Source organism: Pseudopipra pipra, chromosome 5 (assembly GCF_036250125.1).
Source record: "Pseudopipra pipra isolate bDixPip1 chromosome 5, bDixPip1.hap1, whole genome shotgun sequence".
NCBI classification, from domain to species: domain Eukaryota; kingdom Metazoa; phylum Chordata; class Aves; order Passeriformes; family Pipridae; genus Pseudopipra; species Pseudopipra pipra.
The window spans coordinates 45,928,123-46,050,018 of record NC_087553.1 but is presented as its reverse complement, the minus strand read 5'-3'; the positions used below and the strand labels follow the sequence as shown (position 1 = coordinate 46,050,018).

Sequence of the window (121,896 nt, the reverse complement as noted above, 5' to 3'; positions counted from 1 at the left end):
GGGAAGGTATTAAGAAGTCAACATCTCTCCTCATGCCTTGTAACTCCTGGCAGTCTGGTGGCTGTAAAGCATGTGGTGCCTGAGCCAGGGCAGAGCCTGCCAGCTGGAACCATCCCACAAGGATCCCATGCAACAGAACAGCGTATTGCTTTGATCAGCTTTCACATACACAAGACTTGTTTGTACTAGAAAAGTGACTTACACGGTGAGTACCACTTCTGGGAGTAAAGGATCTGTTACTTATTTTACCCTGAAAAATACAAGCAAGTAACTGCTAGTCCAATTTAGCCTTCGCAATAGCTTCATTTTCTTTGCTGCCCATGTATCCATTCCTTACTTTTAGCTGCTTTTATTTACAACTTCTATATCCTCAAGAAGGGCAAAAATTTGTGGCAGTTTGAGCCACATTAGAAATCTAAAATCCAATTTTTAGGCTTCCCCCACCCCTTCTCAACAATTTATCCTAACACCGGAGAGAAACTTTCAGGCCAGAAGCTTCTGTAGGGGAAGGGGGAAGTTTGATTTGACAGGTTTTTCTGGTAAGAAGCATCTACTATTTAATTCATTTCCTTTCTTCAGATGGTCAGAAAGCCAATGACTTTAGCATTTACTATCTTAATTAGTGGATGTCACTGTTAACAAATTTCTGCCCTTTATTTAAAACAGTGGAAGAAGTTTATTATAACTTAAAGTAGCTCCTGCTCCACATCTCAGTTCAAGGGAACTTTTGAGATCACCTACAAGGTTATAGTTTTTGCCAGCTTGCCTTCTCTAACCACCCAGTATGTCTCTTCCTTTATGTAGGTGAACTTCAGAAATTATTTTTGGGAAAGGAGGGGGAACAATAATAATAAAATCCACATCCACAGGAGTTGCATACTGGTTGTACTGATATATTCCAGGCTTGTGTGGTTTTTACATTTATATAGTTTACATTTTGCTTGACCCATAAATAACACTTGCAAGATTAAGAGGGCCATAGAGAGTATTTACATAGCCCCACCATGCATACAGAGCTTTTAATACCTAGTAGACAAAATTAAGCTGTTTTGCACTGAACATTTTTCAATATTTTTCAGCTTAAACCCCCTGACTAAAATACAAGCAATATTTCATCCATAATGCTGCTGTTAAACCCTTAACAAATCTAGTTTGATCTTGTAACAAACTTCTTCAAATTCAGGGATATAAAAATATTCAGATTTTAAAATTTTAACTGTACAATATGTACATTAGTATTTGCACTGTTAAATTATGAATACATTTAAGCCTATGAAATACTACATTATAAATATCAATGTTTTTGACTTAGAATTGCAGCTAATACATTTTAAAACCTGGATAATGCATGTGAAAAGACACAATTCTGGAGCCTAATCCTTTAAGCCCTTATGAAAATATTTGTTACGTAAGTAGATTCATTGACTTAAAAGGGGTTACATGCCTGAGCAAAGGACTCCAGCAGTTTTACCTCTCTCACTGCTGAGGGGGGGCGCGACAGAAGAAACATCACCACTCATTGGCAGCTAAGTCCAGTTCCAGCAGCTGAATTAATACCTTCCTTTAAGCAGGCACAAAAAAACCCCCAAATCCAAAACAACCACCTTACACTTTCTCAAAAAATTGTGGAGGAAAACCCATGACAGTTAAGTGTATAAACCACTTACTGTTGCTCTAGGATACATCAAGGCTTCAAGCATTTCAGCTCCCACATTCTGATTTTTGTCTCTTTAAGGAGCATTTTCCCAAATTAAAAAAAAAATAAAATTCCAGTTTTTGTGCGGAAACTTGAAAGAGGAAGAGTGAGCTTTATCTGTGAAGAAAAGACACAGCACAGAGCCTTTTCTTCTTCTTTTTCTTGGCAGCAAGAGGAAAAAGTCAAAGATCACCTATGTGGATATAGCTACAGCACAGGACTGACATTTTTATTTACTTATCTTTGTTGAATCCTCTCTCAGATAATTCAGTGTAGGTGAATAGCGAGCATAAAATAAAATGCCTACAAAAAGTCTCTATCAAGAACTGCAGTAACAGTATTTTGACAGCTGAAACACAGTATGTAAACCTAGCAGTATCTGAGCAGATCATTTGGTGTGGGGACATTTCTGAATATTACTTGTACAATGTAAACTCTGGCAGGGTTATCATTTACAATGGCAAAGCATTAAGAACTTTAGCAACTTGCCTAAGTACAATTATTAATATAAAAAGATGTGGTTCATACTGTAGCTACAGAGTTGACTGGTCTTCCCAATTAAGAAATATTAAGAATTAATTAAGAAATAATGCAATTTTTTCCTTTGTGTCCCCTCTTCTTCTTTGATTTGGTTGTCCTTTGTCCAAACTGAGAAGTAGATAACGCAGTAGTTGGACCAGAAAGATCATCTGTATAGTATGGATATCTCAGTGACCGTGGTTGTGGAATTGGCTGTCCTAGAAAATATCCTTCCTCTTCAGAATCGGATGATGAGGATGAAGTTGAACACCAGGAGTCATCTTCATCACCATATAGTCCAAAAAACTTATCAACCACCTGGTTCCTCAGTGCATAGTCAGACCTAGTATGGGCATATTGTCCATACAGCTCTGCATTTTGAATAAATGCCCGAAGCTCACGTGAGCTCCTATTCTGAATAAATTTTTCATGATCCTGAGGGGAGTAATAACGAAATCTCTCTCTCGGAGAGCTTCTTCTTTCTGTGGCCAAGTTAAGTGCGTTATCTGAACGAGACTTCCTACTTCTTCTGCGATGGTGAGAAGGCCGATTTCCACGTTCTTCAAAATGGTAAACACGCCTACGAGTCCTTTCACTCATCGGAGGCTGACGTATTTCAAGATTCTCATAACTTCCATTATCAATGACATCATCTGAAAACTTCACTTGCTGTGGTCTAGACTGGGATTTAGATCTTCTCAGTACAGGCATATGGACTGGCTTTTCCTCTGGCAAGACTTTTTCCTGACACAACTCTGAGCTCAGACTCTTCAAGGACTCTGTGCTCCGGTGGAGCATTGAAGAATTTAGAGTTCCCATGTTGCTCATCTTCTCACAGTCCTCCACATCCAGCTCTTGGAAAGTTTGCAAAGAGTAGAGAGATGGCCGTGGTTTGCCTTCTCCGTCCATTGAAGCCCCTGTGGGGAAAAAGGAGGAAAAGGAAATGAGAGAAGCATGATGGAGACAAGTATTATAACAAAATATAAAATGTTTCTTGTCAGCAAAGCAGACCTTTCGGAACTATTCAGAACTAAAGGACTAGCTTCACAGAAGATTAAACTTTGTTTTGACTTAAAACATTTAAGTATTAGCTCTGATTACCAAAGAATTAGTTCATGAGGACATCAAGAGCAGAAATTCTATTAGTTTAAAATTTTGAAACATGAATACAGCTAGGCCTTTAAGAAAAAAGGATTATTTAAAATTATTCTGCAGTCTATGCTTGCCATTTTTAGGGCTAAAATAATTCATGTTTCTGGTACTGCCAAATTCATGTTCCAGCTGTTGCTACAGGAAAGCCAAGCTTTACTGCCTTGCAAAGAAGGATCCTTACCCTCCAAAAAGCATCAACAATAAGCTGGCCTGGTGTACTCCACATTTGTGTCTACTGACCCTTCATTCCCACAGCAGTGTCATGTGCCCTGTGATGGTCCCAGGTGCAACACCTCTAGTTCATTCTCCTCCTGTGCTCCCTGAAACAACCTCCCCTTCTCAGTTCCTTCATTACTGCTTGGCAAATGCAGCCAGCCTGTGGTTGGGCCTGAGCTACACGAGTAGTTGCAGTAATTCAGGTTACAGGAGGAAAAGAATGGAGAAGATGACTGAACTTTTAAAATGGGTCTCTAAATCCCAGGTTTGGGGGTTTTGTAGGGAAATAGGAAAGGAAGGTTAACACGCACTTTATCCCTTTGGGTAACTTTTGACAATCACGTTTGACAAGGAGATTCACAAAAGCGGATTACCAGTTTCCTTTTAGTCAATGGAGAAAGATAATCTCATAAACCTAATTTCCTAAGGCTAAGAAATTTACCATCCTTTCAGACTTCCTACATATTTTTACAAGCAAATCAGGAAATTATCTAAAGTGTTTTGCAGATTATCTTTAATGTTATCCTAATATATAATGCAACTTCTTGTACTTAAGGTATGGCAAAAATAAATTGTCATTTGCTTAAAGTGGTGATTCGTATATAACAAATGCACAGTTTAAGACCATTCTTACTCTGACAAAGAAAAGAGAATTCAAAAGGAAAGGAGAAGAGTCTAATAGAATTTAAGTAGCAGAAACATATCTCACTAAAGATTATGTGCTTGATTAAAGCTGTTGCCTACTTTACATGCATCTCCTACTACTAAAGCTTTTTAGAAATCACAGAAATGAAAAATCTTTGTTGAAAATACTCTAACACTCATACTTTGGTTGACCTCTCCATCAAAACCATTCATTTATTTCCCCATTACCTGTTATGTTAGACAAAGCCAAGGAATCCATTGAGTCTCGAACACTTTGTTCTTGCTGTTTCAAGTCAGACAAACATTCGAGTGAACCTCCATACCACGGTGTTTGGTCGTGTTTGTATCCTGATGCCCCATGTTCCATGTCTAGCTCCTGGATTTTCCTGCTGCTGGCAGGGCCTGGGTGGCTGCCATATGCAGAGTCTCCCAAACCATCTTGTGACTGGGCCCAGTACATGTCTGATTGATACTTCTTACTTGCTAGGCTTGGATTATTTTTTTTCAAGTCCAACTTGCTCTTGACCATGCTATCAGAAATCCAGTGTTCACTTGATCTAATGTCTACTTCAGCAGGCTGCTGGAAAAGGCTTTTATCACCAAACTTCAGAAGAAGTTGAGTCATGTAATCTTCATGTTCTGCCCATTCTTCAGGGTCTTCAGGCATTTCTTGCTCTACTCTTCCTTTCCAGAAATCTTCATTAACGAAGCTTGCCTCTTCCCTTGAAAGGCTTAAATCATCCAACTTACGAGAGAGAGTATCATCAGCATTGTCTGAAAGGCCAGGAAATTTGTAATTGACAGCTGGTGACAGGAGGAGAGACTGACGGCACTGGTCAGCTGACCGGCTGCTTTTTCCCATGCGGACACTCCTCCTGGAATCTCTGGATCGAGCTGACTGAAACGCAGAATCAGAAGAGTCGGAGGCATGAACATCCTCTCCCAAGCTGCAGGTTTTTGAACAATAAATCTGCCCTTGCTTTGGAAGGAAAGGGCAGCCAAGCAAAGAGGTCTTGCACTGAGCACAAGAAAAGCAAGCTTCTGTGGCGTGCCAGTGCTGTCCATCATAGGTCATCTGAGCATGGTCAACACCTAGAAAGGGAGAAAAAGCAGTGCTTTGGGTTTCTCTAAAAAATTACTTGCAGAATTCATGCTTCTGGAACATGAAATCAGTTCATAAATTGGCTTTCCCTTTCCCTTAATTTGTAACTTTAATGCTTATAAAGGACTTACCAATATGTTCCCCACAGGTCTCACAGTATTCTGCATAGAGAGATTCAAAACAGTTACAGCAGAATGGTCGCCCATCCTTCATGATGTATCTCTGTCCACCCAGGATTGTTTCACACTCAAGGCAACAGAAGTGCTTCATGTGCCAGTGGCGACCTTCAGCTTCTGTACACTCATCAGCAAAAATTATCTGTTCAGAAATAAAATGTATGCTTTTAGTTAAGTGGCCAAAACCTGACCTTTGGAGTTAGAGCATGTAAAATATCCTAGCTCTGCAGTTCATACACTAAGTTTATTTTTATTTAGCTGCCTTTTGCATACAAAGATAGAAACAACGACCTCCCACAGCAATTGTGGCATTCCAACCTTTTCTATAACAAAAAAAAAAAAAAAAAAGAAAACCAGCACATTTTAAAGCAAAAAAAAAAAAAAAAGGAACCTAAGAATTCAACCATTAAAGAGGCCTCTATAAGGACGATATTTTGGAATATTTGTACAGATACTTATTCGATCTACAAGGTTCAACTCTAAACACAAACAGGTTTGTGCCTTCTAAAGACCATCATATTGCTTGTAATATTGCCAATTTGACAAGAAATTAAATGCCCCTCAGCCTCCAGACACATCTATGCAGCAGAGTCCTGACTTCTTAAGTGACTGCATTTGAAGTTAGGAATTTCCCAACTGCAGTTTCTTAACTGAACAACAGGAGTGTAGATTGGCTGTAAAATGTGAATTATTTACCTCATCACAGGCTGAACATCGAGGTTTGAGAAGTTCAGCATGGTGTCTGCCACAGTGAATTTTTCCATCTTGGTAGAAGTAGATAAGGTCAACAAGCAGCTCATTGCACGTGAAGCACACAAAACACGAGGGATGCCAGCACACACCAGGCCCGGCTCTCGAGGCAAAAACTGCAACTTCACCGCCATTTATTTTTGTACCACACTAGGAACAAACGCAGAAAGTGAACACAGTTCCCATCCCAAACTACTAGCTTCCTGCGTTTAAACTAAGTTAAAAATTCTGACAAGAGGGAAAAATTGTTATCAATTTTGGTCTAGACAAACTGTGTCTCAATGAACCTTTTGTGAATATAAGTTTATTTTATACAAAATAACATTTTAAAGCATATGTCTGTTTTTCATTTGTCATTACTTTAGTATGAGTCAGCATTAGGGGTTTTTTTTGAGTAGGAAATACATCAAAGACTCAGTTCATTCCCAGTATCAAAGGTTGTGTTTTGCTTAAGCAAGCACTACCTTCTTTCTTCTTCCATGCAGCTTCCAAAAATCCTTTTTTTTGGTTTTGTTGTTGTTTTCAGATATAGACAGAGATAAGCTTAAATTTTAATACTGAGATACTGTAGTTTTAGATTATTCAGCCTGGTAGTCAGCTTGTGGCACTAGGAGTATTACCTGTTCACAAACTGCATGCATCACTGCTCTAGAGAGTAGTTTAATAGTGCCTCGGCCAAGTGCCTCCTTTTTGCGCTGAGAACTGAATATCTGCAGTTCCTTCTTTTCTTCTTCACTTAAAGACTGGCAGTATCTCACCTTCCAGTGAAAACACAAGAGAACTTATTTTATACACTGAGCCTTTAAAGTAACACATTAATAAGTAAGTGCATATATGCAAGGAATTCATCAGGCCTGCTGCCACTCATCATTAAACTTTTCCAACTTGCCTTCTCTGCCATCTTAATATTTAGGTAATATGGCATAACACAAAAGGAGTATGGAGAGAGATTTTGCATTAGAGATAAAAAAACCCACCATGCTAAACTAAGGAGTTGTTTAGGAAAGAAAAAAGATTTTTAAAAGCCAACCCAAAATCTGCTGCTATCCTAAAACAATGGAATGAACCCAAATCAGCCGTAACATTGTCTTTTAGATTTATGGTTAAGTGCCCACAACTAAGTATTGCAGTAGACACAAGATCTTAAGTATTGACATCCACGCCCCTTTCCTTACAAAGAGCTTGTTTGTTATTTCCACTTCTACTCCAAATTACGCTGCATAACTGAGATGCAAACCTTTTACTATCACAAAGCATCCTTTTTGTGCGCTACAAAGCAATTTCAGGAATTTGTAGGTTCCTGGTAATTGGTGGGTGGCTGCAAACACTATAAAACCAACTTGTGTTAAGTTTATTGCAGTGACACCAACCTCCCTAACAAGCAGAAGCAGTGTCCTTCCAGACAGCTCTTATCTGCACACAGGCCAAGCGGACAGCTGAACAATGGACTCAGTGTACACACCATGCTGCTTTAAAACTCAGATGCCACTGCAGGCCACGGTTTAGTCTTGTAATAAATACACAGGCAGGTAATTCTCCATGTAAAAGCTGGCAAGGAGACCCCAAACCCTGATGGTTCATCCTAAATTCTGTATTTACCTCATTATCATGGGGTGGCAGCTGATAGAGAAGTTGTTTAATCCGGTGTTTCTCTCCAGGACTGTTAACGTAAGGGACCTTCTCCTCTGGCAAGCAGGCAAAATACAGCTGGACCTGACCAGGAGAAACACAGAGTTCAGTCCAAGGGAGATGCATCACCCAAGCACTGCCAGCATCTTTTACCTACTGTTTTATCTCAGGTCTCATTTATGAAGGAAGGAGGTCACGCTATGTTAGACCTATGACAGGGTTTTTGCTGAAAATACGAGACCCAAATAAACCAGCTCAGCAAACCTGAATTGTCTCTGATAAAACTAGCACCCAGCTGCTGAATTGCTTTTCTGGAATGCAATTTGCAGTGACAATTAGGGGGGTATAATAAATTATGCACATTTAATGTTCTCATTATTCCCACCCCCTTTAGGGCTGGTCAACAACTCTGTGGAAATTCCAAGTTTCCCTCTGTAATTTACCACACAAGGCATGAAGCTTTCCAGAAAACAGCCACTATATAAACAAATTTAATTTGCTCTCTGCATTTTACACATTGTTGAGACAAAAGCTGTTTTGTAGTCTCCTGCTGACCAGGTTCACCCAAAGCATCGGCTTTCATTGCTTCCATGTGGGCTTTGGTAAGAAGGTGGAAACATCCTTCCCTTGGGAGGAGGCTGGATCCAGCCACATTTCAATCAAGTGCAAGTTAACCATGGAATTTTCATGGGATGAATGTTTTTGTATCAATCTTCACTCTTTTTTTTTTTTTTCAGAAGAATATTATGACAGGAAAGCTGTAATGAACACTATGACAAAGCCCAATGGCAAAAAATATTTTTGTGGAACAGCTACAGATTTATTGTTTTTCCTATGCAGCTTCCAGCTTGTCATGAGACCTGGAGCTGTAAGTTTTGCTATTGGGAAAAATATTACTTGCCATCCAGATTTAGATAATGCTCAGGTCAACAGCTTATTACTGTTCAAGACAGATGAAAAAGAAGCAGTAATCTGTCACTTAAGCCAGGAAGTAATCAAAACTATTAGAGACAGGCTGTACAAAACATGACTTAGTCTTCATTTAACCAAAACTTAAACCAACTGAAGTTTACTGTAAGCCCACTTGCTACTAACTGTATTTCAAAAAGCTCTGGAAAAAGATAACATGCAGCAAGAAGTGAAGCTTTAAAGATACTTTCTGCCCTTTCCTCAAGTTTATTGCACTGTTCTCAAAGTAAGTAATTTGTCTTGGAAAAAAAAATCTTCAGGGAGTTTGAGCTAGCTGAGATTATGAGGATATTTTAGGGCATTTAATTGTTCTGGCAGAATGTTAGCTTGCTGTTTGCCTTAAGGTCTGATTCATCAGGATTCTTATAGATGCTTAAATAAGTGATAAAAAGAGTTGCCCTAAAAATAGCCCATTATTTGCCATTCCTGCTGACTTGTTACTTTACTCACTATTAAGAAAATCTCTGCATTGCAAAAAGGAGACATCTTCTGCACTTTTTTTAACTACGAACTGTGTAAGCTTGCCAGGATTGCTCTGCCTCCTTTAGCAGATGTTGCAAAGCCACCCTGGCCATTTAATACTAAAGTCTGAGTTCTGGATATTAGCAAGCACACAGCTTAAGCACAGTACAATATCATCAAGTAAATGAAAACCATGAGAGGCTCATTTTGATCTCCCACAGAAACTTGCTCATAAATAATTTCACTTTTATTTCCATTACTGTGATGTTAAACAAAAAAAAAGGGTAATGAGGAGAGGGGAAGGAACAGCCCAGCCAACCCATGAATGTCAGCTCCAGACACCATGCAAGAGGAATCCTAGCAGGGACAAATGACAGCCATACAACTATTTAAACAAGTGTAAAATATGTTATTATTTGTCACAGTGATAGAACACTTGCATTTACGTGTGCCGTAGTATCATCCACGTTCTAGATGTCAAATGCCTAATTTGCCAAGTGCAATGAAGTACTTGGCCAAAGAGCACAATGCCATGAGGTATGCCATAAGCTTTAATTTAACCTAATAACTACTTTCAAAGAAAAAGCACATTTCTGTGCTACTTTTAGACTTGATAATACATATCTCTGCAGCACATACTTAGTGAAAAACCTTGACTGGGAACTGTTCTTTGGAACATAAAACTCCTCAGGGTTGAGGATTTTAAGCTCCCTACACACAGCCTCATTGGAACAGGAAACAAACAAAAAAAGAAGTGAAAAGTTCTATATGAATTAAAGTTTTATACATTATAATAATTTCATTACACTTGTAGAGGCAGCACATCACTCCCTCAGACAGTCCTTATGAGGCTTATTTTTAAAATGCAGAAGTATAGTTGGTACCTGCTCTGGTCTGAGGCCTGGGGGAACCCAAGCATATTCCTCCAAGGCACAGCCAGAGTCATCATCAGAGGTTGAGCTTCGCTGACACCCAAAAACGAGGTTATTGGCTTTGGGCTCCATCTCCAGTGGCATGAGTGTGAGGCGTTAAATATTTCAGCTGCAGCTCATCAAGAAATTGATCTAGAGAAAGAGATTAATAGACCTTTAATAAATTTGAACATGCAACAACTAATTATCAGTGTAAATGACCTTAAAACAGTTCAGTATTCCTTTTGTTGTCCAGAATAATAAATTATTGAAGCTTCATTACAACTTGCTATAAGCAATTCAAAAGTTCTTGAAAGAGTTATAAAAATAAAACTACTCAAGGAAAAAAACAAAACAAACCCTAGACACACACTACCACAATTGGCAACCACAATGTATTTCAATATTAACACTTGTCACCTTTTACAGTTCTGCCTGTTTCACATCACAGGTTGTACATAGGTATATCTAGGAAAGACTCATTGAGCAGATATTAACTAACAACATGAATGACACAAGCTCTTCCTGAAGCCATTACTACCACTAATCTAGTAAAACAAAAGACATGACAACCACATGTTAAAAACTAAAGAAATTACTGGGAAAAGATAGTTGTGCAAGTAGCATCCTGTTGTTCACAAGGTAGGCACAGAGCAGCAAGCATCTGCTGGATTCCTCTGAGAACTTTGTTTTAGCTGTATGGGAGCGGAAGGGCGTTGGTCCTGCTAAATATCTGAAATTCAATTATGCCAGATTAGTCTCTGTAAAATACATCATGATTGTTCTGTCAATTTAAAACCCTACAGGGTGATGCTTCTGTTGATTCATGAAGCCTGCAAAGATTAATATCACTGGGATCATTTTGAGTAACAACTGGCAAAGGCTCTCACCAAGATCCATAGCAGTCTGCAGTAAAAAGCTTAAGATAAATATCTTACATTAGAATGTCTAGCAGTTCTTAGGAAATTCAGGTGAGGAATTTCAATGAATATATATATATACATAAAAATACAGATAACCAAACCCACAGAGGATGTGTCCTAACATGGCAGACACATCCTGACCACTCAGGGTAGGAACAAGCTTGCTGTAACAGTACCACATTACACATGACCTATGTCTTCCCCATTTTAGGACATTCTTTCACCTATTTATCTAAACAGAGATCCAATTTTGTGAGTGCTAGATCTGAGCAGCAGAAAATTCTAATCTCCTTGCCATATAACCTTGCTGGTGCGTCTAATGTGGAGAGCAATCTAAAAACTTCTGGTGAGTTCCACGTTATTACATATCCAGTATATCACCACCATATTAGAGAAAGTAAGTTGCTGATAGATCACAGATGGAAGATTTAAGACTGTGTACCCAACTATTTTGCTGGTTACTCAACAGAGTTTCTCCTTCAAGCATCAGGCACTGGTTAGTGCCAAGTTCTGATGATTCAGCATATAAACTAAACCTGTTCCATAAAAAGTGTCCACATGCATCCAGAGCAACAAACTCACAGAAATTACAATACCCAGTAGTATACGGTCTTATCTACTCCTATTTTCTATACATCTATACATTCCCACACCCAATAAAAAGAGATGGCATTACTTTACTCTTCCACTGGGCTAGTGCTCATAGAAATTAAGTTATTTAACTTTACTCTAAAACCTTCTGGTTCAAAAACACAGGCATTATTTTTGGTGCATGGCTGAGATGCCAACACACTTCATAGCTGCACTGTAATAAGAGATTAATTTAATATTTGATGGGGCAAGCAAACCTGCCAACTTCCCTTCTGAGAACAGGCTATTTCTGGAAAGCTGGTGAGCTGTCAGGCACATGCCTGAAATCTTACTCAAGTTGAACAACTGAAGGTTAGCAAAACAGCTTCTGAGTTTAACATTGCCATATCACCATCCTTCTCAAGGAAGGTGAGTATAACCAAACTCAATCACATGTATTTCAAATAGAAAACAGACTTCCTGGTACTTACTATATCCCTTGAATTAGTTACCTTCAGAAACAAATGACAAGACAAGAGACTGTTTCCCTTTTCAACTTAATAGTGGAAGTAAACTTAAGCATGAGGTATGTTTTTGTTATTGCTTGCATAAAACTGGGGTTTGAGAAAGGAGGGATAGAGGAATACTGTGATGCAGTTAGGAAATCACTAGCAAAAAGAGGCAACAGTGCTCACTGTTGCTGAGGGATGGGGATGCTCAGATTGGCAGCTTGTGTCCTGCATCATCTATATCCAAATAACTCTTAAGTAAAAAGTCACTCTGAGGATCATTGAGAAGCCCAATTCCTTCCAATATTATCTCAGCAGCAGATGAACTGTTTTACCATCTCCCCTTAGAAAGAGGCAGATATCTAATTTACAATACTGTGTCACTCACTGACATCTAAGCTGGTATTTCCAATTCTTATGGCATCGCAACACAAGAACTTGTGGTGGTCAAACAGTCAGTTTTCAAGAACTGACTCCTGCACAATAACCCAGGAATAAAAGGAGTCAGTAGGTGAAATGTTTTTGCCAATATTTCATTAGGCAGCCTGACCTCAACCGCACACCACACAAAGCAGATTTGAAACATAATTTAGGCAAAGAGACAGGTTAAGCTCTGGCAGTGCCTCGGCACTTGAGCAGAGTGTACCCCTGCCTCATTCACACAATGCCAAACACTCACAAGCCCACCAGTAACTGAGTAATCGCTTCATATTAATTGTGCAAAACCCTTTCTCTGCAAGATCAGAGATTAACTTCTCTGACTTACTTCTCTTGAAAGGCAAGGAAACAATCCAAAATCTGAATGCATGGTGATGTGTTAACTTTGCTGAGTATTTTGAACACTAAGGCTAAATACTACTTCCACACTGCAAAAAGCAGGGCTGGGAAACATCAGGATTACAACTAGCAAAGGTATGTAAGTGTAGGAGTGCTGCCTAATTCCTAAGGAAGACAAGGCACTGGTAAGAGACCAGACTGCTTTTCTGCAGAAACTGGTCCTGCCTGGGCATCCTCTAACCAATCCATTTAAGAGAGCTTGCACACCAACAAGAGGAAACCACAGACCCACAGGTCCAGTTTCCAATCATACGGGACAGTTGAAAGTTTGGCTGATAGAGAATAAAGGAAAAATACTCCTTAACTCCAACTCTAAAATGCAACTTTATGAACTGAGATTACTCAAAACGACATCATTCACTTTCAAAGAAAAATGCTCCCATAGAGCAAACGCAAAGCTGGCTATAAAATGACTGACAGTACATCACGTATCAATATGGCCATGTCACAAATACCGCGGTGTTGCTGAGAGCAAGGTTTCTAATCCAGCCTAGTTTAACAGCAGGCTGTCTGCAGAACTATTTTAGTAATTGCTTGTTTAGGAGTTCCTCTTCCTCTCCTGCTCAAGTGTGATTTGGTTTGCATTTTAAAACTACAGGGTTTTTCCTCCCTGCCTTCCAACCACACTCATCCTTCAAAGTGATCTGTTTAAAATGATTACATCCTAAGGAGGATTCAAATGAATATAAACAACAGCTGAAAAAATAAGTGCTTTCCAAGGGATGAGTAGAAAGGTGTATTTTCTACTCCTGCCATGACACCTACAGAACACAGCAAGGATGTTTTGTTTTGCTTTGCTTTCTTGAAGTCTGTGGAACATTTTGAGGTTTCAGCTCTGTTCAAATACTACCTCTTAAAAAAGGCTTTATAGTCTACAAGGAGGTATTCACTGGCAGGTTGACAACTATGAATAACATAATTGAACTACACAGCTAAATTGGATTTAAAAAGAAAAGCAATTAATGTGTTTTTTCCACTGATGAATTAAAACAACCATAATATGAGAAATTCCTTAGAAGCAAAGACAAACTACACTCCTAATTACAAACCTATGGGTACAAAAAATATTGGGATATCAAACTTAGAACAAAGTTGTTGCTGAAGCTCATTTGAAGGTTATCCCTGTGCTAGGATTTCCAGCTCACTGATTATGTTCCCCCCTGACCAGATAGAAAGGTCATGATTTGTGAGCACAGTTAGACAAACATCTCCTTGCCCATCCCCTGCTGTTTTACTCTGTCCTGCAGGGTAAATTGTTTTAACAACTTTTTTTGTTAGAAGGCTTGTTAACAAGGCTGTAGGGGATACAAGATGCATATCACATGCATCCATTCACAATGAAGGCTCAACGAGTTAAGATTAGCGTGGCCAGCTCATTCACCTGCGTATTTAATCCCTGGTGCAAGATAACTACATTAGAAGAGGAAGGGTGTAATACAGCAGCAATAAACAACCATAAAGTAACCTATTAATAATTCAAAGACTATTTCCAATATGTATTACGCACATCATCAGGAAGTCCCATTCCCTAGCTACAGAACAAGTAACATATTTACAGTGACCTCTATAGCTCTGTGCTGGGAAAATCTGGATCCAACTGATGATCAGAATCTGTATCAGTACCAGCGACTTCTTCATCTGTTGACTCCTTTGACTAACGAACTACCCAGAGCAGTGGGGGAAAGAACGGAGCCTGTCTACTTATCCGTTCAACGGACCTCTAGATGGACCCTAAAAGTAAGAACTTTTTTCCCTTTCATTAGCCAGCGAACAAGGACCGACAGATGAGTTAACTGCTTTCCTCCTCTAGCATTCCAGCGCAAAGATTACTTTTCCAACTGAAAAACAGACTATCCTTCTCAGAGTATTTTCTTTTGACGAGCCACACTGCAAAGACAGGCTACCTCCATTAACAAAAGGAGGAAGCCCCATGACAAAGCATCGCCCCACGCCAACACATCTGATTTGGCCGTGTTATCCTTGGCACTTTCCAGCGCTGATGGAAACTCAAGCGCACACTGCAGTAAGGCAAGACCCAAACTTCCAGCCGAGGAAGCCGTATTCTCACGGATGCTTCCCCCCTCTCTCCTTAGGAGGGTGTACAGATTTAGAAAGAAAGAAATCTTGCCTTTTACAGTCTCCCATTGATTTTTTTAAATTCTATTTTAAACAGCAGCCAGACTTTACTCCAATGTACACATATACTCAGGTTTCACCCCGTCACCTGTTGGCTCTCGAACAACACCCTTCTTTGTTAGGGCTCACAGCCCTCATTTGAGACAAGTTTCCAGTGAAAACACTTGAAGAAAGTGTTCAATAAGTCACAAGGCTGGAATTGTAAAGAATAGAAAAATAAAAACTTCTGCGCCTAGCCTTGTGTATCGACAGCCCCGCCGCGAGCGCTTATCCCGGAGGAGCCGGGACGGTGCCGTTCTCAGTAGGCAGAGCTCCCTGAAGGACAGGTGGGGTTCTATCTATCCTGACCAAGTTCCAAAGACGTTACGGTGGGGCAGAGGCGCCTCCAGTCCCTCGGCTCCCCACGCTCTGCAGCCGGATGGGCGAAGGCACCGGCATCCACTGGCACCCACCCACTCACCCTGCCCCTCCGGCCGAGCTGCCTCCAAGGAGAGCGGATACAAGTAACCGCAAATTACCTCTGTACGGCACCAAAACAGCGGCCAGGCTGCCGCTGAGCCGGGGCAGGCGGCGCAGGAGAGGCGATGCCGGCTGCAGACCCGACCCGCGCCCCGTCGCGGCAGTTTCACACCGAGACCCGGGGCTGCACAGACCCGCGCACCCGGCCAGGCGCCGGCAGCTCCCCGCGGCTCCCTCCCGTGCCCGGCAGGTCCCGAGGAGGGGCCAGCGCCAGGCACGACTCTTACGAGGGCAGGGGCGGCGGGGAGCTCCTCCAGCCTTGCCCCTGCCGGGAGGCGCCACCACTTCCCTTCCCCGTCCCGCCTGGTGGGAGCGCAGCGGGAGAGATACCTGCACCGCCCTCCGTCCCCCTCCCCCGGGGCGGCAAGCCAGGGAGGAAGCAGCCTCCCGAGCGCTCCTCCCCAGACTCGCCCCGGAGCGGCAGCACCTCCCGCCTCCCCCCGGGGGGCTCCCCCGACCCCGCCGTACCCCAGCGCCGGGCACTCTCACCGCTCCTCGTCAGGCGGCGGGAAGAATCTCTCCCACCAACGATCTTCGTTCAAAGTGCTGCCCGAGGCGGGGGAGGGAGCGAGGGAAGGGGGAGCGGCTCCTGCCACCGGTCCCGAGGCAGGAAGGGTCGTCGGCCCCGCCGCCTGCCCACCCGAGGGACCGAGTGCCTGCAGAAGCAATAAATTCTGCGCTCAGGACACGATGGACAGCGCTTTTGTTCGTGTTTACTCCTGAAATAGATTTCCCACCCCACCCTGGCCACGCTCCGGCCGCCCCGGGCTGACCCTGCCCGGCCCAGCCACTGCCGCCCCGCGCACTGGACGGGAAGGGCTCGGGTCAGGACGGGAAATCATTTGTTCTAGATCGCTGTGCACGAATAATAAAAATAATAAACCCAGTTTGAAGCCGACGACCACAGCGAGCAGCCGTTCATCGCTGTCTCTTCTGGCACATCTTAAGTAGGGAAAGAGGTGTCCGAGCCCCAGCACATGTACAGAGAAGTAGCACCGGGACTACCAGTGTATATCCTAAGCGGCTGCCAGCCGCCGCTTTTACCACTTCCCCCACCCCCGTAGGCATAAAAAGCACCGAGAGGTAGCTGTTTCGGCTTCAAAGGCAGGCGGCCACCTTCCCCCCGGCACCGCCAATGTAACCGTGAACACTGCGGTCAAATTTCCTCTTCCCTCCCGCTCTTTTGTCTCCCTGGGGAAGTCATTATCAAAGGGAATTTATTCGCGCTGCATCTCGGGGTCAAAGCGGCAACACACACCCCCCACACCCACCCCCGCTTCCGCTGCGAGGGGCAGCGGTGACCTAGCCCCGTGTCGTGTCGTGTCGTGTCCCGTCTCGCCCCGAGGTCCCGCGGCCGGGGGCGGCTTCATCTGCCAGGACCCGCCGCGCGGGACTGAGACGGGGCACTTCACAGACACTTATCGCGTCCCCCAGGAACCGAATTTGCATGGATTCAAATTCACTCCTCTAAATTTGAATGGCTTTGTCCGCGGGGCGCTGAGGGAAGCCAGCCCTGATGGGTACAGGCACGGCGGCTGCCGCGGGCTGAGGCGCTCAGAGCAGCGTCCGTGTCCCCAGCCCTATCCCCCCGTCCCCACGGGCTCCCCTAACCCTCGGCCAGGCACACGCGAGTTCTCACGGAGAAGCCCACACCCCCTCCTCCCGTGGGCTGATTCCCCACGGCCAGAAGCAGGCAGACAGACCGGCCGGCCGATGGATCAGGACCAACGCCGGGCTATCTGATCTCACGTGGCACAGCCCATCCCGGGCTCACGACGCTACAAGCACCCGATCCCGACCCGATCCCCACCACCGACCGACTAGATGTGCCCAGAGACCATTACACCTGTAACCGTGGGTGAATTCAGGAGGCCCCGCGCGGATCCAACCTCAGGGAATCAAAGCCACACTCTGTGGCTCCTGCGACTGAAAAAAACCTGCTGAAACTCCAGCAAACTAACCAGCTCCCATCCTTCCACACCCCATTTTGCTTCCATAAGCAGTTTCGCTGGTTGTACTACCTCCATTCTGAAGCGGCTAAGTAATTTTGAGGTCAAAATTGGCATATCACCTGGACAAACTTTACGAGACCCAGACTGTTCCTGTTGTTTGTTGGACTGAGCAGACCCCATGTGGCGGCCAGCTGAAAATCTGCCAACTCCGTTCATCGTTAATCAAAAATGGAAATGTCAGGAATAATGTTTATTCTTTCCCACTACGTGACTGAATAAATACCAACAATTTGCATATATCACCTACTCCTTTTCCAGAGGTGCTTGACCTTTTCTCAGCACCTCCCCACACCAGGGGCTCAACACCTCTGCACAGCACATTGCAAAAATGAGAATCACCTTTGGAAACTTCTGCACCACAACCAACACAATGGCTGCAGATAAGTTTGTGAAGTTTCCTGACCGTGAGCCTACTGAAGCCAACAAAGAGATGTTCACTTACACTCCTGGTCAGTCAAACTGTCCCCCATTTTACTAAAGCTTTCCCTGACACTGAAGTGTCGGAGGATATACAGAGATAGTTGGCTGCATGGCTCTTTTTTCCCTGGATTTTTCTGGCTTGAGCACAGAAACTACTATATTGTTCTGGACAGTGCACTTATAGAGTATCAGACCAAAACCAACCATTGTGATCTTCTAGTCTGAACTAATGTGCTCATAAGATTTTCCTACCATTACTGTCTGCATGAACAAAACATCTGATCTTGATTCAAAAGTACCAGCAATGAATAACCCACTACAACTCCTGTTAAATCCACTTGTTAAATTATTTCAAGTAGTCAATTATTTTACACTACTTTTTTCTTTTCTTTTTTTTTTTTTTAAATCTCAATTTGCTGTGTTTCAGTGTTCAAACACTTGATTGTATGGTACCCTTGAACGTTAGGCTAAAGAACCAGCTATCATAACTCCCCTTAGGCATTTGCAAATTGTGAAATTCATTCCTGAACCACCTCCTTTGATTCAGGCTGCTTCCACAAGAACAAATGTGTTGCTATGATTTTTTTCTCTATTTTTACACAACAAATACTACAGCATACATACTTGTTATGTGAAGCATAAACTATGCTACAGAAGTTGCCTAAAAAAAAAAAAGACACTGAAAAGACAGGCACAAAACAACTCACCCTTTACAGCACGTACCACATTCTTAACTGTGTTTGGGTAGAGTTGATCCTTCAAACAACCGAATGCTTCAAGGGACCTGTAATGGATATGGAACCTTTTGCCCTAAGGTATTAGCACAAATTTAGCCTGGGTAACAACTTTCTTTTACTACTGACCAGGCCAAGGGTGTTCTCTGGCCTGTAAGAAATTTGCTGAGTTGTCAGTGTAGTTTCCCAGTTCCAAGTTATCCGCATCAGGGACCATCCCCTGACATAACCTGGTAATTGCTACCTTTGTTGGCAATCACAGAAGAGAGACCAAGGAGCAGAAAACTAATTAACCGCTTGTGCTTCAGAGGCAGGACAGAGGCTTGTGCTTCTCCAGGTAGGACAGTGGCTTAACACCCACCTCTCAAGCCCGATTAGTTCTGTGGATAAACAGAAGAGTTCACCCTCTGCATCATCACCCTGTAATGATCACCACCTCCATCCCAAGAATTTTAATTAAGCATCATCTCCCCTGTTCATTTAAAATAAAAAGTTGTGAGTCAGCTATGAAAGGTAAAGCATGCAGTAAGGTGGATGGAAGCTAGAACAAAAAAAAAATCTCAGTAATAATTCTTTCAGAGAAGTCAGTGAGAAAACTCTTCAGAATAAACCAGGTTTTGTGTTTTGAAATAAAACAAACCACGAAAGGTTTTCTATATACTTGACAGCACAGGAGGAGTCCATGGAGCCAGAATTACAACCCAAGGGGTGGTTAAGCACAAATCAAAGCCAATCTCTGATGCAGGCAGGCAGATATGCCTTTCAGGAACTTTAGAGACAATGACTTGACCATGTATGGTCCTGCCTGTAGGTTACAGCACAGGGAGCTCTAGGACACATTTACAGCACCAAAGTCCTTTCCACCTTCAGTGATCCCTGGTGTATGCTCCAAGGGAGTGAAGAGACCAGAATAAGGGAAGCAGTTTCATCATGATCTGAGATGATCTACTGCAAAACCCAATCCAGTGAAAAATGTTGGTTTAATTTCCTTGACCTGCCAGTGTTAGCACAAGGAAAACCATGATGGACTCCCGTGAGGCTGGACTGCTGTGGAGCTGCAGGCTCAGTTCCCGGCCTTGCTTCCTCTGTCTTCTGGGAAAACTGGCTGTTTATACACACTTGCTTAGGTGGTATATAAACAGCCTGACCTCCAAGACCACTTTACATTTACTATGTTTCCCTTGGTGTGTTCAGAAACCCCTGTGGACATCCACTTGCATTTTCTAGATACTTGGAATGTCTTGTCAAACCCAGCCTTAGGTTTCCTCTCACAGGTTAAGGATATGAGCGGGTGGAAGTATGCCTTCATAGGTGGGAAAAGTTTGCACTATTTTATCACTATATACAATCACTAGGAGACACCTGACACACTGGGTGTCCTTGAAGCAAAGCTCAAGCCTTGAAGGACCCCAATGGGCCACCAGCCCCTGTCTGAGCCGCTTCACGCCTATAGCCATAGGTGAAACCTCTCCCTGTTCAACACTGCTTCCTCCTGCCCACCCAAATGGGAGAGTTTGGTGCCAACAGTGGATCACCATGTGCTGCTGGGAGCAGAGGCAAACCAGTGCTGTTACCAACATATTGAGGCCTCTCGACTGTGCTGCTGACTGGTGTCTTTCTGTATTTTCTTTCTTGAGGCTGCAGAGAAAGGGCATGAAGGCAGCATCTTATGAGTTCGGATGGCTCCAAAGTCTGAACCTTTGCCAATTTTTAAATAATGTTTAAAAATAACATTTAAATAACACTTAAAATACAGAGAAAACCAGCTCTGTAGTAGTAAAACACAAGAGATGATTTGGAATAGAGGAGAGATACAGGAATTAAAAGGAAGAATGCATGTTAAATGCAACAAGTTAAAAAAAAACAAGAGTAAGATTACTTTTGCCCAGCAAGGGTCTGTGATTAAATGAGGGTGCTTAGTTTCCACTCTCCTCTTTGCTGCATTCCCTGTGATCCAAAAGCTTGCCTTTTGCCTGCCTCAGTGTCGATGCAGAGGGGACACTGCCACAAACGACTTTAGAAAGTAAGTCAATACATCCAGTGGAAATAATAACATCAGATAACAAAATGAGACAATGAAGTAGCACTAGGCAAATAAATAACAATAATACAAAAACTCGCTTTTATTTTCACCAACCAATAGTACATAGATCCGCTGAGGCATCAAGCAATCAAGCATCAAGGAGAGAACCAGTGCTTACACCAGCTACAGATGGACTGAGAACTGGCTGGCATCAGCTACTGTGTTGGGAATGCTTGACTAAGAGAGGTTTATTTTATTTCCTTTCCTTAATGCTCTCAGAGTTGAAGACCAACACACCTTCTAAAACCACAATCCTACTTCGCTTCAGCAGCAAAGAATTAAAATTTCATTAAAATGCCCTTCCTTGTCAGATCGGGCTAGGACTTGCTACTGAACCAACAGGTCTCTTGCTGTATCTGGAAACTCTTAACCCCACAGGCTCATCTGAAGACAGTAATCTTGATTTTATCGTAATTGGCTCTGCGCAGCCCACAGTTACACAGGGCAGAGGTAACTGCCCCACAACACCACCACAACCACCAGTTGATGGGCATGAGTGGGGCTTCCCTGCCCATGCTGACACCCACGGTTCATCAGTGCCCTGTTCCCAGGCTGGACAAGGCACAACAAAGTGCGTTGCAACAACATGTGCCTGCAACATTTTGCCAGTAGCAGAGGCTGAGGCAGGGTGGAATCGCTGCCTGGGGTTTTAATAACACCCCAGCACAAACACCATTATGCAACGGGGAAGGTGTTGCAGAGCCAGGGCTAATGCACTGTTTGCTTATTGAGGGAATTTCAGTCAAGTATTGTGCCAAAGCCTGTGTGGATGGTGCATGATGACACTCTTATTCACTTCTCACAATTTATCTAAATTGGTTTGGAAATTGATTTAGATTAAAAAAGGAAATGGTGTGGATCTTCTACTGTGGTCAACATTCATACACAGACACAACGGGACATTGACCCTAGGAGTGGAGCATCCATGTAAAGAAAATAATAACAACAACAAAGTAATATTATAAACTAATAATTCAAACAAATATTTGACTAGTATTTAAAACCAAATTTCAAACCCTTTGTGAGTATGGTTTTGTTGCACAAGTGATGCTCCAGTTACACTCAGTCTTCCCTGTCACTGGCAATACTTTTCAAAAACCTGAACTCAGGAAAAAACCCAAGTGACTGAGTTTAAGTGAAGGCAGTTTGACATGGAGGATTACAACTGCTCCTGCAGCATTATATCCAGGAAAAACAGAACTCAGTTTTAAGCCAAAGATGAGAAATGCAAAGGTTTGTGGTAACTTCCTCTTGCTTAAAATCTGCAGGAGGGAAATCCAGCAGCCAGTGAAACAGGTACCCTGCACAGTTCTGTGTGACCATTTTCCACAAGCTACATGCACAGCACACTACAAATACAGGGGAGAGAACAATGCTTAGATTAACTATTAGTTTATTTTACCAAATTAATCTCACAGGTCAACCTCAGGGCAGAAAGTGATGCAAGAAGGATGCACAAATGTCAGGTGAATAACAAGATGCATTACACCTTTATTAGTTTTCCTTAGCACAGCGCTTGCAAGAGACACCACCTGATATCAGCTGTCAAGGCTGAAGGCCATGAAGCTCTACCAAAAGGCATCACCAAAACATGGTAAGTATTTTAGTATTTTGCATAGAAAGATCAATGGCTAAATAATTATCTGAGCCAGGTGAGCCTAGGAACAGTGCTCTCACTTCTTGCTCAGCAAACAAAAAACCCTGTCTCAAAGCTGAGCGAGTTTCTACTTCACCAGAGGTTCACTGCTCATCTATCCAGCCAGCTCATGCTCTCTGCCACTACTGTTACTGTAGCTTTCTTGATTTGTATAAGGTTTCTTTTTCTTCATGCTTTAGAAAGCTTGTCATGGGTTAGTCAGCATCCAAATGACACACTGACTCCAGACACTTAACACATGGTTTTGCAATGTGTTCCCATGCTTTGTTGCTGCCCTAAAACAAAAATGATACTCAAATCTCCTCCTCCCCCTTCTTATTCTTTCCAACTCTGAAACAAAATTCAAAAATAGAAAGAAAAAAAAAAGAAAGAGGAATAAGAAAAAGTCCTCCACCTAACTGAAGTTCCTTCAGTGAGAGCCATGAAAGTTTCCCCCTCACTCCCGTGTCTTTCTTAAATGCACTGTAAACTTCCATATGCTGGCATATGTGTCTTGTTTCCCAATGGAAGTACCGTTAATGTAACCCATTACTCCAAAAGGGGCACCAAACCAGCCCACGTTTACATGCCTGGGCAAATAAAAATCAGTGTTAAGGGGGTTTTGCCCTTAGTACAAACTTCACCTCACCAACATTACTCTGTGTATGACCAATAAGACACGGGGTAAACTTGCATGGCTGAAGTTTGCTGTTTCTTCTCCTAGGAGGGGGATGATTCAGCACATTTTCTGGAAAACCCAAAGAGGCTTTCTGCTTAACAGAGTGAGGAATGCTGATCTGGAGGTTACTTCCTCCCACCTCCCCACCCCCACCTTTTGCTTCTTTGTTTTTTTATTTTTGGGGGAGTTGGTTCATTTGGTTGGTTTTGGGTTTGTTTATTTGTTTTTGCGGTTTTTTTTTTCTCTAAGCATGATTAGTTTTTCTCTGCTGGTTTAGCTCACAGAACTGGTTTATTGCAGGATGAGTTGAGCACAACTGTCAGTATTAGGAATGGGATGGGAGGAAAGCTGAGAGACATGGTCCCACTCCTAGTAAGAAGCTATCTATCATAACTACACTGACACATGAAAACCACATCAAAAGGCAGTCAGGAAGATGGCTTCAACAGCACTTCTCTGAGTTGCATGCCAAGTACTCTTGGGATTACAGACACTGAAGTACAAACTGAGGAGAAAGATTAGGCAAGAAGTGCTAGATCAATAAAACCCTCAGGCCTAGTAGAGTCACCATCCACAGGCATTTGAAAGGATAAGGGATTGGCTGGATGGTGGCACTCAAAGACCTGCAGTCAGTGCCCCGATATGCCCCTGGAAGTGTTCAAGGCCAGGTCGGATGGGGCTTTGAGCAACCAGTTCCAGTGGAAAGTGTCCCTGCCCGTAGCAGGGGGGCTCGAATTAGATGATCTTTAAGGCTCCTTCCAACCCAAACCATTCTATGATTCAGTGGTGATACTACGAAAGAGTATTCCCTTCACTACAGAACTAAGCATCTAGTGGTTGGACATATAAAAGTGCTCCTTTCCTTCTCTTCATCTCCACTGCACTTGAACTGAAAGGCCAAGTGGGCAAGCAGTGTCTGTTCAAGATGCGAGTTATGTCTGTTTGTTCAGGAGCATAATATTGAAGATCTTAGTTAAACAAATATTCAAATAGAAATCCAGTTAATTATGTTTCTTAGCTAGCAGTCATTATCCTTTCCACACCAATTGGTAAGATAATTAATTGTAACTACAATAGGGAAAATCAGTTTAAATCCCCTACATATCACGCTTCATCTCAACATCAACATGACATTACTACAGAAAATTCTGGAGTCTCCAATGCATATGTATATTCTTAACTGTATTTATAGAAATGTTTGCAGATTCTTAAGAATATATAAGGATAATTTAGGAGGAAAATATTTTTGATTATTGATAGTACTGCAAATCCATATGTATGAAGCAAACAGTACAAATGAGATTGTTTTAAGAACACTCAACTGGTACCCTTGACATGAGTGACCTTTGTAGCAGCATCCATTGATCCTGAAGTCCTCATGGTAGTGTCAGCTGCTGAAACAGCAGCTGCTTGACAATACTTGACACCTGATACTCAGCTGGCAGCCTCTGAGCTTTAAGCTACACCCACCTGGGCTTGCCAGCACATCCCAGCTTTTCTTAGCAGCTTGCTCAGGAGGCTGGATTCCTTGAAGTAGTAATGCCTAGCTTTGAAAGAGTACCAGAATTTAATGGAAGTGAACAAGTGCTAATGCAAGCTATGGCCATAGACAACATATGCTTCTAGAACAGACAACTTCCACCCCCATTTTCTTAGAATATATTTACATTCAGCCACCATGAAGTGAACCATTTTACCATTGCTATGACTTCCAACGTCAGAGGCTGAGCTAATCTACTTAAGTGTCAAGCCACTTGCACAAAGATAGCTCAAGACTAATTTCTAGAATTCTGCAGTTTCTAAGGAAAAAAGTTCAATCACTTTCAGCATAAGGCAGCAGAAAAACATTCAAACCTTTCCAATACATGATGTTTCATTATCTTTTAAACAGTTTTGAAAGCATATACTTGAGATAGCAACGTGAACTCAAGGCAAAACCCTAAATTTTGACAAATCAGGTTTTGTTAAGTAAAACCTGTGAATATCAGAGCTGCTCAATATGACTTTAGATATGTCTGACAGGTGATTTGTCAAGACGTGGCGTTTTTAGAGGCCTGAAAAATGGCAAGTCACATATAGAGTCTATAAAAAAGTCCTGAGAATACTCATGTACGCTTAGTATTAGTTCCAATTTTCAATTATTTAGTCCCTTTAAACTTGCGTATTTTCCTGACTTGCTTTCTTGTCTACAACAAATATTGCTAGGACAAGATTAACTCTCAGATAATCAGTAAGCAGGGGAAAGAATAAATGTTTCACAACAGCCATATACACCTGACTCTCCAGCTTAATGTAATATTTGAATTTTTCTGTTACACACGCATCCCTCCCTCCTCAGTCATCATCTACTTTCTCTTCACTGGTACTCTTTCACAATACTCCTTTTCTGATAGGCAGAAGTAATGAGTCAGTGATAATTATGTTGTTTTTGTAAATGCAATTGATTAACAGCTGGTCTGGACTTTCCTTCCACGTGATAACAAGAACTCAAGTCTTTTGAAGGTACTCTGAACCTTCCACTGTCCAAGTTTTAAAGCAAGAACCACTTTTTCCAACAAGAGCAAGGTGGGGATTTGGGCAAGAACCACTTTTTAGGTTTGGATGATTTGCTTTCATCAGCAAATATCCCACACACATCTCCAGACTGCTGTGTAAGCTCCATGCAGAAAGAGGACCTTAAGAGATTACTAATGGGCACATCAAAGAAGAGAAAAAAGATAAAAGGTTTGAAAACATCATCTAGTTAAATTAGCTACAATTTCATTAGGAAATGGATGAATTAAGAATGGAGAATCCTGACCTTGTTTTGAGCACTGCTACTGCTTTCTCAACCAACTCGATGCCATTATGGCAAGTTAGATTAGAACGTTCTTTCGCAATCAATTCTTGGTGTACATGTCAGATAATACCTAAAATTTTGCAAGACTTAAGTTACCATGCAAAGATCCAGAAAGGGGCCCACTCAGCTGCAGTAAAACCCGCTCTCACAGAATTTTATGTAGCTAGTTTGCACAACATTAAACTACAGAAAATAAGGAATGCCTGTATAAACCCAGACTGGCTCTATGTTGGGACAACAAAGCTTCAAGGGTTACTCAGCTTCCAATTCTAAGTTAGATAAAGGCTGGATATACTTCTTCCCTACTCATCACAGTAGTGGGAAGACCACTTTTGGAGAAATCTGCATAGTCGAAGCCAGCATGTAGAGTAGGGTGAGAAGCATGCACTTGGCACTGCATAGCAAACCCAAGTAGATGATGACTTGTTAAAATTTCAGGTTGATCAACTTCTGCTTGATACCATTGTACTATGTCACTGTGGCTGACTGATTCTTCAAGACATGAATGATCAAATGGCATCAGCTGTGCCATTGGGACAACACACCTGCGAGGGGAACAACAGACTTCAGGAAGGAGGAAGAGGAAGAAAGCCAGGGGAAATGGAAGAGGGCAGTTTGTACTCTACAGCTTAGATGCTAGAGTAAAGACCTTTGTACCTAATTATGACTTTATTACTCAGCTGCCATAACTGCAATGGACAGGTTGCCTCTTGATTTCTCTAATCTACAGAAGACAGTGGAGCTAATGGAAAAAGGTCAAAAAATTGAAGCAATAAACTGATCCTCTCAGCAGTGGATTTACAATAGAGATCCGTTACCACACAGTGAAAATGACTGAGGTAAGTTTAAGAGATGCAATTATCCGTAGCTTTCCCCCATTAAGCCTTGTAACTCTCTCAATGAGAATTTAAGAGCATACATATTTCAACTTCTGTGTGAAGTTAATAACTTCGCAAGAGACGAACAGTGGAACAAGCCATTCACATTTTGTACTATCAACAAATAAATGCTGGAGAGCAAGTTTTTGGATCGAGCTATTACCTCTAATTACACCTATCTGTATGAATAAATGAGAACTAGTTTGCATTTTTTCCCTGATCATTAGCCTCATTTACAGGAGTGTTACGAGGCCAGTTCTTTATCCATTAGCGTGAATTAAGTGATACCCTGCTGGGTGCAGGACTGTTCAGACATGCTGACTGCGGAGCAGCTGCTCTCCTCCTTTGGTATTGAATGTTGATTAGCATCATAGCACATGACACACTGCAGGGCATATTGTGTGTCACACTACGGCACATAACACCGAATGAGAACCCAAAGCAAATCCCATCCTTTAGAAAGCCAGTCTCTGCTCTGAACACCCAGACAATAATTAAGTACATGGTCTGTCTTGAGAAAGACTGAATCCCTCGAACAGTGGGCTTTTTTGGGGGACAATGCTGACTACCTGAGGCAGAGCTGTACATTTTCTTAGTTATCCTAAGCAGTAGCAAGCATACCCCCTGCCAAATAATATCGTGTCACATTTCCCAGGAAGATACTTGTGTATTACCCTTGAATTTTGATCTATGAGACCAAATGAAGCTTCTGTATCATTAGACCCATGCAGAACATCTAAAGAAAGATACTGCAGCTATGAAAACAAGTGCCCCATACAAACTAAACTCTCCAAATATGGATCAAGGTATAGTATCACCTTCCTGTGACTACTAACACATCACCAGCATTCTTTGTCAGCTTTCCTCATCTGAAACATGGGCTGATACCACCTTTTTCTTGCAAAGATTTATTACTTATTTGAATGCTACTTTGACAATAGTGTAAAATAGTGCATCATTGTATTATCAACATTTTGCTACTTTGGTGCTATTAAAGGGAGGTAAAGGAAAGCTTTTCACAACAGTAGAGAAATTAATGTCACACTGTTCAAATTTATGGAGAAAGTCTAGTTATTTTACAAGAAAACATGCCTCATGAAATACTGACAACAATAAGGTTGGTTTGTTCTGAATGACTGGAACTTGATTAGTAAACTGTTTCATCATGCACATCTTTTCTCTTGAAGACCAATGCAGCAACAGAATTCACTTTTCTGGCTAACTAACATGTTTTGCTCTGCATGGTGCTCTTGGGCGCTGATGTAAGCAAAACAGGAGAATCCCTCTGGGAAGTGCACGCCAAGTTCAGTCACTGGAGTTTATCTAATTACTGTCATAGCTGTACATCTGTTTTAAAGAGCAGAGCTAGAACCCTCATGTGAGAGGTGTTAGAAGAAACCAGACATTATTAATCAGAATTATGAAGAAGCATAAAACAACCCACTGCTTGTTCTGTGCTGTTCACAATACAGCGATTTTGTAGCAGAACATCATAGCATTAACAACAAAGGGTTAAAAAAATTTTACATGTACAACTTGGTCCATGGAAAAAGATAAGAAGGGACAGATCACCTCTCTACTTTAAAAGAAATAGGAAAAAAAATTACAGAAGGTCTCCAAATTGCATGCTCTCCTCTTTTTTTTCCTCCCACAACTCAAGGGCACAAAGACATTTTTCAGATCTGGTGGAGAGATGTCATTTCAGAGGCTGGGTTTTGTATTAAGAAGGGTCTTATATGTTAAACTGAGAATAGACTTAGGTTATGCCAGAGATCTTTATAAACTAGTTCCTGTTTTTGATGGCCTCAGCCTCCGTTCCCATGAGCTCAATGAGACTCTCTGCTAGAATGCTTCAGTAGAGTTAGAGATGATGATACCTCTGCAACAGTATTGTGAGGCAGCAGTGCCAAACTTTTTTCTGGACAGATCACTGATCTCAGTTTGGTCTCAGAAAGAGTACTCATCATAGCACCTCCTCAACCCAGCTCTTCTTTTTACACCTTAAATTAACTTCTCATGTACTGCCTATGCAGAATAATAATCTAACCGCATATATGTCTTGTAGCTGCAGAGTGGTGTTCTGGGGCCTCCCAGCCCACTGTCCCCTTGGAAACAGGCAGTCACCAAAAAGGAAGCCCCCAGAGCAGACTGGCTGAGCAGGTCACACTGAGCACTTCTGCCAGAAGACAGTCCTGAGAACCTCCAGCCCCCAGCCCAGGAGGCACTGGAGAGCATTCACATCAGAGCATGGGTTGGGAGGACCAGCCATGACACATGAGCCACGAGCTTTCACTGCAGTTGCAGCCTGCTCAGTTCCAAATACCCACAGTGCCCCAAATACTGGCACTTAGAGCACCTTGACCCTCCTTTAACGGAAAGGACACTCCAACCATCTCTGCACTGATAAGTTAAACAGGAACAGGGCATAAGTGCAAGCACCAGCCTGCAGCCACTCACATCCTTTCACTGGTGGTACAGTCCATGGCGTGGTTTTGAGTAATCAGCACTACTGGACAGTGAGAGGGATACAAGAAAGGCCATGAACCGTTCCTACCAGGTGGGCCAGGAAAGGATTGGGCTTGAGTATTTCCATCCTCTCTCCACAGTCCTCCAGTACTAGCTCAAAGAGTCTTTGAATAGTCAGTCATGCTTTCATGTAGTACCCCAACATATGCAACACATATGTTGCAACACAGACTCTCAGCACCATGATGAATATTTCAAGCATGTTGAATGTAAAAAAAGACAATCCACCAAAGATTAATGGCTCTGAGAAGGGCATGTATGTGTTGCAGTGTACAGTGCAGGGCAACTATGCCCAAAGGCAATGGTTTTGGGCAGTCCGGTCTCAGGGTCAGGGCACCAGTTACTGCCCAGATAGATATAGTCTTGGGCTTCTGAGAAGTCTCCCACTGACTTTAATAAGATAAACATGGTTAAAATGGGAAATAGCAGAATAACTGCTGCCTTCCCTGAATTTTTAGGTTTTCATAACTTTCCTTAGAATAACAGAATCATTTAGATTGGAAAATACCTTTAAAATTATCAACTCTAACCGTTAATTTAACACTGCCAAGCCCATCACTAAACCATGTCCCCAAGTGCCGCATCTACATGTCTTTTAAACACCTCCTTATTAAAAAAAAAATTTGGAACTAGGATTTACTCCAGCCTGAGTGCTGGATGTAGTTACAAACTTCAATGCAAAACATCTATGTTATAAAATACTTTCAGAAACTCTTTTATCATTTGGAAACTTTTTGATAGCATCCAATCTTTAATAAAAATAACTTTTAGTTTTATACGTATTTGAGAAGCAAATGCAGAGAGACCATTTTTACCAGACTGAAAACAAAATAGAGAAATTTGAAACTTTTTGAGTTTGGATGATTTTTTAATACATCTTATAAGTGAACTCTAGTTTAGAGTAAATGCAAAGAAGCAAAGGGACTATCAATGCCATTCACACAGACATTAATTTCAGAAGATACTGCTGTTTCCAATCATGTTTAACACTGTTAATTTTTTCTCATTATCAGCAAAACAAAATAAGTACATGCTGAGGATAAGGAAACAGCTTTGTTTACCTTCAAAATCATGAGCGTACCAGAACTAAAGCATGTATTTGCCATATGTCAGCCCCTGCCACCCTTCTTTAAATTACAAATTCATTAATATAGCACAGCAGTGCTATATCATTAGCAAGGAATAAAGCACACTTTAAAGAGCAATGAAACTATTTAGAGAGAAAGCTTTTCCACTGCAGCAGTGTCTCAGGGAGACCAAAGGGGAAACCTGACACGAAGGAATGTCAGCCTGAACTTGATTAATCTGTACTCAGAGAAACATATCCTGTCCCCCACTGCAATGGCAGCAGCTTCCCACATCATTTTGCTGTACTCTCCTTTACAGCTTTCTTCTGATCTGCAGGTTGTCCACCAGACAAATTTGTTCAAATCAACATATTTAATAGAGCCATCTCTTCTCTGTTTTTGTCTCAGACTTCACTAATCAAACCATCTGTATTGGATGTGTAGCCTGCCAGAGACGGCTGCTTTGCCAAACAGATTGCACTGGCTGAATATACAAGGTCCTGGTTCAAAACATGCAAATCCAACTCAAACACTCCCATAGGCGACAGCAGCCCTCCCACAAGACCCACACTGTGCTTTCCTGGGATGGTCATGCTGGAAATATCAACAGTATCCAGGACAGGGACACAACAAGGCTCAAACCCAGGTCAAGTCTGAATTTTTGTTTCCTTCTCTTTGCTTTCTTGATACTGAGATTTGAAGTAAATCTAACGGTTCAATTTTAGGGCTCAGAAAGAAAAGCCTTGAAAAGCTTGATCCCTGATTTAAATGAAAGCAGATTCTCACCCACACAGAAGAAGTCTGGTGCTTAACAGTCCTTTGCTTGCAAACATTGTTATGTTGTTGAGACAAATGTTATCTGTTTAGAGACAAATGTATCTATGAAGTTTAATGTAGAAGAGAGCATTTATTTCTATAGTGAAATGAAAACAGAAGTTTGTTAAATAAACTTCCTGGCTTATTGGTTTGGTTTGGGTTTTTTGTGGTTTGTTTGTTTGTTTGTTTTGTTTTGTTTTAGAAAAAAGGGAACAGTGAAAAAAACTTTATATCTTTATATCTACAAAGAGCTAAGAGTATCCTCAAATCTCCTTTCCTTTGGGACTTAGGACGCTCAGAAAGTTTGGCTCTTAAATCAACATACGTTTGTTATTTAAGTTATATTGTCATTGCTTTCTTTCCGTTCTGTGAGCTCGAGACATGGTTATCCCGTTCAAGCCTGGAAGCAGCATCTTTAGATTGTGACTATTACATTGCCCACACGCCTACTAGGCTAGAGAGAAAACACTTTTGCAACTTAGAAAGCCTGACAACTCTAAACGTGCTACAATAAAAAGCAAGACCTGATAAAAATTCCATTACTTGCTTATCTGCAGAGATTCTTCCCAGTTCAAAGGGTCAATTTCCCAGCAGGGCACCAGTGCTTATCAGCTAGCTCTGCTGAGCCTTTCAGTTGCAAAGAGAAGTGTTTCCTCCAGCTGGCATGACAATGGCACTATTAAACAGGCACTTCAAAGATACAGATGTTGTAAATGCTTTGGTTTTGCCAAGTTCTCTATGCCATCCAACAGACTTTTTCATGCAGAGGTATTTATCTTCACTAGACAAATGAAAAGCAGATAATAAAAAAAGTCGTGTGAAATGCAGCAAATCCATCACGTGCCTCTACTTCCAAAGCAGGTCCCCTTGTTTTCCTAGGTTCAGACAAGCCCATACCTGGCCAAGAGAGAAACAAGGTTACTACAGTATAAGGTTTGACAAACCTGCTGTAGCAGGAAGCCAGGCCCAGTAGGACTTGCTCTTATCCCACAAACCTGTAACCCTCCTTTGGACAGGAGAAAACACACAGACAGTAGTACTACTGAGGAAAACTTACAGGAGTGGACATTTGGAAGAGCAGATCTATTGATTAGCTGCTTGTCTGACACACCAGCCTGGATTAATTTTAAGCTGGCTGCATAGGCAGGAACTCCCTTGGAGCTGGCACTCCCTTGGATGATCAAAGAGACAAGGGGTTTGTTTGTTAGTTTGCTATATGGAATCAAGGTGAGGAGACTGGGCGCAGTCAGCATGGACCGACTGGCCATTCTCCAGTTATTACAGGATCATATGATATAGATCATGCATGTTAAGGTGTAGATGTGGTCATCCCACATCTGCCAGTTTGCATTAGCGCTGGATGCATGTACCTTTATCTAGATCTAAGATGACTTGCCTCAGATCTTTCCCAGTATTTGATCTGTGACCTCCCTTCACACATAAACCATATGTTTTAAGTAAAGATCTCCTAAACTGAGCATAATAAGTTTGCATGTCATTCATCTTTTAAAATTCCTTTTCACTTAGCTCTCTCCCCAGTTTCTTTGGAGCGACAGCCCAGAGTCCCAGCCGTGTTTTTTTGGGCCAACCATCTGCTTGGATAGAGCAGCATCCTTTGGAAAGAGCACTGTAATGTCTTTGGAACGTCTGCAGTGCAGTTCCTTCGATCTGTTAGCTTGGGACACCGGTAACAAGATGTGCCAGAAAGGATTATAACAGCAAGAAGCTTCATTTTCACATGAATGAGGACATGACAGGAAGCTTTTCAAACCAAAACGTTTCCTGTCTGATCAACAAGCCACAGTTTACACATAGGAGTAAACATGTGACCCACAGCAAACCAAGGTCATCTACTCTAAAACATGTCTGTTGAAAGCACAAACAGACCACAATTAAATTAAGTTTTAATTCTAGAAATTAGTTTAAACTCAGATAGGGGTTACATTCAATCTTCACTGAAGGAATTATCCTTTTTCTAGTTACTCTAGTTCCCTTCAGATGGGAAAAAGAAACTTTCAATTGGACCTCCCGTGATCAATTTCTGCAAGCACGACTACAAAGAGCACAGGCTGCAAACGAAAGCTATTATACTGTAACATCCCAGCAAGTTACACTGTACCAGCAGAGCCCCACATACTTCCCACCTGTCTCAGCAGCAAAGCTGCAAGAGCAGTTCACTCCAATGTATGACACCTCGCAGTGCACATCCATAACACAGCGCACATTGTAGTTTTAATAAAACTGACCAAGGCAAAATAAAACCCTAATCTCCACTGGTGACAGGCTGATGTGTGATAACACTCAAGTTATAAGCAGTTTTGTCTTAGGGCTGTATTCCATCTCAGCTAACACACATTTTATATGCCCTCGCCTTCCATGCCCTGGGCAGTAAAGCAGTACAGCTTGTGATTGTGACTTGTACACAGGTAGTCTCTCTCTTCCTCTCTTTTGTCCTCTCCCTCCCACCTCCCTTCTACTGCGTTATCTTTCAATTAGTCACAGGAGTACAGCAAAACACACAGTTTTCTGATGTCTTGGGTGATCTTTCATCATTTATATATTTAGTACCTGCCTTGTCTCTAGGAGGAGCAATCTTTTCAGAAAGAACCTGCTTTTCAGAGAAGACTAAATTGGAGGAATTAAGTAGGAGATGTTTTAAATAGCAAATCCTAATAAAAACATTGTTTGTTTCTATCAAATACATTCAGGAAGGATTCTCTCAAAACTTAAAAGCAAGCAGTTGTGCCTGAGACTTCCAGGTGACTACTGCTATGCTTACACAACCAGCACGTACACCATGTACAGCATTCCCTTCCTTGGAGCTGCCCAGTTTCTTTAGACCTCAAAACTTGAGCATCAGAGGCAACTGTAGAGATAAGTCTTTGTGCCTCTGTAAACATGTTGCTTTAGGTGTATACACTTGAAATAGAAAGCATTTCAATATCAAGTCATGTACCTTGACCCCATGAGCCATACTTGCATGACATTACTCTGACAGAGGATGCTCTAAACGTGTGCCCAAGGAAGGGTTTTATTACTCCTGTGGTTGCCAGGGACCATCTAGCCATTTCTCTCCATTAGCATTTAGATGCAGCATATTAATTTTTCCCTTTAGAAGAAATTTGAAGCCAGTATTACTGAAAAATTATCCATGATCTTCAGGTATCTAACAATATTTAGCAGGCTTTACAGGAAGGAAAAAGTTATTAGAGTTAAGATTTCAAGTTTAGCAAGTACTACATGCATGCCAGAGGCATGAGTTTCTACCTATATTACACACATTTGTTTAAAACAAGTAATTTACAGTGGATTTAATCATACCATTCTGCACTGCTTTTCACAAATTTTGAAGCAGAAAACTATGGAACAGCATATGTAATTTTTAACTCAAGGAGAACAGTTAATTTAATTCCACTCTTCCAATGCATAAATAAGCAGGGACCTGACTGCCCAAACAGCTCTACCATGAAAAGCTTAGTTAAGACCTCACCAGTTCATATCTAGATGCTTTCCTAGAGAACACTGCTTCAGCTGCTGTGCAGCCTGTCATTTTGTACATTACTTGAGGAAAAAGAGACAAAATGCTGAAATAAGGTTTTGCAATGTTCTGGTTATTCTGAAGCATCTCTTCACTGGACCAAGATACAGGAATAAGCATTTATGAAAAATACCACATGCTTAACTTTATAGCGTAAGGTACAAGCAAGCCAGGACAACCCTGGGAGCCAAACAAAGCAAGACTCAATACGGTAATGTTTATCAGGAACTGATGGATTAGTTTTTTTAAAATATTTATGACTGTTCTAGAAGAGCTGATCTCTTCATTAATGCTATTATCTTGAGTCACTCCATCATCACCCATTTGGGTTTGCTTATGTTGCTTATCACATTCCAAGCACGGCTCCCTGAGAAAAGTTGCTCTGGAGAGTTCATTTCACGGTGCTAGTAAGAAAAAGGTTTTACGTTCTCCTTTGTAGTTAAAGGATCACAGTTGCCCACTTGTTTCCTGAGAGAATGCTTCAAAGTGGAAGACCAGGCTAGTCCATCCAAAAGTTCGGAGGGTTCAAGGCTTAGATATGACTTCAAATGGAGTCAGTGAAGAGAATACAGCATTGGGCAGCATGCCCTTCGCCATATGGCTGCTGGGCTCCTTGCCAGTCACAGCTCAAGAGCCAGTACTTGAAATGGTAAGATAAAGAATTACAACCATCTCGGACTGAACCCTTGAGTGCACACATCTGCAAAGATGTGCGTGCCTACACCAAGAAACAGATCAGAAACAGAGACTCATGAGCTAGTAGCGATGCAGGCTCATAAAGCCACATGATGCAGTGCAGCTGGATATTCAGCTTGGGCCAGCAACAATATAGCTGCATTTACATAGCTCTTGTGCCGCTAAAATTGGATGTCTATATTGCATTCCCCCACAGCTTGTGCTGTGGAGCCAAGGAAGTAGAGCCAATCTAGGAGTGCTCAGAACACACATCTGGGGTCTAGAAATATTCCAAGTGAAAGCTGACAGGATGAATCACCATCTTCCTGCCAGTGAAAGGAGGAAGAGATTTAACAACCAGCCTCCTTCCCCATCCCCAGGCCCCATCCTAACAAGCAGCTGTGATACCCAGAAGCAGAAGGGGTGATTCAGGTGAACAGGAGAGCTAACACCAACAGTCTGGATCTGGAAACAGATGCTCATCGAAGGAAAAAAGATACCAAAGAAAAAAAAATGTTCAAAGTGCAAAGCTGTTTAAATGTAGGTTTTAAATAGGACTTCAGTACTTGACAGAACTCAGGAAAGATTGCTGCTTTCAGTTAAACCTCTGAATATCAGTGAGACTACAACAGCTTAGGTAGAAACAGCACTGATCCACTGAATAGCCTAAAAATTACACCGAAACTTTATTTTAACGATGTCCAATGGGATAAATAAACAGCACAGTCAGCACTGGCAATGTTGGGAAACAGCCAACACCAATGCAGCAGATTGAGCCGGGACTCAGAGGAGGAAAAGCTTCTCAGGGAGGCCCAGAGCCCTTGGCCAAAACACAAGGCACTGCTGTGCAGAGCACAGAAGGGAAGTGAAAGGTAACAGAAGACAACTGCCATTAAGCCACATAAATCACTGGAACTGCTTATAGGGAGGGAAAAGTACTGGGATGAGAGTTCTGGCCATGCACTGGAGGCTGTTTGAGATTGGACTCTGATCTACCAGGCTCCAGCAGTGCCAGGAGATCCCAGGGAAGGGAAAAGTGACAGCAGTAGCAGGCACAGTAACAGCATCTGCACTTCCAGAGGCTGCCCTTGCAGTGAGACACTGCTGGTGCAGAGAGACCTTCCATCAAAAGGCACAGCTTTCAGAAGAGCAAGCCAGACAGCCATGGTATACCATGGTTAGAGAGGATAAGCTGCTCAGTGGAGAATGTACTCTGCTTTACATGAAGCCCAGCACCTGGGCTTCACTCCTGTGCCCAGGAATTATGGATGCCCAGCACTACCACTGGATTTTGCATCAGATTTCTTTCTGTTTAAGATCTTAATGGTGCTTCAGGTCCCAACTGTTTTGTGATGGCAAAAGTATCCCTGGCAGTCTGCTTGGCAAAAGGAAGACCTGCCCCATCATCTGTCTTACTATCTGAAGTGACACATACAGGCCTTGGGATTTCTCTCCCCAAGGCCATCTCACTTTTTACAACTTCCTTGCAGTACTGATCCAGACACACTGCCTCTCTCCCAACAGTCTGGTTGCTATTCTCAGGACAGGACTCTGAAGTGCAGGGAGGGAAAGATGTTGAACCAAGGCAACAGGGAAGCAGAGCACACAGACTATAAGCTACAATGCAGACACGCTTGGCTGCAGGTTTTTGCTCTATGTACATACAAGATACACGTTTCATGTGTGTATATGTATGTATACACACACACATAGGTAAGACTATAAGCAAGCGAGATTATTGCAGAGCACTTAAGGACACAACACTAGACAGGTTGAGACAAGTGAATAATAGTACAATTTAAAAGAGCACACTGACAGTTAAAAGATGCAAAGTAGTTTATTCTAAGAAGTAGCTCCATCTATTTTATGCTGGAATAATTCATTTTGTATTCAGTAAAATCTGTTTCCAGAGTAACTAACGCAAACTGACTTCAGAAGTTTCTTAATTATTTGTGCGGGAACAAGTGGCATTTAACCTGAAATAAGTTAACTTGAAATCCTCAAGCTTAACAAGCCTGAAATTGCTAGTTTTTTTTTTCCTCTTCATCTCATTCTATGGTTAGAGCTGGAATAGCTATAGTTATAGTTGTGTAAAGCCATGACCGCTTTTCTAAAAGTGCTACTTTTCTAGTAGCCAGGTGACACACGTGTTCCACCTGCCTGATTTGTTACACTCTGCAGCCCTGAGCCAGACATGGACTGTCGAAGGAGAAAGAAATCCACTAGGACCAAGAACCACCCACAGAACGTACATTTCACAAGGCTTCACCAACAGAGAAGAAATAGATTAATCTCTCTCATTGCCTGTCCCAAAACAGGCTCACACGTGTTCTGGTGAGTGGCATGAAAATCTGGTTAGTTTGCACCACAACTCTTCCAGTCACTGGAAGGCCTGAATGCAAGTACATATCTGTGACCACATTTTCCTTCACTAGGGCAAACAAATCATGGATATCCCTCTCCCCAGCAAGACAGAGGTTTTTGGAGCCAATCTTTGGAGCTTTGTCTGTGCTGCATTTCCAGTGCATAGTGTTAAGCACATACAAGTTAAATTGTCAAGAAAGACTGCCTCCCCCACCTCTCAAAAAAAACCCCCAAGAAATTCTGCATCTCAACCACATCCTTATTAAAAAAATTAATAAGTACATAGTCAGAAGGGTGTGTGCAAACCACTAAACCAAAATTCCTAAACTCTAATCCTTTCTAACAATAAAACTTTCTGCTTCTGCCAAACCACTTGGTCCATCTGTTTCACTTTCTTTACTGTAAAGAGAACTTGGCTTCCTTCACTTCACAAAAGCAGTCTGTGGACTCAACCTTTATAGTGTCCTTTTCTGAGTAAGTTTTTCTTACTTTCAAATCATTTTCACACCAAAGCTTCAGGTCTTGTCTAACAGAAAGCTCAGGTGATTGTACAAGCACTAGTTCTTGTGCCACTGTCATACACATAGGATTATCTGCTTTTTGTTGCTGCTGTTGACAAAACAGCTGGAAAAATAGAGGTTTTGGTTTGGATTTTCTTGAGGGTTGAGGGATAGAGAAAAGAGCATCTTCCCATATAAAATGCCCCTTTCTTGAAAAGTATAAAATCTGAAGAACCAGAAAAGCATTTCAGCCAATCTGTTTCCAGGTTCCAACATTTAATTTGAAAGATCAACATCTTTCCTAAGAATCCAGGACTTGGAGAAAGTCTAAGTATGTATTTACTCTAGTGTCTTCTTATCATGAAGAAAAATCTCGGTGTTAAATGGAGTATTTCTTTTTATTAGTCACTAAAGAACTAATTAAGACCTTCTAATACTTCACTGATGTGAATTTTGAAGAAATTCCAATTGCTGTCCTGTACCTTGCAAACCTTCGAAAACATGCTTTGGAGAACCTGACCACCACTCCATCAAGATCTAGGTAACTAATCCAACACACTTTGTACCTAAGACAAGAAACAATTATTTAAAGAATATACACCACTTAACTGCAACCATTTCCAGGCCTTCTACTTCAAAGTATGAAGTGGCTTGAGAGCACCTTGAAAAATGTCTTCTGGAGGCTACCTTTAGAGGAATTGCTCTTGTGGGTGGATATATGTAAATAAGAGTTTCTGCTCCTTAGGGTTTCATATGGAAACATTTACTAAGTTATACCAGCATAAATGGCTGTAAAATCTCAGAACAAACCTTCTCCTTCAATATTAGATGCTTCACCTCAGATTTTATTTGTAATTAAAATGTTCCACAGGAAATAATAACCATAGCCTTAATTAGGTAATTAAACCTGTTCTTGGAGACTTATGTAATGCAAAAGAACAATCATACAGATGGAAAAGTTTAAACCTACTAATTACATGCATGCACAAGTTACAAGAAAAAGCTTCTTTCTTAAATCGCTTATTTTAACTTTGGTAAAATTACATGTTTAGCAACCAGCTGTTGTGCATGGTAAGAGCTTTCTAATGCAAACTTCTATTTCATAGTACTCCACCAAAAGTCACCCATTAATTCTCATAGAGTTAGAAGACTCAGACGAAGTAAAGGTAAAGTCTGATTTCTAGATTCTCTGTTATTGTAAAGGAAATGTTCCCCACCTGCCTGTCCCACCCTTCTCTTAGATGAGCAGTAATAAGGATGTCTCAGCTGCTCTTGAGGCAGCTGTTAAGCCATCCTGCTTTAGAGCCATGAAAAGTACAAGGATTAATGAGGGTGGGGGAAAAAATCAAGTACATTAACTTTTCTTAGTGGGTATTTATACAGTTGTAAATGAGCTCTGAAAATTTAAGACAAAGATGTCCCTTGTACTGATGAGCCTCACAGATATTAAAGAGATTTTCAAATGGGTGCTTTTCATTCTCTTTTACAACTTTTTGCTCAAAACATGTACAGCCCAAGTTGGGATCTGCATCTCAAAATTAACTTTTCTTTGATCAGTCTATGATTTCATGAACATCTGAAAAAGGATAATTGCAGTTATACCTATTTGTATAGAAATGCATTTCCCTAAAGGATTTAGATCGGTTTACACCAGTGCTTTAAGTAAACAGCCAGTGGTATTTTATAGCAAGTCAGCCAGTTTTCAAAACTTTTTTAAATGGTCTTGTCTTGCCTTGCAGAACTTGGACCACAGAAAGGAAGAAACCACTGGTCTTGCACACAGCTCCCTCTACTGATTAGATCTTTATACCTTGTCACACTGCAAAATATTTATAGAAGATCCTTGAGCCATATAGATTTTATAACTGGTCAGAAATACTTGAATGTTATAATATAAAGATTTAAGTGTCAGGTAAAAAAAAAAAAAAAAACACCAAAAAACAAACTACATCCAAACAAGTCAGCTTTGGGTGCCCAAAAGCTACTCAGTTCCACAAAACCACTGGGAAAAAACCCAACCAACTAAATTCACATTTCTCCCAAAACAAAACCAACGACAGTGCAAACTCACAGAGAAGTCCAGCTTTTCAGAAGCCAGGAAAATAATAATGTCAAATTTACTAATATTTACTAGCCAGGGTTTTCCAGAAGTGTTGAATTAATTTGAAATTCTTACCTCAAGATCAGACAGGCATCTTAGTATCAAGAAAAATGCAAATTAACTTGTATATAAAGGAAGCAGAAAATAAAAATCCTCAAAACATTCCATAATCAACTTCCTTAAGTCCTAAATTGAGTCCTATCTCCAGAAAATAGATGCTACCTGTCACATCGCCAACATTATTCCAATTTTAAAAAGCTTATATTTTCCTTTTTTCAGTAGAAATTTTCCTGCGTTTAAATGTCTAGGTTTTTTTTTCAGATTGAAGGCTGATCTCTCAGCATTAAATGCTGATGAAAATGTCACCAAATATGAACTAAACCAACATTTATGGGCCATTTTAAGGCAATCTTACAACAATACTTTTAAATGTGGCATTTTTGTGCCTGGAATATCCTGACAAAGACTTCACTTGAAGCCTTCAGGGCTGGAAATTGCAGTTTCCTCCTTTTTCAGTAATGTTTGCTTATGTAGAGTCTTAGCAACATTTGTCACCAGTGAAGTGTACAATTAGACTGAAATCTTCTACTTAAAGAGGCCAATGTTTGGTGAATACTCTATAGATCTATCAATGTGGGTCTAAATTTAGCAAGTCATCTGTAATGCAACAGAGAAGACAACACAAGAACAAGAAGAAGTTTTATACTATCCAAGTACCTGATTTTAATTTGATTTTAGAAAAAAGCAGCAGTTAATCTACTGCTTATCAGAAAAACATGACTGTTTTCTTTGACCTAAGAAGCTATGATGGTAGACAAGATATTCAGTAATCATTTCACTTGATCTAATCATCAAGGATTCGCTTGTGCATATTTAGATGACACAAGAGTATGAATTGCAAGAACTGTGATCACCACCTGCATTAATAGGTGAAAAATACAATTCACAGTCAGACTGTAACTGTTATTTCATCTGAGTCCTTTAACTATAAAATCTATGTACACATAACACTTTCTTCACATGATAGTTCACTCTGTGCAGCACATAGACTCTCAACATGTGCTCTCCTCACTTTTTGCAGAATATTAAGCTGACGGGTCAATTGCTCTTTATGGGTTTTCTCAAGTATTTGTCTTGGTGCTTCAACTTAGTAAAATAGTCTGCGTTTATTTCTACTCTTGGGTCCCCTAGTCTTGCAGTAGACCACTAAGTACCAAGCAGTGGATCAGTAGCCCTCCTTTCTCTGATCCCGTGTCAGTCACAGGAAGAAATATCAGTGGCTTAACAGCATGAGGCCACTCAGCATGTACCATTGTTATTTTATTTTAAGATCAGTGGAAGTAGATACTAGGTGTAACAACACTTGTAGAGAAATAAAAAAACATGCTTTGCAGCTGCTTATGCTTCAGCTCAAAGGCTGTGTTTTCAGCAGCAAGACAACTCTTTGAGAGCTTGCCAGGCTTTTTTAGCCAGGTTCTGGTTATTGTAAGGTCTTTACCTTGACCTTCTACAAACAGATCTCCAATTACAGGCAATCATGTCCATATGCATCCATTTTTCTTACTGTAATTCTGTTAAGAATTCCTTCCCATTCAAGCTTCTCCCTACAGGTATCCCGAAATTCATGAAACAGATGCATAAAACACCAAATTTAGATCTCCCAAAGAATACCAATTATCTCTAGTTTCAGAAATCTTGATGTCCTTTGGGAATGGCTAGACAGAGCCATCTCCTGGTTAGACAGGAAACAGAACTTCTGTAAATACACACCTCAACATCTGTGACCAAGTTATTCATCCATTGCGAGAGAAACTCTGTGTGCGGATTGTCCTAGTTAGGACAGCTGAGACCAGTTCATCATGGTATGGGTGTAACCTAAAACTGTGTATTCTATAGCCTTCCATGCCATTTCCCAGAAATTGTTAGCAGTAGAGGCCTGTAGATGTTCCTGTCCTCACACCCTTTTATGGAATTCCCCGCTCTGAGGGAAGGACTGTACCTCAGAGAAATGAGAGCCTTTTAGATCCTGGTTTTAATTACAGCTGAGCAACTATCCTGTTCCCTTCTTAGAGGCAGATGAAGCTCAGAAGTCTCTTAAAATACACTTCTCAGCAACCACCACGACAATCTACTGTCCATATGATCACTTTCAAAAGATCTGTATTTTAACCCTTGAAATGAAAATTCAGCTTTCTCTGTGAAATTCTTATGAGTCAACCTTGACACATAAGCTCTTTAAGAAAAGCAACACAGACATTATTCATAGCCAGTCCCTGCTTACTATCTACAGACCAGATTGGAAACAAGGTTGGCTAAAGAGAAAGGAAAAAAGAGCCAGACAATCTGTTTTCTCAGAGCTCTAGCCACTCCTGGACGCAGAAAGTGGGAAAGACTCCGACAGCCAGGACCCACACTTCAGCACAATAGCTGCTCAAAGTCAAGAATACAGTAAGATAATGCATTATTAGCCAAGTGCTGTAGAAACCTCAGCAACTAGAATTTGAGTTTGCTTTTTACTGCAGCTGGAGAATCTGACAACTTTATTTTCCAGTCCTTGCCTGCTCTCTTTTTTCTAATAATTTTTTTTTAAAATATCCAGTCTTTCTGCACGGTGTAACAGTAGAAGATATCACGTTGCAGTCCAATGGGCTATGTGAAGATGCATGGCCTGTTTTGCATATTTTTAGCTGCGTTAATAAATCTGATGCCTTTTTTTTTCTTCTTAAGATCTGTATTTACAAGAATACACAGGAAAATTTAAACACAGTAAGAACAGCACAGATTGCTGGCAATAAAGAGTTTCAACATCAGTTCATCACATAACTATAGGTATCACCTCAAATGAACTTATTTCTATACATTATATTCTTGGCTTCTTTGCTAAAGCATGGTGTGGCCTACTTATTACACAGCTGCAATTGGGATCTCCCTTCCCTAGGAGCAGGATATAATGAAGTAACAATTTTGGCAACTACTTCACAGCCACAACTTGCCTAAATCAAGCTTAATCACTCTTTAGTTCAAACATTTATGAAGTTTATCATAACCAGTTTTTGAGACTCACAATAATGTACTTCAATCAAGAAATCTTTGGATAGCCTGGTTTCATCCCCTTCCCCCTTCAAACCTAGTTTAAAGCCCTCTCAGTCAGCCCTGCCAACTCATGGGCTACAAGCCTTTTGCCCTTGCTAGACAGATGAAGCCCATCTGACTCTAGCAGGCCTGGTGCCGTAAAAATTGCCGTATGATCAAATAAAGCAAAATTCCACTGATGGCACCAGTCCTTAAGCCACTTATTGGTAACATGGGTTTTCCTGTTCCTTCCATCATTAATCCCTGCTACTGAAGGAATTGAACAGAGCAGCACTTGCTCTCCTGCCCCATCAACAATCGACCCAGAGCCTTGAAGTCCTTTTTAATTACACTGGTACCCCTCTTGTCAACCTCACCACTGCCAACCTGGACAACCAGCAGTTGGTAATAATCAGAGGGCTGAATTAGTTCTGAGAGTCTCCTGGTAATATCCCTTACTCAGGCCCCAGGAAGGCAGCAAAGTTCCCTGTGGCATGGGTCTGGGCAGCAGACAGGGCACTCAATTCCTCTCAGAAGGGAGTCACCTACTACAACTACCCTTGTTTTCTTCTTAATACCTGAGGTCATAATCTGTCTGACAGACAGAGGGCAACTGGGAGACCCTCCAGATTTTTTTCTCTAGTGTCATCTACCTACCATCTAGATCCAGGGTCTCACACCTATTCCATGACGGCACCTGGGAAGGGGATGGGGCTTGGGAGGGGACTCTTCTACCTCCCTGAGCAGGGACTCACTTCCATTCCCCCCCATCCACTAGATTCTTCTCCTTTTGCCTGATGGCAAGAGGGGCAGGGCATCTCTGACGCCTGCTGAGCTTCTCTTAGGCTTGGAAGGGTGAAACTCCACCAGTCTATTTTTCTTTGCTTTCCCTAATACTCCTTAGCCTTTTCACTTTTTCCTTAAGCTCTGCCACTAGACAGAGGAGATCATTCACCTGTTCACACCACTCACAGGTGTCTTTTGCACTATCCTGCAGTACTAACACTAGACTCAGACACAGCTGCATCCTTCTTGGGTGTGTTCTGTCTGGGTCACCACACTCCATCACTGGCAGCAGCAGCAGCAGCGATGGCTTTTGATCATTTGTAAATCATTGCTGGATCTAGTCAAGTTGGAGAGGAAAAAGAAAACCAACAAAAAACCCCAAAACAAAACCCACCATACCCACACCTAACACACAACCAGAGACAGGAAGGTGGCTGTGTCCTTCCTGCACGAACTGCCGCACCACACTCCCCTTTACCCTCTCCGTGTCGTTCACGCTTCCTGGAGCCCTTTAAATCTCCCGCAGATGGTCCTGGCAACGCCCCTTGCTCGCCTAATTGGCTGCCAAGACCTGCCGGGTCCGGGCGGGGCTGCTGCTCAAGTGTCCTTGGGCTCGGGAACCTCCCTGCGCTCCTTGAATCTACAGCTCTAAACCCCGGACTTACCTTGGTTGCCGCTACCACCTCTGCTGCTGCTGCCGTCGACTGACTGTCAGAGCACCATCTTTTAAATAACCTTTAATATTGTGTAGAATTTCCCTTCCTCAAGGAACTAATCTCTGACAACGCCAAAACCCAGTACTTAGTAAAGCTTAATGAGGAAGCAACAGACAATTTGGCACAGCACTTCTCTACAAGCCCTTAGATGTGGGACTTCTGAAGTCCTCATTAAGAGCACAGTGGTGAACAGTATGAATGCATTAAACAGATTTTTTTTGTTCTTGTTTTTCTGCTTTTGTATACCTGACGTATACAAGCAACTGTTTATAAACACCAGACCTGACAATGCAGATCAAACAATCAAACTAAGAACAGAAAACACAGGAGATATTTACAAAATTATATAGCACGATTACAGTGAAGAGAGTTAGCATTCAAGATCTAGCAAGTTCCAGAAATTTTGAGAGGTTGACAATTATTGTAAAGCATTCTTAAATCTCTTACCACTACTGTCCTTATCTGCAACAAGATCATTATGGCACAAGTGAGACACAGAAAACCCTTTGTTGGAAAAACGTGAACTCAGGTTTTGGAGTCTTTTCCTGGCATTTAAAACCAAAACTAAACCACACCAAACCAAATCAAACAAAGCAAAACCAACCCCACATCAAAACATCAACCAAAAAAACACAAACCAAAATAAGTTATAGTAACCTAGAAAAAGACCCAGAAGATTGGGTGGTAAACTAAAAACCAAACACATACAAATGTTTGTTTGTTTGTTTTTATTTGGAATTAATTCCATCTCACAGCCTATCACACAACAACAAAAAAAAGGCACTAGGGACAAACCTTCTCATATTTTATCTACAGGAAAAATGTTTTTTAAAAGTCTGTCATATATGAAACCTGAGCTTTTGTAATTACTTCTCCCATCCTAGATCTAGGGATACACTTTTTTTCTCCAGTTTGGATTTAGACCTATGATTCTATCCCTGGTTTAGACTGAAACCTCGTCAACCCACCCTACACTCCATCACCTCTGCTAGGGAGGGACAACAAGTTTTGGCAAAGAAGCCAAAGAAGCCATGCTGATGAAGAAATGGCAGGCAAAGGGTTCCAATCCCTAATAATCTTTGCACCACCAAGAGCAGTAATCACAGGCAATAGCATTCCCAACTATTTTAGTGGGTGCCACCATTTCTGTGGAACATTTCACTATTAGTGAAGTCATAAAAGTGAGCCATGTAAATAGACCTGAAGGAGAGAAGTAGGTGTAACTGAAGAACAAGACAAAGCAAGATGCACAAGAACTGCATAACTGGGGACTTCAAAGACACAACTGAAACCCATTTATGTTTGGGATACTGCATGGACTCTGTATTCTTCCTCCATGCAGACAACAGGCACTGTGCCAGCACTGGCACTCAGCTTATTGCATGGTGGGACTGCAGATGAATTTAAACAAGCAAAAAGCTAACTCTGCCAAAAGAAAAAAAGAAGTGAAATTTCCTGTTGATTTGATTTTTTTAAACCAGTTCACCATGAGCTTAGACAAGCAGGAATGCCACTACAAGGGGAGAGGCAGATCACAGCAGCATTTATCTAAACAGTGCTCTAAGCCAGTGGCTCTAAGCCACAGGCCCTGTGACCACTTTTCCCTTTGCTATTCTCAAACTATTATTGCTGTATCCATGTTGAGTGATTCCACTTTCACATTCAGAGTGGTACCCTGAACCTCTCTGTTCTTTTGCATTTGAACATTGGGGTAGGCGAGGAAGAACATGAGATAGATTTACTGTGGGTAGGAATTAGCTGTTTGTATTAGTAATAAGTAAGGAGGCTTAAAGTATAACATATGAACTTCTATGGCTGAAGTATCTGAATACTTACTCTATACAAACAGAATTAAAAAGCAATTAACAACTTACAGAAAGAGTAAAAAAGTTTTACTTACCTGTATAGAACACTTTAAACTGATGAAACAGTAATAGACTCTGACATGCTAGACAGTAACACAAAAAACCAAACCAAAACAAGGCAACACAAAAACCTCAAACCCAATCAAAAAAAGCATCAGTGCAGAACAGTGGAATTCCTTGGAAAGACATGCTTTCTCTGCATGGCCAACTTACCTACCAGTGCCACCAGCACTCACTGGCAATAGATAGGCCTGTTATGCTCACATAAGCAGTTCCCTAACCATCTTCAGATGCCCGGAAAAGCAATAGGAATCAAATGACAGTCTCCACGATAATCCCCACTCAAATCCAATTTCTACTAAATTGCTGTAGCTATTTTTGGACATCCAAAACTTTGTTCTTTAAAGCATAACTATGACTTAATCAAACTTCCCCTTTACAACCAAATTACCTGGAAGGAATCCACACTCATAAAAATTTTGTCTGAAAGGTACAAACATGCAACTTCAGCTACTTGCAAGGGAGCATAATAAAAATATGTTGAATATGAAAACCAAACCAAACTCAGAGGTTCAAGCTGAGCTGCAAGATTGCTACTCATCCAGAATGACCAGTTTCTCAACCTTATTTCATACCATGTAGATTTAGAAGATGACAATCTTTATTGCCTTTTATTTATGTATTCCTCTGGAAGTATTCTACTCGGTACTCACAAGCAGTTGTTTCTGAAGAATTTCCTGATCTTGCAAACATTTTGAGAACAAAGCCCTGACCATTCATGGGTTGTGAATGATTGGGTCTGCTGTCCTACCTAATGACTAAGTCGCTTTAGCGTGACAAAACTCAATTGACAATCACTTACAGTACATCTCTAAACTGCAACATGAAGCCTGTATTTCATGAATACAGCCTCTAAATTAATATTTTAGAAGCTACTTTCAAAAGAAAAGCAACTTAGAGCCTACTTAAATCTTAATCCCCTTCTAACAGCACTGGAAGATATCGTTACTCAAGTGCCACTTAGTCAACCATGCAGCCAGCTACTTTAGCAACCAGGCATCCATGAACGAAGGAAGTCAGACAAACAGGTCAACATGTTCATGATGCCATACTGCACCCGCAAAGAGTAACTGTGCACACAAGGAAAGAAACTGGGATTTTTCTATTATCCCCATTCTTCCAGTGGGAACACATGATTTACTAAAGGCCTTCTAATTTATGAAGACACAGTTCATAGAAACACTGGCTTATTTATTAAGAGACCTGCTGCATGCTCCACAAATCGAAACACTGCATCGATACAGCGTGGTCTGAATTCAGTTGATCCTGCTCTGAGAGAAGGTTAGACCAACTGTGCTCCAGAGATTGTTTCCAAGCTCACAAACTAGGTCCATCAAATGGATTCAGTCCTACCCCCCCAAAAAAATAAAAAAAGACAGCTAGTGGCACCAGAGCTACAGGTTCTACAGAAAGGGACAGGAGATATTTTAGGTTTTAATTTTAAAAATGGTTTTATGATGCAAAAAGGTGACGTGTGAAGACAGCAATCAGCAGTAGTCATGGATGTAATGTCAGCCCTTCAGTGAACTTAGTTGAACTTCCAGAACAAACAAAATCACCCTGTTCTTGTTTTCCAATGCATTTTGTATTATTTCAAGAAATGTCTTCAATATTTAGTTCAAGCTTCAGTGAGGGGCAAGAGATGTCTACATTTAAAAGATACTTTTTAAGATTGAAGCAACACTGACAGTTTTATTTACTTCAGTAGGCTTTCCTTGAGCTAACAATCCTGCCAAATCTTAGCTTGCTCTAGTCACAGAACAAACATTGAACTATGGAATATCAACTTCAAACTGTTGCGGGTGATGTCAATGTTTTGTATTCCTGTACGAGTCTTTGCATGCCAGAGTACAGACAGCATGCTATTGACAAGTTGAAAGTGTTACCTACTCAATAGAAGCTTCCTAAAACTAATGCTAGAAGACTGAAATAAAAATCCCACAGGACCACAGCCTGTCATCCCCTAAAGGCCTGTGTCATGATCCTAGATATAATAAGAATGTGATAAGAAAAGAATTTTAAAAACACTAAAGATCACGTACAGGAAGCAGCTTCAGGGTTATGCCTTATCAACCCAATCTACTTCTAGCTTTGTAATTAATAAGAAATGGTCAGTCAGACAAAACATTCAGTTAGTACTTGCAGTAAGACTTACACATTCCAAGTTCCATGTAAAAGTATTTCCACTTTTAAATGCAAAGCATATTGGTTAAGAAACCTTAGTCATTACAAGAAAAAATTTTTTTTAAAAAGTAAGGGCCAGTTCCATTTCTCCCTTGTTCTAAAGGTCTTTATTGACAGATAAATAATCATTGAAGGGTAAATTTCCAGCTATTTGTTATTCACACTTTTCTGTGTAAGATATGGATAACTTTGAACCTTGAAGTCAATTTCTTGCACAGGTTGCTGAAGATCAAGATGATTACAGGCATTACACACTGAATCCTGAAGTGCTTCAACTGCGGCTGATATTCAAAGGATTGGAATGCAGATGCAACTACGCTGTTTCTATTACCTTATCACACTTGAAAAAGTTGTTTTTTGTAAACTTATCATTCAGGCTGTGCATTATCTGATGCAAAATGGAAGCTAATGCAACAACATTGAAAAATTTGGGGCTTGATTTCCTTTTTAAAAGTAGTACTGCAGCACTGAGCACTTTCATATAGCAATTTTCATGCCTCATGACTGCACAATAAAACTAGCACCAGGGCTGAGCGACGCTTCACTCAAAGAAAGCTGTTGTTTAGGAGACCTTCCACTGTCTGGACACACATAGGAGTCAACCATTTTTACTTTTCAGTTGGCTAAGAAGGAGTTCCCAAACTGTGCTCATTTGTACATATTCCACACCAGTAAGTCCTGTGATCCAGAAAAGTACTTTTAAGAGTTTCTCATTAGATGTTGATTTTCAATTCATTTTAACACCTTATATAAGAGGTTCTGCACCACAGGTCTAACTCCCTGTCACCCAATGGCCAAGCTACATAATAGTAGGAGATGTACTTAAAATGTATGAGTTCTTGCTTCCATGTCCCGGTATTGTGCTTTTGACCAGTCAAGAGGCAACTAATAATGTACTCGGTTCAAACGCAGAAGAGGATGAGGACAGCAATAAAAGAAACCTCACAGAAGGTGCAGGAACCACTTCATTTTTTTGCAGTATGAGAGTGGAACATCATGTTCCCATCAGCAGCTTATTGCTATAACAAACTAAAAAGCAGGTGTGAACATTAGATAGGGACTACTAGATATATGCCATTAAAAACTGACATTTTTGTGCAATTATAGCTTCATAGGGGAGAGAAGACAGTAGCATCACACAGAAATAGCTGTATTTAGAATCTGCATATAAATGGAATAAATCAGCAACAAACAGCTGCAAGGAAGGGACACAGAAGAGAAAGACAGAAGGACTACAGAAAAATTCCTTGAGGAGGTTAAACTGCTGCCACACACAAATACACTATTAAACCCAAGTGCTTGTGTACCATGTGGGAAAATGATAATTGTTTACAGGTATCAGAGCTGAAGGTCTTGGATGAATACTAGGATGCACTGTTGAGAAAGTCCATTGTACAATTAAGAAGGGAGAGGAGTTGCTGAACAAGGCACTTTCATTTAAGCCCATCCTGCTAGATCCTTACCCACTAGATTTACCACTGAGGGTTTCCTTTCCCAAGACTGAAATCAAGGAACATCACCTCTCCCCCCAAAAAAACCCCAAACAAACAAACAAACAAACAAAACAAAAAAGCCCTCCTGAAAGAATGTTTTCTTTCTCCTATAGGAAGAAGGGTACAAAAGGAGACAAGTCTTATTTGGTGTAGGACTAATCAGTATTTGTAAAATAATAAAGAAAAAAAGAAAGCCTTCGGGTCTATTAGAGAATGGTTACAACACTTGCCACTGGTTACAACACTTGCCACTCAGGTGATTCATTATTAGCACCTCTGTCTCACAGCCCTATCAGAAAGTCTATAAAACTGCTAACATTTTTCATGTTAACAGGATAATGCTTACAAGGATTTAACCAAAAACCCTCAAACCACATGCCTAAAATTCTGAGAAATCACCATCTTATTTTTAAACAATATTTTGGTCAAGTTGGCCAGATGCCCAAGTTCTGCAGGGCCAGTAATTCCTCCCCATTTCTTTTCTGCAGAAAATTTTCTGAATACTGAGTATTCCGTTCATTTTGTTAGACTAGTTTAATGCATGTGAGGAGCTCACCATGCAGCTCAGGGTGCAGCGCTTGAAGGCTTTGATCTACAAATCTGGCTGCAGGCTGCTCAGGCTGTCACCCTTTTCTGTTTGCCAGGTGAGTCACATTTCTCCCTATTTGACAGTCACCCTGTATCCATCAAAAGATATAGACACTGCTGTTTGAAGGCACAATCTGCCTGAAATCTCAGTAACCTCCTGAGGTGCCCCTTCTTCCAAGGCCATTAGAGGGAAGCAGTAGCAGTCACAGCTTGCATCCCAAGCAGAATTACTCTGTGGGCCTGAATTTAGCACCCACCTATCCCTCCTTGAAAAGGAGAGCCAACAGTTACTGATCCTAGATGGCCTCCTCGCAATTATTAACAAAACATGTTTCTCCTTCAGTCTCAGGCAGGACTATCTCGCTCCTGTATCTTCAGGACAAGCTCAGTTCTGGGCAAAAGCTCCCTAGGAATGAGGGTGATAAGGAAGCGCTCCTTTGGCTATTCAGCAGAGCCCATTTCTTCCTCACTCTGCTGCCTCTGGGCCTGGTTAAACTAGTTTGGGCAGCTTACCAGGGCCTTAGAGAACCACATCAAAGTGCATAGACTTCTTGTGTTGTCTTCCGTGTTTGTGGAGTGGCTGTGAGAAGGCTCCTGCCTCCGCCTACATACTCAGACCACTTGCACCCTCATGGAGCTGCCACCACAACAGGCAACACACACACTTGCCTGTCCAGAGGGTCTTCTGGGGTGCAGAAGAGCTTAGTCTCCAACATGGAATGCCACAGCCTGCCAGGCTCCTGCCATACCCTCTGGCCAGCTGGGGCAACCAGAGGCCAAGGGCTACGTTCTACTTCACTTCTCCAGCTCTACCTGCAAAGGCATGTCCATCCTCTCCTGACAGAAAAAGTGAAGCAAGATGTCACTCCAAAAGATGAACACCTACACAGATCTTTGAATAGATGGGCTGGGACCTTTAAGCTTGTTCCCTTTTCCTTTGGGTTTCAATATAATTTGGAACAGTGGTAAATTAACAGAGACCAAGCATGCAGAGGAACAGAAAAAATAGCCAGTCCTCTGTTGGGGTTTTTTGTTTGTTTTTGTTTGCATTGCAGGTTTTCATCTGTCCCTGAAATCCATCTAATTTCACTCATTTCAAGCAGGATGATGGCAAATTGAGGGGAATGAAAAAAAGCCCACTTGGCTTTTGCTCTTAGTGCCACTGCAAACCCGTCCCTGAAATAACTTTAGCCTTGAAAACACAGCCAGGCAGAAGTGTTCTGAGTGCCACAAGCGCACTGCGAAAAGCACGAGCGTTGTCCTTCCCTCCGTTTAACATCACCTCTCCCATGGCTGAGCCCGATCCCGGCCTCGGCAGGAGCAGGAGCCGGCGCGCGCGCTCAGCGCACGGGCGCCACCTGGCGGTGGCGGAGCAGCGGCCGCCGGTGCCGTGAGCGGGGAGGCGGCGACAGGGCCGGGACCGCCCGCCCGCCCCCCGCCCTCCCAGGCTGAGGCGACGGGCGGAACGAGCTCTCTATCGAGTGGCGTTCGGCTGGGGTCAGTACTGGGGCCGGCGCTGTTTAAGATCTTTGTCGGCGACACGGACAGTGCCATCGAGAGTGCACCCTCAGCAAGGTCGCCGACGCCAAGCTGTGTGGTGTGGCTGACACGCTGGAGGGAAGGGATGCAATCCAGAGGCATCTGGACAGGCTTGAGAGGTGGGTCTGTGCGAACCTCATGAAGTTCAACAAGGCCAAGTGCCAGGTTCTGCACCGGGGTCAGGGTAATCCCAAGCACAGGTACAGACTCGGAGGAGAATGGATTGAGAGCGGTCCTGAGGAGAAGGACTTGGGGGTGTTGGTGGACAAGAAGCTCAACATAACCCGTCAAGGTGCACTTGCAACCCAGAAAGCCAAATGTGTCCCAGGCTGCAGGGAAAGCAGTGTGGCCAGCAGGGCAAGAGAGGTGATTCTGCCCTTCTGCTCTCATTAGACCCACCCTGAATACTGCATCCAGCTCTGGGGCCCGTAACACAACAAGCACGTGAACATGCTGGATGGAGCAAGTCCAGAGGAGAGCTAGGAAGAAGATGAGAGGGCTGGAGCACCTCTTTTATGAAGGCAGGCTGAGAGAGCTGGGGTTGTTCAGCCTGGAGAAGAGAAAGCTCCAAGGAGACTTTTAGAGCAGCCTTCCAGCACCTACAAAAAGCTAGAGAGGGACTTACCTCAAGGGCATGTAGTGATAGGACAACGGGTATTGGCTATGAACTGAAACAAGGTACATTTAGATTAGATATTAGGAAGAAATCCTTTATTGTGAAGGTGGTGAGGCACCAGAACAGGCTGCCCAGAGAAGCTGTGGATTCCTCATCCATGGAAGTGCTCAAGGCCAGGCTGGATGGGGCTTTGAGCAACCTGGTCCAGAGGAAAGTGTCCATGCTTACACCAGGGTGGTTGGAACTAGATTATCTTTAAGGTCCCTTCCAACCCAAATCATTCTATGACAATTCATCAACCTTTTGTTTACCTATACATTAAGCCACCATCACGAGTCACACTGACTCCACGGTTGCAGCTCCATTGCACCTTTCCTCAGTGAAGAGATTAGTATATTGCCATTTTCCACCAGGATTGCGAGGCCTGCACTGGACAGTAGCAGCCAGAGCCCTAACACCACAGGCTGTGAGCTTTCCATACCCCACCACTTAGCTACTACATTTGTCATCTTTGAGTCTGTGCTTGGTGTTTACCTGATCAGATTTGGCTGTTAACCCTCCTTGTTGCAAGACCCTACCCTTCAGCCCTTCCCTGAAGTCACCAGCTACAAAAAAGCTGAGCCAGGCCCTATCACAGTAGTCTGGTTTACTTTGCAAACCCAGAAGTGTAGCTGGAGCTCAAGTCACATATTTCAGTATTTTAGTGGAAGTGTCAAGGACTATCATTGATTCTGCATATTTTTCATCTATGCAGCTTCAAGGAGACTATTCTCTAGCATTTCTTCTGTAGATAGCTGTCACAGCACAGACTTGATAAGCATCTACACCTTCTCAGGCCAGTACGCTCTGCCCTCCATGCTGGTAGTGCACCTTACAGTGTTGGCCTAACAGCTACAGAGACACTTCAGCTTTAGAGGAGAGGATCCCAGGCTTCCTTACAGAAGTGTGCTTGGCGTGCATCTATTGTTGCACAGGCACAGCATGCGCACACATGATCAGGTGTCTTCCAAAATGTTTTTCTTAAAGGGCCAAATTCATAGCTATAGCAAACTATGTGCATACTTTGGTCAGAAATTTAGGCATAAATGTTTTGCAGTGTGTCCTGATATTTATTTTATTCCATATGGTATCACAGAGCAAGCTAATTTGTAAGTGAGGGCTGGAACTGTTCTATGGAAAAGAAAACTGAGGCTACCAGAATGCTGTTAGACACCAACATTACAAAATTGTCTCTAAATAGTAATTCTGGAAGGATGCCAAGAAATATATATTTTCTATGCACCCTTCCATAGCATACCAATTTTTAATCATTTTTACCTTCCTTAAACAGGACAGTCAGATAAAACCTTAGAGCCTGCTGGTGTTATGTAAAACATTGCTTTACTTTCCCACCACACACACTTTTGTCCTTAACACATGCATCTTTTAAAAGAGTTTTAAACACTTTCTTACAGTGTATGCCGTGACACAGACCTGTAACTGAATAGAAGGATTATTCAGGAGTAATCTATTCATACTTCTGATCCCATACGTTTTTGCTTTCTGCCACAAAAGACACGAGCGCCAAGCACCTGTCTGAGGTCTCTTGTCAGAAAGCATCTATGCGAGAAAAGGTAGCTTTTAAAGACAGCTGCAATAGGTACACAGTGAACTGTTCAGTAGTCAGAGCTTTCAGGATGCCTACATACAAATCAAGACGGAAAGCAAATGGCTCTGGAATTATTTACTAGAAAGACTGCTTTCTGAAATTTACATTGGCCTTATTGCTACTTCCAAAACAGATTTGTGTTTTGCAGAAGCATGGCACCATCAGCTCTGTATTTTGTGGTGACAACTCCCCAAAATTAACTATAAACAAGCTCAAGCTCTGGATCTCCAAACCCGTCTCCATTTTCTGAGATCAAGTCTTACATCATGAAATTTCACAAACAGGCAGAAAGTTACTTAAGTTTGTTCAGAGCCTTTAAGTCACCAACCTTATTACACGCTATTATCTTTGATTTGTTCTTAACCACTACAACTAATAAAGAGCCAGAAGCATGCTCTTCTATTCCCATATCTTTTTCATAGGAGGCTCCTTCATCCATGAAAATTATAAGGTGCTTCATATTGCTTGGCAAAGATTTCAGTCTTTCTTCAGGCTTGCTGTATGTACCAATTTGCATTAGAGACTAATTTTCTCATAGATTCTGATACTCTATCCACAGAACCTTTTGTTTCTCTTGTACCCAAAAATGACTTGCACACCAGACCTCATGCTTTAAAGATACTACCAAAAGTAGTTTCTGTTCCAGACACGTATCGCAGCCTCCACAATAATAACTCTCAGAAGAGCACAAAAGTGCTCCAAAAATTATATGACAGAATGAGTCTCAAAGCCATGAGATGAAAAATGAGTAAAGCCTGCCACCAGAAAGACTATCTTCACATCTCTGCACTTGGAAGGCAGTCAGTTCCCCACTCCACAACAAGGACTGTTCTACCTGAACAAAGCTGAGAAGTGTCCAGCTTCCAGGTGGGAAAAGCTTATTTGACCAACAAGCATATGTATCCCTATCATACACCCTTCTCTGCCCCCACCACTCCTCACATCAGTTGTAGGCAAGCACTGCTGCACACAACCACAGCAGTTCACAGCAGCAGTGAATACCACATCTTAGTTTAGTCTCCCCCATGCTACCTGTCAGACAACTATACTTCAAAAAAGCCATGGTTAAAGCTACAGTGAATTGACTATGATAAACCATTTTCCCCATGGTAAGTAATGCAAAACCTAGCAGGGACAAGGAAGGATTTGCTCTTGGAATTCACAACTGTAGTCAAGAAGTCAGAAGCCAGTTGTGCATCACCTCTGTGGCTGGGAAGCCACACTGAACATTGAGATCTGCATTACTACAACCCAGTGCAGCACAGCAAGCTTCTGTAGCATCTTCTGTCCCTGATACAAAAGGCCACCACATAGTAGCTAAGCAACCTCTTGATTTTTGAGGAGCTAGTGGATTAAAATGGAAGGGGAAGGCTCAAGGACCCAACAGCTAAACACCACAGGATTTTCACTCTCATCATAATAAAATTAGAGATAAAATTTAAATGATATATTAAGCCTACCACAGTATTCAAGTTTAAAGAGACTCCCTTGTGGACACCTGCGATTTGCTGCTCTAGCAGAAAACAAAAATTCAAATGCACCAATAGATTTACTGCAAGTTAGAATACATTACAGGAGGCAACTATTTCATGGGAGGTTTTTAAACTACAGAAAGAGGCAGTCAAAGCAATGTTTCAGTTAGGTAGAGAACGTTGCATTAATTTCAAAAACTAAATAGTGGTAAAGTTGGAAGTCTGTGGCACTGGTTAGTGAATGAGGTGACTGTTCTCAAAGATATCCACACATGTACAGATCACAGCTAGCATGAACAGCTTTTACAGCACTGCTGTATAATCTCATTCTGTTATTTGACTACTGATGGTAATTAAGGACCATAAGCCATTGCCAAAAAATAAACAAATGTGTACAACCTCCAAAACTTGGGCAGTGGCAAAAACTGTCTGCAGATATTCTGGGTTTATTACAAAGTACTTCACTTTTCAGAGAAAATTTGAAGTTGTAGTAAGTTCTTAAGCATGTACAAAACATAAGAACAGAGCTGAACACTTTACAAGCACAGAAAAACAACAATAACCAAGAAAGTTTTGTTTATGTAGAATTAATATCTTGAACCTGGATAATGAGGAACAAGATTCACAGATTAGAACTACTAAAGCACTAGAAAACCACAAAGAAAGTTTAGGTTGTAGCAATAGAGCCAATCCAGCTTTCTTTCCTTCGGGAGCTGCACAGGAATACAACTATAACTCAGACTTTTCATAGGATCTGACTCTAGTAAGTTAAGTACTTTACCATACATATTACTTATTAACTACCAAAACTGACGTAGTAGTACCAAGATATTAAGTCAAAGACATGTGCATCATGATTAGGGGTACGAGCTGTGATGTATTATATATGAAAATGATACATTATGTATGAAAAGAAACAAGCATAGCAATTGATTTCTACAAACTAAAGTCACAGTGGCACATTGAACAATTTTAGGTTAACCAGACTGACTTAAAAATAGAAACCAGAGGCTAGGCTCTTCTCTCACCCCATTTTACATGTCTTTACTTCCATTGATTTCAAGTGGAGTTCTTCACAATTTATGCCATTGTGAGAGGAGAATCAAGCCTTGTGTGTTTGAAAGGAAACAGCAGACATGTTTCCCACCAGAGTGCAGGGGGAGATTTTAAAAAAAACACAAGTATATGAACTGTGAAACCGATAGAGTACACAAGCAAAGGCAAGCAAAGAGGCTCTAGCTGGGGATGGGGGTGAAGAGAACTTGCAGCTTACCCAGGGTTTGCCTTTCTTTTTTTTTTTTTTTTTAAAGACTTGGAACTGGTGTTAGGAAGTCAGAAGCTCAGGCACTGGCTTCTAAAATAAAAGTTTAGAAAAAAATATTGCTTTTTTTATTTTTTTCAGACAGACTTTATTGATTTATATTTTCCTACAGTTATTCTATAAAATGAGGAGCAGGCCATTTTCTTTCTGAAGGACACAAAGACTTTCCACTCCCAGCAACTGGGAAGTGAGAGCAGAGATCTGAACTATTTTCATCACTAGATATAATACCTAACCATCATTCATACTCAAGTCCAAGCAGATGATCTTCCAAAACCCTTCAGGATCATCTGAACAACTAATATTACAGTGGTTAGAAAAAGCAACACTTGAGACTGGAACTCCAGTCAGACAAAGTACTAGACGTGACACAAGTGACACAAAATCACTTCATAAGTTGGAGCTACAGCAGAACAGAAGCTACAGCTTTTTGTCTATGGTTGGGGTTTTTTTTTTCTTTTTTTTTGGTAGCAGCATGTGGTTAGGAAGTTCCTTTTTCACCACACCCCAGTGTGCATGAACACAGTCATTGTACTGTTCAGATTGATCTGGGAAGCTCACTTAAATTAAGAAGAAAACACCCAAATATTTCCAAAGTATCTCTACATCCCCACTTAAACTGTGCCTGCAAAACTATGCAACAGTATAGTAAATAACTCGAGTACTTTACAGAGGGAAGAGACTCTTAATTCATTGTTTTATCAGGTTTTATTTACAACAGTAATGCAAGATTGAAGTAATTCATACTTATTCAGAGTCCAACTCTGGCAGAATATTACTGTAACTGCCTGTTTGGAAGTGTTTTTCCCCCTGCTCTCACTCATATGCATGACCAGTGTCACAGCCCACATACTTGGTTTTTAAGTCTCCCCCTGCACTCCAGCAGGACAACGCACCATCAGTTTCCTTTTAAAAACAAGTCTAGATTATCTTCCCCCAATTGCATTAGATATCAGCTGATTTAATACACAAAAAAGCAGGATGAAGGTAAATGCACAGAATTGCACAAAGGAGGATGACTTCCACCTGCAGAAAAAATGTTGCATAATTCAAGATGTACCTCCTGATTTTCATGAGACCTGTTCTTTCAAAGCATGTCTCCTTCCAGAGGCCATGGGAATATGGAAAGAGATACAAGAACAAGCATATGCCCTGGAATATCCAACTTTGAGCGTTTTGTAGTTAGCATTTAGATGTTGAACACTGACTTAGGCATCAAATTAAAAAAAAAAAAAAAAAAGGAGGCTGGTATCACTTCAATTCCTAAAATAAGGCTGCCAAGTACACCACTGTGAAAAAGCCCTCATCATATCAGTACCTCCTTACAGCATCAGCTCCAGGCTAATAAGATATCCACTAATAAGTTTAAAAATGTTTATGAATAGTCACAGTACAAGACAGACAGAGAGACATTAAAAAATTAACCTTCCAAAATTACAGCCTAAAAGATGGCAGATTGAGAACTAGACAATAGAGCTCCAAGTGTCAGGGGACATCTTGCAAAGAAATGAGAAAAGCAATAAATCCGCAGCAATGAAACAGATGCCCCCTTGTCACTGTGGTCACTTCAGTTCAATCAAATACCTGCATTGCTCAGTTTCAGTATATTAACAGCTACTCTAAAACCATACAGGTTGTTCTTGCATGAAATCAACAGTTTTATATAACTGGAAAACTATATATTGAGAACAAAATGGGCTAATAGCCTGGACCACTGAACTACAGCTTCACACCACCCAAAATCCCCTCCAAAGACTGTCCAAGCAGAGGGGCTGTATGAAAGGTTGGGGTAAAGCTTGACATTTATTGGATTCGCAAACAGCTAAAGAAGCCACTGAGCTCACCAACCTACTAGGCAGCATCCGTTGCTGAGAGTGCTTCCACAGCTTTTTGGCAGCTCATAGTTCAGCACAACAGCAGTACATCCTCTTACCACGTGGATGTTGTCTCCAGCTTTACTCTGGTAACACAGCTTCCTTCCCCAGAGCCTCCTAAGGGGATGCCAATGCCCTGTAAAAGGGGACATGCACTCTGGGATCTGGCTGTGAAGAGCTGCTGCAGCACAACTACTTGCTTTTTTAGGCAGTCACATTTCTCCTGAATGGCAGGGGTACCTTCTAGCAGATACCTGCTGCAAACCAAACCTATACTGAGCTGCTGATAGGACAGAACAAAGCTGCACCCAGGGTAAACAACATCCTTAAGAGGCTGGAAGTTACATAGTTTTTTGGTACCTCAGAACAGATGAGAGCCTGGTCTGCTCTCTACGTGTTTGGCAGTACTCTAAGACATTTGCTGGCTATCGGCCTGCCAAGCTGTTTAGGCTTATAAGTTTCTTTGCACTCGCTTTATGCTATTAATTTTATTAAATATAAACATATCCTTTGTATATATTTTTCTCATATTCCATAGGCACAGAATGAACCCATTTCAGTCCCAGGATGAATAAGAACTCAATATTTATCACACAGATCCACCATGCTTTGCAAACAAGACTGGAAGAAGAAAAAGCCCTTTCATGAGTTATCCATATGATCTTTCTGATGAGCAAAGCATGAGAAAAGAGTTCAAAGCTCTCAGAAAGCCATATGTACACTTTTACAGAAGACATTTACAATTCACTACTGAGGTTCTAGAGCCAGCATAACTCATTTAGCAGTCTGTATATAGAGATGCAAATATGCTAGGCTCAGACATTTCTTCAGCACCTTCATAAAATTCATTTCAAAGTACATAAATATTCATACTTTGAATAGTCATCTCAGCATGTGAAGCTTTTATTTTTATATGAAAATACCAATTCATACAAAGAGTCTGAAATAAAGTAAAAGCATATTAGTTCTAAAGTATGCACACAAACACATGCAATGTCTTTACGTAAACACTTTTGAACTTCTGGGTGATTAACACTTGATTACAAAAAGAGATCCTTAAAAAACATCTTCACTAATCATGCAGTAATTTTTAACATACTTGAAAACAAGTCAGGTTTTACGGCTCTTAGACAACTTGATCCACACCTGAAAGTGCAAGGTGGCTTTCAATTTGTGCCATGGTGATTGTGTGTCTGTGTTGCCACAGAAAAGGGCCATGGGTAAGGGCAGTGTCCAACCAGCCCATGTGCTGGACAGGTTGAGCAAGAGTGTCTGGGCTGAGCCTCTTGCTGAGCTAGCACTACTCTGTCACAGGAGCACGCTGTTAATGAAGAGATTAGGGGAGGGCAAAATGGGGAAAGCTAAACAATTACAGTGCCTGTGTCAGGGGGCTCCAGCAGGGAGCATAGGAATACAGAAGGGATGTGTGTTTTGAGAAATGGTGCAGCAGTGTCTGTCTAGAAGTGTTTAAGGTTCCAGATGCAAGTCTCTCATGTCAGTCCTTTTAAGACTGGTGAGAGAAGATGCAGGTTTCCTACAGAACAAGAGGATGCAAGAGTCCTACCACACAGCACAATCCAAGGCCTATGTTGTTATATTCATAACTGCATCCATGTTGCTATTTTCTTTTTAAAACACTCAAATATTCAGAAATGAAGATGTTTGGACAATGAAGGCTCTCTCAGAGAAAATTTAAGGCACTAATAACACTCTGCTTAAAAAAAAAAAAAAACCAAACTAATTTTACTATAAGCATCACGATATTGACATGCAGATTTTTAATCACGCTGGTTGCAATTAAACAAATCAGTGATCAAATCCACAGAGAAGTCAGTTTTCATATACACCACATTAAGACAGACATTAGACAGGATTTGGCATGCTGCCGACAGAGAAGCCTAGTTCTGGAATCATGTAGTATTAAAACTGGGATTACTAGAAAGCAACAAGCTCAAAAAGGGGGTTAAAAAAACATCACAGGAACCAAATTTTACTTTATATAAAAGCAAGCAATTATATTTCAATACTTGGATGGCAGTTGAAAATGCTTTTTTGGCACGCAACTGCTCTACAAAGCTGATATTGTATGTAACTGGAACCATTTAAAAAAAAAAGAATTGTTACTAAAGTCAAAGACAGTAATTGCAAGCTGTGGGATCTGTGCTTAGACAAAAGGGGGACAATTGAATAAAACTGTTATAGATACAAACTTACAAGCACACTCCATAATACTCTTACATCTTAAGGAGGGAAGAGAGGGGAGGAAAAGGAAGGAGAGAAGTACAGAAGGCAGAACAGCAAGAGCTATCAGGTGCTATAAATTCTTGTTTCAAACACAGACCTTAGAGTGGAGTACATGACTTTGGTGCAGAACAACTGAAATAACACAGTTCCAGCTTTTGTTGATGCGTAATCCACTGGAAGTGAAAGGCCTGTCTGAGAGACTGCCTACCCCAGGTTTACTAGCTAGCAAAACACTGAGCTTGATATGTTCAAAATAATCTTGAAAAGCAACTCATCAAGCTTATGGCTATATTGAAGAACTTTTAAGGAGTCAGTCTTCCAGGCAGAGTTCCAAGAAAAGGTACACTTGCAAAAAGCTGTCACTTACAGATATTTTAAAAACACTGAAAATATTTGTATTGGCTCATACCTCTTGTATATGAGCACTTCACTCATTTTGTAAATTTAGAAAAACCTCCTTGCACAAAAACATGCTTGAGAAGTATTGTTAGTTTGTGCTGAAAAGTCGTTCACTCATTTAGTTTTGCTAAAAAAAGTATAACGTACATATTACAAACAAGTAAAATACAAAGAGGAAGAGTTATAGCAGACCACCTATGAAATTTTCTTCAGTAGCTGGAACTATCTTTTGTCAATGAACCAGCAGCCAAAGAGCTGTTTCTGAAAAAAGCATGTAATTTTGGCAAACTGATCTGATAGTCTATCTGGGAATTTCTGCCAGAAGTGCCACGACTTCAGTATGCTATTACTTGCAAAACATGTTTCTTCAGCCATAAGGTGGGAGGGGAAAAAGATGAGTGATTGCTGTGCTGTATCCTTCCAAGCTGGTTCTTCCCATTATACAACTCCTAATCCAAACAATTTAAGCACTCAAGTAAAAGTTACTCATTTCTGTAAACATTTCCAGGAGCAGGACCTAAGCATGCATGGCTTACACCAAGCATATACTAATGGCTAGAGCTAACCTCAAGTTTACCTCTGTTTAAACAGCATAAGTCAAAACCAGAGCTGGCCAAACTCAAGCTTAAGTCCTAATACAAGCTGATAAAGTGAATATTGATATAAGCCACTTGGTGACTATGCATCCATCTCAATCAAGCATTCTTAATGTAATATTGTATCATACGACAGTTTTCGCAAAAGCACGAATGATGCTTCACAATTATTAGAAAGAGTAATGTTTCAGAGCATGGTCTTAAACCACAGCAGGGATCTCTTTACTTTAGGGTAAGGTAGTGGTAGAAAACAGAAACACAACCCAGCCTGTTTGTTTGTTTTAAATGGACTTCATCACTGCACATCCAATTAACACTGGAATGCACAAGATATAGCACCGAAGCAAATAGAGGCCTTAAATTTAAGAGCAACTCTCAGTCTGCTCTGTTAGAAGCTGTGTATCACAGTCACTGACAACATATTTATCAATAGATTAATATGACAAAGCAAAAGGACTTTTAGGCTATGATACAAAGGCTTGCAGCATTAGAAAGGGTCAAAGCAATCTGCAAAAACATAATGCAAAGCCATGCCATTTAAATTACTCTGCAAAATGTAGACATTCATTAGCATAGAAAAGTTTCACAGGAAAACAATGACAAAGTAAAAGTCATCGTATTTTCATATGCTAATTAATTAAATATTCCAAATGCATTTAATCTCTTATTATAACCATAGGGGGAGACAGACCAAACTCTTGAAGTTCTGAAAAGCCAGGTCATTAGCGTGCCAAGTCATTCCTCAGATCTTCTCCTTATATACAAATATACATTCCCAACTTACAACATATGTAAGTAAAACTCTGCATCCCCCTTCTACCCCCTCCATTTCTCCTTCTTTGGAAGGCACTTGCTATCTCTTACTTCTGTATTCTAAAAGTCTTATTAAATGCTAGGAAAAACTCATTTACTAGGGAACAAAACCTAAAAGTGCAGAAGCCATTTTGCCAAAAGCCTGAGTTAAACACCCCGGTCCCCCTAAGAAGTAGAACAATTGAGTTGAAAATGAGATTAATAACATTCTTGCACATACACATGAAAATCCACACATAGTTTGTAGTCTTTAAGTTCAAATGACATTTCTAGCCATTTCTTGTCTTATGAAACAAGAAAGGGATTCTGATGTTTACATAAGGTTCTTCTTGCTTAATAAATCTTAAATTGAAACAGATTTTTTTTAAACAATTACCTTCTTCAGAGTTATCATACTACAGGATATTAGGAAAAACCAGACTCTCCTGTTGCTTTTACCCACATCTGACTCCAATCTTAATAGTTTAGCTATTAACCCTGTAAGATCCACACACATGCACACCCCTTGCCCAGTTATGTTAAAATTGTTGTATTACTGATCTGGGCTTACTCATTACAAAACCTTTTGCTATACAGAGAGCAGCTCCATGGACCTTGATTTACAGGACACAGTTTACCGTGCTGTTGGCAGAACTGCACCAGCCCGGCTCATCCGGGGCTCTGCAGGGAGAAATGAGAGAATCTGTCACTGCATCAGAGTAATCGCTCTCTCCTTCTCCCTTCCTTTTCGTTCTCTGTCCAAGCCCACTCTGACCTACTCACATCTTGGGATGAAAACCTGGCCGTTGTGATATACCTGTGTTGTAAAGGACTAGTACAAATCACGTAATTCCTCCTAGAAATAATAACAATAACTAGAGCTGAAGGGGGAAAACCCCTTCCTGCTCGAAAACCTCAGTACTCACTCTGAGTGTCGCGCAAAACATGCAGTTTAAAGACCTCAGTTACCAGCTAAACAACGATCACAGGGAACTTCGCTGCAATAACGCTACTCATACATTTCTGCCACCTTTTAGGTTTTAGCATGTAGGGAATGCGCATTGTTAACCTTTAAGTCCGCTGTATAAACGTTTCTCAGCGCGCTTGTAAAATACCCCCCGCTGCGTTTCCTCGCTCTCCAGCTGATGGCATTCGGAAACACTGGCGGGTGCTCTCTTTTGCCTTTCTTGGCCACCCCGCTGGGGGACAGTCAGAGATTCCTGCCCAAGGCCAGACCCAGCAGCCCCGGGCTCGGACCGTAGCGAAGGCTCCCGGACTCAACCCAGCCGGGTCGGTTGATAAATGGTGGCTGCTGGAGTTTGAAATCCCGCGGTGGGCATAAATATTCTGGGAGAAGGGGCTCGGGGAGGGTCCATCGCCCTTTCAGAGCTCTCTTCACCGAGGAACGAAAAAAACCACATACTTTGACGAGGTCCGTGGTGCAGCGGCGGGGAGGTGCGGGGGACGAGGTACTCCAGTAACAGCGAACAGTGCGGAAGATGCTCCCGGGATGGCAGACCGAGATTTCCCCCCGGCCAGGGTCCCCGCTCGGGGCAGGACCCAGAGGCGGACACTTCGCTCAGGATAAGGGAGGAGGCGGAGGCTGCCTTGCAGGAGCCAGTTGTCACCCACTGACAGGCAACAGCTGAGCTCCCGCATCTGAACCCTCACTCAGCCCGGCGGCCCCGGCGCGCCCCTCCGCCGGGCGCACTGAGCCGGCGCCGCCGCGACACCTTCCCTTGGGAGTCGCCGCGGGGCTCGGCGGAACTCCCCGCGCCCCCCCTCCTCCCCTGCTCTGCCAAGCCCGCAGCCCCGTCCAACAACTCCGCGCAGGACAGCGCCGGCTCCGAGGTCGGGCGGCTCCTCGCGGTCACGCCCTGTAGATCCAAGCCCCGCGCAGGGCGCAGGACCCCCACCGCACCGCGGGAAGCGCCCTGCCACCAGGGACACAGTGCTGCCCGCGGACGGAGCCCCGTCAAACCCGCCGGGCGTCCCGCCGCAGGCTGCCCGTCACGCCTCACCCCGGGGAGCCGCCACTTACCCTCCCCGCAGCGCGGCCGGACCACGTCGACGTACTCTCTAGCGGAGAGCGGCGGTGGGGTCCGTCACATAGACGGCGAGGGAAGCGGGTACGCGGCTCTGCCGCACGGAGTCAGCGCCGGCGGGGGACGCGCATCTCCGGCCGCGCCGCGAAGGGACCGCCCGCTGCCGCCTCCGCCGCGACTGCCCAGCCCGCCCGCGCTCCCCGCCCTAATGGGGCTCGGCCGCCCCGCGCCCGGCCCGCGACGGCCGCGCTCCGCCGCGTCCATTGGCTGTCGCCCGCCGCGCCCACCAATCGCCGCCGGGCCAGGCCGGGCGCCGGCTCGCGGGGCTCGGGGGGCAGGGCTCGGGGCGAGGGGCGGAGCGAGGGGCGGGGCCCGAGCAGACCCCGCCCCAGGGCCCAGCGGTGCGCGGAGGAGGCGCTGCTGTGTGGGGCTGGGGGGGACTCGGGAAAACTTGGGGGAACCCCTTTTCCCCCCAGTTTGGGATGGCTGGGGAGCAGGCGGAGGACGGGCAGCCTCCTTGCTCCGTTTCCCCCGGTCAGACAGAACTCTGGAGACGCCAGTTTCCACCGAGGGAGCAGGAGAGGGAAAGTTAATGGAAAATTTTTACCGTTGATCTGTGCGGAGGTGGGCGATGGAACCCGTTCCGGTGGGATTCGCGGCCCACGGTGCTGTCGGTGGGCTGCGCATACCCACCGATGGCAGCCGGGGCACTGCTGGATAGAAGGGTGTTTGGGTCCGGCAGCCGCCAGGCTTAGGGAAGCTCCCGGAGGGGGCTGGCAGGGGTGGACACTTCCTAAAGCAAAGCAGCCCTGGCGTTAACATCGAGAGGGTCGCAAAACGAAGGTGGCAGGCAGTAAAGGGACGCTGAAGCAGCGAGGCACACGTTTAAATCCCTTTGCTATGTTGTTACCGGCACTTTCGGTATCTGTTTCTGCGGCCGGAGTCTGCAGCCCTTGTTTCAGCGTCTTGCACCTAACTCACTTTAAGCAACGTGGATTGAGCTCCTGGTTCTCTAGTGGTCTCGCAGTGTTTAAAACCCCTGTGGAAACATCAAAGAATGAGTAACAATGAAGGCGTTTAACTCAACGTTATATTTTTTCTGTAGATGCAAATTGGAAGATGAGATAATTTTGCCAGAGTGACTTCTAAGCAGTCACAAACTCTCCCCACTTGGTGGAAAAAATATGTTTGAAACCTCAAAAGTTGTTTTATATAAAGCTGAAATCTGGGCTGTTATGTGGCAGTGTCTTCATTTTCTAAGAAAGGAATTACATGAGGAAATGGAAATGACAATTTTCCCATCTTGTTTTGAAACGTATTTGGTTTTCCTGTGTTAGCTGAGTAAGTTTGGTATCTGTATTCCAATCTGGTCAAAATCATCTTTCTGCGTATGAAAAAATAAAAATGTAACTCACAGAAAACAACTTCAGACTACAACCCAAGGCTACAACTTTGCTACAGCAAGAGTGTTAAACCTCTTATCACCTTAAAAGTTTCAACTGCAATTCAAGCCCTGGGTGCTCTGCTCTGCCATTTCCTTGCAGCCTGGATGTAGTATCACCATCACATTGCTGAGCAATTCCTTTTAAATCCTAACCAAGTCTGAAAATAAACACTTCCAGATTTCATCTACGTGGAAGTTTTCAGAAAGGATAGACACTTGTACAGGCAGGTGAAACCTCAAGAGAGTCAGCTTCTATCACCCTTTCCATCAGAATTAGTTTGGATTTCAACTGTAATTTAAGAAAAAACACAGAGGATGAAGGAAGAGTGTGAAAAAAAATAAATGTATTGTAAAATACATAATATAATAAAAATAAATTATATAATAATATTGTAAAAATTAATTATAAAGGGAATGCAAAGAAAAGGTGGCAAAGATGGCAAAAGGGCCATCTCTCCCCTTAGAGTTGTTTGTTCCTTGTCCTGTGTTTTTTCCTGCCACCTACTCAAGCATTTCTGTAACACTTATCACAAAGATCTAAATATGTTTAGGCTCTGCTGGCCGGATTACATGATTTCTGCCATTTACTTCTTCCCACTTCAGGTTCCAAAGGCATAGGAAATAAGATGCTTGGCTGTTCAATAACCTTGTCAAAGGTGTTTGAAGTCATATATTAGCAGATCTGAATCTGGAATGAAAGAATTTATGGCCAATGCACTCTTTTAAGTTGTATATCTGTTTATCTGATCCTCACTTACAAATGCCTCTAATTAAGCTATAAACTCTGAGTTTCTACTTAACCATATGGGTAGCCTGGGAAGTTTGCTACAGTAATGTAATTTACCCATTCTACAGCCATGTCTGCAATGCAAATCCAGCAGAGCTGCTTTAATAGTGTTATAACCTGCCCTGTTTTTCACAACATGGAGAGAAATAAAGCCTGTCCAAGTTACCAACTGTAGTCCTGAGGAAAGAGCACAGACAGTTTTCTCTTTGTATATACAGGACTTTGTTTGATGTCCAAGAGAAAACATAGCTACTGCAAGCCTCAGGAAATAAGATAAAAAAAATACAACCTGCAAATGCAATTGCTGAGGAAAGGAATATAATCTTCTCCATCAATTTTTTTGCACTTTCTATAGGAACTACTTAGCTGTCCAGTGATTTTTTTGCATATTGATAAGCAAGTTTAAAAGGGGCTTGAGTCACAGCTTTGTTACTGTAACATACTAAAAGCCCCAAATTCCATGAGACTATTGCCCCTTTTATGAAAAATGTTTTCTAAAATATGTTCTATATTTAGGATTTTTCTCCAGAAATAATGCTGACAGTTATCATTAATTTCATGTGAGGAATGCAATTTTTGGCCCATGTTGCAGGAGGTTAAAATTTAAAAATGTGAAATATGAAAAGTTGTCGTGTGATTTTGAAGTAGGAGGAAAGCATCCACACAGATTCATACAGATACCCTGGAAGGAAATGCCTAGAGCAATCCACCAGACCTTCTTTTCCAATCCTACCTCTTCCAGTGAATATTTTAAATTTTTCTTATTATCTTTAAAGTGTCACATGTTTTCATATTGAAATCACACCTACAGAGTTACAACTGTAACTGCAGGTAAGTGAACAAAAGTAGCTCCTTAGCTTGGTAGCATAAATGTAGTCTATCAGTGATGTAGCTTTGAGGCTAGCCTGGCTTGGAAGTGGTGGCTGAACCAGGTTGGAAAGGCCCTCAGAGGTCCTTTCCAACCCTGATCCTGTCATCTAGAGCTTTTGGATTCAGCCAGTACAGAAGATACAGGTCAGACTATGTTGTCTAGTTACTAAAGCAGTGTAAGTACGGGGAATAGAAATAGGCCGTCCCTGGAGACGGAGAGTTTGAGTGAAGCATAGCAGTCTTGATACTGACATTAGGCCACCCCACGGGTGTCTGTGGTGATTTTACTGTGAATTAAAACAAAATTTGTGTTGGATTAGGGGCAAGATTTGAATTTCTTCAAGGTTTTGGTTTAGCTTTTCTTTAAGGTGTGAAGCACAAACCACCTTCATTTGGGCATTTTAGGAGAGGAACAGTGCTTTAATTTCTGCTGCTTACTTTCTATAATGCTGTACATTAGATTTTTACTTTCTCTTTTTATTCCTTAGTCTTTCTTCAGGAAGGGATCCCACAATGTGTGCAATAGCCATTCTTTTCCTATTTGTACCTCTAAGTAGCAGTAGGAATGCCTCAGTTTCCCTGTTTGCATGCAAAGACTAAGCAAAGGCTTAGTTAATCTTTATGCTGCACTTGAGTTTTTCAGACAAAAATCTGTATAGAAGCACAGAAATTATTAATATTAACAAGACCACCTTGTTCAAGTTCCGTGTTGGGTGTTTCTGGGCTGCTTCACAGAGACACGTGGATAGAAATAAAACCTGTTCAAGTTATCAAGTTACTTGGAATGGAGTCATGTGGACTGGCAGAAGCAATTAGGCACAAGTTTTCAAATGCTAATTCTTATAAAACCCTCTTTTTTCTTTGGCTTGTACCCAGCAATATGTTCTTTATCAGTTGTATAGATTTGGCTTAAAAACCCCCCAGTCTTAATAATGAGTTTTCAAAATGTCAATGGTTAAGAGAGTTGTTTTCCCCACAACCTTGGCAGGTGTACTGCTTTCCTCTTCTGTATCCACATGAGACTCAACAATCTACATCAGACATACTCTGAGTGCTGGATGGTTTTGCAGGGTAGTTGGAAACCTGATCACTGGTCAGTCAAAGCAGGGACAGACTGAGTACTATGACTCCCATCACAGCATCCAGGTTTGATTTCTTTTCCCAAGTAAACCTGAGTGTAGCATGTATGGAGAGAGGGAATTGCATCCGGCTACAGAGTCAGGACAAAGCTGGAGTGCATGTTTGTATTTTGGAGAGGGGATGGCTTCTCCGGCTTTCCTGTTCAAGTATTCTTCCAGTTTACGGTATCTTCTTTTCTGATTTATTTTTGCAATGGTCCTTCATTTTTGTGTAAGATCTCTCCTGCTGATTTTGCCTGTTTTGTTTGGTTTGGCCTTATCCTATGGCTCCATAACTTTTTCAGCTGTATAGTTGCTCCTAATCTCTGTTTAGAAGTCAGCTGAATCCTTGCATGGCCAGCTAAAAAAATATTTCTTATGGATTTCTTTCCCAGGCACCTTCACTGGTTGTTTAACTTTCTAAGTCCTATCCATCTCTGCCAAAATGTTATCCTTATATGAAGGCTTCCTGCTCTGCCTTTGATCAGAGTGCTCCATTGGTTCTTCTAGTCTAGTTATCTTCTGTGGGTTTGAATAAAATGGGCAACTTCACTGAGATGGAAAAAATCAACATTTAGTTTACAATCCATTTAAGTAATCCTAGTCCTGGTTCCAAGATCTGCTGCAGTGCCTTGTGCTCCCTTCTGCCAGAGCTGGAGTCAGTCCTGTGATCTGTAGTGACGTTTGTAGCAGCTCTTGGAAAACATCCCAACATTTCTGTAACTATTCCAGCCATGGATGATTGTATTCTGCCTTCTGAGTGGTCTCAGATGAAACTGGTTGTATTCAAGAAACAACGGAAAAACTCCCTGCATTTCTCTAGTTCCAGATGAATCCTCAGAAACTCAGTGGTTCTTCGCATATTTATTTCCTAGTTCTAGCAATCTCCTGTATGCCTATGAGACTACAATGGATTTTTCACTGCGTTGTCCCCAGGAGTGTGGCCATTTCATTGCCTGGAGGTGTTTCTGTTTGAACAGGAGACACTGAGATTGAGCAACCTTCTGTTGTCCCCGTTTTGAGAGATGAAACAGCTTTGAGAGCATATGTCTGATCCCACATCCACTAAGACACTTGATGATTAGCCCTTTCATAAGATCAACCCAGATTTGTAACTACTACACAGAAAAAAAACCCAGCCTTGATAGAAGGCAATAAATATTATTTTGTACAAATATCTATAATGACTTTAAGTATCTTTTGTTCTTATTAGATTCAGTTTACTTAAAAATTACACTTTGGGAAGTCAGGGTGTTAGAAGTTAAGGATAATATGCCACACCATTTGTCCTTTTCCTTCTCTATGATGGCACAAGTGCAAACCACAACCCTAACTTTATTAACTTTTGTTTCACTGTGTTACAGTTTTAACATTATTTAAATATAGTTCATTATTTAACTATGCAGAAGATCTTAATCTTTTACTTAAATGTAAATTGCAAAGTACAATCGCTAAACAAATTGATTGAATACCATTGATTTTTCATCAAATAATTGTGGCAAATCATGTAATCAATTATTCATCATCCTCAGAGAATAGGAGACATGAAGAATAAGATGTAATTAAGATAAAACACTATTGGATTCTGTACTGATAATTTCCTTTGAAATTACAATTCTTGCAATTAAGTCAAAATGAAATTAAAATGTGAGTTACCTGATTGAGACGCTGAGGAATGATTGTACAAAAGTGTTATCTGAAAGAGCTTATTCATGTATGGGGACACAGATAACATCTGCAGCCTGAAATATTTTCTATTTTTTCCCATGTATTACTTCTGTGTAATGCAAGGATGCTGTTATTATTATAGATTTTAGTCTCCTCCATTATTATGTGACCGATGCACCAGTTACAAAAATTAAAGCACATTCTTAAAAACAAATTAAAATATTTAACTCCTCTGCTAAATTTACCTTTAGTCTAACTTGTGTTTTTTCATACTAAATGCCAAAAATGAACATGGATAAATTTACATTGCTATAAGAATTTGGGTTTGGAAGTCTTATGGATTTTTGAATTTACTAATTGATTTGTTATTTTCATGAATGCAGGACCTGACTTGCTGGATATTTAAATCAATGGAAAGTATCATTTTGTCTTCAGTCATGTTGCATACCTAGAAAAAGATTCTCTAAGAAACAATAAAAACGTCAACATTAGTCTTACTCATAAACACTGTTAATGAAATAATTTCTCAGTCAGTTGGACTCAGGTAAAAGTGAAGCCTGATCTTGGCAGCAGTCCCCAGCATATGTAAGTGCTTTTTTCAAGTATTCAACATTTTTTTACTATCATGCTAAAAGTTAAAAGAATTAAATCTTCTTTCACCTGAAGAAGTAAACTGGAAGGTCACTAATCTAGCAAATTATGTTTCTTTTTCAAATTAAAAAAGAAATATTTCAGAAGGATTGATAAAGTTAGGTTTTTTTAACACCAGGGATTAACTGTTCTTTAGAAGTAATCATTATTCAAGCTATGTAGCTGCATGCAGCTATTAGTTGCAAATAATAACCTCACATGATATTGTTTTGATGCTGATAGGATGAGTGCAGTAATACACAGATCACAAATATTTGGTAGATTTGAAATTCATGTACTGGGAATATGCTTTCAGTTATGATTAGGACTATGATTTAGATATGAGTTGTTTAACAGTTTTTAATGTCTTTTCGCCTCAACAGCATGCATTGTAACAACCAGTTCAGAAGCCATAAATGCAAAGGTTGCAGATAACATACCTGCACATGGATAAATGCACATTGCCTAAGTAGCCATTGGTTTGAAAAATGAAAATGATAAACAAAATTCAATCAAATTTAAATAGCATTTTAGCTAGACCTCTGCAGTGGGGCAGAATTGGTAATGTCATCAGAACTATTTCTTTTCTCTCTCCTCTCTGCTAGACAAATTGCATTTTATTGTGTCTTTATATTAAGTATCAACAATTGGTTATTTTCAACATTTGTTAAAAGTAACTTCAAAAAATAAATGTGAAAAAACAGACCCCAAACAAAATGAAAAAATCCTCAGATTTACAGCACTGAAAGAATGTAATAAATCTTTCTGTGTTTTAAAGGCATACCTTGTTTTCAGAATTTGATGTTCATTATTCGAAGTATCAGTATTGCCATGTGTTAGGCAGAATTACACTGTTTCTATTATCGTATTGGCTGAACACACTATGCTGGCAGTGTCTATATTGACAAATTTAAGATTCTGCTTCCTTAAGCAGTTTGAAATTACTTTGAAATGCATTTTCAGAAAACATTTGAGTTCTGAAACTTGGTAACATGGGAGTTCATGGAAACATAAAAGCTGCAAGTAAATAAATCAAAGGATGCTCTTTGGAGATGGTTAAGAGCCAGAAATCCAACAGAAGGGAAAAGGGATAATGAGTGGGCAGCATTTCTGAAAATCAGGAATGTTTACAGAATTTGAATGCTTGTTCTTTTTTTTCCCCACAGTTTTTGCCAGATTCAAATATCAAGTCTCTTCAGTAGTGATGCTACCCGAACAGTTGATAATTAAGCACTCATCTGTGTTTCAGGTTTCTTCTCTTCCATGCAGTGTCACATCACAATTTGCTATAGCCCTGACATCTCCCTTTAGTGCTAAGTCTCTCTCTAGACCTAGTCAGAGGGGAGTGTTGCCGAATTTTTGTACTTTTCATTCTCCACCCTGTAAGGTTTATTGTATATTAGTTGCTTCTCTGAGGTGTCCATACTTAAGTAAGCTGAGGTACTGGATATAAAAATGCATGCTTATTCATTTGGACCTGTCATTTTCTCAGACTCTACCTATCTATCTGTCAAGGTTGACATGAAAATATGTCAAACCACCTGATTTATCAGTTAAATATGCCTTATATTTTTTTTGCTTGCATTTTATGTAGTTAAACACGATATAATGGAAACTCCAGAAAGTCAAAACAAAGGAGTCAGCAAAACAAGATTTGTCAAACTCACACTGAATTACTCAGTCAGTTTATGCTAATTGAGAAGAAAAAAAGGTCTCAGGACTCATTTTAGTGTTCAGATTGTGAAATCATAGAATGGTTTTGGTTGGAAGGGACACCGAAGGTATCTAGTTCCACCCCCCCTCCCCTGGGCAGGTACACCTCCCAGTATACCAGGTTGCTCAATGCCCCATCCAATCTGGCCTTGAACACTTACAGGGATGGAGCATCCACAACTTCTCTGGGCAACTTGTGCCAGTGCCTCACTATGCTCACTGTAGAGTTCTTCCATATATCTACGTAAATTTTCCCTCTTTCAGTTTGAACCCAAACAATTGTTTCAAGATTCTCTGTAGTACAAAATGATTTTATGCTGTACATTGTTTAATTGCATCAAAGGAAAGCACCTGACCCAATGTGCTTAAAATTGGGTACAAAAAATACAGATTCACAACCTTTTGTAAAAATCTTTCAGCAATTTCCTTGATACTTAGAAAACAGTATTTTCTTGTGCTTGTGTTAGCAGGGATCACTTTCATTCTTCTCATTGTACTAATTTAAGAAATTTGGTCACCCACAAAGGTATCTTACAAAGTCTCTATCCTTTGATCCAGTGGCAAAAATCTATCTTGAATTGCAATCAGTGGGAAATTTGTCAGGATTTGTCAGTACTTGTCAAATCTATGTCAAACCATGGCAAAATCTCACTGACCTCTAGCTCATGATTTATCAAATGCAGCTAACACACACACAAAATGAAAACAGATTTTAAAAGGGGAAAAAGAGAGAAGAAATGTCATTCATTAAGTGAAAGCATTTTCTTTTCTAATATATATAGTTTTGAAGTTAAGACTTGGTCAAAGACACTGCAGACAATAGCAAGACAGTGAGGAGAGCAGTCTCTTTTGAAAATTTGCACTTGCATTGGTACTTCCTAAAAGGTGGTCCTGTCTTGGAAAATCAAGGGAGTGCGTGCCAATTGGAAGAAGTTCGGGCTCAGGTTCACATAGCTGATGGTGGAGAGCATGATTCCCATCTTTTGTACATCAATCTGGTCACCAGAACACTAACCTGAGGCTTCACTACTTTGTTACTCTTCCATTCACAGCTTAAGGGTTAAAATGAATATCTCCTACCTTGCAGGGGAATGACTTGAAAACCATACGGGAGAAACAAGACACAGGGGTCCTGGATGGTGATACAGATATGACAGCAACAGTGAAGAGCTTTTCCCTCCCTTACTCCCTTGTTGGGGGCCAGGGCACTCGTTTCTGTTCCAGGAAGAGAGCATTCAAAAATGAGGGGTGCAGCGCTGTGTCTACAAAAGATGGTTTTTATCAGTCTGACTCCTATAAGCAAAATTTATGAGCTCTCTGGAGCCTGATTTATTGTTCACAGAAATGGAATGCAAAAGAAACATGCTCCTTTTTTTTTTTTTTTTTTTTTTTTCACAAACAAAAGTGAAATACAAGGTGCAGGGTAATATGTGAGTATGCACAAAGTGTATATGAAGTTGTGGGTATGTTTGTTGCATTTGTTAGACTTGGAAATCCTGGAACAACCAGTTTCTCTCTCCTTGATTCACAAAAATATTGAGAGAACAATCTCACCGTTGACTTCTGCTGAGGTCAGTGAGAAGTGGCTGTGTTACTTTGAAAGCAGAATTTTACCTGGAAAACAGAATCTAGTAGAGCCTATGCTCTCTCCTCACTGCTTGAAATTTTCTGACATTGCTTTCTTTACATGCCTCCCCTCCCAATTCAAATGGAAAAAGCTGACCTTGTACCTTTGAGATGCTGAGTTACTATCAGTGTGCAAAATTATACTTCTTTGATGCAGCAGGCTAGCAGAAGGTATAGTGGAGGGTAAGACAGTGTGTTAGTAAATACATTCAAGGTGAGAAGGGTCAAACAATGAAATAAATCTTGACACAATTATCAAAATCATTCCCTTTGTGGATATTGTTGGAGGCATTGCATTTCACTTGATTCCTTTGACTGATTCCCTGTTATACATCAATGTGGTGGAGAGCTCTGCTTTCCATGACTCTTCCTCTGAATCTGTAAGATGCTTGCAAGTCTTCATGTCCCACATGCAAGATCCAAGTCACCACAAGAAGGGTCCTTTAAAAAGGAGTTCCAGAGATGAAAAGATGTAAATAAGTACAATTTCTTTGACAAGTACGATCGTAATGAAAGATTACCACTTTCTCTCCCTGCCATTTTTCAGGCAGATGCCTCTAGATTGCTAGGTTTCCTAACTCTGTTGAGTGTTTCAACCTGATTTCATGTATGATTTCCATATTCTTTGCTCTAAATCTTATGGGAACCTCCCCTGCCTACATATTTTTCATAACTTCCCTGATACTACAGAATAGGGATTTGGGATGCAGCAACACTCTTCCCCAGCTCTTTGCTCTTCAGTCTTACTTGGTTGGCTGGACCTAGTTTTAAAGATATTGTTGTGTGGAGGTATTCATTGTGTTACGTCACACTGACTAGGTAGAATTTATACTCATGAACAGATAACCATTCTTCTTCTTTCTTACCTATGAAATGCTGTAGTTTCAGAAAACCAACAGATGACCATAAAATAAACATGAAGAATCAGGGTGCATTGGAAAATGTGAAAAGTCTATCCTACATTAAATTCAAATCCAAAGCCCACATTCATAACAGTCCAATAAAGCTAACACGATCCCAGATATAGAGGCAAAAACTGGAATACCTTTATTGAACATGCGAACCACTATTTAAGGGTCTTGGGGGCTTAACATGCTAAAAAGGAGGCAGGGTTATGCCAAATAGGGGATTCCACAATCTATTAGCATTTCCAGCAGCAGGGGTGACATAAGGGAAAAAAGGGATTTAAATTTCTGGGATCCAGTATTTACATTTGGGGGAAAAAGGATTTGATATTTCCAGTAAGCAAGATTATACTGGGGAAGGGTGATCAGCTCTTCCCCAGGAAGAGAGACGACAATGGGATATCTGATAGCATCATGCAAAGTCTCTCTACATCCTGCTGGGGGAGGCAGGTCAATGGATCTTGTCTGGTCTTTTAGACAGTGGGTTTTTCCCCAGCCCCTATGGCTCAAGGTTTCCTGTTTTATCCTAGCAGTTCCTTCTCTGTTGGTATCTGAATTTTGGACTGCAACACACATTCACCTCAAAACTGAATTTCCATGGTGTACATGACTTTCACATGGACCCTCAGGTTTGTCTTAACTCTTAACACCCATGTCATCCTGTACAGCTTTCATTCAAGGAATTTGATGCATGCTCTATGCCTAAATCAATTAGGATTTCCTCATTTTCTCACTGGCGCTGGGGTAACTCCAATAGCTGTTTTAACAAAGTATTATAACAACGTTTTAAACTAAGAGCTACAAAAATCTGCCTCAGAAACCAAGGCTAAACTTGAAGCTTGCCTCTCGGGTGACTGAGTGATTACACAATTTTCCTACTTGAGTGTTGAACTGTGAGTGTAACTGATAGCTGCATGTTTATGTACAGCTTGGTCACTAAACGTAATGAGAAACAGTGATAAATGGGATATTTGATGAAAGGGAGTGCCAGGGAATTTCTAGTTGAAGAAATAAAAGAAGTCACTGGAAAGCAGCTCTAGACACAACATCTCATCTCTCTTGCTAGTGTGGTTGAATATGACCAGTCTGAGTGGGGCTGTATGGGATAGGTGGGAAGAAATAGTGCTGTCTCATTTTAGGACTTGGTATTATGAGCATGTGCAACAAACACTGAGGTCCCAGTGGGGTAGCAGGTTGCAGTCCTCAGTAGCTACCTCTGCTTTGTCCCCAGCAGCCACAGGAAAGACAGCAGGGCTGCTAGGGTCAGCACACAGATCTCTTTCCCATTTGTGCATGAGCAGGCAACATTTCCTGTAGGAATGTGGGAGAGGGAGGACCCAAAATCAACCGCACAGGAGAGAAGAAGGTATCATGAAAAGACCCAACAGTTCAGAAGGACTGTGGGCTTGCTGCCCACTCCCTCCTCTCCTCATCTTGCTGTGTCAGCAGAGGGCACTTCCCTTTTCAGTCATCCTCAAGGAGGATGGGAAAGGGCTGAACCCTCCCTAGACTGACCTATGGGATGTGGAGCCTCCAGTGCTGCAAAAGGAGCAGGGGTGATGCTAGGTCAAGAAACAGATGTGAGTTTGGGGGCTGAACTGATCTATAGCTGGAGAGCGTGTTCTTATTTTTGGTTTCTGGGTTGAGCTGCTTGCAAAGTTATATTATAGATGTGGAGATGAACATCCCTGAATTTGCATGGAACTGAGGGAGACGTAATGCCCAAACAAAGCCACAGTGAGCTGACCGCAGGTCAGGCTCCCAAGTGGGACTCTTGTAAAGAAATTCCAAAAGTACTTCTCAATATTCTCAATATTTTGGATCTGGCAGTACTGTAAATACTGTATGGATATCTGGGAAGGAGAGATATGATCTAAAAATATGATGTCAACTTTCTAATGCAAAATGAAATAGTCAGAAAAAAGCATCTAAGCATTTGGGAGCTCATCACACACTGGTCTAGGGTAGGAGTCATGACTTTTAAGTGCTTGAGGTTGACAGGAGTAGGCAAATAGTGATCCAGGGTGTAATGTGACAGGCAAACGCCCCTTTGAGATCACTCATATATGTCCTGGGGAAAGGAGCACACGCTATAGTGTTTGGAGAGTGAGTGAGAGCATCCATTAATTGTGCTTTCCTTCAGGTTCCTATAGGAATAGGTTTGGGGTTTTTTTCCACAGCTGGTTTCTATAGACAGGCCAGGCATTTTAAAATCTCTAAACAATCACAATGCAGCTGTAGTTCTGGGAGATATCACTGAACACACTTTTGTTCCTTCATATTTAAGTTAGACTTGAAACATTATTTCCTTGCATTGCAAAACCCCCCACATTTAAATCCTTGCATATGAGGTGTATCTTACAAAGCCTTGGAAATCACAAGGTTTGGGAGAGGAAGCTTAGTTGGAAGACATTCAGCTGAGAAATGTCTACAATAAATTCTATTCTCATTTTTTTCTCAATTTCTCCCTCTCTTCTAACACACAGCTTTGATAAGAAGGGATAGGAGATATAATTACCCATTTTCTCTCCCTCTTCCTACATTTATAAAAGCAGTACATTTTGGAAAGCCTGCAGTGTGGGAAAATAATAAAACTTTACAATTGCTTAGCCAGAAAAAGACAATATTAAAAATCTCTGAATGCTCAGATGAATTCTCAGCCTGATCTAAAACAGAACAGGGGAAAAAAGATCACCAGGTTTCATAAATTGTAGGTGCAGCTTTGACAGGAAAAATAGTACAGGGGCCAGATCACGTGCTTTGCATCACAGAATTGGCAGTTTCTGGCTGTGGTATGGGCATATCTGTTCCTAGAGAGAAAGGGGTGTGTCTGGGGTACTCTTCATAGAATCATAGAATGGTTTGGGTTGGAAAGGACCTTAAAGATCACCTAGTTCCAACGTCCTCTGCTATTTTGCCCTATTATGGTCAGGGACACCTTCCACTAGACTAGGTTGCTCAAAGCCCCATCCAACATGGTCTTGAATACTCTCCTGGGCAGCTGATCCTCTTTCTGCCATTCTGATCTCCTGTGGCTTAAATAAACCTGGAAGAACATTTTTGCAATTAAAAACTATGCTGTTAAAAATCCAGAAGCATTCCCCTTCTGGTTTCTGACCAGCTTGAGGTGTTACTAGCCAAGGTAAGGCTCAGCCTGCTGGTGTGTGGTCTGTGAATGCAGCCAAGGGGCTGGTCTGGCATGACTGACTCTGCTCTGAGTTACACCAGTGTATGTGGGGCAGGAGCAGGACCAAATCCGCTAGCAGAGCTGTAGTAAAGGCAGGGGAGACTGATCTGTGCCAGAGCTTTAAACAGTAGGAGGTTAGAGCAATGTGGAGAAATAGCTGCCTCCAACAGCATGTCCTCACCTGTAATAATGACCACGAGTAGGTGTAGCTCCCTGGGCAGAGCTGCCCTGAGCCCTGGCTCCTGCACCATGGGACACAGCTGTCTTTGTTGGTGTGTCATGGTGCTGCAGTTACAAGAGCATCATCTGCTAAAAGGAGTTATTTCCTCTCTGTCCTCAGTTAATGTGTCTTGGAATTGGATCAGTTCAAAAAAGAACTTGATTGATGAGGGACTTGCATCTTTATGACCCAAAACCAAACTAGGATTTGGTCTTTGGTCAAATGCTGTATTTGTTGTGAGAGACTTGTAGTTCTCAGGTTTGACCTATCTCTATGCCCCTCAGCTAACACACAGCAGTTCTAAAGCATATTACTGTATCAACAAGTTCACAATCCCAAGCAACCTGAAAATAACAGCTGTATGTTGTAGTAAAATACCATTATGAATTTTTTTTTTTTTTTTTAATAGGCTCCAGGTCTTTTGTGCTCAATGTCCAAGGAAGATATATGATACTAGTAGATGCAAAGTATAAACTCTAACAGATTCATATTAGCTAGAAAGTAGGCAAAAAAAAAAAAAAAAAAAGGGTAGTACAGGATGTCCATTGAGTACAATGGAAAATCCTCACAGTAAATCAATTTCCGGATTTCTTCCTTACTGCTGTTAAGAATAAGTGGTCTAAAAGACCAAACTCCCTAAAACCCAGTTGGGAAAAAGCCTATTAAATTAGGGTGGGGAGAACTGAAATCAATCTCCTCAATTAATCCTCTATTTGGACTTTTTTTAAAGCTTTAGCACATGTTATTTTTCTTTAAAGGGGGATTTAGTACTTGAGCAAATGTTCCCACATATCAGCCAAATGTAAAGTCACTAACTTACTTTTTCCATAGCCTTTCCTGATTAATGAGAAAAAATATTTTTGTTTTGGATAAAGGTCTACAACTTCCTGATCATTTTCATGCTTGAACCTGATCTCTGGTAAACTAATATAAATCAGGAGCAACTTGGTTGAAACCAGTGAAGTAAGATTAGTATGGGAGAAGAGCTGTACTCAGTCTTGTAAATAATCTCTCTCTTAAATTTCTTCAAAAATATGCAAGCCAACAGCATGAATCAAGTGTAATTAAGAGCAGAATTTAGACTGAAAGGTTGCATATAAGATTACACTCATTTTTGTGGCAGCAGACTGATGTCACACACAGAGGAGTTTTTACTTTCTTCCTTACACCAAGGGGAAGATCCTTGAGTTGTGAAAAAGAAAGCAATTATTCAGGAGCAAACATTGAAACCAGTGATGGAACGGCATGGAGAACACACAGTATTACTGAACAAGTAAATTTCAGTTTATTTTGCTGGTGATTTTTGAACCTTTGTTCCAATATTAAACTCTTTCTTCAAGAAAAATAAAATGAAGAACAAAGCTGCAGCAAAGAAAGTACATTAACTTTTGCAATGGTTTCATGTGTTTTCTTGCTACTTAAATGTAATGTTTATCTAATAAACAGTATTTCAGTGTTAAACAGTAACTCTCTGTCCCATTTTGAAAGTCAGAGCGTCCTTCAGGAGTTGCTATGATGCCTTTGAAAGCAGTTTTTCTATAATCAAAAGACATACTATGTCGCTGGAACAGGGTCTCAAGGAAGGCTGCTCACCACTTTCTGCCTCTGGGTAATTTGGCCTCAAACACAACCCCATGCTAATCTTTCTTGCTTGCTCGCTTTCTCCCTGGTTTGGAGGAAACTAAGCAGTACCTTGGAAAGAAAGTTTAAAAAGATAATACCACAGTCCAAAGTCAAGCCATTAGCTACTGCATGAATAGGTTTTTTTTAAAAAAAAAAAAAAAGTTTTTCTGTTGCTTTTTCTGTGGAGATAAAAATAGAAATGATTTTTCAGACTTTCAAATCTTGACTACTGAAGGACTGTGCAATATTAACTTTTTTATTTCATTAAGGCTACTTGCTTGCTTAGAACTCTCTGTGTTTAAGTGTGTTGTTGAATTAATGCTGTACATGGTACCAATCACCCAATCTCACAGAAAACAATCCTGAATTCAAATAAAATGACTACTCTACAACTGTGAAATTTAAAAACAAGCTTCTCTTCTAATTCTTAAACAGAGGAAATTAAATTCATACTGTCTAGTACACTTAATCCTGAGCTGTTTGACATATCTGAACATTAGCCATTTGCACCGGGGCATAAAGTGAGTATGGCTTTCAGAAATGCACTATTCCTGTAGACTGTTGATCCCAATTGACTGTCAAAAGTTCTCTGAAGAATTTCAGCAGCTGACCTGCTTTATCATGACCACCAGTTGCTAAAAGCTGTAGATGGTGATGAGAGCTTAGGTGAGAGAAAAGAATTTGGAGAGAAGTTAAAAGACAGAAGTGCAGAGAAACTTCTGTGAGCTCTTCAGGTCTTTGGCCCTTGTGTTTACTCATTAAAGAGAAATTGTGGTTGAATGATACTTACCGAATTAGACCCTTAGGGTTGAGTCATTCAGAGAGATCAGGGAAATTATAAGCTATGATATTTATTTCAAGCAGATAAAATAAACGGTTATACACTTCACGCCTTGTGTCAAACTGTTCATCATCCAAAAACTATAAGGATAAAGCTGCTTAAACTGTGGTGACTCAGACTGGGATTTATCTCATAGGAGTTTAGTATAGATAAACATGTTTAAGGCAGCCAACAAACTCCCTATGTAACTACTGAAAAGAAAGAAATAGAGTAAAATTTACTTGGCCTTCCTTAGCTGTCTTGCCTATTTCTTTCTGTTAGCAGTAGAAGGAACATTGATAACTAAATCGAATACAGTCAGATATGTTTCATTAGGTGAGCCTTGTTCTCTTCGGTTTTAACTGTGGTTTAGGCAAGAGTTAACTTTTCTAGATTCCTCAGAAGATTTAGATTTGAGGTTCCCAAATCCCTGTAGTTTGTAAGACCTGTACAAAAGGTCACCTTCACTGCTCACAACATGATTTTTATTGCTAGAAAAAGGTAATCACTTAGGGTAACAAAAGAATACAAAAAAAAAATAAAAAAAAAAATCCAGCTATTCCCTTCTTGCACTGCCTCACTCTTTTCCCAAGCTGCATTTTTTTTTGTCTTGAACAAGACAAAAAAGAGTATGAGAGTGAATTAAGACAATGAACAAGCACTTTGCTGAGCAAGTTGGAGACACAGCTGAAAGTTAACACCTATTTTCTATCTCTTACTCCTTCGTGTCCAGTCCAAGCAAAGGGAATGCAATTATCTTATTATGGCAATCCTGAAACAAGTCTCCTGATATATATGATTGCAGCACTGCTCTTTTGCATCATAGAATTCCTATAGAAAAGTGGACAAAATGGGTAAATACTTTCTGGCAGCACTGATGGTGTACTTGTATCTATTATATGAAATCAAAAAGTCCTAGAGATATAGGTGGCCTGAGCTTTATTTCTGTTTTCATGTGGCACAGAGGAGGTGACAGAGCATGGGAATGGGACAGAGGAATTCCTGAAATCTGAACTCCAGTTGGATGCTGAGTCTGTGGCCTTGGGCTAGTCTGGCATTTCAGTACTTCAGTGACTGACACCCCATAAATACACAAATAACAGATAGGAACAACTTAGGTCTGGATTTCATCCTGGCCTCAGAAGGCATGAACTCAGGAGCTGCAGACAGCAGTCTTCTGACAATCTGCCTTATGGCCTGTAAGCCACAGTACTGAGTACTGCAGTCACTTTCCATCTTATTTCTAAAATACTTACGAAGCAAGGCTTAGACACAGTACATCATCCCCCTGTCCATATTTCCTCATCAATAAAATGGGGCTAGCAAGACTATTTTTCTTTTACCTGTGCTTATTTACAAGACTGTCAAGATTTAAATCAATGACAGAATAACAATAAGCCACTATCTTTTTAAAAGTCCTCTGAAGACAGAAGTGTCAGTCTGCCCATGACCATGACAAAGCACCACATGCCAGATTGTGAAGCTCTTCCATTGGTGAACAGATACTCACACAAGGGGTTACACTGAAGTCAGCATAGGTTCACACAGCTTTTGGCTACTGTGAATAAGGGACCACAGTCTGGTCCTCGTTACTACCGAAGTTAGATGAACATTAGCAATAAAATATGGCTAATCAGAACCAAAGAACCATGAGATTTTTTTCTTTAAAAAAGAAAAGAACTATTTAATGACAGACAAAATTTTGAAAGAAATGAATGAGTGATGTAGGAAAAAAAGTGATAACTTAAGATATCTAACAAATCACTGCAAGAGGTATAATTATGTAGGAGGTTAATAATACATAAACTCTGATGTTCTGTTGGAACTAATTGATGTAAAGCATCAGTGTGGATTTTTCCCTCCCTCTCTTGCTGGTGTTTGTAATTTAGATGAATGAAAGGAGCCTGATTACTAATTAGGTAGAGTTCAATAGGTTACATTTTCTGAGAGAGTTGTGCCTCTACAAATTCTTTGTGGCCAGTTCCTCTTATCCCAGCTCTGACAAAATTCCCAGCAAAACTCAGCACTAACATACTTCAGGATTAGGTCTTGTCTTTGTTACCTGTCTGTGCCTTTGGGGTCACTCAAAGTTGCCTGTAGCTCCAAATGAATGAATTACTTTTAAATCAGAAGTATGTTTCTTTGAAGCTGCAATGAGAAAGGGGATATATGGTGAATTACAAGACACTACACATAGCATAAAATCACCCAGCACATACTAAAAGAGCTGTCTCTAAGCTGCAGAGCTCAGCCTGAGACTTAAAGCTTACCCAATCCGGGTAACGTCAGAGCTGAAAGGGCTGATTTGGTGTTGTATTGCTGTGGAGTGTGGTGCAGGAGACTCAGTCTGGAGGAAAGTCAGGAACAGCTAACCTGAACTCCTCTTTCCTTTAGCAAATCCCTGGTACACAAGGGAGGCCCAGGTGGTGACATCCTTGGATTTTCTCGTGGAGGTCTCCAGGGCAGCACAGGGCAGTGGAATGCAGCCCCAGCAAGGGGCTGCCCACTCTGGCTGGATCTCGCCCTGTTCCATGTGAACCAAAGCCTTATCTACACTGCAGATGTGTTGATTAATCCCCATGCTCCCTGCTCCACAGGAAAAAAACAAACAAGATGTAATATCATTTTTCTTTCCAGGCTCCTCTCAAGTGTATGACTGTGTCTATTCTGTGGTATGTATTAAAGAGCAAGCCTGGTTGGTGTTTGCGGATCCATGTCCATAGTGCTTATTTGCCCTTAATCTTAGAGTTGCATTAGAAGGTCACTGTGACTTTATCTCACATAGCAAAATAAAGCAATACCATTGTGGACTTAGGTCCACTCCAGGTTGCTTTTAAGAGTCAATTCTAGTCAAACAGATCTCTGGAGCTTATAGATGTAAGTAGTTTTCGTCTATAAGAAGTAAAGGCCAGAGGCCAAGAAGCTCTGATCCCTTGAGAAGTGAAGGCAGGACATTTTTTTGCTGAAAGGAGAGCTGCTGGTTTGCCATGTTTGATTTGCAGTCTCCTGCTGAGGCAATAAATGTTCACAATTGCTGGCATTATTATGTGCTGCTGCAACTTGAAGTTTCCACTGTTTCAGTAGCCATGCAAGGCGTCTGAAAAGGCTAACAAAAAAAGAGCTTTGTTTCCAGCCAGGAAAAGGATAAATAGTAGAAAGAATTAAAATCTGCTAACCTGCTCTCAAGTTTTCCAGAAACTGCTGAGGTAAAATACAGTGGCAAAATACACACTGACTTCTAGCTCTGGTTGTGAGCAGGAGCTGAACCTGAGCACAGACCAGCATGTTGCGCTGTGATGTGCATGGAGGTCCTACTTCAGCTGCACAGAGGCAGGAGGGGCTTTCTGGTGCTCATGCATCTCTGACTGAGTGACACTGCATCTGCTTCTTCAGGCATCAGGGGAAGCTAATGAGTCTTTACACAGGTCAGTGACTGTTATTAAATGAATTTTGCCCCTCACGGTTCTGGAAATGTATGGATAATAATCGCCTAAATATTTTCTAATACATGCTGAAGTAGAGGTTGTAGTCTGTCAGATATTCTGCTCTAAGCGTTCCGCATCCCATCAGCAATTTGTTTACTTTGCAGCTCTGGCTTCGTGTAATTAAGGGGGAAAAGGACTGTTTGTACAAATAGGCCTTATAGAAAAAGAAGGAAGGTCTGTCATTGTTCCAAGTATGCACACCTGAATAATCCATATTGTCCATGATTCACCTTCAGGTGTGAATGCTGCTAGCTAGAGATCATTATTTGAATTTATACATACATTTTTCATGAATGTGGATCTAGTGTATGTGGGAATGACAGGGGCTATTGTAATCAAAAGCTCGTGTCGTACTTGTTGCAGTGCCTTCTAGTTCACCTGGAGTCTGCTGTGACCTTTGTGTAATATCCTGAGTCATTGAAACAGAAGCAGCTTTGGATATAGATTCACACTGTGTGGCCAAGGGCCTCTTCTGACTCCCAAGGTTATTAGAAGGAATAATACATCAGATAACCTGCACATCACTTGCCTAGCACTTGAGTAATACTTCCCTTCTCTTTTAAGTGTAGAGGAACTGCAAAGCTTAGCATAAAGAGAGAAATGCAGTGAAATGCACACATGACTAACATTAGAAAATTATTCTTTCCCTCACTGAAAATTATTAAAAAATTTCAGGCCCTTGAGACAAATATTTTGATGTAATTTGGAAAATAACCAAAAAGCTGCTGTGAGTGCTCGACACAGCAAGAGTTCATGAGTTAATAAGACTCAAGAAAGCATTCCTGTAAGCAGCATTTCTGCTTTGGGCCTTGAATTAAGTATAAATTTTCCACAATGAAGAGAAATGCATGCCTGGGATTTAAAGAAAATGCAAAGAAGGTTATGGGAATAGGGCATAGTAGGAAAAATTTCCCTATTATACCTTGTGCTTCAGTGCATACTAAAAGCATCAACAACACCATAAAAGATGCTGAATTTGTCTTTCAGGAGCTGTGGAAGGTGTTTCATCAGGGGTTGTGATTTATGGCTATTCTGGTGAATAGTATGGACCATGGCCTGAGGGTGTTCATAGTGAGCGGCCCTTGGCACCCTGAGGACAAACAACACATCACAGCTCTAGCCATAGCATTTTCCCCCTCAAAACAGGGTGGTTTTCTCCCCATTGCCAATTAGTAGCAATCCTCCCTAAGAACTCTTGCCCAGGTGAGAAGACTATAAGCTGTAATTGGCAGAGATCACAGGGAGCTTGCTAATGACTAAACAAGAACATACAGCTATGTACAGGCATTCCAGCCTGGTCCTGTTGAAGTTACTAGCACATATCAGTAAAAACTGAGACCATATAACGAGTCTCAAATTTGAGAGATTTGCTGAAGTTTTTCATGGAAAGCTGTTGCATAACATACTCAAAAGAATTTCTCAAGGAAGAACAGAGTTCAATGATTTCATCTTTTTGGGGTTTGTTTTTCTTTTTTTTTGTTTTTCTTTTAGGATATTGGATGACTCTGTTATTGTACTACTGAGTCACTCGCACTGTTTAGTGTGGACAACCTCATAACATCCTGTGCAACAAGGGAAATTACTTTATGAACACAGAATTGGATGCAGAGCAGGAATTTGTGGTTAGATTGTCAGAGAAGAATATCTGAAGCATCCTCTTTTGAAATTGGGTCACTTTTCCTTGCATTGGTTCATCCTTTTCACTTATAGGGAAGATAAGAATCTGTTAACTCCATGGAAATCTTGCCAGCGTTTCTAAAGATACGCACAGCATACTTCAATATGTCCCCGATGATTTAGTCTCTGCCTCAACCAGACAAGCTTGTCCTATATTTTCAACTACTTTGCATGACAACTGTATTTGCGATGAAATATTTTGACCGGAATTGCCACTAAATCTATATATTTCAAAATAATAACTTGTGGCCTTTCCTCTCAATGAGTCAGTAGGTAATCATATCAAAGTGTGGAGATAAAAGGATTGCTACTGGCACAACAAGAGACCTATGTCGGAGCATTGTGGGCACAACGTAACATTGATATTGAAAGTGGGTTTAGGTCCAGCCTCAAATACTCTAGACATCCATTTGCTCTTTCAGAATCAAGACTTTTAAGAAAATTGGTCTGTCTGAGAAAATGCTTGTGAATACATATGCCACTGGGTATTGTTTAAAAATTTGGGTCTTACCCCTAAAATATGGCAGTGAATGATCCATATGTGTGTAAATCACTCCTAGATCTACATAGTTTTGGGGTAGAACACTGCTATGATCTTGCAAGCTGCTTTATTAGTTTTTAATTAAGTTATCTTCTCAGCTACTTAATCAAAGTAATCATGGGTATTTCTAACCGTGAAACAGAATAGGGGCTGGTGGAGGTTCACATTTATTTGACAGACCTAGCTTTTCTGGCTTTTTAGATGACAAATTAGTCTGACTTTTGCAGTGCTTTGGCGACTAATGATCCAAATATAGTTTCTTGAATTCACAGCACCTTGTTTGCCTTAAGATTCTTCTTTGTTTGAATCTTTGAAGACATCTGTACATAATCTTTTCTACAGGTGTTCAGCTGTCGTCTCATCTGTAGAAAGTCCAAAGGAGGATTTGTGTTGAGCTGATCTACATCTTATCCATTTAAAGTGTGCTAGAGAACATCTCTAAGAAGTTCACTGACTGATTTCTACAGCTGATATTTGAACTAGTGTAAATGAGCTTTCAAAGGCATCTGCAATGCTTTAAGAGTCCATAATTCAGGATGTTATTTTGGCTTTTTATATCACCAGGGTCATCACTAACATGAAAACTAAAAAGTATTCATGTTATGCAACCACTCAAAAGAAGTGGTGTAAAAAAAACAAGGGTGTGATACACATTTGCTTTTGTTTGATATTGGCCAATATTTTGTTTTGCATCCCCACCTTCTGACACATATAGCTATTCACATAGTATGGCAGAACTGACTCCTTCATTAAACTAGTCCTGATGTTTGTACCTGACAAAGCTGGAAACCTCTTCCAAATTATATTCCATCATGTATATTTGAGATTTTTTTCCTTCACAGTGTCTCAAAATTATTTGTATAGTTCAATATCTGAATTGCAGAAGCAAGTAGAAGCTTGGTCTCCACATGTGTCTTAGTGTCTGGTGTCTGCAGCCCCAATAAGTGAGTAAAGCAAAGAGGATTCTCTAGGAAATCAGTTGTGGAGGTTTATGATTATTTTCCTACTTTTAATATGAAAAAGTCTTGGTTATTAAAGAGACAAAATTTTATTTGAGTACTTCTAAAACTAAGAATCCTGCTTGGTTTAAACCCATCAGAGATGAACCCTGTCTAACTGTTCCTTCAGATAGTATGAGCTCCTTTGGGTAAAGTTTTTGTTATCAAACATTTGATTCCAGTAGAGAAATTTTAAAGCTCATCTAAAAATCTATGTGGATGTGCTCACAAAAAAAAAATCTCCATGAAAATATGGATATATGAAATCTGTTGCTTAGATATATTTATTTATGTTGATTCAAGATTTGCTAGGAATGGAAATGAAATATTTAAAAAATGGTAACTAAATCAAAAGCTACTAACATCTCATCAGAAGTATGAATTTTGTCTGATCACACAACAATTATAATGCCTGTAAAGTGTTTTCTTCAGTGGTTTTACTCCTTGGGATCAAGGAAACATTTAGCCTGTGGTCTGTTGCATGCCAAGGACAGTCAAAAATGGTTGTCTTGTCTGCTTCAAAATAAGCGTGAGAAATCTATGTCTCACATAGACATAGATTGTCTATGTCTTGACTTGAACAAAAGAATGGAGAAAATATACTTAAATCGAAGTGCTCAGCTGTTGTTATGGTGATACATTAAACTAGCCAATTCTGATATAGATCCAGAAACAAGATAAGGAGGGTGTGCTCCCATTTTGGAGCACTTCAAATCAAACTTCCTGTGAGCTGTAGTGGAGAAATATCTTTACAATGAGGACAGGAATTCTCATAGTAAAATAAAATACAAAATCTACATTGATGTCACTCATAGGATAGGAAATGCCAAATTTAAGATGCTAGTGCAACCTTAGTCCCCTTCCTTTGGTGTGCTCTTTGTAGGTTTTCTTTTACAGGATCACACACTTCATTTAGCAGTTACGCAAAAATTGCTGAAAGAGTGATTGCTGTGCTCCAAGGAAATGTGTCTCTTCCAGTACAGCAAGGATAGTGCTGGTTGGTACCAAATAATGCCTAAACAATATAGATAGAGCAATCTCCCTTGCACTCTTTTGGGGAAGTTTCTCTACAGCAGAGCTTCTGAGTGCATAGAGGCACCAGTGACCATAAGATGTGTGTGTGTGTGTGTGTGTAGGCACGTATACATAAATGCCTATTTTTACTAGTGATTTTTCAGTGTAAGGTGCCTGAAGGCAATGTTGCAAACTGGTGTTTTTTATGAGATAGTACTGAGAGTATCAGATGTATGCCTACGTGTGAGCATGTATTACATGGCTTTCTGGGAACCAAGCTTGTCACCGTCAGCAGCAGTTCCTGGACTAAACTGTCTCTGAAACTGCACCCAGCTTTTGCCTTGGGGACCATAGTTGTTTTTTACTTGAAAAGTAAACCAACACATGAGCGCCATGGATAATCACAAGTGTGAGCGATTGTAGGAATCTTCTTCAATCCTGTGAGACCGATGCTTCTTTCTCATTTCTGGTAGTCAATCCGAATGACTGCCCCCGGTGAGTTGGACATATCTCCTTTGACTGGAAAAATCTCTTGTTGTTGTTAAGAAAATGGTAAAATAACTGAGGAATATTCACACCAGAAACTGTAAGCTGCTCAAGAGCAGCAAGAATCCTGTAAGTCCCTCTGTGTGCTATGCTATAAACCTTGGGACAACATTAGTGTCTGATCCCAAAGTGTTACTTTACTAAGCATCATCCCTGTGAACTTGTCACAGCAATAAGATGGTAGTGACTTGGGAGGTAGTGGCAGTGGAGTGTCTGCTGCCATTATTTGTGCTGTAACGCCTGCATGGATGAGTAGGGGATTTAAATACTTTTATATGGCATAGTGATGGTAAAAACGTTTCCAATTTGCAGCATGTACATGAGTTAAAAAGTGCTAAATTATGAAGTGGAATGCAAAGGGAATCCTTGCAGCTCTGAAGTACAGCACAGTCTATATGGGGAGAAAATGTATTAGCACCTCAGATCCTAGTGGAGTCAGTTCTGGTAATGCAAACCATGCACGACTTTGGTTTTGCAATTCTGGCAGCAGATATTGTTTAGATCCTAGAATATACTGGGAATTTACTGGAATTTCTGTCTAAAATACAATATTGGGGGCAAAAAGTGGGTGGTTGCACTGCATGTCTGAAAGCTGGACAGCGGGCAAAGAAGGAAGGAGATTGAATAAGCAGGCATCCCTGCAGCCCTATCCTTGACTTTGATGAATCCAGGAAGGGCCCAGAACTTGTGTTGTGGTTTGATTACGTTCCAGCCCAAACATATGTGATTTCCTCAGTTAGCCTCATCAAATCCTCTCCTTCGAGGTCATATTAAAACACATGAGAAAGTGTGCCCATGGCTGAGCAGGAGTCAGTGCTCTTCTCTGTGCATACAGGGCAGGAGAGAAAGAGGAAGAAGAAGCAAAGAACCTGACTGTTGCTATCTGACACCAAAGGGACAGGACATGGAGAGGGTCATGGTCAGGCAAAGGACTCAGCCCAAGTTCCAGCATCTGGCAGAGAGCCCAAGTTTCAGATTTGTGAGAAACTGTCTGGGGGAGAGAAATATCTTTACACTAGATGTGAAACAGGAGGGCTGGAGGGAGGGTTGGAGAGAAGCCCAAGAATGAGCACAGCCTGCTGCAGTCATCGGCTCTGGTTGGGGCCTCCCTTTTTCCACTTGCATGAAACTATTTCTATTGTCATTAAGTCTTAAAAAGTTGCTGTGTATCTGGATGTGCACATCTGTGTGTGCATGTGTCTGCAAAAGTGACATGTTTAGCTTCATATCTGACAATGTGCCTTTGGCAGAGTAAATGTAAAAATTAACTTGCTCTGTGCCTTTTCTTCTTTTTTTTTTTTTAAAGAGTAAAACAAAACCAGATTGATCTTTTACACTTAAAGCCCTAAGAAAATCATAAAAGTGAATTATGGGGTGAGAATTACTCTTTAAAGAAAAGCTTTACACTAGAGTAAACTTGGAACATTTATACATAAAATATTACATATAGTATTTATGTGTATAAAATCTGCTGAACTGGCCAATTTCTGACCATTATATAAACTTTAAGCATTTGAGAAAGCAGACTTTCTTTCACAAAAAACAATTTGTTCCAGCTTCTATTATAAAATAATAATCCCTTGGTATTAACACTTGGTGGTATTGTCATAAGATGTCTCCTCTGTGTGCTGTTTGGTTGAATAATTTGTTTTTTGTAGATTGGGCATAAAGCACATTGGTCTAGCAAGCTAAAAGTGTGATGCAAATGAGGAGAAGGAAAAAGATAAGGCTGGGAAGGAAGTACATACTCCAGACAAAGGACACAGACAATTTTGAGGTGCAGAACTCGTTTCTAAACCACTCCATGTTTAAAGTTAGCTTGGAGAGGTAGTCTGGATCTGGGCAGCTGTACAGACAGTGAGTTCCAAAATTTAGTCTTCTTGATATAAGGTGAAGCCCAGTGTTTAGAGCCAGCCTTTGAGATACCTTAAGGAAGGAACTGGACCAGGGTCCCAGGGAAGGCAGCCAGCAGCACCACAAATCTGGTGACCAGAGAAGCACTGGTAAAACTCCCACAGGAGAGGCCCCCAGGGCTGCCACCTGTGCCCCTGCTCGCCCCTGCACTCAGTGCCTTGATATTGGGAGCACTGAATGCACTCATCAGCCTAGGGATGACACCCAAGGGACGTCCCCAGGGGGAGCTGTGAGCGGCAGCCAGGCATCTCCCTGTCCAACAGACAAGTACAACCTCCTGGAGCAGAGAGACCTCCTTGGAGACAGTAGATTGACTTTCCAAAGTAACTGGGCTCATACAAGCACTGAACACACATTAAGCAAATGGACCTAGAAGGAAAAATGTCCTCTACTGTCCTTACAAGGAAGAAATGACAGAGAGTGAAAGAAAACTCAACAGTCACTAATATTCTCACCTAATCATGCCTGGATGTGCTCAGATGCTATAATGACACGGTCTTACAAAAGTCAGTGTCATGTAGAATAGCCTGCAAAAGTGTTTATGTAAGACAAGTAGGCATTTCTTAGCCTATCTGTAGAAATGTCAGCTATTTTTGCAGACTGTCTGATATGCTACTCCACAGCAATCTATGTGAGATCTCTTGCTGCAAATATCCTGTTTGAAAGTTATGACTTTTTCTTGCAGAAATTATTACCAAATTATCTAAAAAGTCGGTGAAAACCAGAAACTGTTCATGGAATTTTAAGCTGTAAAACTGTTAATTCTTTCCTTAGTCGAAGCTGGAACAGAAGCATTTCAGTGCCCTTAGAGAAATTCAGCATATATGATCTTCTCTAATTGCCTGCCAGGGAAAAGCTGTGATTATGGAGCAATCACTGATCTGATCCCATAGTAACTTTTCCTAAGTCAAAATACTCTGTTTTCTTCTAATTTCTCAAGTATTGTGTTGTTTTAAAGAATTTCAAAATGTGCTTTTCGCAACAAGCATCAGCACTGGATTAACAGAATCAAGGTTTATATCCTGGAGTGATAGGAAGATAATAGAGGAAACATTTAATTGAATTGCAGACGTTTTGTCTAGCAGAGAAAAATACTTGGAGAGTAATTGAGTAGGTTATCATCTACACTAAGTAGACATTTTTAAAACAGAATACGCACAGAATACAAACATCTGTGCTGAATGTTTGTTTCCAGTGGTATCAAGGAATACACATTTTTCTTAGATTCTAGAACTTAGTGGTATCAGCAAAAATAAAATAAAATGTCTAATTATATTGCTGAAGTCAGCAGAGGAAGAATGCAGAAGAACCTTATTCTTCTTCTTGAGAGACATCTATAATAAATCATTAGCAATATATTAAAAAATAGATTATAGCTATGGGACTAAGTGTTTTTCCTATTTAACAAAGGAATAAAAAAGGAAGAAATTGATTTATGAACAGTATCAATTCAATTGTGTGCTTAATTAATCAAAATATAAAACCATCAAAATTGTCTATATAATTTTGTTCAGTCCCTTAAACTTCATGGAAGTTTGAACATTTGTTGGACAGAAAAAGAGAAGGTAATTTTTCTGAGAATATTTGTAGTATAGAAACTATAAAATATATTTTCTAGTTTTCTAACACAAACAGTTGTTCTGAACACTGAGAAGCGATGGTTGTGTGGAGTTAAAAATACATTATCAAATTTTAACTTCTCAGGTAAGAAGAAATATAGAGTTGCAGATGTTATATTAAACCATTCATCTTGTCATTCATTTACATTTCAGCTTGCAGCACAGAAGTCTGAATAGCTAAGAAGATTTTAATTAAATCAAAGGACAAAGCATGACAATTTAATGACCTGATATAAAACCTCATATGTTTCCACTGGCCCCAGGAGTCTTCTTAAAAAGAAAACAGTGTGAATTAGATTTTCTGATCTATGTGGGCTTGGACAGCCTGTTCCCAAGAGACAAGACTAGGAATCGGGCTTTATTTCCTATTGGTGATTGAACCCCACCCAAATTACATCAATTCTGGATCAAATGGATACTGTAATTATATTAATTAGGCAAACATCCCAAATTAATTTTGAAAGTTATCTTCCTTGATCGACTGTGGCAGAGCCTTGTTCAGGCACAGTCACATTTTCCGTTTATAGATTTTGAGATAAAATCAATGTGGCAAGTCTTGGTCTTCTCTGATTTTTAAAACAAAACAAATGATTATTTGTCCCCTCTTTTCTGTTCAGCAAAATGATCTCTGTGATTTAATTCTAGCTTGGGCTGATAGCACACCAATCTTCTTGACAGACTGAGAAGGAAATGGTGTTTGGATCACAGCTATGGCTTGGCAGGAGCTATTGATGTAGTGCCTGCACTTTGTGAGATGGCTCAGGAAATTCCACAGCTGATACTCAAAACTGTAGTTCAGGCAGGGATTTCCAATCCCTGATAAGTGTGAAGTTCACAAGAAGTCAGCCACCCTGCGTTTTCTGCATCTAGTGGCTGTGTCAAGGCTTTCATGACATATGCTGTTGTTCAGAGCTCCACTTAAATCCAGACATCATTATGACAGTCTGAGATGGCTAACTGGTGGATGGTTTGCCTGCCTTTCTCTAATTGAAATTGAGGTTGAGGGCCCTTACTAAACATGGTGTAATAACTGAACTTGTGTAGAAAATGTAGCCCAAATACTATAATATATGGTTAAGTATTGAAATGACTGATCAGGTAATATGAATGGGATTCAAAAATTGTTCCATAACATTTATTCATTTGCTCTTCTCTTCAAAAAGACAGATAAACAACACAGATAGTTGGGCAACTCTTCAAGAAATGTTTTATTTAGTTAAAAAAAATGATTTACAAGTGTGGACCTTGAAAAGTTTTAATATATTTGAAATACTCCTGGAACTACTACAATTGAAAGCAATGATTGACTACCCTCTAAATGTTGGCTTAAACTAACTAGCTGAGGTTTCATCAAGAGAATGCAGGTTAGGTTGTAGTAAAACATTTTCAATGATCAGCATACCCTAATAATAAAGGAACAGCTATCTGAGTAAGTTTTAGACTCTCTTCTAATAGAAAACTTTAAAAACAGGTTTCACAAATTTTTCTCGATGTGTTCTACATGTATAAGTTCTTCAGCACAGGAGAAAGTTGGAATCAGACCTTACTTTCCTAAGAATCCAAGATTCTAAAGGAAATGGCCAACATTATCCAGGAGTCTATACTGGATGGACATAAACATACTTCCTATTATTTGAATTTGTTTATATTTTATGAGTTTATCTCATACATAAAGACAAGAGTTCAGATCCAATGATGTTGATTTGAAGAACATTGCTTTTTTCTATGATTTTATTGGCTTATTTAGACTCTCCCATGAATTACTCTATTATTTTATTGGGTTATTCAGACTCCAACAATGAATCATTTTCTCAGCTTAAATAAGTCAATCCCATCTGGAGCTGGTCAGAATATTTTCAGTGAAATGAAATATGTCACTTCATCAAAGCCAAAATGTTGTATCAACATATCAGTTTTGACAAATATTTCTTGAGAAAGTTTTTGCCTGGGGTTCCCTTGTCACTTACAGCTAGAGGAGAAAGAACATGAGCTGAAAAGATCAGGTTTTATATTCAGAAATAGACTTTTCATAACAATTTCCATTTGCAAAAATGTTTGAGGAGTTTATTTTCATTTCTCTGAAAAGTGAAAACTAATTCTGAAACCTTGAAATTTACAGCAAAATGGAATCCGTGTCCTCTGAACAGCTTTAATCACATCTGAGTATACAAAATGCTGATTCAGTAGCTCATATTTAGAGGATTTAGGCATACCAGAAGGCAGAAAATCAGGAAACCATAAGAAATGTGGTTGTATAATGACAGTTGACTTCTTTTCCCTTGGAATACTATTCATTTGCCAAACAGCATCACTGAATTTGACTCCTGTCATAAAGATGTCCACAAAACACACGTGATAGTACGTTCTATGTCTTTCACACCAAGGTTTAGTGAAGTGCATAGCAAATCATTCCTAAACTATGCAGTGTACAGACCGGATCCTAAGCGTTTAGGGGAATGCTAGAAATATGTTTTAAGTCATTACAATTTGTGGGCATTTCGTTTATTTCGTCATGGTTAAAACACTTTTACTGCCCCAAGGTAAAAACCCCAAATTGCTTGTATCAGCTGAAACAGGAGGTTCCAGTACACCAATGAGACTCATTAGCTGATCGACTGCACCCTGGAAGAAATGGCACTGTGCATGACTGCAGAAAAGAGGAAGGTACAACTGTGGCAAAAACTGCCCTTATCTTCCCTGGCTGACATTTTATAGACGTATTTCTGTAACCCCTTTTAAGCTATTAGAAAATGATGCTGCAGTATATGTATTTTATTAAGTTATGAAAGAGGCAACACCTGTGGCTGAAACACATATAGTGATATTTTCAAAATGAAGACAAAATATTGTAGTAAAAAGAGATGCTGAAGCTGTATGGAGATAAACTCATGAAAATAAGAAGTGGGTTTGAAAAACATTTCTGAACAGAACCTTAAAAAAGATAATTTTCTTCAAGAACAGAGGAGCCACGTTAGTGGAGGAGGCTGATGTCTGTCTTCCATTACTCACACAAAATTTTCACAGTAGTATTCATAGTCACATGTGTACAGCAGCGTAGATGTACTCCCGACATGTACAGACTGACGTAACCAGCGGTAGGAACAACTCCAGGGAAGGCAGTGCTGGGGCTGAGACCCACCTTAGTGAGGAGGAGCCTCACCAGAATAGCACAACCACTGCACCTGCCCCGTCTTCTTCTCCATGGGTGGGTTATACATAAAACTGCTGAAAGGCAGCAGAACCAGCATGTGAGAAGAGGCTGTTAAGGAAAAAAATAGTCAAGAGAGATTGATTTCAGGAAAGGGAGTGCTAATGCTGTACAAAGCCAGATGTGTGACCACATATACACATGTGAAATTTTTCCTCTTATTCTCTAAGAGTGGAATAATCCAGTGTATCTGTAGAGCTCTTATTGCAATGCAGGCAGTAATTTTTCTGTAGGGAATTGGTTTAATCAGTTTACAGAAATATTAAAGCATAAAATGCGGTTTTTCAGTAATCATTTTATTATGAGACATATTACAGGAGGAATTCTCTTCAAAGAAGGAAAAAATACACAACTCTGATTTTTGTCCCCTTACAGATCATCTTTTACTCAGAAGGTCCAGAATATTTTTCTTGAGCTGTTTTTATAGCAGAATTTCAGATTTAAGGAGTCTGGAAGACTCCATTTTATCAGTATGGCTAACAATACTGTGCTGTGACAAGACTTGAAAGTGAAAGCTAAACAACAGAAAGGAGGTGGGATTAAGGATTTTCTTTCAGTTGGTACATGGATTAGTTTCAATGGATTTATGACTGCTGTTTGCAATTATGGAGCCAACTGCACTGATGCCTATGTCTCTGGTTTAGTGGTACCTATTGCCAAAGCACACCACTGAGAGCTCTGGTAAGACTTCAGAGGCCCTTAAAAGAAAGTGTGCACACTGTTGGCAGCACCAGCCTAAAAGTCAGAGATAAACTGAGAATAGAAACCAATGTACAGCTTTACTTTCTGACTCTCTAGAAACTGAAAACTTTATACTGTATTTTTGGCCTATCTTCTTAATATGTAGAAATAAAACCACAGCTGTTATTTTGTCTGAGACGTATAGACTTACTGCTGAGCAGGAGGATAATTCTTACTTCTTACACATGCCACTGCATTTGTTCTGATTGCTTCTTTTTAAGTAAGTTGCTAAAAATATTCTTATTTTCTGATTCAGAAGCAACAGTGAACAATGTTCATGAAACATTCCCAAAGAGGAAAAGAGGTAAAATCTTGATGCAGCTGGCAGGATATATAAGATAAAGTGTTTTTGAAAAGGAATAATTAGGGAAAAGATCTTATTTGATAGAATAATTAAATAAAAACCTTTAATACAGCTGATAGTCAATGACTCAGTGAAAAAGGAAACCTGAATTTTAAATATTAAGGATAACATCTATCTTTGCCTAGATCTGGACATTATTGGCACTCTTCATAAATCATCCTCTTTTTAATTTAATATGAGCATCTGTAAGGTCCAGAGATAAATTAATTGCTGCCAGATTTAAATAATATGCTTGGTTTCAGGCATTTCCTGGAGATTAATGACAGGTTAGGGGGAGCTGAGGGCCTAAAGTTCAGCCAGAAACCATTAACCTCAGGTTATCATTAACCTCAGGAAACACTGTATGTCTCAGCTGTGTCTGCTCCTACAGAATGAAAATGAAAAGCGTAATGTCATGTGTTTCTTGCAGGAGTTAATCCCATTCCGGTTGGTACATACAGAGAATTTTAACAGCCCATGTTCTAACTCGTTAGATGGCATGAATCGAATCTGTGCATCCACTCGGCTTATCATGGCTCATCCAAAAGGAAGCATTTAATGCTCTAAATGATATATTGTGTGGATGTCTTTTGTTTGGGAGCCAAAAGATAAAACTGTAGAAGCCCATGGAAACCAGGTAGTATGTTAGCACGGAGTGGGCTGGCACTTTGAGGTCAACATTTGGCTTGCAAATGCGCTTTGGCTGGATGTGAGGAGCACATCTGGTCTCTTCATTGCTGTCCTCAGCTGTTGCACAGCGGTGTTTGGGTGCAGGGAAGAGGGCCTCATGTTTCTTAATTTAAGCAGTACAAAATTGTGTCTGGAGGAAAATTTCAGAGTTCCCAATTCAACTTATTAAAAGCCGAATTTTGACCTACTTTCAGATTGCAGAGACCTCAGGAGACATAGTATCTGGATACAGAAAATAAGAACAATATTTCCAGGAAAGTTTTTATACATTTTTCAGCCTGAAGGTTTCCAAGCATTTTACAAGCGTTTATTAATTAACACCCACAACATTCCTGTGAGATGTGTGTTATCCCTGCTCTGTGCTAGTAATGACATCAGAGATGACACCAGTGAAAATCTGGGGAGAGAGAAAGAAGATGGCACCACATAGGGACAAGGCTCTGAGAATTCCCACTTCTCCCTCATCTCTCCTGTGAATATGAGGTGTACTATGGATTCTGTATATATAGAAAGGGGAACTGGGAGTTGAGGCTAATGCTGTGTGTAAGGGCTTGTAAAAGTATCACTATGAGTTATCGTTCTTATTAAAAAGAGAGCGAGTCACTCTAAGCTAATTTCAACACACCAGAGAGAAAAGACAAATTTCTAGTGAGCCAGAAATGGTTGTTTTCAGGCATTGGTCCCATGAGGACTCAGGTTATAGGCAGGTTCTGGGTGATTGTAGTAGCCACTCGTGTGCAGTGTGGTTTGGATGCATCTTTCTAAGCACCTAATTCCCTCAGTTGTTAACCATGTACAAATGGGTGTCTAGGTCGAGTTATACATTTAGGTTTCCTCTGTAGTTAACACAAAGTCTTTCACAGTTTTAACATAAGCGTCTAAAATATTTTCTTCTTTTAGAAGTGCCCTGCTTTTCACACCAATTGTACTGTGTGACTCTGAAAGACCATTTTTTTTAATAGCTCAAGTTAGAGTGAATGTGAGAGCAGGACAAGGCCTGGATATTCCCTGTGAGGGGAAGGAAAAATGTCCTACTGGGTATTAACTGTGTGAGGACTGTTGGTTTGGGGACTGGACAAATAATCTGTATTTACACACAAACACATAGACACCAGGTTGCCTTAGGCAGCAAAAAGGCCGCAAGCTCACATTGGCTTCATGGAGGGAGATGATGGATGAGTGCAGAGAGATACATCGGGAACAACACTTGCAACACATATTAATCTTACTGAAACTTGGTATGCTGACAGCACTACTCTTTGTTTTCTGGTCTGTTCAGCTGGGTTTAGTTCAGTGATCATTTTTTGTGATAGTCTTTACATTGAAAAATCTGTAGTATTGTACAGCTAGACAGTTTTGTGTCTGCTTTTAATTATTATACAACTTCTCTAAACACTGCTAAAATATGTATTAATATATAAATTAATATATAAATTTTAATCTATTTTATGTTTTTGTAGCCTACTTTTTGTAGCTTACTTTTTGGTTTTGCTCTTTGTCTTCAGATCTTCTTATTAGCATATTTTATATGCTTCTGCTGTCAGGCTTCTTCAATTCTGCTAATGTCAAAGCCTACTCCTTTTGACCTGTGACAGTCCTCAGATAACTGTATGGCACTTTTTTATGGATTTCAAATGTATAAGAGAAATGATACAGATGCCTTGAAAGCACAGCAGGTCAAAATTTTGGCCAAACGGCAGCAGTATGACTGGAAAAAAGGGCTCCCTGGAAGCTCATTCCAGAAGAATTTTCTATAGAAAACAACTCCGAATATAGAGCACACAACATGTTTCCAGAAGATGGCAGAAAAAAAGGATTAAACTTTACTAAATCTCTCTCCTGCTTTTATTCCACAGTTGGCTGCAAAGAAACAGAATTACGCCAGCTGTACAATGCAACCTAATTCCACACAAATACAATAGCACCAGGCTATGGAGAATTTGAGTCTGACTTCCTTGTGGGCCAGTGGGATAAAATATCTCTGGTTTACTAAAGCTTGTGAATTGTAGACCCTAGAGTTTTGATTTTAGTAAATCTTGCTCTCCCTGAGCTTTACTGAATTGAAGAACGCCTGACCTTTAGTGCTATTAGAACTCCTCACTTCTGCAGTTCATCCTGTTTTACTCACCACTCCTGCAAGTCTTACATAGGCAGGTGTTACTAATCCAAGACAAATGTCTTCTCCTGAATTTCCCAGAGTATGTAATGCAGTGCTGGTCTCTGAAGGTTGTGAGGCTTCTTCCCAGATTTGGAATCCAGACAAAAGCTCTGCTGTGTAAGCAAGATGAGGAGAGTAAGCAAGGAGACACAAGAGATCATGAAAGCAGTGATGGTTAACTTTTTAATGGTCTTTGGCCACTTTGTTTTCCCAACCTCAGATTTGGAGGTAGAGCAATAGCTGTGCAAGGATACATACCATCCTTCAGGTGGAGTCACCAACCCAGCCTGGTCCTACATTTCTCCCTCTTAATTCCTCCTCTTACAGAGGAATGCTCTGATATGCCTGACCTTCCAAAAACCCATGCTCTCCTGGACCACATCAAATAGCAGAGCGTCATGTCTGTGTGGATGGTGTTGTCATGGAAAGAGTTGGAGGTCCTTCATTCCCAGAGCTACAGGGAAATAAATTCTTTTTTTAGCAAATGGAGAGCAAAGCTACATCTGAAGTAATATTTCTATAGAAAATATAAACCTGTCATTGAAGAGAGACACTTCCAAATCCAGCATCATATTTCTAATCCAAAAGTGGTTAAAATATTGTACTTATTTTTGGAGACGATGCTTTAGGACTAATTTTATAATTTCTTTCACATTTAGTTCTTTTTGCTTTAAATGTGCAATTTATGTCTACATTGTATACATGCATATATGTTACATACATGCAATACGCATTCACTCTAAAAAGATATTTCTAAATCATTTTCAATTCCCATGATAGAAGTGGCATGTAAACATACAGCTAAATTAGCATATTAGTGAATTTTGAAGATACTGATTCTCAAAAATTGACAATACATTGTCACTCATTGCTACCCAGGTCAAACAAGTCACATAAAACACCAAATACAGTTTAAAAAATGAACCAGATATAAGTAGTCTAGTACTCGAGGTTCATGCATTCTTATTTCAATTGTCTAGAACTAAAAGCAAAAGGATACTCCATATAATTAAAAATAAATGGAGGTTATAATTGCTTAAAAGATTATAGCATAAAATTTTCATGACTGATGTGCTGCAAAATAAAAGAGGGATTTGCTACACAGAATGTAATGTTGTTTTGCTTGAAGATGCAGCTTGCATTCAGGCATGTCAAGAAACAAGATCATTTAATGGTTTATTCATTCTATTTAACAGAATATATCCATGGCCCATCATCCACATATTCACCTGCTGTCAGCTGCTGTTGAGCTCTGTAATGAACAGCTGTGGAAAGGGCAAAAAATGTACAACAACCTCTGGCTATTTGCATTTAAGATATTTAGTTCTATGTGAGAAGAATGACGTGTAATCAACTAGACACATGGGTAAAAATAGCAGACTCCAATTTTGCCTACCATTTTTCTCTTCCCTTAGAGATGGTTACAAAATTCATGAATTATTTGCATTTGACTTTCAGAACAACATGCAAATTTTATAGGGCAAAGGCTTAGATTCTGTCTGCCCTGTTTCTGAGGAGTAACCGGAGAAGGAAAGCCCTTTTCTGTGTGCACCATGGAAACAGGGCCTGGCCTGTACTATCAGTAGATAAAGTCTTATTAACAGGTCAGTGATAGCGAGTGATGCCCACACAGCAGAGGCAACACCTTGATAAAGAAGCAGATTGAAATAGTAGTGTAGTAACCATTGGAGTTGTACTGTGTTGTAATGGTCTCTCTTGAAGGAGGTGGGGCACCTATTAAAATCTGCAGGAAGTGTTGTGCAGTGACTCTCAGAGCATCCCTGCTTGAAATGAGATTGCAGCTCTCCTACCTCTGTGGTGCATTCAGAGTCATGCACAGCATGAGAGTCCTGCATTTGGTCCCTGTGTCCCCTTCCCATGCGCTGATGATTATACCCTGCTCACTTTTGAAGGATGGTGCCAACCTGAAGTATCTATTTTGTATGGTGACCTCCTGAGCCAGGCACAGCAGTCGCCAGTGGTGACATGGGCACTCATGTCCTCCTCCTCATTACCCCATGCTCAAAGGACATACATAGTTCCAAAGTAAAGTTTTAGCATCTGGACATCCTCCTCCTGTCACATGGGCTGAAAGACTAGATATATCCTTCACCATGTGAGAGGACAAGGTGCTGCCTGATACATTAGAAAAAGATCTATAGGAGGTTGTGCAACATGGGAGGATAATCAGGAGGAAGAACTGAGGATACTCTGCTTGATACTTTGGCCAGTTATAGAGCCTGAGAATAGCTCAGTTTGTCTGGATAAGAGAAGAAAAGCACAGGCTAGACATTAACTATCTTATAAGCAGGAAATGACCACAATTAAATCAAAAGACCTTTTTTAGTGTGAGTAAGGTAACATGAGAGGATCTGGATATAGAAGTGACTCACTCAGAAGCCCCATCAGATCAAAGAATTTAAACTTCAGATATACTGTAAGATAAGCCTCAGAATATTTCTGGCTATGAAGATGGAAAAGCGAGAGAAATGGCAAAAGCTGTTAAAATGTTAGTTTCTATAAACAGTTTGATATCCAAGTTAGCAAAAAGTGCCTGCCAGCTTTGTTCCCAAACACAACTGCAACCCAGAGCAGATGGGATTTACGGGGTTTTGCACCACTCTTCTGCTCCCAGCATAGCCCCCAGGACCCAGGCCCATATTCACAACCCTGGGCTCAGAGACAGAAGGACATGAAGCCTGAATAGTGTTCAGTGACATGAACATTTGCAAACTAAACCAGAAACAACCTGGCCTCAAATTTGTCTCTCAGACTGAGAAACCCTTAAAAGCAAAGAAAGCAATTCACATGGAAACTGGGACCATATTCCAGCCTCAACGGTTCCTTTGGTTGCTTTTCCTTTTATGAGCACAAAGGTCAAGAAATCAGCCTGGATTCCAGCTGCTGCTCAAAATGTCCATGTCCTATTGCTTCAGCTCAGACAATTAATATTGCTTAAATGTCCCTTTCTGAGGGTGCAATTGGTTTCTTGTCTGGGTTAGAAACTGGACATGAGCTCGGTGCCTCATCTCCATCAAAGCCATTCTACTGTCCGTCACCCTTATGTTCAGTGCCTATAGAATTATCAATCAGCTGCTAATGGAAAAACAGCCATGCAGGCTGGTCTGCTCCATGCACAGTTCTCCCCTTGCATACCCCATCACACCCGCCTTTTGTTTAAACATTTGTAGACTAAAACATCCTGTTGAGCCCTGTTCTGTGGGAGAACATATTTGTGAGACAAAGCAATGCTGTGGTCTACCAGGAGGTCTGTGACTCTCTCAGTGAATTATTCACTACTTTGCTGTGGTCTACATGCCAGGTCACCCGTGTTCACAGCAGAGAATGAAGCATTATTCATTATCAAACCTTTGGTTTTCTCTTCTGGGAGGTTGTTCCCCCCACCCCTGCTGCCCTTTCAGGTTTTAACAAGACATTGCATTCTTTCAGACTTCCCCTGGGCAGCAGTTTTTTGCACTTGCAGAGGTACGACAATAATAGATAGAAAGCCAGAGCAGTTGTAAATTGTAGCAGTTAATGTCAAATTGATGGGGCAGTGATCAAATGAAGTTCGTAACCACAGAACTCAACCTGGGGGTGGAATGCTGTTTCAAAGATTGCTAATGATAGGGGTATAAAATCATAAAATAGAAAGCTTTTTCCACTGTGAAAAGTTGGAAGAATTTATTTGGCTGACCAAAGTTATTAGCAATGTTAGGGTCAGACTTTTATAAGACATTTAGCACAATTGCTAATCAATGAGGAAACTGATCAGTCTGTTTTGAACTGCGGGAACAACACCTGCATTGTGTTTCTATTCTTGGACACCCCGAGTGCACCTTTAATGATCTTTAGCTCCTCTAGTATGGTGCTGTTTAATTAGAAACTGCTGATACAAAAGGAGAGCAACGGCTGGCTAAAATGAGCAGTTTTGGGGATTTCAGATCTGCCTTTTAACCACCATCATTTAAGAAACCAAAACAGTGGGCAATGTCACAATGTTAGCACGAGGGCAAACGTTTATAGCTCATCAAAGCTGGACACTATACAGCTGTATCCCAGCTGTGCTCTCCAACCACAGTGCCAGAATGTCTCAGAGAGGAAAAAACAGGTTAGATCCATAAAAAAATCATAAGATAAATAGGTGTGGAAATATTGTGCAGTTTATGTATGGAAGTGAAAGATGAACAACGCAAAGAAGACATGCTTTTATAGATGGATCCTTCTGTATTTTCTTATTTATTTATTTATTAATTTTTGTGACTTCTGTTTCAGTTATTGAGAGTAATCTGTCATATGATTTATCATGCTCTCCTTAATCATTTGTGCTCAGCTTAGTCAAGACAGAGCAAAGCCAGAAAAAAATGTTTAGCTTGGAACTGGCCTCTTTTCCCCTCATGGAAGAATATGGGAAAGGGGAGAAATCAACTTGTAAAAGCTACAATTGGTTAGAGAGAGGTTAACAACTTCAGATTCATGCAAAGCCTCTAAGCTAGACGAGCCTTGGCTTACTTGTAAGAGGTGCCAGCCTTGGTCATTCAGATGTGTCACCCGAGTCCCTGTAAGTCCACACCTCACAAAAACATGGCTGGTCTCTTTGCACAGTCACCGTGTTTGGCAAAGATGCAGCCTCAAAGAAATTTCTGGTATAATTCATTACATTCAGTCATCCGATTTCTGATGTGATGGAGGACCACGCCAAACAGTAGTTTTTTTTTCACTTCTAATCTTCCTCCTCCTTCCCTGTTTCCTACTCAGAGGCTCTTCACAGTTGGGTATCTGAAGCTGGAAGACACATAGTGTCTAGAAGTTGATAAGGTGCTGCTTCACCCTTCAGTCCCATGATTACTTTCTTCCCTGCTCCCAAAGACTTGAGAAAATCAAAAATTCATCTTTTGGAGTTTGTAGCCCTCTGAATTGGATGACAATCATCTCACCAAATACATCCTTCAGAAATGTACCTTCCAGTGTTGAGATTCAGGTCTTTAAAGTTTCTCAGGTCTTTAAAGCCTTTTAGGCAACTTCAGATGCTGCAGACATACTACTTGTGGGCTTTGGATTGCCTAAACAGTACTCCTGATAGCCTGCCAGCTCCAGAAGGTTCCTGTGCAAATTTCATTAGATGTTTGTTGTTTTAAGTCAGGTCTTCATATAAGGGAAGAAAAACCACAACTCCACTTTTCTCCATTAGTATGTACTATTAGGCATCTGGCTTCTGTGTTGAGAGCATAATACAGATGTTCTGCTGTGTAGATCTACTTGACTGATACGTTGCTAGCAACCATTGACATTGCCTATTAAAAAATAGATCATTGTGAGTCAGCAAACAATCTGGGGCCAGATGAAAGCAGCTGGATGGGACTGAGCTCTGTGACACCATTTGAAACAATACCATCAGTGCTAAAGTAGTTGTTTGCCAGTTGGCCAATTTAGTACTGTGAATGCATTGTGGAAATGGACTTGAGAGAACCAGTATGTGGAGAGACATAGAGATCTGTAACCTGGTTGTGATTTTTGGGAATAGAGGGCATCTATTGTCCTTCTGATAAGTAATTTATACTTTGGCAAAGAATGCTTGAGATCTACAGCATCAGTGACAACAACAAGCTGCGTGCTGCCTGTTGCATCTTTCCATAACAACTGCTGCTGCTGCTACTGTTTTCACAATAGTGACCTCTGAAATAGATTAAAATGTTGATGTAAGAAGTAGCATTATGCTTGTAATTAATATTCCACTTTTAATATTGCCTTGAGATGAATGAAGCTGTTGTTTTCATGGTGTTTGCAACATCAGAGAACTTATATTGGCTACCTGACATTTTCCTTTAATGTTAATTATGCTAATGATTTTAATATGCTCAAAATGAAAGCTTAGATTTCTGGAGCAAGAATAAGGTGCTGATTTAGAAAGGAGAACAATTATGTCGAAGCATATAAAGTGATAGTGTGGTATTACAACCCTGATGAAAATCTTAAGAAGCAAAGCAATTTCAAACAGAACATGCAGCCCCTGGCTTACTGCAAAGTAAGATACTGAATATAGAATTTCCAATTTTTGTATGTTTGTTTTTCAAGCCAGGTCTTCAAGTTACAGTGTCTGCAGCTGACCTGTTTTTCCTCAAATGCTGTGCTTTGTGAATAATTTGGTAAGAATTTTATCAAGTAATCCGTCCCATGCTTTGTGAGCACAGAAATCTGGAGTCTTGCAATCTATGAGTGAAAAACATTTCCTAGAGAACATTCTACTTATTCCTAGTTGCCTGGTGACAGGACCAGAGGCAATGGGCACAAACTGAAACACAGGAGGTTTCCTGTGAACATCAGAAAACATCTTTTCACTGTGAGAGCAACTGAGCACGGGCACAGATTGCCCAGGAAGGTTGTGGAGTCTCCATCCTTGGAGATATTCAAAAGCTATCTGGATGTGTTCCTGGGCAACCTGCTCTAGATGTCTCTGTCTGTGCATGTGGGGTTGGACCAGATGACCCCCAGAGGTCCCTTCCAGCCCCAACCATTCCATGATTGTTTTCCTTTAAGTTGGTTTTCAAGACCCCTTATTACAAAAACGTGTATGCCAAAGTCTTAACTGATGGAAGGTGCTCACTGATATTATTAGGATCTCTTGTTTCTCTTCTTAAAAGAGCATGGGCGGAGTTGGAGTAAGCCAAACCGTCCTGTCATATGACCTTCCTTTTCCCCTGACCTCTTTCCCTTTCAAGCCCTCTTTCTTTGCTTGCCCTAACTTGTCAGATTTTATTTTGAGATCCTAGAATATTCTGGGAAGGACCTATTTCTCAGATCATGTTTGAACAGCAGGTAGAACTGGACACCTCCAGTCTGACCAGCTACTGCCAGAACAGACAGTGATGTTACTAAATGCCACCCTGCTGGGCATACACTTGAAACCAAACATCTTTGCTAATTAAATGCAGATCTTAACAATTTTCTCTTTTCCCTTAAAAAAAATTGCTAAAAAGAATTAACCCAGTCTTTTCGCAAAGGCATGTGACTCAGCTGCATTAAATTAGGGTCAGGTTTGTGCCTCCTAGTCATATTACATCAGGAATCACAGGGACAAACCCTGTTTTTCTCAGGGCTTAGAGGCTGTAAGAGCACTCATGGAGTTTAGCATGAGTAATGAAAGTAGAGCATGTTAAAAAGTTCCCTCATGTTGTTACTTGGAAGTTCGTTAAGATATACCTTGTTTACTTGCTCCAGCCTGCACACCAGGTTTAGCTCTCTGCAGGAATCTGAAGCCATTTAGTGTGCAGAAGCTGTGAACTGAAATGACAAACAAAACACTTCTGTTTCATGATTTTATGAAAAGCAAGGTACTTAAACAGTGACTGAGAGCCTGCTCATCCCTTCCAGATTTTTCCCCAGGCAGATACAGAACAGAACAGAAAAGCAGAAAAGCAGATCTGATGATCTTTACTTATTGGCAGCAGGGAAATGCTGTGTGCTTCCTATTCATCTCTTTGGGCTTGTTAACCGCTGGTTAACAAGCAGACCAGAACTCATTTGCATTCTTGTGTTGCTCAGTGACCCTCAAATGATGTCAGGTAAGAACACTGATTTTTAATTCAAATTTCAGTTTTCAAGTACATTTCACAGTTAATACATGGTGAGAAATTCTGACCAGCTACATTGTTTTGTTAAGCAGTATGGCTTTAGCTGTCTTCGTAATCACCTCTGAAGCAAAAAGTCACAGCTTCACTCCTGAAAATGTGACTGCACAGAACAATGAATATGTGAATGGCTGATCTGCCATACACACCAGAAGTTCCCCATTTGGAGGAAGCATCGAGTGAGAACAGGAAAACATTCTGTGTTTAAAGATTTAAAAGCCTACAATAGCGTTGTGATATAGTACATAGCTAATTCCTGTCTAGTATACAATAAAATTGCTGGTTAATGTGTTACCGTGTTATTGTTTTACTCATTCTGGTTTTTTAGGTCCTTATGAGCCCACCACAATAGGCACCCATTAGACCCATTAGTGACTTTATCATTAGTCCAAGGTCCTCAAGATCTAGGAAAGCACTACCCACCTTGTTGTACCAAGGGGCGTGAGGTGTCAGTGCCAAGATCTCCAGCTGGTATAACTGGTCACAGAAGCAGAGAAACTTTTCACAGAGTTCCAAGAATTTGCACTTGCACATTCAGGGGGCAAACAACTCACCTGAGGTTGCACAGAAATTCTGTGGCCCAGCTGGGAACCAAATTCACCTCTTCAAATTGCAGGCTCAGGTTCAGTCTCCTCACCTGCCTGCAGTGACTATAAATACTATTAAATATTTATTTTGCCCATTCACAAGCCATGGCACTCTCAGTAAGGATGGTTGGCTGCACACACCAGCTCTAGCTGGCCCTTCAGGAGCAGGCACAGTGAATGAGGATGTTTCCTGCTCAATAACCATTCTTCCATCTTTTTTGACTGTTGCGGTTGACTGCTTCCCCAGACAAGGCTTTTCAACATTTTCATTGAATCAAAAAAAAAGAGCAGTGCTGGACTGCTTGCAACATTTAACTCACCTTGAATAGCTTGGTTTCACTTTGGGACATTGTAAAAATAGCCCAAGGGCCACATTCACAAGAGGAATGAGGTAATTTGGAGAAGCTGGTAGTAAAGCTGTTCCTCCTGTGCCCTAGATCTCAGTGCTGGACATTCACATCATAGATGAGAAACCTTTGGTCCCATTCCCTTTTTGTCTGGTCCACAGCAAGATTTTTAACTCCAGGCTGACCCACTCAGAAGGTACTGCAAATGTTAAACTGCAGCGTGTGCTGAGGCAAGGGTCTCATGGCTCTTCTGTTATGGCTGGACGACTTAACAATGAAAACTTACCTATTGGTTAAAAAATAATATGCATCTCTCTAAGATGATAATTAGGTCATCTGATAAGAGGAACTTCAGATTTTTAGTTGCTGCTTCAGTGAATGTTTATTTATGAATATGAGTGGAAGCATGTCAACAAGAGAGAATAAATGAGCTACACTGCCCACTGCCCAGACCCCAGTGCCAAGGAGCTCTCCTGGGAAGCGGTGCACTTGGTTACATTTCTGATCTGATGTTTGTACCTATTGGGCAATACAGCTTAGGAGTGAGAGTGGGGAAAAGGACCGTTGGCTCCTCTCTGAAATTTATAGTCTAGGAATGCAAATCAGAGTTTGCAAATAAATTTTTTGTATCCAAACCCACATTTTTTGGACAGACTCACTATTCAGCAACAAAAGCCATTATCCACTTATAGTTGCTTTTAAAGTAGGAGGTTGACAGAAAGCAGTAATGTCCACCAGAATGTAACACCATGAGCTAGCTCTTGCTCAGTGTTCAGTCAGGCAAAAAAAATTAAGAAAACATCACCCAAACTTGCAAGATATGGGTGACTGGGAAGGTAATTGTCAAATGTTGAAGGCTATATTTTCCATTTCATCCCCCTCACCTGCCCTTCCTGCCAGGGGACTCAGAAAAATGAGGTTTCTAGATCATAATCTAAAGAGAATTCCTTATAAACCCCTTGGATAGGTTTCAGTTTTTAACATTGTACTGAACCAAGTGTTATTCTTCTGAACAAAGAAGCAAAAAAAAAAAAATTAAAATCAAAAGCTTTCAACTAGGTCATGCTAGTATTATCATGAGTGAGTGTGAGTGGTATCATTTCACACATACTGCATCTCTCAATTAAGGAAAATGCCAGACTTCTGTTAGCAAGACAGCTGGTGGTACTCAGTGACTAAATATAGTACTGTCATCACCTAGGAGCTCAGCCAGGACATTTTAGTGTTTGGGACAACTGATATTTTGGTTTAGCCAAAACAATTTCAATTATATGCTATTATTTTGAATAACCGGTGGATAAAATCAGCAAATGAATGCATTTTAAATATATTTTAGGCATTGTATTTATCAAGTTGATTTTCAACTAATATTCAACTGATCTTTAAAGAAATTCCTCATATTGTATACATTTGAGATAGAAAAGAACAGCTAAGAAAATACAGTTGGCATTTAGCTGATTCTCTGATTGTCTGTACATTAGATAGACTAAACTCCTTTAGATGGTCTTTTTATTGCATGTACAGTCCCTTGATCAGTGGGGCTTGGATCCTCTGGTGAGTGATTATTAGGGATGATTCCATTGTTCAGGAGAGGCAGAGGCACAAATAAATATCTATAGCTCATCTTAAGTGAAGGTTAGTCCAGTTCACCCCATATTTGATGAAACACTTTACTCTGCAATTACAGCTGAATTAGGTCCTAAATTCTGGCAGTTCTCAGGGAATTTACCTTCCTGAAAAAAATCTTCCAGACCGAGGGAAAAAGTCTTCTGGGTTCTCACCTCTCCATGAATACCCCAGCCATGTTTTATTTTTGTGCTAACATTTTTTGTATCTCCTGTGGAACAAGTCAAAAAAAGATACACAATTACATATTGCTAAGGATGAATGGAAACAGCTTTCTGCACATAAAGCTATTGTAACTTTAAGGTCCCTAAGCCTGAGCCTGCCAGGTTTACAAGGAAGAGCAGTGCTCATGTGTAGCTGAGGCACAGAAATGAAGTGTCTGCTTCTTTTCTGTTTCCAAAAAATACTGAGTTTAGGTCTGGTTTAGCTGTGACTGAGTAGGTATTTCAAAATGTTTATTAACAGTTGTATTGCTTTATTTCTATTGCCAGCTCTGAACAATAGGGGCCAGGAATACCAGCTTTGTTTGTACTTATATTAATACATGGTTGCCTGTGGACATACATGCAGAGGTATCCTCTCCAGCCAGTGGATTAGAGGATGAGTCGTTAGTCCTGCTACATGTTGAATGTGAGCTGGAAAATGGCAATGCTACTGAGTTTTCTCAAAATTAACTCCCATGTGAAAACCTCACTGATTACCTCTGTGCTACCACTACCAACAGTTTTTTTGAGCATCTATCCTCTTTTAGTACCTTTCTTAGCCAGAGTAAGGAAGAGTGTTTTAATACTGAGTTGAATTTTTTGGGGGGGTTTGGGGTGATAATGACCTCTTTTCATCTGAGATAGAATTATTTCTGTTCTTAGTAGCTGGTACAGTGCTTTGTTTTGGATTCAGTATGAGAATAATGTTGATATGAGAGTGATGTTTTGGTTGTTGCTAAGTAGAGCTTACCCGAAGTCAAGGACTTTACAATTTCCTCTGCTCGGCCAGGGAGGACTTGTATAAGAACCTGGGCAGAAGCATGGCCAGGACAGCTGACGTGATCTGGCCAAAGGGATATTCCATATCATTGAATGTTATATCCAGTATATAAACTGGGGGAGAGCTGGCTGGAAGGGCCCAATCATTACTTGGTGGCAGGCTGAACATCAGTCAACAAGTGATGAGCAATTGGATTGTGAATCACTTGTTTTTCTTGGGGTTATTATTGCTATTTTTAGTATTATTAATTTTACTTTGTTTCAATTATTAGACTGTTCCTATCTCAATTAATTGGTTTTATTTTACCGCCTCTGATTTTCCTCCCCATCCCACCTGAAAGAAGGGAGGGCTGAGCAAGCAGATGCTCTGAACTTAGTTGCCATCTGGGGTCAAACCATAACAGATAAAAGACAATGTAATTGAAGCTAGAGAGGGAGAGAAAAGCTTTAATGCATTTTATTCATAAGGACAAACTTTTTATCCATGCAGTCAAGTCAAACTGGGCAGCAGCAGTGCAAATTTCTATCTTGATCTCTTTGCCAATTTTCCCTCCAGTCTCCCTGCAGCCTTGACCCTGACAGGACCATTTTTCTTTGGACCCACACCTGGGTGAAGACTCACTGTGGCAGGACCACCAGCAGGCATGCTAGAGCTCATGTCTTGTTTCAGTCACTCCTTACTTCAGATGTTAACTAAGAGCCAGTTCATATCTAGCCACAGACCACAGCAAACAGAGGTGTGCATATGCTTTGTTCTGTCACTGCAGCTCACCATGTTGTTTGCATCAAGCCAAGAGGGCTCAGGTGAACAAGGAGTAAGCTCATGTTTTCCTGAAGGTGGCAAGAGCTACTGCTGGCAGCTATCAGCACAGGTCCCATTCTTTGGGCCCTGGGGGAAACCACAGCTGTATCAAGCATTGTAAGGGAAACAAAATTCTTCTCCTTGTTGATCTCTATCAAGAGTTGTTCTCTAATCTGACTCATCTCAAGGACATGTAGTGATAGAGCAAGGGGGAATGGCTTTAACCTGGAAGAGGCTAAATTTAGATTACAAACTCAGAAAAAATTATTTACTCAGAGGGTAGTGAGGTACTGGAACAGGCTGCCCAGAGAAGTTGTGGATGCCCCAGCCCTGGAAATGTTCAAGACTAGGTTGAGCGGGGCTTCAAGCAACTCCACTAGTGAAACATGTCCCTGCCCATGGCAGGGGGGTTGGAACTCAGTGATCTTTAAGGTCCCTTCCAACCTAAACCATTCTATTATTCTGTGATTCTTTAAACACTGGAAAATTAATAATAGCCTGGAGGAAAATGTGTTTTCTGCTACCCCGGTACTGTTGTGCTCATGCGAGTGTGGGGTGTGCTGGTGGGAGTGCTGGAGTGCTGAACTGTACATGCAGCTCCTGACACCTGGGAAGCACACCAAAGGGAAAACCAAAGACCTTGGCTTCTTCTTCCTTCTCTTGCCATTACAGCTGAAGAAGATGCTAGAAAACTTAATATCAGTGGTAAACAATTTTGCTTTTGGATTATTCACTTGCTTGAATAGTTTTCAGACAGGCATCTGTAGCTGGGACAATTAATATATGCTTCTATAGAAAAGTGGTTTTTCCCCACTCATTTATTCTTTGTTCAATTAACAGTTTTCTATTTATTATTGCTTTAATAGCTTCCTGTTTGTAGCAAAAACGCAGTACTTTTTGTGAATGATGTAATAACTATGATCATAACCAAAAATATATCCTTTGAGTGATGCTACTAGCCTTATCCCTTTGTTTTTAACCTTACTAGAACCAATAATTTTACACCTTTAGTCAGTAAATTATGATAGCCTTTCTTTTTTAGTAGGTGTTTTTTCATTTCTTCTATGCTAAATTTGTTATTTTAACAAACGTTTTTTTGAACACCATGGAAAGATATAATTGGGAAGCATTAATTTGTACTTGAAAGGTGTATTTAAATTTTTTTCTTTGAAATGAACACACACTGTGACCTAGTTTTTGTAAACAGAGAAAAAAATAAATGCCAGATCTGAAACAGTGGATTTAGCTAGATAGTATTCTACCTTTTTAATTATTTTTCAAATGTAAGAGATGATTTCACCTATTTACATATTGCTAGAGGCTAAGGGGGAAAAAAAAATCCATTCATCCTGAGCTGAGTTCAGAGTCTACTTGGTAAAAATTAATCCACACATATTAATATACAGGCCTTCTCAAAGTCTCAGCAGCATCAGGAATACATCTGAAAGAGGAGCTAGTCTGGTTTGTCAGTCTGGCAGTACCAATGGAAAAGTCCATCATCTACCAACAATCACATGCTTGAACAGTCAGTCCTACAGCTATGAAAGGTCTGCAGAGAAGTTCCACTCTCAGGAGCTGAACCCCTGTTAGCACCTGAGGCCATGTTGGCTCTGCTAGGAAGAAAGGCAGACACAGGAATGCAGAGGTGAAATATCCTGCAAAGGTGATTTTCCTGCATAATATTAAGTTTGCTCAACATAAAACTTTACAAGCGTATCCTGGACCACTCAAAAGTTGTAGTGATTAATCCAGAGATGTCCCCTGTCCTTTACATGGTTACTTTTAAATGTTCATTCACTCATTGCGATATACTTTAGATTGCTAAACATAGCCACATGGAGCATGTTTGTAAAATACATGTATTGTCTAAAGCATACATGCAATTTAAAGGCTTGCTTCTCTTGTTACAGTACAGCTCCAGACATAAACTCCTTTTTTCAGGAGTTTGACGGTTAGATGAAGAAATCTCTCCAAAGCTGAAAACAAAGAATGATTAATTAAAAAACCTGAGACTTAAATGCAGACTTGTTTGTAGTCTACCAGACTGTAAAACACTTACCTTAGTGAGTATACAAAGGGGCATATCTTTGTAACTGATTTTTTTCAGATAATTGATTAACACTTGTAGAAATGGCCTCTTTGAATACCAGAGAAAGCACCTCATCAAATGGATATAATTTATTTCACAGAAAGGGGGAAAGATGTGGTGCATTTTCCAAGAAAAATTCCAAAGCTTATGTGAATATGTTCACCTAGCAGCTACACCGACATGAATCGACATATAAACCCACATGTGTAAGACAGCCATGAGTAGTAAAAGTAACAACTCTGAGCTATTAAGACGTCTAAGTGTGTCTTTACATAAAAGCCTTAAAGGGCTGCACAGGGAGTCATTATAGTGTATTATGTCAGGACCTTACTTACTCAACATGTAGAAGTTGACACTGACACCGTCAGCTGTGATATAAAATGCTTGGAGGCTCATTTCACCGGACAGGAGTTTCCAAAGAGTTCAGCACCCACCAGTTCCCATGTAGGCAGCTAAATGAGGTGATGAAACTTTAAATGCTCTCAGCTTTCGTGGAGCTGAAGTCTTGTGAAAAATCCAGCTTTCCCTGGAGTAGCCGCACTGTCTCCTTTGAGCTCTGGGAGGGGTGATGAGGGGGACCAAGTCAGGCAGTGGTGACCTGTGAAGGTGGCTGCTCAGGAGACGCTCTTCTGAGCCACCAGGGAATGTCTAAAACATGCTGAAGGAACATTCCTGCTCCATCTGTAACATTCATACTATAGCTCGGAGATAAGGAGCTTAATAAAAAAAATCTTAAGGATTGTCTATTCTGGAAATGTGCTCTCTCAGATCATAAGATAACAGTACATTAACTGTGTGAACATGGTATCTGCCACAGCAGACTCTTATTCTGAATTTTCTTATTCAAATATGCTATTCCAGTGCACATGAAAGCCAGCATAATTCACAGAATGCCTTTATACCCTACTAATTTTATTTAAAAAAGATGCAAACCAAAACAATGTTAGATTACATTCTGAAACTGTTGTTCAGATGTTCTATAATATTACTTCACAATAAAAGGAACATTAAGTTCATGAGGCTAGACTGAGCCTAGCTATTTTTGGCACCTCTGGCAGGCTGGAGTGGAGCTGAAGCACCTGGTTGCCAGGAGCCGCTCAGAAAGCCTGTCCCCCACCTCTGCTAGCTGGCCCCTCACTCTGGACCTGCATGTCCCTGTAGGGGCACAAATATCCCTGTCACTGCAGGAGATTAACTTTGTTTGTGATGTTGGAGGCTAAGTCCACAGAGGGAAAAGCCATCAAGGGCTATCAGACACAAAGACAGCAGCAATTACATTGCAAGGTGGGGCAGGTACCTGGGAATCATGGCTGTACTGCTTACCCTCTTCTCCAAATCCTCCTCAGGGATCAAGTGATGGTTGCTGCCTTACTGCTGGAGGCCGGACAGCAGGTTGGACAGGCCAACTGTCTCTCTCTGAGTGCACAGTCTGGTTTCTCACATCATGACCCAGGTAGGTGAGTGGAGAGGGTCCCTAAATGTCAAGTAACTCTCTGGAGAGGCCAGTTTGCCAGGCCTGCCCAAAGCCTCGGGGAACTCAGTGTTTCTCACTGCTTGTATTTTTGGTGTCATGGTACTTCCATGCTCAGCAGTGCAGGAGGCTTTCCAAAGATGAAGGTATGACTTTTCCCCTCTACCCCCAGGTGACCCTCACAGAGGTCAGCAGAGTCTCCTGGTCAGCAGTCACTTCAAATGTTATTTCAGAGTTCATTAAGCTCGTATTTCCTCGTGGTCAAGTGCTTCATCTATTCACTTGTTTTCCCATCATAAGCCATAGTGACAAAAGCTCCTCCTGTGCTGTACCTGTCTAGAGTAAACTCCAAATTTTAGATCCCAAGTGGGAAAAAAATAAACTATGTTGAGTCTTGATTGCATAAGCTGCAGAGGAAACATCACTATGCCTGGCATTTCTGTTGGCTGCATCTAGGTAGTTCTGTGCACAGCAAAGAAACATTACACTGCTCTTTGGTACCAATGAAGTCCCAGTGACATCTTTAATTTGGGGACTTTATGACATCTGTATCCTGTACTTTGCAACTTCAATGGTCTTTTTCTACAATTTCAGGGGCATATGTAGTAGAATGATATTGTGTCTGACTGATCTAAATAATAGATGATCTGATACTTCTTTCTCCTGTTAAATTGGAGATAAAGTTGAGATAGTTTTTCGGTATGATACATTAGGATATTATTTTGTGACAGTATATTGCAGAGATTATTCTATACTCCTTCCAAAAAACCATAGAAAGGTTTGACCCCCTACAAATTAACTGTAAGTTACACAGAGAGAAATGGATCTTCTGTGGGCAAAATAGAGAGAAACACAGGAATGATGACTTGGAAAAGGAGTAATCAAAAAAGATTAAGTATTTTATTCCTTCTCAAGCTCTTTCATCTTAACTGACATTCTAAGAAACAGGCAATCTGAACACTATGATTTATTACCTTAAAAGTTTTAGGACTTGCCTTTTTATTTTAAGCTTTGTCAGATTTTAAACTTCCATGAGATTCTTCTGTAAGTCCTTTGAGAATTAATAAGCGAAAGGTTGCAGTTGTACACAGAGACACATTTTTCATGCTTCCCTCCCTTCCAGTGACTTGTTTTCCATGTTCAGCCTCTGCAGAATGAAAGCAAAAAAAATTGCAGCCAGCAATGTCAGTTCATGTTATTATTCTATATTCAGAAATGCCTTAGCCAGCATGTATGTGAAGCTTTGTAGAGCGTAATAAAAAACCCCTAAAACTATTGGATCTCTTATGACTTCCTTATTTTACTTGGTTATTTTCCCAAGTTCAGGCAGGAGGGTGAGATTCATCTGACTTATGCTGAACTACATAAAACTTAAGTTTCTCATTAAGCTATTGTCCTAAGTTGTCCCCACAGACCCATCTCCCCACAGACGGAGATAAAAAGCCCAGATGGTGATTTTTCCCCTTCTGGGACTACCAGGCTGACTTGCATTGACTTGCATTGTGGAAGGGCCATCTCTGCATGCAGAGGACCATCTAGCTGACCAGCCTAACTTTTGGATGGCTAAATTTTGGTCTGATTCATTCTCCTGTAAGTCTAGCTTTCCATTTAGGAAAGCTCAGGGAGCAGAGTACCTGAAAAGCATCCCCTCCCTTACAGATGTCTACAGAGGTGGCTGCTATGGTTTTTCCTGGTCACGGTGACTGCCATGGTATTCATGTTTATTTACATAGAAATATATATATATATATATATATACATAAGATCTCATCAAATACAGAAAATAATCAAGCAAAAAAAATCCACTAACAAATAGTGAATAAAAAAATCATGAAAGAATTGAGCTGGTCATTGCTCTGTGATTCACTAAGTCACTATACAAATGAGTTGAAAAAAATTTTCTGCTATGAATAAATCCCCAAAGTCTCATGAGTTTTAGTATGAATGTTTCTGAATGCCTTAAAATTCAGATGGGAAGTGAATTAATAATTCTTCCTTATTTTCTTGTTGACAAAGTCTTCCTTCTCATTCAATCAAGGTGGGGGCTACACAGTGGGTTACTAGATGTGTTCAGTGAATGTTGAGCAGCACCCATCAGCTGAGTTTGTCACAGAAAATATTTGCTGGATCCTTGAGTATGCAGAATGCATTAGAATGAAATCAGAATTTATTTGCAAGTGATTCACTGACTACAGAAATACCTGCATTTATGAGTGGTTTAACAGTCTCCACGCACATGCATGGTTTATACTGGGAACATCTCTCACCTAATTACAGAGAGGAAATATGAATTAACTCTGTAGATTTGATCAAGCCACGTGTGTTTTGGAAAGGTATTAGTACACACGACAGTACGTTGTTCGAGCATGTAACTTATCTGAGGAATGTGGACAAACTCTGACATTTTTACTACTTCTAATATGACCAAATTCTGCAGTCCTCAAAAATGCACACTCTGTATTAAAACTCAAGAAAACTTCATGTATGTTTTTGTTGGGATGGGATGGGGTAAGAACAGACCCATATGTGTAGTTTTGTGTTTATGCATGTTAATTTATATATATGCATATTTATCTTTATTGCATTGGATAGTATATTCCAGTACAGTACAGTATGTTTATTATTTTATGATGATCCCTCTTTCCTGACTGCACAACATTGTTCTTCTGTGCTTGAGACTGCATTGAATGACACACATTTGCATAGTCTGAACGCATCTTGAGAAGATTCTGTCCTACTTACGTGGTAATCTGAAATGAAATGTGGACAAACGACTTTCCCAAAACAAGCCAGGTAAGGAAGAGTGGAAGAAATGGCTTCATTCTCTTCCTCTCTTGCACAATATTTACTCACCATTTGGAAGCTGTGAAGTATTCTCACTACACATTTTTTTACATGATATCTTCAGTTCTTTTTCTAGTTAGTATAATGATATTATTGATACTGATATTGATAAATTTGTATAAACCAAAACTTGCTCTGATAATGCAGGACTCTCCTACCTGGTGATCCGATTCCTGCTGACTACTCCTTGTCTGTGCATGAATGCCAGCTTGTGCAAGCACCTTCCATGCTCAGTCCAGCATTTATAGGTCAGGGCTGACCTTTGAATAGTTTGGGAAGGCACCTACTATCTGATGGCATGATCAGGACCCAGACCACAATTGAACTGCTGTGAGATAAGCATTAGTTCTGCAGTTGGACCGTATTTATGTGGCTGGTTTGTGATGGAAATTACTGGTTACACCAAAGGGTCCTGCAGCTACTTGGGAGCACATTCATGGGGTTAATATACAGTTTAGTTTCCTTATTTCAGTGTATATTCAGCCTCTCAAGGTCACTTTTCTGAGGTGGATTATTTGAAGGACATTATATGACCACAGCATGTGCATGTTCCAAATAATGGAACAATGAACATCCTGGGAGCAGTTATATGGAGGGCCAAAACCCCCATTGGCTCAGCTCCATAGAGTCATTTGCGTTGCACCAGCAGGGGAGCTGACCCCAGCCCTCGTTTAGTGATTTGGCCACCTCACTATGAGGACATTCCAGCACTTCCAGGGACATGAATTTGGAACAAAGAGTTATTTGAATGGCATGAGGCTGACAATTGCTTGGTTTTTAGAGTTACCATGTAATGTTAAAATAGTATCTTGCCTTAATGTGAAATCTTGATGTGGTGTTATCTAATGATCTATTAATCTGGGAAAAAATGTAAACCGAAAGATAATAAACATAAACAGCGATTAAACCGCAAGCATTCCTTGGAGTAAATGACAATATAATTAAACTTTAACTCAACAATGCAGATTTTTTTAATGCATAATTGAAATTGTGTAAGATGCTTTGGCAATATGTTTAACATTAACTTAAAGCAAGTAATTTTAGGAACCAGGTTCTGATCTTTCTCTTATTGACATCAATTGTGCAGCTTCCACAGGCTTTGTCTATACTACAGCATCTTTGTCATGTGCTTCAGAGACCCGTTCCTGGAAAGTCACCCTCTGTGTCCTGGCTCCATGTTAGAAGGACATGGGCCTGCACGCCATGCCTCTCCAAAGCTGAGGTTCCTTCACATGACACTGAAGGATACAGGGAGCACGAGGAGCTGAAGGGTGATGGGCTGGGAAAGCCAGGAAGGAGCACTTGGGGACTGCCCAGCACACCTTACCAAAGCTGGTGTCCCCTTCTGGGAACATGAGTGGCCATATTGTGTTCAACCAGAGGCCCATGTAGCCTTCTTGTCTGTGTCTGATCTCAACTGAAAGCTTATACTTGGAAAGAGTATAACAAAAGGACCAGCATGTAGTATTTCTCCCTCAGAACATCCTCCTATGTGTTTGCAGCCATCAGGTTTGGGACTTTGGATCCTCTACTTTCAACTGGTACATCAGTATTCCTCCCTGCTGGTCAGGATGTGTGCCTGGGAACCAGAATTCTGGCAGTTTTTGCTAGGAAGACCCTAAGCTTTTTCTTCATGTCTTCTGCTAATGAACAGAAACTCTCAAATTTAATGACGTTGGATGACAGTTTAAAGCTTCCTTTTCTTTGCTCCCTCCAGAAAGCTTTCTAGATATTTTAGTCAAAGGAAATATTTTTATAGCCCACACTTTATCTGCTTATGCTGCCAGCTCAAGGGCACTAGCATCGCAGGAGCTGTGGTCCCATGCCAATCTCAGGGCAGTGGAGATCAGACAGGAGGCTCATCCCATGGGCACAGCTGCACACCTGAGACCCGGCTAGGAAGATATCTCTGGCTGAACTGTCTGTCTTGCCCTAGCCCCAGATGATGCCTGAGCCCTTATGAAGTACACAGTTTTAGGACAAATGAAGGTACCTGGCAGACCTGCTGCGACTACTCTGCAAGTAGGCTTGTGCTTGGCTTTTTAATTGAGAGTAAAATGAAGTAGAATACACAT

General features: G+C 40.8%; 1 protein-coding gene across 4 annotated transcripts; it reads right to left on the bottom strand.

Annotated features, from left to right (window-relative positions):
* Positions 1–872: 872 nt before the first annotated feature.
* Positions 873–66,041, bottom strand: PRICKLE1 (prickle planar cell polarity protein 1). Of its 4 annotated transcripts, none has more exons than XM_064655878.1 (8): positions 65,896–66,041; positions 10,201–10,380; positions 7,856–7,969; positions 6,877–7,014; positions 6,203–6,406; positions 5,462–5,648; positions 4,457–5,320; positions 873–3,132 (listed from the first exon to the last, which is right to left on the bottom strand). In XM_064655878.1, the coding sequence occupies exons 2-8, from the start codon at positions 10,330–10,332 to the stop codon at positions 2,276–2,278; spliced, it is 2,496 nt and encodes an 831-aa protein (XP_064511948.1). In that variant the 5' UTR covers positions 10,333–10,380; positions 65,896–66,041; the 3' UTR covers positions 873–2,275. The 4 variants fall into 4 exon arrangements, with proteins under 4 accessions (XP_064511948.1, XP_064511949.1, XP_064511950.1 ...); XM_064655879.1 differs by lacking the exon at positions 65,896–66,041 and adding an exon at positions 16,190–16,325; XM_064655880.1 differs by lacking the exon at positions 65,896–66,041 and adding an exon at positions 15,721–15,860.
* Positions 66,042–121,896: the final 55,855 nt, after the last annotated feature.

What these genes read in the sequence shown, in the direction of transcription:
- PRICKLE1 (XM_064655878.1), bottom strand. Translation starts at nt 10,332, where the DNA reads ATGCCACTGGAGATGGAGCCCAAAGCCAATAACCTCGTTTTTGGGTGT. An exon ending in TGCATGCAGTTTGTGAACAG is followed by an intron (nt 6,407 to 6,876) that starts GTAATACTCCTA and finishes GTTTGTTCCTAG; the next exon opens with TGTGGTACAAAAATAAATGG. An exon ending in GGCTTTGTCTAACATAACAG is followed by an intron (nt 3,133 to 4,456) that starts GTAATGGGGAAA and finishes TTTTCCCCACAG; the next exon opens with GGGCTTCAATGGACGGAGAA.